This window comes from Meles meles, chromosome 5 (genome assembly GCF_922984935.1).
Source record: "Meles meles chromosome 5, mMelMel3.1 paternal haplotype, whole genome shotgun sequence".
NCBI classification, from domain to species: domain Eukaryota; kingdom Metazoa; phylum Chordata; class Mammalia; order Carnivora; family Mustelidae; genus Meles; species Meles meles.
In genome coordinates this window covers 23,718,423-23,862,601 of record NC_060070.1, presented here as the reverse complement: position 1 = coordinate 23,862,601, position 144,179 = coordinate 23,718,423, and the positions used below count along the sequence as shown (strand labels likewise).

The window sequence follows — 144,179 nt, the reverse complement described above, 5'->3', positions numbered from 1 at the left end:
GGTGTTTTATGCAGAAGCATAGTATTTTGAAATTTGAGGAAGTGTTGAGGAGGGGGAGGGGCAGAGGGAGAGGATCGCAGATTCCCTGCCGTGTGGGGAGCCCTACATGGTGCTGGTTCCCAGCAGCCCAAGATCATGACCGGAGCCAAAACCAAGAGTGGGACATTCTACTGAATGAGCCATCCAGGCGCCCTAACAGTAAGCCTTTTTTTTAAAAAAAAAAATTTCAGTTTATTGAGGAGTTTTTAAAAATTCACTTTATTGTATTGCCATACAAAAAGTAAGTTTTGGGGCTGTGTAAATTTGTCATCCTGGCCTTCCTTCTTCCTTAGTCTTAACTCGGGGGTTCAGAGAAGGTCCTTCGTGGGCTGGACAGGCCCCCCCAAAACCACAAATTCCCATGTCAGCCCTAGACAGTTTGCTCTTACTCTCTCTGGTTGAACTCACTCGCTTACAGGCCCATAAGGAAATCCTTTGTACTTCTGGTAACTAAACCTAAATCCTGTAGAACAAAACAAAGCCAAACAGGGAAATTTGGGGCTCAGCTTAAAATACAGCTGGCCAAGCCCACACTCAGTTGCTGGAATAACAACCAGCTGGGAGGGCTAAATTTAGCTTGGAGCCTTAAATATGGTCAGCTCTAGAGTGTCCGCGGCCCCTCCGCAGACGACTCGTCCCCCTCTCTAGAGCCGGTCGTCAGAAAGGAACAACATTTGTCCAAAGCGCTGACTTTGTGAAACCAGCCTAGTCGATCTGGTGTGATTTAATAGGCTATAAAATATTTGATTTACAGCCGATCAATAGGCAAACAGTATGATTTGTTGGGGGAATACAGAGCACAGGGACCAGGAAGATGCCAAACAGTAGGAAAGGTTAATTAACATTGTAGAGTTCATTTTAAAGTCTGATTTAAAAAAAAGAGGACCAGACTGGAACAGGAAGCAGGTCCCCTGGCCTGGAGGGAACCAGAAAGTGAGCAGAATTGGGCTCCTCCACGTGGTCCTCCTAGGAGGCCCCCCCACTCACGCTCTGTCCCAAAGGACGGGGAGCCCCCAAACAGGGGCTCAAGTCTTGACGTTACAACTTGGCTAGCCTCAGTTTCCCCCTTTTTCCAAGCGAGAGGGTTGAAGATGAGCCCTGAGCCTCCACACCTCGAGGGTTGGGATTCTTGGTGCTTTTGCCTCCTACGACTAACTGCCTCCCCACCTCCAGTTGCTCTATACCTTCTACCCTCGCCCTCTGGAATCCCAAGTGTAGGTAAGCACAGAGGCCTCAGTGCCTCGAGGTGAGACCTTGTTTTGCAAATCTAACTTGGTAAGGGGGGAACACAAGGACCCTGAGAGAGCCGGGCATCCACCCCGATCCTGCAGATGGCACGGAAGAAGGCCTGACAACCCACGGCGCACCCCAGATGTCGGCTGGGCCTCCTCTAGGAGAGGAATGTGACACAGTTTTTGGAAGATAAACAGGACGAGGTTGCCAAGTATGGCCTGAGTGGTACCCAGGGAACAATTGCAAAGACTTGTGATTTACTTTCTACACTCACACGTGCAGAGAAAACGTCTGTCTTGGTCCTCCCGAGGCCCCTACCCACAGGATGGTAGTAAAGAGAAGGCAGATGGAGCCTGACTGGCTGAAGACTGAGATGCAGTGATTTAAATACTGTCTTTAGGGTTACTTCACCTCCAAGGTTCAGCGGCTCAGTTTTCTAGGCTTCTCTGCTGCTGCCACGCCCTTCTGCTCCTCTCTTAGAGGGTGTCTAGTGGAGGGAGTGGCAGAAAAGGCTTTACAGGCTGTCATAGCCATTGGGGGGTGGAGAGGGTGCCCCGGTCTCATGCCGTTTTGCGTGTGCGAATATTCTCCATGGCCCCCCAGCAATGGTTGGGTTGGGTTGGCATCCTCTTGGTCTCAGTGGCCTATGAACTTCTGGTGCATTCTTTCTCAGCCTATTTGGGGGCCCACTTTCCCTCCCAATGGATCTGGACTCCCCTCGCCTCTTTTTGTCATCACAGACCACTTCTGAGACCCTGTCAGCCCCTCTCTCTGGACCCTGGCCTGGCTGCCCCCCAGGGCCTTGGCGGCAGAGTGGCTTTGCCTCCAGCCCTCTCAAGGCCCTGATGCAAATTACTCTTCTCCACCTGTGAGCTAAACATCTTGGGGGGGGGGGTGCAGGGGGTGGATGTCCTCCCAGAGGTGGCGATGCTGCCTCAGCAGGCCCTGGGGGAACAGCAGAAGTCCTGGGGGCGAGCGCTGTGGCCAGGAGCGTGAGTTCCACAGTCTCACGGGCCCCGCTTCCTCTCCATTGTACTTGGCACTGGTGTAGCTTCGGACCAGGGCCTTGACCACTGGCTAACCGGAACAATACACAAGGTCATGGTCAAGGAGACTTGTGTTCAAGCAAGCAGCTCCCTTTCTGGGTGAGGCAGGACAGCTGGGGTGGAGAGGAAAGAGGTATCCATTGCTAGTGAAGCCAGGGGAGGCCACAGGCTCCCTAAGAGTTCTCATCCCAGCACTGTCTGCCCCCACGCAGCTGAACTGCCATGTGCCCGACTTCTGCTTTTTCTGTTACCTGGTTATTAAGGACTCAGTGACTGAAATGCCACTCTCTGATTGGCCAATAAGCCGTTTTTTAAAATAGCAAATTTTATGCCACCTCAATTACCAAATCTCCTGGGGACAAAGTCAATTTATACAGCGACTGGTCGGCATTGCAATAAAAAGGGGTCACTTCCTCTCGAGGGCCTGGAGGCAGCTTGCAGAGACGCGGCTGACCGCACCAAGAAGCTTCGAGACGCCCACAGGCACGGGACTGGTTAGGGTGCCTCTCTCAGGAAAATCATCAAGAAAATTGAAGTCAGCTTGCACCCCAAGGACACTTGCTCCTTCTGATTTTGATTTTGGCAAAATCAAACATGAAGAGACGAGGTTCCTGCATGAAACAGCGACCAGGGGTGCCCCGACCTATGCCCCAATTCTGCCGACCCAGTGAAGCATGCCGTCAGGGGACTGATGAATGAATGGGAACCAGAGAACTCCCCCATTGGAGACATGGCTAGCTATCATAAATGGGTGCATTGATGGAACCAAGGAAATGGAGGAAAGGGGGGGTCATGTGACCCAGCACTGCCTTCCTTGGGCCAAACCCAGGCACAGCTGTTCTGTGTTGGGCCCACTGAAGGTCACTCCCCAGAGTCGGGATGCCTTCCAGGTCCCTCTTCGGAAGCAGACTCTTCCATTTCCAAATGCTCCCTCCTCTCTGTAGGTAGCCCACGCCCAGGTGAGTCTCCAGTCCCCTGCTGCCACCTTTGGCTAGAGGGGAGGATAAGGTACCCACTTACTCATCAAAAGTGTTAACCCTGGGCCGCTTGGGTGGCTCAGTTGGTTAAGCATCAGCCTTCTGCTCAGGTTATGATCCCGGGGTCCTGGGGTCGATCCCCGCATCGGGCTCCTAGCATAGTGGGAAGCCTGCCTCTCTCTCTGCCTCTGTCCCTTCCCCTGCTCATGCTCTCATTCTCTCTCTCTTTTTCTCTCTCTCTCTCAAGCAAAGAAATAAAATCTTAAAAACAAATAAAAAAGAAGTGTTAACCATGTAGGATTTGCATTTTCAGCCTTCTAGCAATTGGAATGAAAGACTTTTTCTCTCCTGAATGGGGTTTTAGGTCTTGGTAGGGGAGGAGATGTTCCATTTTATGCGCAATGGCCCTGGGTCAGTAAGTGCTCCTGGAATTGCCCCAGGTCTGGGTGGTGACTGGTTGACCCTTTGGAAACCCTGGTATAGGGAGCCAGAGCCTAACGGTCCTCGCTTCCGCCAACCAGGATGGCCCAGGCAGCATCAGGCTTGGTCCCAAAGGAGCCGATGAGAGGAGAATGCTCACATTCATTTCTCCACCTGAAGGCCGACCCACCTCTTTCCTGCGTCCTCACACGGGTCCCTGCCTTGCCCATCTTTGATTCTAAGGCTTCGAGATACATACATTGTCATACAAGTGACAGCATTTTAGATCACATTTAATGATTTCTTTGTACCAAACCTCCTACCCTTATTTCCTTTACCTTCCCTCTCCTCTATCTCTATGTTAATGTTCCCTCCATAAATGAAATGCCTGCGAGGGAAATGTCCCTGAAATCATCCTTTTTGTTAGTAGAGGTATTATTTTATAGAAAAGCCATGGAGGCATTCAGGGGGACCTACAATGCCACATCAATCATATAACTAGAGCAGAAGGGCTGACTAGAGAATGAGAACCCATAAGAGAAATTAGAAACATACTGTCCGCTCAACTTGAGGGGCTGGAGAAGGGAAGGTGGCAATTTAATTTAAGAGCTATTCCTGACAGGGAATTCAGTCATGTCAGGAAAGCTGCAAGTCAGAGGAAGAATTCTGTAAAATCAAAGGAGGCTTGTTGGATAACAATGCTGAAAATGTCAGCCCTCCTCTTGGAGGTGAACCGACACAGTCCGGATGAAGGCGGGCAGGTTAAAATGTCATGCTGCTTTGCTAAGGGGACCTGCCCTCCCAAACATGCTATTTGACTTCTGGCTCCTTCTGTCCATGATTCAGGTTATTTATATACCGTGTACAATGAAAACAAGGCCATGAAGGCTCAAGAATAAATTGGTTCATTATCGGTTTGTAGAAGTGTCCATTGGGACTTACGCTTTCCATTCCACTTCTTTTCTTTCCTTTTTTTTTTTTTTAATAGTTTTATGGTTTTGTCATAAGCTACCACAGAACCTAATCTGGAAGTATGTGGTGCAAATAAAATTAAATAAAAATTTCTTTGCTGTCAAACACGCAGTTCTCCCATTGCAAATTATTTTATTTTATTTTATTTTATTTTATTTTATTTATTCGACAGAGAGAAATCACAACTAGACAGAGAGGCAGGCAGAGAGAGAGGAGGAAGCAGGCTCTCCACGGAGCAGAGAGCCCAACGTGGGGCTCGATCCCAGGACCCTGGGATCATGACCTGAGCCGAAAGCAGAGGCTTTAAGCCACTGAGCCACCCAGGTGCCCCCCCATTGCAAATTCTTTTGTGTCCCTTCCCCCAGCACTTACTGCAAAATTGAGAGTAAATGCCTCCACCGTACATTCTGGAATCACTATGGCAGGCCTCAGTGGGCCTCATTGCTTTGTCCTCTCTGTTCCCCAAGTGGAAATATCAAATCTTCTTCCATGAAGCCAGTGCTCGTGCCAGCTCCCAAACCAGACCCTCTCTTCCAAGTTCACAAATGCTTGTCCTTCTTCTTCGTATGCTCATTCTGATTTTTATCTTGTAACATATGTATTTACTTATTTTTAGGTCTCTCTCTCCACCTCTACCATCTTGCAATCCCTACATTGTAGGCTCTTGGAGGGCAAGAACTGAAGTAAGTTATCTGCAATTCCTTGGAAGCAGAGAATAATATCTTGACCATAGCTCACTCTTGATAAGTGTATGTTGATTGATGGTGGGTCAAATTTTTTATAAGGACATTATCAAGAAAGTGACACCTCAACCATTCATGGAAATGGTCTATGCCCACTGTGTAAGGCATAGGGGATAGAAATTCCACAAACCTACCAGAGAAGCCCACTTTTTAATCACTTTTCAAAGAAAACTTTTATTATTTTGGCAACTGGAGTACAATGTTTCTGCAGTTTTTCTTATTTTCTCTAATTTTAACTTTCATAAAGTTAGAAGCTAGTTGACCCTTTTATAAACTTGGAGCATGATATTAAATCAGAATTTTCCAAAAGCTAGTAGAGCAATTTGGTCTAAATAGGAAGGAATAAAAAAAACCCAAAGGTGACTGGGCTTTGAGATGGGCGTGAGGCCACAGGGCACTTTGAAAAATTGTTTTCTTATTTAAAAGCAAGGCTTACTCCATAACTCACTTGACGAAGCATACCAAAATCTCCAGTTCTTTGTGCCAAATAGCAATGCATACACGGGCTATTAAAAGACAATCTAAAGAGACCTTATTTATTTCCCCTACCTTACTCCCCAAAGGATCAGAGTTGGCTTTATACAAATATACACAATATAGCAAACAAAAATGAAGAAACAGAGATAGGTCAAAAGAAAAATAAAGAAAGAATAGTAAAATAAAGACAAGGATAAAGTTAACATGCAGACACGTATGTTAAAAATTCTTAAACTTTTCAGGGTGCCTGGGTGGCTCAGTTGATTAAACATCTCACCCTTGATCTCCACTCAAGTCTTGATTTCAGGGTTGTGAGTTCAAGCCCTGTGTTGGGCTCCACACTTGATGTGAAGCCTGCTTACAAAGGGGGCTCCTGGGGTTCTCAGTTGGTTAAGCAACGCATTCTTGGTTTTGGTTCAGGTCATGATCTCAGCTGTCAAAGGGTTGAGCTCCATGTTGGGCTTGGTGTGAGTCTGCTTGTCCTTCTCCCTCTGCCCCTCCTCCTGATATCTGTTTCTCTTAAATAAATAAATAAAATCTTCAAAAAAAAAAAAAATCCTTGAACTTCTCAGTTTGGATCTGAGTTTCCTGGGGACCAAAGCAAGGAAGGGAACACAACTGGTGATGAATTTCACAGTGTGTTTAAAAATCAAACCTAGGGACGCCTGGGTGGCTCAGTGGGTTAAGCCGCTGCCTTCGGCTCACATCATGATCTCGGGGTCCTCAGATCGAGTCCCACATCGGGCTCTCTGCTCAGCAGGGAGCCTGCTTCCCCCTCTCTCTCTGCCTGCCTCTCTATCTACTTGTGATCTCTCTCTGTCAAATAAATAAATTAAATCTTTAAAAAAATAAAAAATAAATAAAAATCAAACCTAGTTCTTTCGTGTTCGCATGCTGTACACTGCACCCCACTTCCCAGTGGTTTTCTGCATTTAGAACTGGTTAATCTGGTGCCTGCCTAAATACGTCTGAAACTGTCGGATAGAGGGGAGCCCTCTGTGTCGCCTGTGGTGCCGCTCTGTCCAGCATAACGCCCATTGTTGTCATGAGTCGACCCAACGAGGCCTGTTTTGTGAGAAAGGTCAGAAAGAGAAGTACTCCTTCTCCGTGGCAGGGTCACAGGGAGGACGGTCAGCCGTGGTCCTCGCAGTGAGGGTTACGTCCCAGAGAGACCCTAGAATAGTCAAAAGGGGCAAAAGAGTCTTTAACATATTCTTGACAGTTGACAACTCTCCTCTTTCTGTCTTCCAGAAACTATGAGATTGTCTGGCGCTGAAAACCCCGGTCTGCTTCTCTCAAGTTCCTCCACCAGGTGCCCCCTTCTCCAGAGGAGGAAAAAGATGACACATTCTCCCTCAGAGAGCTGTGAGGAGGAAAGCCATGTACGTCAAATAATGAATACAATGATGTGCTGGACTGACAGCGAAGCCTCCCAGGAATAGATTTTATTTTTTAAGAGTGGCTTTTGAACCCACTTTAAACTCTCATTACCTCACTCGAGGGTTGGCTGATGAATAGATGGTGAGTTTGTAGGGCAGAGTTAGAGATTTTACGACACCTTCTCTGTATCTCTTGCAGAGTTTAGTGACCGCTTTGTCATCCATCAAAGACAAAGGATGCCACAACTTGACCTCCAACTTCTAAAACTTCACAACTGTGGCCCCAGTGGTACATGAGCCGTACTGGAGTCACTTACGTCGGTTACCTCACTCAGATCTGATGTTAGTTTATGAAGGGGAATAACCATTGAAGTCATTTTAGGAAATTTGGACATGAAAGTAATAGAAATACTTTCTCTTCCCTCTTTTCCTGTCACTCATCCTCCCTCCCTCATCCCTTTGTCAGAGGCAAACCTGATTAACGACTGGTTTCATGATTGAAATTGGGTGTCCTTAAAAGCACTTTTCTTTCCACCATTCCCAACGCTGCTTTGCTTCTGGACAGTCTACAGTGTCTGCTCATGTATCGCTCCACCGTCTTATTTCCACAGAAATTGTTCCATTTGCTACTGTCTCAGAATTAAGGTCAAGTCCCAAGGTCAGTTTACTTGAGCCAAAGGCTTAGATGTGGGGTACTCACTGCTCACCACTCAAGGGGGCCCATGCTCCTTTCCCCAGACTGCTTTGTCCTATGTCACCTGCAATGGAATTGTCAGCAGCAATTATCAAGGGACAGCATCTTGGGATACATATATCCCGTGTGATTTTTTTTTTTTTTTTTTTTTTGTATCAAGGCCCCAATTTTGTTTTAGTTTGTCCTATAGATAGCTGGGTTCCAGATATGAGCATCTGGCTAATTTCAAACTTCTCAATACACAATTCCCAGTATTTTTTTTTTAAGATTTTATGTATTTATTTGACAGAGAGAGATCACAAGTAGGCAGGGAGGCAGGCAGAGAGAGTGAGAGCGAAGCAGGCTCCCCGCTGAGCAGAGAGCCCGATGTGGGACTCGATCCCAGGACCCTGAGACCATGACCTGAGCCGAAGGCAGAGGCTTAAACCACTGAGCCACCCAGGCGCCCCCAATTCCCAGTATTTTGAACATACTTTATTTATGTATTATTTTTAAATTACAGTATAATCAATGTGCAATGTTATATTTCTTTTAGGTTTCACCACAGTGATTTGAATAATTCTATACATGACTCAGAGCTCATCACAGTAAGTTTACTCTTAATCCTCTTCATCTATTTGACCCATCCCCCCCCAACCCACTGCCCCCTACTAACCACCAGTTTGTTCTCTATGTTTAAGAGTCTGGTTTTTTGTTTGTCTCTTTTTTCTTTTGTTCATTTGTTTTATTTCTTAAATTCCACAAAGAAGTGAAATCACATGATATATTTGTCTTTCTCTGACTTATTCCACTTAGCACTAAACCCTCTATGTCCATCCATGTTGTTGCAAATAACAAGATTTCATTCTTTTTTATGGTGAGTAATATTCCATTGTATCTACATATGGTGTATGTACAAACCACATTTTCTTTATCCATTCATCTGTTGATGGACACTTGGGGGTTTCCATAATTTGGCTATTGTAAATAATGCTGCTAAAAACATAGGGGTGCATGTATCCTTTCAAATTAGGGTTTTCATATTCTTTGGTTAAATACCCAATAGTGGAATTACTAGATCATATGATAATTCTATTTTTAATTATTTGAAGAACCTCCATACTGCCTTCCACAGTAGCTGTACCATTTTGTATTCCCACCAACAGTGCACAAGTGTTCCTTTTTCTCCACATCCTTGCCAATACTGGTTGTTTCTTGTTTTTTGTTTGTTTGTTTGTTTTTGGTTTTGTTTTTGTTTTTAGCCATTCTGACAGGTATGAGGTAATATCTCATGGTGGTTTTGATTTACATTTCCCTGATGGTTAGTGATGTGGAGTATCTTTTCATGTGTGTATTGGCCATCTGGATGTCTTCTTTGTGGAATTGTCTGTTCATGTCTTCTGCTCATTTTTAATTCGATTATTTGTTTTTTTGTGTGTGCTGACTTATATAAGTTCTTTATATGTTTTGGATACTAGCCCCTTATTGGATAAATCATTTGCAAATATCTTCTCTCATTCACTAGGTTGTCTTTTAGTTTTGTTGATTGTTTCCTTTGCCATGCAGAAGCTTTTAATTTTGATGTAGTCTTTATGATTTATTTTTGTTTTTGTTTCCCTTGCCTTAGGAGATATATCTAGAAATGCTCTGGCTGGTGTCAGAAAAATAACACCCTGTGCTCTCTTCTAGGATTTTTATAGCTTCAGTTCTCACAAATGTGGTCTCTAATCCATTTTTTAGCTGATCTTTGTGTCTGGTATAAGAAAGTGGTCCAGTTCCATCCTTTTGCATGTAGCTGTCCAGTTTTCCCAGTGCAGTGTGCTGAAGAGAGTGTCTCTCTTCCATTGCATATTCTTGCCTTCTTTGTTGAAGATTGACTATGTAAGGGTGGACTTAGTTCTGGGCTCTCTATTCTGTTTCATTGATCTATGTGTCTATTGTTGTGCCCGTGCCATACTCTTTTAATTACTACATCTTTGTAGTATATCTTGAGTCTGGGATTGCGATACCTCCATTTTGTTCTTTTTATTTTGAACATATTTTTAAAAGACTTTATTTATTTATTTGAGATAGAGAGAGTGAGCACAGAGGAAGAGTGAGGCAGTAAAGCAGATTCCCTGCTGAGCAGAGAGCCTGTCTGGGGGGAGGGAGGACTCAATCCCGGGACCCTGAGATCATGACCTGAGCTGAAGGCATATAGTTAACTAACTAAGCCACCCAGGCACCCCTTATTTTGAACATATTTAAAAATAATAGCCAATAGTGACAGAGTACATTGGTTAGACAAGACTTCCCAAATACTAGTGATATCTGGGAGAAATTTTTTTTTAATAGAAATGACTATTAGAAAGCACTGAAGAACCAAAGCTGAGAGAAACTAGACAAGAATCTATCCTTGTGAGATTCTCTCTTTGTAGCAGCTTTTTTTTTTTTTTAAGATTTATTTATTTATTTGAGAGAATGAGAGAGAGAGAGCATGAGCAGGAGAGGAAGGGCAGAGGGAGAGGGAGAAGCAGGCTCCCCACTGAGAAGAGGGGCCCACTGCAGGGTTCAATCCCAGGACCCTGGGATCATGACCCAAGCCAAAGGTTGATGCTTAACCAACAGGCACCCAGGCAACCCATGCAGCAGTTTTTTCTTTTGAGAAAACTTCTCAATCTGTATGCAGCTTTCTTCCAGGGACAGCAGAAATCCAGTCTCACTGGGTTAAGGTCACATGGCAGGGATTAGGGGAGAAGAAAGATTTAGGAAGGGAAGGAGACCCAGAGACAGTGAATATAAAATCTGTAAAAAAAAAAAGAAAGAAAAAGAAAATCTTGGGCTGACCATTAGATGATCCACTTGTGAAGAGATCCCAGGGCTTTAATGGAAAACCAGTAGCTAGAAACAAAATTAACAACCTATGTTTCAGCTGCTTCCCATCACAGGGAAAGTAAAGCTTGAAGTTTGAGTTCAATAATGTTAACTATTTGCTAAGATAAAAATTACTCTTTAGAGTAGCATAACAGAATCCAGAGTCCTCACACTGAATCATTTACAATGATTCATACAAATATGCATTTTTAAAAAGTCACTAGATATGACAGAAACAGGGAAATGTGACCCATACTCAAGAAAAAAGTTAGTAAATTCTAATGCTGAGAAGTTGGAATAGTGGACAAGGACTTAAGGGTGCTATTATAACTTTGTTCAAGGAGTGAAAGAAAACAATACATGATAAATGAACAGATGGGGGAAATTCAGCAGAGAAATAAGCTGCACAAATAAAACACATGGCAATTCTAAAGTAGAAATGTGTTCAATTAAAATAATAAATTCATTCAAAATTTTTAATCCTAGATTGGAATTGGCAGAAAAATGAGTTGATGACTTGAGATAATTCAATAACAATCCCCTCTAAAGATGAGAGAGTAAAAGTTGAAGAAAAATAACAGTCCTAGCCTTGTAGGATAATATCAAATGGTCTAACATACCATTAGAGTCCCAGAAGGAAAGGAAAGAGGATGAAGAAGAAAAAGTACCTAAGAAGAAAAAGTACCTGAAGAAGTAAAAGTTAAACACTTCCCAATTTAGTTAAAGATATGCATTTACAGATCCAGGGAGTTGAATAAGCCCTTAGTAGAATAAATACATAACTGGTGGGATAGACAACCATATCTAGGGACATTATTCAAAAACTCATGCAATCCGGGGCGCCTGGGTGGCTCAGTGGGTTGGGCCTCTGCCTTTGGCTCAGGTCATGGTCCCGAGGTCCTGGGATTGAGTCCCACATCGGGCTCTCTGCTCAGCAGGGAGCCTGCTTCCTCCTCTCTCTCTCTGCCTGCCTCTCTGCCTACTTGTGATATCTCTCTCTGTCAAATAAATAAATAAAATCTTAAAAAAAGAAAAAAAACTAATGCAATCCAAAGATAAAAGAAAGTTTTAAAAGTTTCCAGAGTAAATCAACACATTTCATTCAGGGAAACAATAATATGAATTACATTTTCCTGTACTAAGAAATAAGAGAAGCTAAAAGACAGTGGAATACAAACTTTAAAGAACTGGTGGAAGAAATAAGCCCATTCACTGGTGAATTCTGTCAAACATTTAGTGAAGTAATAATACCAGCTTCATACAAAATCCTTTAGAAAATAAGGGCAAAAAATACTTTTTTATGAGGCCAGCGTAATGCTGATACCAAAAATATGACAAAGGCATCAACAGAAAAGAAAATTAAAGATCAATTTATCTCATAAATATTAAACACAAGAATTTTTTTTTTTTTAAGAGAGAGGGAGGGAAGGGAGGGTCGAGGGAGAGAGGGAGGATCTTGAGTAGGCTCCATACCTAGCATAGAGCCCAGTGCGGGGCTTGACCTTACACCCTTTAGATCATGTCCTGACTTGAAAACAAGCACTGGACTCTTAACTGACTGAGCCACCCAGGTGCCCCAAGACACAAAAAACATTTTCTTAAAGATTTTATTTGACACACACAGAGAGAGAGAGAGCGTGCACGTGAGTGGGGGAAGGGGTAGAAAGAAAAAGAGAGGGAGAAGCAGACGCCCCAGTGAACATGGAGCCAAATGAGGGGCTTGATCCCAGGACCCTGGGATCATGTCTTGAGCTGATGCTTAACTGACAGATCTACCCAGAAATGTGAGATTAAATTCGTGTTTTAAGCCACTAAATTTGTGGTAATCTGTTATAGCAACCTTAGAAACTAACATAGCTGCTATAAAAGACATACATTATAAAGCTACTGTAATAAAGACAGTATGAGACTAGTATAGAGATAATCATAACAAGTAATGAAACAAAATAGAATCTAGAAATAGAGCCCCACATATACAGTCTATTGATTTTTTTCAGAAAGGTGCCAAAGTCATTTAATGGGAACAGGATAGTATTTTCAAAATGGTGCTAGAACAACTGGATATGCACATTTGAAAAGTGAACCTTTATCTCACATAATACACAATAATTATCTTGAGATGGACTAGAGATATAAATATAAAAGCTAAAACCAAAAAGCATGTGCAGGAAAACCCAAGATAATATATTTACATCCTTGGATTTGGCAAAAATTGCTCAGATAGGACACAGAAAGTAATAACCATAACAGAAAAAAATTAACAAATCAGTCTTCATCAAAATTAAAATATTCTGCTTATCAAAAGACATCTTTAGTAAAGTGAATAGACAAAGCACAGACTAGAGAATATCCAAAAACATGTTCTGACAAAGGTCTTGCATCAGAATATATAAAAGAATCTCTACAACTCCATAATTTAAAAAATGAGCAACCCAATTTATTAAAAAAGGAAAAAACTACTTGAACAGACATTTCACACATGAAGACACACAACTAACCAGTAGCATATGAAAAAGTGCTTAACCTCATTAGTCATCAGGGAAATGGAAATTAAAACCACAATGAGGGACCATCCTATATCCATCAGAATGGCTAAAATTTAAAATTTTAAATGGTTAAATTTAAATGGTTAAATTTAAAATTTAACAGCTAAATGTTAGCAAGGCTGTGGAGTAACTGAAATTCTCACATGGCTGACCTAGAAGGTTGGATGTATGTGTTGGACTCTAAAATGGTACAACCACTTGCAAAATGGCTTGGCAGGGTTATACAATGAACACAGAACTGCACTTTTACTCGGCAGTTCCATTCCTAGGTATTTATTTATCTATGAGAAATGAAAACTTATATACACGTGTACACACACATACACAAACACACACAATATTTGTACAAGAATGTTCATGGCAGCCTTCTTCACAGTAGCCAAAATCTAGAAGCAAGTCAGTGCCATCCATCAGATAGTAGAAACCTTCCTACAAGTGTTCTTCAACCATAAAAACCAGTGTTCTCACAGTGACCTACTGCTCAACAATAATAAAAAAGGAGTGAGTCAAAAATATGGACAAACCTCACAAAAATTATGCTGAATGAAAGAAGGCAGAGTCACAGGAGTATGGTTTCATTTATGTGAAGTTCTAGACCAGACAAAAATAACCAAAAGTGAAAAATCAAACTGGTGGCTGTCTCTGAATAACTAGGAGGAGACATGAGGGAACTTTCTGGGGAGATGAAAGTGTTCTACATTGTGACAGGCGTGCAGGTTATGTGAGAGTATCCATTTGTCAAAATCACACTGTTGGCCTTTGTGTACATTAATATAGAGGTTACCTAAAAGAACCAACAGCAAAAATTATAATAATTTGGTGTCTTCGGTGGGGCGGCGGGGGGGGGGGGGTTGTTTGAAGAAACAGATGAAGCCATAATGGCAGAATATTAACAATTGTTGAAGCTGGGGCTTGGGTACATGGGGGTTCATGATACTGTTCTGTTTGCTTTGTATACATTGGACATTTTCCATAACAAAGTTTTAAAAATATAATAATTGATAGTTCCTTTCAAATATAGCAAGATCCACTGAACATGATCTAGTATGTTTGATTTGCTGGAGGTTAAAAATGAGAAATTAAGTGGCTTTCATCAGGAATGTGGTTTTCTTTATTTCTTGGATCATCTTCATTTTTTCAATGATCAGAAATAGAAAAGAGGCCATCACTTGAGGGCCAGAACCCTGAAAGTGTACTGAGCTTTATAACTAACATTTCCTCAGAGAACAGACTCAAGAATCTGATTTTATTAGAAAATTCACAGGTCTTCAGACTATATGAGAATATATTTGATAAACCCCAAACATTAAATTGTCTAATTAAAAAAAAATTCCACTAAACTGTACAGTAAAAAATGGCTAGGATGTTAAATTTTATGTTATGTGTATTTTACCACAATTTAAAAATGATTATGTAAATAAAAAGTTCCAAATGAAGAGACGAAATTTTTTTTTCCTTTTTCCTCCACATACTCAATATTTATTCTCTTGCCCTCATATGTCACGTGGTACTCATTATTAGAGTTCCTGGATTTAAATACTTTTAAAAATATTTCAAGTAATTGTCAAGTCCCCAACAAGCAAAAATCTGGGATGCCAAGAGTCTCTGAAATTTGTAAACCTAAGTGTTTTGTGAACAGTTGATTCATCTGCAAAAACTTCTAGATGGGGGCGCCTGGGTGGCTCAGTGGGTTAGGGCCTCTGCCTTCGGTGCCGGTCATGATCCCAGGGTCCTGGGATCGAGCCCCACATTGGGCTCTCTGCTTGGCAAGGAGCCTGCTTCCCCATCTCTCTCTCTGCCTACTTGTGATCTCTGTCTGTCAAATAAATAAATAAAATCTTTAAAAAAAAAACAACTTCTAGATGAATTTAAGTTTAGCAGCCTATTTTATACCAGCCTTTTAATGTCATAATTTAAAAATCCCCAATTTGGGGTGAGGGTAAGAAGAAGAAATGGATGGATTCCATGTATAAAGAATATTTCCATAAAAATTCACTGAAGCAATCCTTAGAGAAAGAGGTGCAATTGTAGGACTGACTTTTCACAAGGTTCTAATTTAGATTTTCTTCAAGTGTGGGAGCTTTCACACTGGAATGTCTCTGGCCAGGCTACCGGGAGTTTTGAAATCTCTCTTCCCTGGGAACATGGTGCTTTTAGAAACAGAACAGATCTTCCTCCAGGGCAACTTTGGGCAACCAGGCATCCAGAACAATTCCACTGACCTGGTCAGGTAGTAGGGCTAGAGTGGGAGTTTTCTGGAATACATGAACACTCACTGCTATCTTCTGTCCTCAAGTCACTTGGTTGGAGATGTAAAGTCTTGAGGGAAAGAGTGTAATGGACTGAGCTTAGGTCTTGAGCTTGCCGCTGGCTGTACGGGGGCAGTGACGGGAAGTTTCTGCCAGAAAGAACTTCCAAAAGCTCCTTCAGCCTTCTCAGTGGTAAGGTAGGTTGTTTCCAATTACTGAACACAGTGGAGGAAAAGAAATGCCGCAAAAGGAAATAGGGTGCTGTTGCAGAAGGAGAGTGGGGACTGTGTCCACTCCCGAGAGGGCAAGCTGTTTAGAAGGGACTCCGAATATGGCCCCACCTTACCCATCCACGTCATTTTCACTGATTTAACCTCAGGCTCCTTCGGCCCCCAAAGATGGTCATGCCTGTGTTCCTGTTTATCTCAGTCATCCTTGTAACACCAGACAGAGTGGGTAGATCAGGGCCCTGTGGGCTGCAAAGCAAACCTCAATTACATTGACTTAAATAATCCAGAAAAGTATTATTTTCACGTAACAAGATAAGATGGGTTGGTTGAGTCGGTCGCTAAGTAATGCTGTCAAGAATTCAGATTAATTCCATCTTTCTGCCTTGCCATTTTAATTGTGTCGGTTGCTAGATGCCTATGGCAGCTCCAGGCTTCAAATCCCCACACACCACTATCCAGAGGCAGAACAAGGGGATTATTGTGCCCTTGCGTCTCTTTTTAAGAGCTGAGAAATCTTTCTCAGAAGTCCCTCAGCAGATGTCTCTTCATGCCTTCTTGGTCAGAATTGGGTCACATGCCTCTTCTGCATCAAGGAAAATGGAATTTCCATTAACTGGCGTAATCAAATTTTGTTTGGGTCTACCTGGTCAAAGTTGGGCAACATTTTGTGGGCATTTGTCATATTTGAGGCTCCCTATCTTCGAGAAATTTCCCACATTATGAGTCCTGGAGAGCCAGGACGGAAGCAAAACTCACCAGTAGGCAGGTATGTTTGGGTGCAGGTGTGTTGCCTGGACGCCACTAATTAGACACACCCGTGCAAGACTTCAATTCAGAAGAGAGGGAAGTAAGGAGTTAGATGGCAGGCAGACTCCCTTTTCCAGGGAAGGTGGAGGAACACCGCAGAAAGACGGTGTGGTTTTCGGAGACTGTGTGGTGACATTCTGCGCACGACAGCCATGGTACAGGTGGCAGTGGCCACACGTCTCCACTGGAGCAGTTTCGTGGTGTAATTTGGGTACTGTCCCAGGTTATGTAGCTTTCAAGCCTGATTTTCTAGTCCTCCTTGGGATCCCGTGAGCTCTGTCTGTCTCTGATCAATTCCTTTCTGGCTTAAACTAGCTCGAGTTGGATCTGTTGTTACCGGGAACTCTGCAAGGAAGAAGTGGAGAATGCTGATGGCAGGCGAAAGCAGCTCTCCTCCAGGAGGACTCAGCAGGTACTGGGGCGTCATAAGGTACCACCAGGCTGTATTCTGTTGGGCACACCCCACTTACAGAGAAGACAACGTGAACAATGCCCCAGAAGTGGTACCCTGTTGCCCAGCCTGGCTTCCTTCAGGATGAATCTATTCCTCCTAGTGCTCTCCTTAAGCATTTTCCAATGAATGCCTTCATGCCCTGAGAATTTTTCCCCTTGGCCTCATGGGTAGGTGTCACTCAGTAGTGTGTGGAAGACATCACAGACCAGTCTAGCCAAGTCAAGCCAAGCATAGATAAAAAGGTTGACAAAAATGAGATACTGTATACCCTCCGTTTTGTATCATCTTACAAATAACTAAAAGGAAATGAACCTTGCCTGCAATTTTTTATAAACAATTATTTTATAATTTATTTTTAGAAATAAAAATAAAAATTCTTATTAAGCAAAAAAAAAAAAAAGCATGGCGACATTAATGCAACTTCCAATAACAAGGAACTGGATTTACAATTCTGTCCCTCCCCCCTCGACAGAACTGCTTGTGCCTCATAACATCGCATTATTTGCATATCTCAGCTGGGTCTGTGTATTCATTAAGTGGGTACGATCTATTTTCCCTAACCACCAACCACCCCTCCTAGATATTTCGGAGGCTGCCAGCTTATAAACATTCTTATATTAGTTTTGTATTAAACAAGTGTAAAACATTGTCCTCCTTTTGGATGATGCAAATCACTGAATCCTCTGAAAATTTGGAATGGATTTGCCTGGAATTGCTGTTTTGCATTGCCAACAGCAATGTATGTGTGGACCAGAATTACCACACCACCTCTAGCAACGAGTATGTTTTGAGTATTTTATTAATTTAACAGAAGCAAAATGGAACCTTATTACTCTTTTATTTTGTCTATTTCAACTATTAGTGAGGTTTTCCTATGATTCTGAAGGTAAAGACTTCCTCATTCAGTATTGTCATAGTGTGTTTCCAGAGTCAGCACCCGGCTCATGGATTGCAAATGTAATAAAGACGTGCACATTATCAAGAATGTTTCAGACAGTGCCATGTGGTTTTTTTTCAGGAGCTGGTTTTAGGCAGAATTAATCCTTTTAGAGGGTTATTATATTGGATTGTCCCAGTTATGTCAAGGGATGGCCTGGGGGAGGGGTTTTCTTCATTTGTCGGAACATTGCTGTACATTTAATTCCAAATTTTCTGCTTCATGCATAATGAAAAACGTTCACCAAATTTGCAGCAGCAAATGTAAACTGTATTTTTGACGTTTGAAAAATTTAAAATAGATTCATATTACAGAACTACATAGGTTCTCTCTGAAATCCCTTCCCCAAAATAAAACCGCTATTTTTCAGATAAATTACTCCTCCCTTTTTCTTTTTTTCTCTGCTAGAGACATAAGCAGTCACTTAAAAAAAAAAATAGCCATTGAAAGAAATTTACATTCTGGCAAATGTGGCTTAATTTTGAATGCTGGTATAGAATTTCTCACAGAAACCCGGGGTCCTGGAAACAGAATGTTCTTTTTTGAACCACATTTTGAAAAGGGAAATTAATTGTAACTCTTGCTTTTCCAAGCTGTGCCATCCTGGGGGAGGACAGGCAAAAAGTAACAAAAATAGTTTTTGGCTCCAAGGGCCCACCAATGGAAATGTTGAAACTCCTGTCCTCAAAATCCTTTCTTCTCACAGAGGGCCCTCTGGATAAAACCTGCACAGAGCGGAGGCTCTTTCATGGGCTCCCCTGTGCTACCCTCCTGGGCTCTGTGCCCCTCCTCCCCACCCCCCTGCTGTTGCAGCCCCAAAGCCACCTGTTCTCTGTGGCTACCCCAACCCTCCGCTGCAGGTGTCTGCCCAGCTGTTCTGGCTGAGTGAGGAGCAGGCTTTGTTTCCTCTGCATTAAGGCAGGCACCCTGGGGGCACTCTCTGATAAGCTCACGCCCTTCACGCCCTCAGGATCTTATCCTCAAACACTCTACTCTTGGTTCTCCCTGCACTGGATCAAAGGACATTGAAGTGACACAATGTATTGTTGCCTCAAGGTCTCTCCCCTTCTTCAACAGCTGGAACTACAGGAGAACTGTGGACAGAAGAAGGAAAGAAGGACATGTGCCCATTACCCCAGTCCGTAAGAATTAACTCCAAATGGCTCGAAGCCGTAAGAGCTAAAACTATAAAACTCCTAAAAGTAAACAGGAGAATATCTTCATGACCTTGGATTTGGCCATGGATTCTTAGATACGACAACCCAAAGCATAAGCAATGAAAGAAAAAAAAAATCTGGAGTGTGGCCAGCCGTCCTGTATGACTGCACAAAAGAACCACATCTGCTCTCCCACCTGCTGAAGCTCCTAGAACCTGAGGGGTGAACCTACCCTACAAGGCGTCTATTACTTCTGCACTTGCTGCCTGAGCGGCCCCTGTAGCTTCTGGGTGGGCTGTTTCCTCCCTATGCCCGCCCCGGAGGAACACTCCCTCCCATGCCTTTCCTGGCTAACGGCTCTTTCCCACCACTAGGTTTCCTTCCTGTGCTTCTTGTTCTTGTCTTCCCTTCTCTCTCATAAATCTCATGGCACCAGAGACCACTAGAACCTATTTTATTTTGCAGACCCAGAAATGGAGGGCATGGAACTCCTGTGATTTCGCTCACATTACAAAGCGGTTGAGAGAAAGGTGTGAGGCTTGACCTTGGACCCCAGGCCCTGAGCCCAGGGCTTTTTCCTGGATAGGACTCTGAGATCTGGGAGGCTGGTGACTCCCCCCAGGTACCCATTTACAGAAGTTGATTTGCAGGAGCACCTTTGGCTCTGGCTGATGGGAAAGTAAGGCATTTGTTGGCGTGGAGAGGGAAAAAAATAGAGTGACAGGGAAGCAAGAGAGATGGAGGAGACTGACCGTTAGCCAGGCCATGTGACAGGTTTTGAGCCTTAGGGCACTGAGACAGGTGTCACAGAATCAGGGGAGTCTGCCTCACCCCAGAGCGGCATCAGTGGGGAGGATGGCAAAACCATACTCTCCCCAAGGAAGAGTTCCCGCAGCTGGGGCAGCAAGGGTCTCTTGAGATGGTGGGAGGGGGGAGTATGAGTGGGCTCCGTCCTAAGCACAGGGGGAGAGCAGAGCCGGGGGCATGCCCAGAAATGACAGGCAGGAGGCTGGGGATGACTGTCTATGGAAAGGCCTCCTGGATCATCCGGGTTCCATATTGTGATCTCCGGACTTCAAGTATCACGTTCTCAAGCCCACATTCCTCTGTTTACTTATTCAACAAATATTTCTTGAACATCTCTATGTTCCAGCTACTGTGCTGGTATTGAAGATACCCAAAGGTGAACAAGAGGAACAAGAGCTCTGTTCCCAGGGGCTTAGCACTCCATTTAGCTGAGCATTCCCGTTCTCCTCTTCTCAGGGTTCTCCTCTCTGTGACCCAAATAAACAAAAAGTATAATACACGGTGAAAAAGAAACCAATCAGGACGCCTGGGTGGCTCAGTGGGTTAAGCCTCTGCCTTCGGCTCAGGTCACGATGTTGGGGTCCTGGGATTGAGCCCCACATCGGGCTCTCTGCTCAGCAGGGAGCCTGCTTCCTCCTCTCTCTGCCTGTCTCTCTGCCTACTTGTGATCTCTGTCTGTCAAATAAATAAATAAAATCTTTAGGAAAAAAGAAAAATCAAAAAAGATGCTTTGGAGCATCTTCTAGATCTTTCCACAGAGCAATAATCTTTCTCAGTAAAGTCATTGAAAGTAAGGACTGCGTGTTGGTGTAGGACTCCTGTACTGAGCGCTAGGAGACATGAAATGATGCTGTTCCCTTTGGGATGAGCTTTCCTTGAAACTCCTCAGCACCTTAGGGTGGGTCCTGGCTGGGGACCTGCAGTGCATTCTGTCGGGAGCTGGTCTGGGAGACCAGCTGGTACGGGATGCGGTCACGTGGCTTCTTAAGCCCTTAAGCCACTTAGTGCAAAGCCTGGCAGAGCTTTAATGTGGGAGCTAGGCAGAAATAGGAGGTGGTGCGTGGCGTGGTCAGTCACAGTTGGCTGGGGGCTTGGTCCCTGCAGCTTAAAGAGCGCAGGAGACAGGAACAGTGTGCAGCCTGGAGCAGCAGCAGGAGGGGGGCAGGGGGGGGTCAGGGAGTCAGGGGGTCTCCACGCCTGGTGGAAAATGAGCTGCTTTGAACACCGCTGTCTATGCCAAAAATTCCTCCTTTTTTTTTTTTCCCCTGGGGTTGCTTTTCACATTTTATTGGCTACAGGGGAGGGGCCTCTCCGTGTCACCGGGGGTGCTCACAAGTTCTTCAGCCACTCCAAGCTGGGGCCGTGGGGGTCCTGGGGGTGGCTGGGCACGTCAGGCATGTTCCCATCATCCCGGACGGGCACTGGATAGTTGTAGGGCGTGATCTGGTTGATCATGGCGGCGTATTTGGTGAAGGGGCTGAAAGCCGGTGGAATTATAGCGAGGCCCCCAATGGTGATGGACACGACCAGCACCCGCTCCTTGGCCCAGGCATCTTTGAGGAAGGTGGCGAGTCTCCCGGCCATCTTGGTCACAGCGTCGGTGGCAGCGCAAAATTCCTCCTCTTAATTTGAGTTTGAACTCTCATCATCAAACATAAAAAAGTGGAAAAGTTTCATTAAAAGTGGAAAAGTTTCAGGATGCCTGGGTGGCTCAGTTGTTTAAGCATCTGCCTTTGACTCAGGTCCTGATCTGGAGTCCCAGGATCAAGTCCTGCATCCGGCTCCCGGCTCAGTCTGCTTCTCCCTCTGCCCCTTCCCCTGCTTGTGCTCTCTCTCTCTCTCTCTCTCTAATAAACAAGGAAAATCCTTTAAAAAATTGAAAAGTTTCCATAAAAACTGTGGCACTGAAATGTTAAAAAAATTTTTAAGTCATTTATACCTCAAGGAAGCTGAAATTTTTAAGAATAAAATGTTAAGAAAACTGTGATTGACACATTGTTCATTTTAACAGTCTCTGGCTGTGAATTTAGAAAACGCCAGGAAAGAATGATTTCACCGAGACTTTCAGGGCTGAAATCCACTTTTTTTTGGTCAGTTAAGGCCGGTCCACTGGTTTCCAGGTCTAAACAGAACTTGTTTTCTCCAGAGTGCCACGTGAAATAATCATCCTGTTGATCTCCCGACTCATATTTCTTCTATGTTTGCATTGAGGAGCTGTGCAGAAATGAAATAGGAAATGAGAGAGTGAAGTGGTTTATTTTAAACTTTTTATTTTGAGATCACTGTAGATTCATATGCGGTTGTAAGAAATAATATAGAGAGTGGGGCCCCTGGGTGGCTCAGTTGGTTAAGCGGCTGCCTTTGGCTCAGGTCACAATCCCGGAGTCCTGGGATTGAGCCCCGAGTCGGACTCCCTGCTCAGTGGGGAGCCTGTTTCTCCCTCTGCCTACTCCTCCTACTTCTTTTTTTTTTAAAGATTTTATTTATTTATTTGACAGACAGAAATCACAAGTAGGCAGGGAGACAGAGAGAGAGGAGGAAGCAGGCTCTCCGCGGAGTAGAGAGCCCGATGTGGGGCTCGATCCCAGAACCCTGGGATCATGACCTGAGCTGAAAGCAGAGGCTTTAACCCACTGAGCCACCCAGGCGCCCCTACTCCTCCTACTTCTTGTGCTCTCAATCTCTTTCTCTCTCTCACTGTCAAATAAGTAAATAAATAAAATCTTAAAAATAAAAAAAAGAAATAATATAGAGAGGTTCTGAGAAGTCCCACACACCCTTTGCCCTGCTCCCCCAGTGGTGACATCATGCAGAACTAGAACACAATACCACAGCTGTGATAATGACATTGATAGTCCCTCGTTATGTTTGGATTTCCTGGGTTTCACATGTGCATGTGTGTGTTGGTGTGTGTTTAGTTCTGTGAAACATGTTTTGAGCTCTGATGAAGGAAAGTGCTTTGCGAGTGCACAAATGATTATCACGAGGCTTTAATTTTTTGTGTGGTTATTACTTTTGCATCGTTGGTAGATAATATGGTGTATACCCTATTTATGTTATACCTTTTGTCTGAATAGTGTAAAGAATTCTATGACCATTTTCATCCCAATGAGATGTGTTTAACATCTTTAGCTCTTAAAGATATTGCTATTAGAAACCCAAATACATTCAGTTAGATTTGGGACCTGCTAGGATTCCTTCTGTCTGAATATTTAAACCTGAAGCTAGACGCTCTTTCCCGGATCACCTGAATTCCCACAGTTAAATGACACTTTTCTCTATTTACATTTCCTTCTTGTTATATTGCCAAGATAATATATTCTTGTGCTGGCAATTCAATAGTACATAAGTAGATTGTTTAAAAAAAATAAGCTGAATTTGAGAACCCCAAGAAGTGGCCAAAAAGTCAGTATCCTGGGGGTGACCCTCTCTAAGCCCACAGGGTCTCCAGACTAGTCAGGGGGTTTCTTCTCTAACTGACAGTTGCCCTGACAGCAGGGCAACTCCCTGCTGTCACCACCCACGAGTAGCAGGAGGCCTAGCTCTCCTGGAGCCTCAGGCCCTGGGGACTGGTAGCTTTTTCTGGGGCTGCAGGTTCCGTGGGGGAGGGTTGAACTAGTCAACAGGTGTCATTAACACAGTACAGGGGTCTTGAGGAACAAACTGCTGACAGGTTGGGTTCTTCTCTCTGTCTGTTCCTGCTCTGTCGGTGCTCCCCATCACCCTGAATTTGTCCAGGACAGCAGCCTGCCAGGCAACACCTTGGACCACATTATCTGGCTGTCACAACTGAGTCATCCCTAAAATCTCTAACTCTCAGCCCTCTCTCTGATCAACCTGCCTCATCTGCTCTGGGAGGGTGTGACCTCCTTCCTCTCCCAGGCCTCCCACACCAGCACTCTCTCCTCTCCCTCTACTTCCCCATGCAGCCCAGGCCGGCAGCCTGCCCCTTCCGACTGTGCCCTCCCGGCTCTACCCTCCCAGCTCTCCCCAGTCCTAGGCACTGCTCTTCTTCCTGGGCTGTGGGGCACTGTATAGAAAGCCATAGAAGCATCCCAACTAGATTCACCATGAACTTGACCAGCAGAAAACAGGAGGCAAGAGGGAACAGGCAGATATATTCCATCTTCTTTGTCTCTCCTGTGGACGACACCAAGGCAAGTGCCTCCGTGCAATTCTTCCAGGGTTCCAGAAACATCATTGCGGAGTGCCCAGGCTTTCTGAGGGAGAGGCACCAACCAAAGGGAAGGCACAGAGGTGGGGAGATGCAAGGAGAGTCCTAGCAATAGCAGTAGTCGGTTTGGCTGAGCACATGGTGCGTGTGGGTCTATGGCCTCCACAGTCAGACTAGCTGGGCTTGCCTCCTAGATCCGCCATTTTTACCACCTGTGTGACCTGGGGACACGAAGCCTCAATTTCCTTGTAAAGGGAGGATATTAATTATGTTTTTAGTGTTGAAAGATTTACTGATTTAAAGTCATCAAAACACTTAACCTCGGGGTCTGTTAGAACCCTTGAATAAATCCCGGTTATTATAATGAGGGAGCAGTACAGGCAGTAGGACAGACAGCGGATGATCTAGGATTTAATTTGGTCAACAGGCAAACGTCGTGAGCAGAGACGGGCACATCTGGGAATGTGGTCTAGGACGGTTCCTTTGGTTGCTGAGAGTAGAGTGGCCTCGGAGCAGGGGAGAATGGAGTGGGATCTGAGGGGCCAGTTGGAGAGTAGATATAAAAAGTCCCCAAGATGGAACTAGAGGGTATCATGCTTAGTGAAATAAGTCAATCCGAGAAAGACAACTATCATATGTTCTCCCTGATATGAGGAAGTGGAGATGCAACATGGGGGGGGTGGTTAGGGAGGTAGGAGAAGAATAAATAAATAAAAGATGGGATTGGGAGGGAGACAAACCATAAGTGACTCTTAATCTCACAAAACAAACTGAGGGTTACTGGGGGGAGGGGCGTGGGGAGACGGGGAGTGGGGTTATGGACATTGGGGAGGGTATGTGCTATGGTGAGTGCTGTGAAGTGTGTAGACCTGGCGATTCACAGACCTGTACCCCTGGGGATAAAAATACATTATATGTTTATAAAAAAATAAATAATTAATAATTAAAAAATAAATAATGAAAAAAGAAAAAAGTCCCCAAGATGGCATGGGAACAGTAGGGATGCATATCAAGGACAGCACGAGAGTCCGTGAGACCCGTTTTTCCATCTCTGGGTCATGCAGAGTTCTATTCCTTCTGCTCTGAAAGCCAAGGATTCTTTTTACTGCTCTGCTTCCTGTTGGGTCCTCTCTGGCAGGAGAGCCCTGGCCTTCACTAGGGCTGTTCTACATACTGGCTGCTGCCCAGCACAGTGCCCTCCACAGCTCTAGAAACCACGAAACCCATTCCCCTGCTCACTCCTCCCCTGCAAGGGAATCAGAACACCTGGGCTCTGGGCAGAGATGGCTCCCGGGGTGAGATGAAATCCTCCGCCCAAGCCCCAGGGGATGAGCCCTGATTGATATAAGTCAATCATAGTAATAGTAATCCATTCATCTCTGGCTGGGGCTGGCATGTGGGCACGTGACACAGTTCTGAACAGTGATGTGTGGCTTCCGGGAAATTTCCCCCCTTTCCCACGAAAAGAGGTGTATGTGGAGAGGGTTCGGCTCCTCCTCTCTCTTCCCTGCTTTGAGACGCTGTCATGTGCCCCCACCAGCGTCTTGTGACCATCACTGACACTTCCTAACGCCAGCCCTGAGTTGCAGGACCAATCCTGAAGCAGCCCGCTTCGAGGTTGCTTGTTAAAATATTAAATGTCCTTGGGGTGCCTGGGTGGCTCAGTGGGTTAAAGCTTCTGCCTTCGGTTCAGGTCATGATCTCAGGGTCCTGGGATCGAGCCCCATATCGGGCTCTGCTCAGCAGGGAACCTGCTTCTCCCTCTCTCTCTCTGCCTGCCTCTCTGCCTACTGTGATCTCTGTCTGTCAAATAAATAAATAAAATCTTTAAAATAATAATAATAATAATAATAATAATAATAATAATAATAATAATAAATGTCCTTGGTATTGAAGCTACTGTTGATGGGGCATTCTGTCATTTGCAGCCCCAAGCTCCCAGACAAGCTCTCTTAGTAAGGTGTCACAGGTGAGGCTGGCAAAAAAAGAAAAAAAAAACCAACAAAACCAGTTTCTGACCGTCTTAGCAGGTCTCTTCCAACATAGAAGAGGGACTTCGTAGTTGTTGAAATGAAGCAATTCAGAGTTAAGACTGCTATTGACACAATCCCTGAAAACTAGAACCCTCTCCCCTCCAATGCAATGCCAAGTAGAGACTCTGTAATAAACTGGTAATTAAATGAACCCTCATTCATTAGCATCCCTAGCAACAGTTTGACTTGACTGCTCCTGACAGTGTGCCCTGAGGTCCTGGAACTTCTGTGGTGAGGATAATGTGCTTAAAGGCAAAGTAACACTTCAGATGCACAGGTAAAGCCTGAGCCCCATTAGAGAATCTTCATGTAATTTTTTTCAGCTGATAAGTTTTAGGACTATTCTACAGTCTTGTATCTATGCGGTTCCATGAAGTTAGTTAATTTTCATTGCATTGTAAATTTCCACCAAGTTGCATTTTAATGTATTTGTATCTTGAAATTTGTATGCAGAGACTGCATAGGCTATCAATTTGATGAACTCCTCACAGACATTATGTGATAAATATAATTAAAGCACCGAGATTCCATATTGACAAAAGCAGAAAGTGTCTTGAAGTGAATGTTAGAATTCTAAATTGGTGATTTTTATTCCATGCCAGAAGCAATTTTTTTTCCCTCTGTGAGTCCATCTCTGTTACAGTTGTAAAAATCATTGAGGGAATTGTGAGCATTATTTATTCAACATGCATCTTTTCAAAAATTTATCTAATATATAAACCCAGATAAGCTTATAGATATTATACATGAGATGTATGTGATGTGCACTGTAATATAAACTATTACATCCACTGGTAGCAGGTGAATAAAATTATCCAGGAGTTCAACATTTTATTGCATTTTTCCATCTTAGAGTATGTAATTCTCATCTTATTTCAAAATCCAAAAGTCCAGCAGGCACTTTCAAGTTGAATGTAAAGATTCCCAAGTTCCCCCTGATCCCTATAGCCGCACACAGGATGTACTCTGAGATAAGTGAAAAGAGAAAATGCAGGGCATATTGTAACAGTTTCAGCAGCCTAGGAAGTACCTCTCAATGCTGTGAATGAGAGGCTTCAGCCTAAAAAATTGTATTTACCCGTGTACAATGGCAAGTGGCACTTGGGACTTGGGCATTGAAAACACCAGGTCTCACATTGCTTTACCAGCTCTGTGACTGTGTGGCAGATCACTTACCCTCTGTGAACCTCAATTTTGTCCACTTTCAAATTGGGATAATAAGCCCTAAACTAGTCACCTCTCAGGCTAGTTGTAAACTCTAAATAAAACAGTGAAAATGAAATGCTCCATATGGAAGCAAATTGAAAATTATAAAGGGCTTTATAAATGTCAGATGCTTACAATTAATATTTTGTTTTCCTCTTTAGTCTTTCTAAGGTATAAAAAGATAGCAATTTTGTTTCTAAAATAATTTCACTTACAAATTTCATTATGTCAAATTCTGTTAAATAACCATCAGAGAAGCATGGAGGAATAGCCAGGTCAATATAACAGGCCATTGCTATGATAGCCTCAATATTTTCTTGTGTCGTGTCATTCATTGAGGTAAGGTGGGCAGCTTTATTTCTTTAAATAATTGCGTCCTATAATTCTGCCCTTGTCACTCTTTTCCAGTTGTTCTAATTTTCCTGGCAGGCATTTCCTGGCCAACTGAGTTGGCTAGCTTCTGGTTCCAGTAGTGAGCTTTCTTGTCAATTTTAGACCAAGACCCTAGGTGCAAGACGATAGTTGGTAATTGGCTACACAACAGCTTTTTAAACTGTGGTTTCAGCTGAGATGATAAGTGAATAATCACCAGTTCCAAAGTGAAGGCGAGGCAAAGTCTCCTTAGGGCAAGTTATAAAGAAATATATAGACTCCTTGGACCAAAGGGTCTGGGCTGAGGCTAGAAATGAGAAATCAGAGAATACAGGAGCAGGATGGGTGAGGAAGTTTGTTTGGAGAGGAGTGGAGGGGCGGGGGGGGGGACCCCCTTCATCTCAAACCCAGTGAGAAGCCTTCCCAGAGTAGCCTGCCAGGAACTGAAGTTAGGTAGATCAGAGGACTGGAGTCTACTCACCCTAGGAGAGGTAAAGCTCCATCCTGTGACAGCCTGGGGGAGGGGGAAGCAGGAAAGGGGATGGCAGGTGGGGAGTGCTGCACTGGGATGGGCCTGCATTCTCAGAGTTATGAAGGAAAGAGATTTATGTGGTTGGGTTTTTTTTTTTTTGTTTTGTTTTGTTTTGTTTTTTTGTTGTTGTTGTTTGGACTAGGTATGGTACCATCTTGGGACCCATCTAAAGGGGTTGGGGTAAACTCTGGATTTCTAGGGTCAGAGAAGGGGTTGTAAACAAGCAGTGGGATAGCTCAGCATCCACCTGAAGAGTTCCCTGGAAAGACGTCTTCATTAATACGAAATGCTGATGAACCCAGGAGGGCCCCACATGGGGTGCTTTAACTCTAGCCCAGGCACAGCAACCTCCAAGCTATTCAAATCCGTCTGGGGAAAAATTGCTCCATCTCCTGGCTTCTTTTTTCCCCACTTCCTGCCCACCTCTACCCAAGTTGGGTCCTAAAGTGGCTTCTAATGAATGGGGGAGTGTTGAGCCTAAGCCCACTGCATGTCTGCTGGGAAAGGCATCTGGAGACCTGAGACAGGAGAGGGTGATGAAGTCTTATTTTCGTTCTTTTTTTTTTTTTAATATTTTATTTATTTGACAGAGAGAAATCACAACTAGGCAGAGAGGCAGGCAGAGAGAGAGGAGGAAGCAGGCTCCCTTCGGAACAGAGAGCCCGATGTGGGGCTCGATCCCAGGACTCTAGGATCATGACCTGAGCCGAAGGCAGAGGCCTTAACCCACTGAGTCACCCAGGCGCCCCATGAAGTCTTATTTTCAAGTAAAGTTTGATGCATTTGTTTATATCTTGTATCCAACATTATAGTTTTGGAATGAAGCTGTGATTGAAATTTAGTTACAGTAGGACTATCAGTTATCTCAAAATGAGCAAAAAATACATGGGTGTTACCCACTTTCCGTCTAGGGGCAGGGGAAGACAACCAACACTGAATGTATCTTAAAACAGCTGTGAGAGATAAAAAGAAAGTTGCATTTTAATCATATCTCCCAAGTTGTGAATTCAAAATATTAGTTATGTTTTTTATGTTAAATGTGCAAAATTCCCTTGGCATAATGGAGTCCAGTGGCCAGTGGGACTTGATGATGTGATGACATGTTGACTCACTTGGGAAAATTAAAACCTGAAAGAACACAAATACTTTGTTTCAGGCCTTAAAATTACCCAACCCACTAATAAGTTTTCCTCTTGGATCCTTTGAAGAATACTTACATTCCTTTAGTTTAGGCTAGTATCATTTCCCACCTAGCATGATGGCTTACACATAATATGTGCTCAAAATATTTTCAATTTAATTATTCTTTACAAGATACTTAGCACCAAGGCATGTGGCATTTTTTTTATGTTGACAACAACACTTCAGCTGTAAAATCCCCATATTTATACAACGTGGTGTCAACTTGAATGGAGTGTGATTATGGTCTCACTTGTATTTCACACTGTAAAGTGTTGCTGAATGGTCTAATAGGAGAGAATGGAATTTAAACCGGAAACATATAAATGGGATTCTTTTTACCAATCATCTGTGATGGTGCAGTAAGTACAGAAAAAATGTTTGCCCACGGGGAGCCTAGACTTAATCTACCACTGTCATTCGCTACACTTCGGACTGTTTTGTCCCCTGTGAATGGGGATGCCAGGCTTGCTTGCTACCTCAGAGTGGTAGAGACACTTAAAAAGAAAATATACAATAAAATATCCTTCGCAAACTCTAAAGTGCTTCCCCCGTGCAATTGCTTAAAAACAGCCAAACGATTAACTTTCATTCATTGCCATGTGCATATCGCCTTATATCTATTTTCTCATTCAGTCTTCGCCACAACCACAAGACCTAGCTAGGTACTACTAATTCTCTCCATTTTACAAACTAGGAAACTGAGAGAGTAAGCCAACTAGTTCGAGGCTATACGGGGCTGTAACTTCAGTCAGTAAATCCTGACTTTTAACCCTAAGCACTAAGCTGTCGTCCTCCTTTTTGTTGTTTAATGTAAGTGCTGAGATTTCCTAGGGTCTCAACAAATTTGGTTCGGTAAGCTGTTAATTTATAAGGGAACTCCTCCCCACACCTCTCTTCTAAGCGGTTCCCTCGCACTCAGCGCCTCCAGCCCTCGCCCAAGATCCTCCCTTCGCTCCGCCAGCTCTCCCGCCCGCCCGTGGCCTCAGCGCTTCTACGCATGCGCTGGGAGACCCGCGCAGGCCCAGTGGATAGGCGGCGCCGGGAAACCTCCCAGTCACTCCTCTCCCGGCCCCGCCCCACTCCGCCCCGCCCCGCCCTGCTGCTCCTTCGCTGCTGCTGGCTGCCCCTGGAAACCTAAAGGATGAGCTGAAACTCCGCAGCTGTTACTGTTACCAGCGCTTATCACAGCGGCTTTGGGGGTTTGGCCGGAAGCCCCTTTCCCTGCGCCGGGTCCCAGCTCATTTCCTGTCCCGCTCCGCACGTCCAGCAGCGACCTGGCTCTGCAGGCAGGCGGCCCAGGCGCCGGGGGTAGGTAGCTTGTGTACGGTTACCATGGAGACGCTGGCCGGCCTGGCAGAGCCGGCAAGCTAGGGGGCTGGCAGGAGGGTGGGCTGGCAGGCAGAGTGACCGCGCTGCTGCGCTGTGTCCTGGCCTGAACCTGTAGAGGAGGGGACATTGCCGGGAGCGGGGAAGCTTCTGTCCGTAGGGGAGGTGAGGCGTCTCCCGCCTAGTCACCCGGGACCTTTCCTGCTGTCGCCTGCCTTTCTGCCCCCAGAAGGGTGTATGCTCTCGGCTTCGGTTCACGGCTGGCTGTCCTTATTTCTGTACACCGACTGTGTAGTCAGCTGTGTGGAGCTTAACAGAAACTTGGAGATATTTACTGAATGAAAGTGGTAAACCAAGGGGTTTTGTCTAAGTAGACAGCGACCTTGCCACGGTCGCACAGATCGTACCTGGGCTCTTTTAGGCAACAGATAGCGAAGGGCCCAATAAATAAATAATGTAACAGTATACATTAAAATATGTCATGTGTACATATAATGCCTTTCATCATCCTTTCCCATGACTGTCACAGCGGCTCTTCCATCTCACTCTAATTTAGAATTATTTTATATTGGTAGAATAGCAAGAAGCACTCGATTTGCAATCCTATTTTGTGAGTCTATAAAATTCTGATTAGTTATTGATTTGGGATACCTGATATTCAATAAAATACTTGATAAAAATTCTTTTTCACAATGAAACCCTGCATTTAAATTTTAACTTATAAAAATTTATGGAAACACTACACAAACCTCACTCCCTTTCATTTGCAATTTCTTTCGTTAAATGCAGTTTTTTATTCATGGGAGAATTTTTATTGTATCCTTTTATGACATAGTGCCTGGGTCGTAGTTAACTTTTTCTTAAGGGCTAAGCACCACGCTAAAGCACTTCACGAGAATTAGGTTATTTAATTATCAGAACAATCCTGTAAGGCAATTATGGCCATCCCTGTTTTACGGATGAGGAAACTGAAGCTTAGAGGCATTACGGTCTTTGCCAATATCACATAGCTGTGAATTGGCAAGAGAATAATTGAACCCCTGATCCAACAATGCACTTAACCACTGCCTCTTTGGGTGCTCATATTAATAGAAAGGTATTTCAGAATCATGGAAAGGGTCTTGAGTGCAGATGGCCTCGACTCACTGTGGTTCAGCTGAAAATTTTCAACTTTACTGTTGGTGTGGCAGCAATTTTTAATGCAGTAGAAACCATACTTTGAATTTTTATCTTTTCCCGCGCTAGGGATAGGCTCTGTCGTACTCTCTGTGGATGCTGGGTAGTCGCAGCCACTCACTCTTATACACTCACAACCATTCTGTATCTATATAGCCATCTGGTTTTTTAAAATTTCTTTTTAATTTAAAGATTTTATTCATTTATTTGAGACCCTGCAAGCAGGTGCTGAGTGGGGGAAGGCGACTCCCTGCTGAGCAGAGATTTCCCCAGGGTGAAGGGGCTCCATCCCAGGACCCCATCATCAGGACAACAGAAAGCAGCCACTTAACCCACTGAGCCACCCAGGACCACCACCACCCCCACCGACACCCCCACAAGCCATTCTGGTTTTTATTTTAGGCACAGTATTCCACAAATGACGTGAACTACTCAATACTCATTATAAAATAGGCTTTGTGTTAGCTGATTTTGTCCAGCTGTGGGCTAATGTAAGTATTCTGGGCATGTTTAAGTTAGGCTGTGTTATACTATGATGTTCAGTAGGTTGGGTGTATTGAATGCATTTTCGACTTAATATTTTCAGTTGAGGATGGGTTTTTCAGGGTGTCACCCTATCACAAATGGAAGATCTGTATTTGATTTGCAGGGAACAGAGGGTGGAGGGGGTCAGCCTTTCTCTTGTTGCAGAATATCTTGATAGAGCCGTGCTGCATTTAGCAAGGAGACTGGTTTAGGTAACTATTAGTGGCAAAGAGAAAGATGGGTCTTGATAATTAGGTACGAATTTTTACAAATGAGGACTCTGAAATTTTCCCCCGATGAGTAAGAAATATTTTGTTAAAAATGAAGATCCCAGTTTCAGATTTCCTACCACTGGCTGTGGTCATCTTCTAGAGGTCCTGTGGACATCATCAACTCAGAACAGTGATGCAAGGCAGCTCATAGCCTTTTTCTTCTTTCCCTTCAAAGTCTACTTCTCTTGTTTTCTTTTAAAAGGTCTCTTGGTCCTCTGACCTTGGCGCCCCTCCAGGTTTGCCTAAAGTGTCACGTCTGGCTTCTTCCTGTCCTCTCAGCTGCTAAATCCTGTTGGTTCTTCTGCTATTGTTGTCCCTCACTTGTTCTCATCTCTCTTCTTACCTCTGTTTCACCTTTTCTCCTTCATCTCAGGCTTTCAGTACCTCATTCATGGGTCACACTGTTTATCAGGTCTTACTCCCTGCCAGGCAACTTGCAGTAAAGGCAAGAAAGGGAAAGGGGGCTGAATTTGATCTCATATTACCACTTGGCATCAAGAATCAAACGCCATTTGACAGGGTGCCCTGCTGGCTCAGTCAGTAGAGCACAAGACGCTTGATCTCAGAGTCAAGAGTTCAAGCCCCACTCTGAGCATGGAGCCTACTTAAAAAAAAAAAAATCAGATATCAGATGCCATTGAAATAAGTCCCATATGCCTTCCTAATCCACTGTAACAGATGTCTCCAATGAAAGAAGCCATATTGCCTTCAGCTTGATATTGCTTGACTCAGATCTGTACTGGAAAATGGAGTTCAGGGGCGCCTGGGTGACTCTTGATTTCAGCTTAGGTCATGATCTCAGGGCTGTGAGATGGAGCCCCAAGTCAGTCTCTGAGCTCAGTGGGGAGTCTGCTCGAGATTCTCTCTCTCCCTCTGCCCCTTTCCCCTGCTCATGGGTGCTCTCTCTTGCTCTAAAATTAAATAAGTAAGTCTTAAAAAGAGAGAGAGAGAAGAGAAAATGGAGTTCAGCAATTCAACAAATGTTGACCTTTAACCGTGCCTCACAAAAGGAACTGTGGCTCAGAGTCTGGTGAGACAGCAGAGGGACACAGTGGGAAGGAGTACTGACAGAGGCCCGCTGCTGACCTTGTGGAGTATGGACGAGAAACACCTAACAGGCCGGAGGATGGGGAAAGCCATATCCAAGGATGCTTCCTTGAAGACCTCTAAGAATTAGTTGGCTCATTACATCAGAACTACCTCCTTCCCATCCTGCCCTCTCCTGCCAGATCACATCATGCCTTCAAATCTATTAATTTACTCACCACCTTTTTTTTTTTTTCTTGACCTGCTATTCAGTTCTCTCTCTGGTCCAACTCCAATCTGTATTTCCAGAGCTCATTCTTCTCCAGCACACATCCCATATGTTCTGGCACTCTGCCTTGGCTTACTCATTGACTTTGCTGGAAATTCCTTTTCTGCTCTAGACCTAATGTCAGCCATTGCCACATGCTTCAAATTCAGCCCATTTTTCAGAACCAAGCTCAAGCATCACCTCCTCCGGGAAGCCTCCCTGACACTTTCTCCTCATCAGAAATCCTTTTTTTTTTCACCCCCGCAATCACATGGGAGTTATTTCAGTTTTTTTCATTGCCCCTATAAGTTTCCACCTTGTATTAAAATCATTTGGGTATAAGCAGAGTTGGCATTGAGTTGGTACACTCTTACAAAGCCACTCCAGTTCTGGAAATATCAGCCTGTCTCTATTTTGGTACAGACATAGCCACAGCCCCAAGGCCTCCGGTGGCCCTGCCTCTTTCCATCCCATCTCATGAGTATAGTTTCAGTATCATCTCTGAAAATATGTCATAGCTTCTGTGCTTTGTCTAAAACCTCATCCCTCACAAAACTGTTGTAGGGATTCATTGAGATGATGTCCTCGAGACTGATTAGCCCAGTGCTTGGTATTAAGGCAAATGTTTAACTAGCATTAGTGGCCTTCTTGGCTGAGAGTTGAGACAGTATTCATTCCTGTGTTCCCAGGGATCCGAGCAGAGGGCTTTGTACATAGGAAACAGTTAATCCATACTAGCCGAATGGATTTGTTCCAGTTGTCAAGAGAATTTTTGTAGAGTTAAAATTTCTGTGATACTATTGTGTTTTGGTTCAGGTGTCCTTTACTATAAACAGAAGCTTTCAAACTCTGAGTGATTGTTTAAGTTGGCAAAATCCTCTATAATACGAATTTGTAATCTAACAAAGAAAAAAAATCCTTCCCTCTCCCCTAAAAACATGCTTCTAACTCAGTTCACTTGTGTCCCCGAAAATTTCCATATTTGATTTAGTTCATGATATATTAACATGAATAATAATAGTAGATTAACTGTGCAGATCTTACATTATTGAAACTGCTTCTCACAATGTAACCATTAAGGTTTGGGAGAAAGAGAAAGGAAGAGGGAGAGAAAGTCGTTTTAGAATTCATGGTAAAAAAATTTCTGAACAAAATGATTTTTAAGCCTACTGTTCTACATTATTTCCACCAATATTTGATCAATCTAAATTCCTGTGTGCCCAAATAAAGTACAGGACTGTTAGCACTCATCCTGAGTGAATGTCCCTGCTTCATGACTTCATGGAAAAGCGTAGTTTTCCACAAACTGAAACACAGGGTCTCGGTCAGGAGCGCTGCGCCGTAGTATTCATCCAGAGCACTTCCTCTCGTATTTATTAGGTTTGCCAGATCACCTTCGACATCGCTAGACTTATTAGAGCTATGCGGGGCCAAAGGAATCACAAACCTGATTTGGGCTCAGGGAGAAACCTGTTCATTGCCCAGGAACTTCCTCTCTCTAAGTGGAGTACTTTCCTACCGCACTGGGCCTTTTATTTTACTTTTTTAAAGATTTTATTTATTTATTTGACAGACAGAGATCACAAGTAGGCAGAGAGGCAGGCAGAGAGGGGGAATGCAGGCTCCCCGCTGAGCAGAGAGCCCAGTGGGGCTCAATCCTAGAACCCTGGGATCATGACCCGAGTGGAAGGCAGAGACTTAACCCACTGAGCCACCCAGGTGCCCCATGGGCCCTTTAAAAACAAACAAGCAAAGGAAACTGGTATGGCCGCTTGAGTTTAGATGTAATGGGGCTGAATTTACATTACCATGCATCCAAAAATAATACAGGTGTCCCCTGCTTTCTGACTGGTTCGTGCTATGTCATTTTGCTTTCATGCAAGACCTACAATAACGCAGTCTTATAAAAGTGAATGTCCTCTTCAGATTTCTTCTGGTGAGTGAAAACAGGTGTTAATGCAGGTATTTTGTAAAAGCAAAGTGGCAGAAAGCGGGGGCACTGTACTCTTCACACCATTTTGGCTTATCAGAGTTTTCATAGGAATACGCTCTTTTAGATGGCAGGGAAAACATGTATATATGGTTATACAAAAAATACTATACATATTTTTAATAATCAGCCTTGAATATTTTAAAAATAAACAGCCAATCACATCAGAAGAATTAGAAGTAAAATGTATTTGGTCTGTCATAGTTTTTTGTTAGTTGTTAATTGTTAGTTGTTTTTTTCAATTAATGTGCATGATTTTTGGAGACCTTGCTTAAATTCCAAATCCCATAACAGAAATTCCTAGAAAGAAAACACCTAGAATAGGACGGCTTATCTAGGATTTTTTTTTACTGTCTTACCTCACCTGGCCTTTCCATATGAAAGGAATAGCATAAAAATCTGCAACTCTTTTTGGTTCTAACACTGAAAAAATTTTGAATTAAAAAAAAATGTCCTCCAAAGGCTAGTTTTTAAAAGTATTAGTGTTTCTCTGTAAATATTTATCTGTGCTGACCAATCAGGTATTATGACTGACTAAAAATAATCATGTACGTGACCAGTTTTCAAAAGTAATAAAGTACATTTAATATTTAAAAAAGAAAAGAAAGGAATAGCATATTGTTTGTAGTTTTCATCATGCTCTTTACCTCAAAAACTCTTAGGGTAGGGTCTGGATAGAACTAAACAAATGTTCTTGTTGTCTGTTGTTACATAACAACTTAATGTATAGAATCACAATATAGTAAATCCTCTTTACTTGTCTAAGGAATCATCTGTTGATTCCACTTATGGAAATGAAGTCTTTTTAGTTTCCTTGGGCATATGTCACCAAAAATGTTTCTTTTTTGCAAAAGTTATTCTAAAATTGGGCACTGAAATATAGGAAAAATTTCCAGGCCTCTTTCTCCTTAGAGATTTTCAGGGATCTGGGTTATTGTTGTTTTAATGAACACCTAATACCAAACAGTAATTAGAATTATGTTTTTTAAATCTCGGCTGTTTCCAAGTTTAGAGTTACAGAGGTGTCCTGCCAAGTTAACCAGGCCTCCCTGGGGACACGCCAACATTTAAGAAGGATCTACATTCTCATGGCCCTTGTGCATGACTTTAACTGAGAAAACTAGCCTGGGAAAGAATATTTGATGTTGATAATTTGATACTTATTCCTCTAGGACACTATCTCACATGGAAGGTGATTTGAATCCATTCATTCAAATCATCATGGGTAAATGTGGGGCTGAACCTTTCCCTGAATTTACAAACTACATTTATAAAAGCAAATAGAGCTTGGAAATAGGCTCCATCTGTCTAAATCTAACCTTATACTTGCAGTTTGCGTGGAGGATAGCAGAGGGAAAAAAGGAAAATTTAGCTAAAATTTTAACAGAACCCCCCCTGTGTTGTTTTTTTTATAGATTGGAGAATATGAGATAATTTTCTCTTCCTCATCTGTCCTCTTTCACGATTTCTCCTCTTTGTCTCCAGGTTTAGCTTTCATCCTGGCTCTCTTCCCTGCACACCATTTCCCCGGAGTGCATCTATTCCCATAGGCATAACTATGCACATCAACCTACATTTTTGAAAGCTTTTCTTCCACCCTGATCTTCTAACTGTAACTGCCTGGTAGATTTTTAAATAAAAATTGTTTGTGACAGTGTACCGGGGTGGCTCAGTCAGTTAAGCGATAGGCTCTTGATTTTGGCTCAGGTCATGAGCTCAGTGTCATGAGGTCGAGCCCCACATTGGGTCCCACACTCAGTGCAGAGTTTGCTTGGGATTCTCTCTCTTTTCCTTTCCCTCTGCCCCTCCCCCCCCCCACAGGCTCTTTCTCTCTCAAATAATAAAAATCTTCTTAAAAAATTGTTTGTGACTTTTTCTAGTTTAATATAGAGGAATGGTTTAAACATAGGGGTTTAAGTGCTCTTTTCTAAACTCCTGGATGAAAACAGTTCTTATAGTGTATCATGTATTTGCAGCCTGTGGTGTCTACCTGAAGAATATTTTACTTTAAAAGGAAAGATGCTATCTCCAAATGATAAAAAGTTAGAAAAGCTGGATCCATTTTATCGACCTTCTATGTCCAAGCAGAAGACCAGCGCCGAAATCATAAGTGAAGCACGAAATGCATTAAGAACAGTTGGGACGCAAAGACCATTTACACCACGGGAAGACCAAAGAAAACTCTTTGGTCCTGCATCTTCCAGAACACCGGAAAGCAGACCTCCTTCTTCCTTCAGGTAATGACGTTTCTCTTGCTTATACACTCGGCTCTGTAAGCCACCAGAAACATTTTGCCTTAATTCTAGGTATGAATAGTTGCTTTTTAAGTTTGATGTCTGCTAATTACACCTCTTGTATCTATTCAGAGATTCCTAAAGGTAAGTCCAGACCTTGGGTCCAACAAGTTGCTTTGGTTTGAAATGGCGAATGGTGGTTGTCATACCAACTCTATAAAGTGATATGAACAAAGCTTTTAAAAAAAAAATCACTATATGCATTTCTTCTTTTCATTATTCAGTATTTTTTTAATTCCCCTACAAGCAATGAAAAACCTTATTAACAAAATGTTCTAAGTGCTATGATTTTTTAAAAATTGCTTCTTCCTCAAGCCTTATGCGTTAAATGCTTTTACTTGTTTTGGGACTAGAGTTAACTAACATACACTAGAAGTAAATGATTCTTCACAAACTAATATTTCTGTTCCATCTCCTGTGCTAGCCTCCATGCATCCAGTTTTGAGTCATCTGAGTCCAGGCCCATCTCTGGTGCTCGTCTCAGTCCACTAGATTTTGTGAGTACCTTATATTACCATCAGTGCTGTGAAATGGAATTGGCCCAAAATACTTGGAATCAGTAATTAAGAAAAGGACCACATAGACTTAAGTATACTGATAATTTAATATGAAAACAATATCATTTATATTTTTTCAAATGTTTCAAATCTTGATGATACACTTCTATTATTTTCCTATAATTAATTAATTTTTATTTTATTTTATTTTTTAATATATTTTATTTATTTATTTGACAGAGAGTGACAATAAGAGAGAGAACACAAGCAGGGGAGGGGCAGAGGGAGAAGCAGGCTTCCTGCTGAGCAGGAAGCCCAACATGGGGCTGGATCCCAGGACCTTGGGACCATGACCTGAGCCAAAGGCAGATGCTTAACATCTGAGCCACCCAGGAGCCCCTGTTTTCCTATAATTTAATAATAAGAACTTCAGAAATAGACAGTAACCTGGCAAACAGAATGTTTTACAACATTTTTGTTTTTCACAGTTTGTTTTGTTTTTTTCCTTAAAGTTATACATATGTTATTTTATTTTTAATAGAAACATATGCAAATAAATTATATATATGTGTACATAAAGGGTCAAAGGTTTGTTACCCAAAACACTCCAGGGGCCTCCTGTCCCCTTATTCTTCATTCTACTCTTAACCAGTGACTCTCACTTTAAACTCTTTTGGCATGTTCTTTTGGTATTTACATCCAAAATTTTTTTTTTCTTTTTTTTTTTTATTTTTATTTGTTTATTTACAGCATAACAGTGTTCATTGTTTTGGCATCACACCCAGTGCTCCATGCAGTACGTGCCCTCCTCATTACCCACCACCTGGTCCCTCAACCTCCCAACCCCCCCACTCCCCCACCGCCCCTTCATAACCCTCTAGTTGTTTTTCAGAGTCCATAGTCTCTCATGGTTCATCTCCCCTTCCAGTTTCCCTCAACTCCCTCTCCTCTCCATCTCCCCATGTCCTCCATGTTATTTGTTATGCTCCACAAATAAGTGAGACCATATGATACTTGACTCTCTCTGCTTGACTTATTTCGCTCAGCATAATTTCTTCCAGTCCCGTCCATGTTGCTACAAAAGTTGGGTATTCGTCCTTTCTGATGGAGGCATAATACTCCATTGTGTATATGGACCACATCTTCCTTATCCATTCATCCGTTGAAGGGCATCTTGGTTCTTTCCACAGTTTGGCGACCGTAGCCATTGCTGCAATAAACATTGGGGTACAAATGGCCCTTCTTTTCACTACATCTGTATCTTTGGGGTAAATACCCAGCAGTGCAATTGCAGGGTCATAGGGAAGCTCTATTTTTAATTTCTTCAGGAATCTCCACACTGTTCTCCAAAGTGGCTGCACTAACTTGCATTCCCACCAACAGTGTAAGAGGGTTCCTCTTTCTCCACATCCTCTCCAACACACGTTGTTTCCTGTCTTGCTAATTTTGGCCATTCTAACTGGTGTCAGGTGGTATCTCAATGTGGTTTTAATTTGAATCTCCCTGATGGCTAGTGATGATGAACATTTTTTCATGTGTCTGATAGCCATTTGTATGTCTTCGTTGGAGAAGTGTCTGTTCATATCTTCTGCCCATTTTTTGATATGATTATCTGTTTTGTGTGTGTTGAGTTTGAGAAGTTCTTTATAGATCCTGGATATCAACCTTTTGTCTGTACTGTCATTTGCAAATATCTTCTCCCATTCCGTGGGTTGCCTCTTTGTTTTGTTGACTGTTTCCTTTGCTGTGCAGAAGCTTTTGATCTTGAGGAAGTCCCAAAAGTTCATTTTTGCTTTTGTTTCCTTGGCCTTTGGAGACATATCTTGAAAAAAGTTGCTGTGGCTGATATCGAAGAGGTTACTGCCTACATTCTCCTCTAGGATTCTGATAGATTCCTGTCTCACGTTGAGGTCTTTTATCCATTTCGAGTTTATCTTTGTGTACGGTGTAAGAGAATGGTCGAATTTCATTCTTCTACATATCGCTGTCCAGTTTTCCCAGCACCATTTATTGAAGAGACTGTCTTTTTTCCATTGAATATTTTTTCCTGTTTTGTCGAAGATTATTTGACTATAGAGTTGAGGGTCCATATCTGGGCTCTCCACTCTGTTCCACTGGTCTATGTGTCTGTTTTTATGCCAGTACCACGCTGTCTTGGTGATCACAGCTTTGTAGTAAAGCTTGAAATCGGGTAACGTGATGCCGCCAGTTTTGTTTTTGTTTTTCAACATTTCCTTAGCAATTCGGGGTCTCTTCTGGCTCCATACAAATTTTAGGATTATTTGCTCCAGCTCTTTGAAAAATATCGGTGGAATTTTGATCGGAATGGCATTAAAAGTATAGATTGCTCTAGGCAGTATAGACATTTTAACAATGTTTATTCTTCCAATCCAAGAGCATGGAACAGTCTTCCATCTTTTTGTGTCTTCTTCAATTTCTTTCATGAGTGTTCTGTAGTTCCTCGAGTATAGGTCCTTTACTTCTTTAAATAACAGTGTCTTGTTCCTCTCTGACTTAAGAGTTTGAAGAATTATCTAATGACTTCCCACTAAGGAAGATGAAAATATCACTCTTGTCTGGCCCCACACACATCCTCACAACACAGTCATCCTTTTGGCCCCACTGCTATTCCCAATATAGACATATCATCATTTTGGTTAGATCCCTTTTCTCTGACTAGGAATATATAAATCCTGTTTACAACTGAGTCTTGAACTAATGATGATTACTTTTCCTTCCCCACACCACTTTTTGTTTTCCCTGGTGTTAATTGTTGCCTTGCTTTTTTGTTTTGTATTACTACCATTTCAACCCCAAACTCTTCTCCAGGGATCTAAATCTACTTCACATATTCAGGCACATGAAGTGTTCTATTGATTCATCTTTTTGGAGAACTTTCCCCACTTTCTCCCAGACCATTTACCCTTGGTACCTGGCACACAGCTTGCTTCTCCCTCTTGTGATGGCTTACCTGTCTCCTGTATCCCAGGATTTACTTTTGGAGTACTTCCTCTGGTAGTTTCTAGAGAAAGGGTTTATGGGAAGTACATTATTTGAGACCTTGATTGCTGTTTTTCTCTCTAAAAGTTTATAGGATTTTTCTCTTTGTTTCCAGTGTTCTAAAATTTCATGATAATGGGCCTTTGTGTTAGTTTATTTTCATCCATTGTGCTGGGCACTTTCAATGGAATCTCATGCCCTTCAATTCTGGGAAATTTCCTTGAATTATTTTGGTGTTATCTTCCCCTCTTTTTTGTTCTGTTTGCTCTTTCTGGAATTTATTATCCCAATATGTAGGAGTCCCTGGACTGGTACTTCAGTTTTCTTTTCTTTTCTAATTTTTATTTCCCATAATTTTTTGGAAGAGACTTTATCTTCTAATCCTTTTATTGAGTTCTTTTCATTTTTGCCATCATTTTTTTTAAGATTTTATTTATTTATTTGACACACAGAGAGAGAGATCACAAGTAGGCAGAGTGGCAGGCAGAGAGAGAGGGGGAAGGAAGCTCCCTGATGAGCAGAGAGCCCCATGCGGGGCTTAATCCCAGGACCCTGAGATTATGACCTGAGCCGAAGGCAGAGGCCTAACCCACTGAGCCACCCAGACACCCCCCTGCCATCGTATTTTTAAATTATTTATTTTTAATTTCCTAAAAGCTTTTTCCCTGCTCTGTTATCTTTTCTTTTTTTTTTTTTTAAGATTTTATTTATTTATTTGACAGAGATCACAAGTAGACAGAGAGGCAGGCAGAGAGAGAGAGAGAGGAGGAAGCAGGCTCCCCGCTGAGCAGAGAGCCTGATGTGGGGCTCGATCCCAGGACCCTGGGATCATGACCTGAGCTGAAGGCAGAGGCTTTAACCCACTGAGCCACCCAGGAGCCCCTCTAAGTTATCTTTTCTTATGTATAGTATTCTTGTGTTTCATGGTTGTAACATCTTGTCTGAGTATATTAATGATAATTTTGATTTTTGAATTATTTCCTTTCTCCTTTAAAATCTCTGTTGTGCTGTGTGTGTGTGTGTGTGTGTGTGTGTGTGGCTTAAGCAACAGAAATGTATTTTCTCACAGTTCTGAAGTAGAAGTCGAAGATCAAGAGGGCAATAGGGTTTGTTTCTATTGAGGCCTTTCTCCTTGGCTTGTAGATGGCCATCTTCTCCCTGTGTCTTTACACAGTCTTCCCTCTGTGTCTGTTGCATTTTAATGTTTGCTTTGGTTTCTCCTTTTCATATCAGAGGCTCTCCTCTGATAGCTCATGCTGCTTGTTTGGCTGCTCTTATTTGAAAGTAGAAGCATGTAGAATAGACAGGTCAACCCATAGGTGATACCTAAACTCATCAGGGAGAACTGGCTGGGTTGTGTTGTTTATGAAACCCTCAGCAGCAGTATCTTCAAGGATTAGCAGTATCTTTAGGGATTTCCTTGTGGCAAGTTAATTCTCTGTAGAAGTATCTTCTAAGCTCTTGCCTAGAGGATAAAAGCTGGTTGCTATCTTCCAAGAACCAGCTGGAGGAAGAAGGTAGGAATACCTAGCATTCAGTAGGTAAATATTCAGTTAGTTTCTGTATTTATAATAAGTACCCTGACACTTAACTCTGCATAGTTAGCCTGATTCAGACACCTCTGTTTTACCCTCTCTATGGAGCAAATCTCCTGACCATGTAGCGTAGCGACATGGAGCTGGGAGGGAAGGAGTTACACAGACTTACAGCCAATCCTCATTTAGGTCCCTTTCCCTTGTAGCTCTGCTGCCATAAGTACCTAGTGATACTAGTCCCTTAGACTGTCATGGAATCGGGGTGGTGTTCAAGCTGCTTCTTGATATTTTTTTAAAGATTTTATTTGTTTATTTGACATAGACAGAGATCACAACTAGGCAGAGAGGCAGGCAGAGAGAGGGGAGGGGGAGAAGCAGGCTCCACGCTGAGCAGAGAACCGGATGTGGGGCCTTGATCCCAGGACCCTGGAATCATGACCTGAGCCGAAGGCAGAGGCTTTAACCCACTGAGCCACCCAGGCACCCCTGCTTCTTGATTTTTATTACCGCATATATGTGTGCTTATTTGTGTGTGTATATGTGTTTGTTTTTGATGAACTATCTGAAAGTAAGTTGCAGATCATTTAAGACTTCATCCATAAAAATTTAAGTATGCATTTCATATGAACGAGGACAGTCTCCTACATCACTACAATATTATCATCAGAGCCCAGAAAATTAACATTATTCAGTAATATCATCTAATGTACAGTCCATGTTCAAATGACCCCAATTGTCTCCGAATGTATCTCATATTCTTGAACTACTCGTCGAAATGCTTCCACGAGGAAGATTATGCTTGTTCTTATGTTGTAGATGGCAAAAATAAGGTTCTAATATAGTAAGCACTAACCAATGTGCAATAAACACTTTGTTAGCCATTGTTGACACGTAGTTTCTTACACTTACAATCTTGGAAACCTCTTGGGTTTTGAGCCAGCTACAAGAGGGCCCTGGTTTGAAAGCCCAATGGGTTTACCTCGTTGTAGAGTGGTTCTCTGTGTTCTGATTCGGTCATTTGACTCCCATGAATTGTTTTTAGTATTCTGTAGTTTTTGGAGATTCACTCAGTTTGGGCCTATTCTATCCTAAGAATCTCTAGTTCTAGAGTTAACCTGGTTCTAGAACTCTAGTTCTAGAGTTAACCTAGTCAAAGCCAGCACTTGTCAAACTGGTATAGTCTTTGGACTGCAGGATTAGGTAGTAGGCAAAGATAGTATTGGCCTTTGCCTCTGTTTAGGGTCATTATAGTTATATTTCTTTACAGCAGAATGGTTAGGTGCTATGTGCAAAGGAAAAATAGACTCAAAAATCCCCATGTTGAGTAAAATAACTCCTTTAGTTTGAACTCTTTTTGTTATAGTAGATTACGTAAGGGTCTTAAGTATATATATATTAACAGTTTAAAATTAAATATATACTTAAGACCCTTACGTAATCTACTATAACAAAAGGAGTTCAAACTAAAGGAGTTATTTTACTCAACATGGGGAGAGTTTGGAGCCCCCAGTCAAAAAATTCTAAAAGTGAACTTAATCTAACCTACTGTTCCACCTTCTTTCCTTTTCCTTTCCCCTTTGAGAGAACTATGTGACTCCGAGAACCTCTGTCCTGCCAAAGGAGGGAGATGAGGGGAAGGAGGAGTGCAGGAGGAGCGAGTGGGAACAAGGAGACAGCTAGAGGCTGGACAGGGCTGTCTCCTAGTTACCGGGCCCATTAGCTGAAAGAATTTGCCAAGACCTAAGTGACTGAACTTCAGCACTTTCTGGCTCTAGGTGACTTTAGGCTAATTTGCCTTTTAATAATTCCTCATCTAGCAGTCAATCAAGGAAGAGGGACCAAGAAAGCACCCCATTCCAGCTGCTCCATTTAACATATCAGCTCACCTCTTTGAGCTTGTATGTTTTCCCCTCTCCCTGTCTTGACTCCCACCACCATCCCTCCCCTGGGTCTGGCCTGTGCTCCTCCCCAACCCCCACACCCTCTAGCAAGTGGTGGGCTGCCTCTACTCAGGGGTGCCCTGGCCCCTGACCATTCGGGCCTTGGCTGCCTGGCCTGACTGACTGGGCAAGGTTCCCATTAGGATCTGTAATCATATCAGACAGGAGGGAAACGTGTATACCTACTTGCTGTATCGTTATGGCCGGTACCTCTGTTTTCTTCTGTAGTCAGCTCCCCACCTTCCCACGACAGCTCTGAGGCGTGGAGCTGTTGGATGGTAGTAGTTATTTCTGTTTTCATTCTGCTGCCCTGGTTAATTGGTGTTCAGATTTATATACACAGGGGCCGCTGTAGGAAAAGAGATGTGATCCTGTGAATGAATAGGAGATTTTTGTCTTTCATCGTTTTTTTTTTTTTTTAAGAAACAGATTTATTGGCTCTGTGAGATTCTTTTTTTTTTTTTTTAATTTCTTATTTTTTTATTAACATATGATTACTATCCCCAGGGGTACAGGTTTGTAAATTGCCAGGTTTTTTCATCATTATTTCTGTCAAAACAATTCTTCCTGTGTTTCCTAAGCCTACAAAGTCTAGTTGGTTTAAGCCCCATATATTTTTATTAAACTTTTTACTGACATGCAGAAAAGACACAGATCATAAGAGTGCAGCTTCATAAATTAGCACAGACTCACCTCACTCTGTGATCAGCGTTCAAAAAGAAAAAAAATAGATCATTACCAGCACCCCAGAAACTGCCTCCCCAGGGCGACTACTGTCTTGATTTCTCACAGCATAGATTAGGAGTTTTTAAATTGTATTTATTTATTTAGAGATCGTGAGTGAGCAGGGGAGGAGCCTCCAGAGGGAGAGGGAGAAGCAGACTCCATGCTGAGTTCAGAGCCTGACAAGGCATTTGATCCCAGGACCCTGAGATCCTGACCTGAGGTGAAATTAAGAGTCAGAGGCTTAACCAACTGAGCCACCCAGGCGCCCCAAGCATAGATTAGTTTGAGCCTTTTTTTCCCCCACGCATTACAGGAACCAAGCTCCAAGTATTTGACAAGTTAAATAATACAATATGCTTTTAAAAGAAAGGGATTTGGAATTTCCTATATACCTTGGGGATAGGGGAAATCCAGGTTAAGAGAAAGCAGAATGAGAATGTCAAAGCAATGTTTTTCTCTGTCACTATTTCTGAATGGGAACGTTACAGTAGTGAGTCACATGCTGAGAGTGACAGAGGAGCCCAGTGCACACGTGGACAAAATCATCGTGATAGAGACGCACATACAATTGCCACATCCAAAAGTTATGTGCTGGTAGGAAAATTTTTTTTAACAGCTTTACTAAGGTGTAATTGATACACAATTGTATGACTCAGGGTTTCTAGAAAATAAGAACCGATAGATAGATAGACGCGTACATACATACAAACATACAGATACCTAGAGATTTATTTTGAAGGATTGCCTCACATGGTTGGGGGTGTTGAGAAGTCCCTCGGTCTGCTGGCTCCAAGCTGGAGGCCCAGGCTAGCCAGTGGTGTCATTCCAGTCCAGGCCTAAAGGCCTAAAAAGCTGTGGGGGACAAGGTAGCCAGTGGCCGGTGGCGTGAGCCCCCATCTGAATGTGAAGGCTCGAGAACCGGAAGCACCGGTGTCCAAGGGGAAAAGATGGATGTTCTGGCTGAAGCAGAGAAGGCAAAAATACCCTTTCTCACTTGCAAGAGTTTTTAATATTTGCTTTCTAACTTCCAAGAGGTCTTTGAGTGGGGGGGGGTGTGTGTGTTTTCTCTTGCTCTACAAATCAAATCCTAGCAAATTTCTGAGGTGGAATGTGCCAGACCCACCTTCCTGTAGAGTAGGGGGGACCCTGCCTTTCCGTCTGGTGATCCAGAGGGGCCGTGTCCAAAACTGTTCAAGGCCCGCCGTGCTTGGGTAAGAGTCAAGGCCAGGCAGATTCTTTACCTGTTCTAGGAATTTTGTCTCATTTGATTGGGTTGTTCTATGAGAACAGTCTCATTCTTCAACAGACGTTTTATCAGCAGGAACAATCCTACCATCTGACTTTCCCAGTGTCCGTGACTACACTCGAGTCACTGGAGTGTCATGGTATGCAAAACCAGGGAGGTGAGGTCCTCAGGGGAAAATTTCAACTTCCTTGCAATGTTCTCTGAGTTTGAAAATGAAGTGAATCTTCTAACAAGACAGTTTTTATGGTTTTGCTCCATAAAAGCCAGTTTGCTCCACAAAGGGAAAGAATGTGTTGTAGAAGCTGGCAGGATGGAAATTGATGGCCTGTTTAGTAGTTTTCCCTCAAAGAACTAAACATGCTTACATGTATTACTTTATATTTTTCGTTGTCGAGTGAGATACACGTTTAAATGGAATAAATAATTGTCGTTGAGGACAGGAGTCACATGGGACTAATTTTTCATTCTACAAACAATGACAGATTTTGCACTAGGAAAATAATGTCTTTTATCAAGGAGCAGCTAAGGGGTTTTAGCTTGCCATCCAGGGATAATGGAATTATTTTCTTTTGGGTAAAAATTAGCTTTGCACACGTTCCCTTTTTATAAGACCTTTTACTTTGTACCCAAAACATTTATAACAGGGCATCTGTAAAAGAAACCATTTACTTTATTCACTATTTGGCAGACTTTGCAATCTTTGTTTCAAGATTCAAGATACCTGCAGAGTACAGGTTTTCTGAGATAAGAAAATCTCACATCTACATTTAATACTGACATTATCCATTATATTTCATCTTTCATAACTACAACGAAAGCACTTATTTTCCTGTTTATACTCTTAACTTTTTTGTCACCATTAGCTTCGTGACCTAAGTCACATTCTTTTGAATGTTTTGCAACAAGTTAGGGAGACTCAAAAGTAAAGGGATTATCAAGTAAATATATGTAAATATATCAAGTAAATATAATTTATGCAGACAAGTGAGTGTTGTCTCCCTCAGAAGGGACCCCTCTGAATTCAAAATCTTTTCTACAGCAAGGTTGTGTCAGAGGCTAGGATCTTGGGGGTTTTTTACCCCCCCTCTTGGAGATTTTAGTTATTTATTTGAGAGAGGGGGAGCTTGAGCCGGGGGAAGGGGTGGAGGGAGAGTGGGAAGCAGACTCTCTGCTGAGCAAGGAGCCAGATGCTGGACTCCATCCCAGAATCCTGGAAACATAACCTGAACTGAAGGCAGAGGTTCAACTGACTGAGCCACCCAGGCGCCTCGAAGGGGCTTGGCTTTTGAGACTTAGAAGTAACTTGGAAGGAAATCTGGTAAATATAGTGTTGAGGGGAGCTAGCCTTTCTCGAGCCTCTGTAACTAACGCTGTACGTGTGTCAATGTCCCTGCTAGACGGGGCCGATCTCCATTTGAGAGCCGGGCAAGTTCAGAGAAGTAAATGGCTTGGCCACATTCACGTTCACATAACTAGGAAATGGATTACACTCCAGTTTGGTTTGATCTCAGGGTGATTTACTCTTCCCCTACATTAGACTGGTTATTTTATTTTCCCTTTTTCTGTGTTTAGAAAAAAATGTGTCTCTAAAGTCATGAAGCTAATTTTTTTCCTGCCTGGTTGATGGATTAATTCTGGATATACATGAACAAGAGGACACAAAAAATATTTTGAAAACTATTATCATTATTGAAGTAAACAACTTCTTGGAAGGAGAACTCTCATATGTTCTATGTTCTATTAATGTATATGAGAAAATGAGTGTTTGAAATTGAGTGTCATATACAATACATAACCTCACACATTTTTCCAGAGCATCTGGCTTCAGTTTCAATTAGAGTTCTAAAAAGTGTATTGATTCACCTATTAGAATGAGAGTAACTCCGTTCATATATTACATAAGTGACTTTAGGAACTTCAACTCAATTGTTTTGGACTAGAGAGCTAAAAGCACCTGCTCCCATAACCTTACTCTTTCATAAACAGATAATCATGTTAAAGTTGGAGGGAAGAAGGGTGGATCACTAAGCAACCCCAAAAGTGGGAGTTTAGGTCCCTGCAAGGTTCTGGCCCTGGGTTGGAGGCTACTGCCTTCTGGAAGTGAGACTACGGGGTGCTCTGGTGGCAAAGTGCCCAGTGTTTTGGTGCCGGTATTTTTAAAAGTCTTTGAGGAATTGGAATATTTGCCAGCAATGTTCCTTTTCTAAGGGTATCAGCATGGAATTCTTGAGATGTGGAAAATAAAACGTTTTTAAAAAGGTTTTACTTATTTGAGAGAGAGAAAGAGAGCACAAACAAGGTTGGGCGGCACAGGGAGAGGGAGAGGGAGAAGCAGATTCCCCGCTGAGCAGGGAGCCTGACGTGGGACTTGATCCCAGGACCCTGGGATCATGACCTGAGCTGAAGGCAGACACGCAACCAACTAAGCCACCCAGGTACCCCAAAACATTTTTAAAAGATTTTATTTATTCATTTGAGAGAATGAGAGAGAGCACGTGCACATGAGTGGATGAAGGGGCAGAGAGAGTGGGAGAGAGACAGGCAGCCTGAGCATGGAGTCCAACATAGGGCTTCACACAGGACTCCACGCGGGGCTCGATCCCAGGACTCTGGGATCAAGACCTGAGCTGAAGTCAGATGCTTAACCAACTGAGCCACCCAGGCGCCCCAAAAATAAAACATTTTTGTATTGTAAGTCCAAGACAGCTTCTTGTTCTTATGTTTTAGACTTTATAATCAAATTATTCAAGAATTTTTATATTCTTGAAAAAGTACTTTTGTAGAGTCCAAAATATGTAACGATAGTACTTGCATTCCACGTAGTTCTTGGTGTACATAGGTGCTCAGTAACTGCTTTCTGAGCCGGCAAGAACACAAAAATTTACAAAGCATTTTGATCATATTGTATCAAATGTTACAGTCTCATACAGATACCTGTTTCCTAGCATGGGTAAGTTGTTTTTTCAAACATGCTAAGCATGGTAATAGAGTATTTAAAATAATGTTTTTATATTTGACAAAAACTATATATGTATTATATGAAATATGTATATGACAAAAACTATATATAATATATAACATATATATAATGTGATATATGTATATATGTGTATGTATATATATACATATATGTATATATACATATCACATGTCACATTAAGTCAAATGGGCCAGGGAGGTGTAGAATTGGGTGGCCAAAACGAGGCCAAGCGAAGCAGTGAGCCCCGTGCTCAGCCAGAAGAGTGTCAACACCAGCGCCGGGGGGTGAGTCTGCTTTGAGACACGGAAATGCTCGCCAATCATTTGAAAAATCTCTTTCCAGAAACCGAAAGCTCCGGCATCTCCCACCACGGAGGAGGATCCTTACCTTGCCTTTCCCAAGCCCCCAGTGGACCCAGCGAAGATCAGAAGACTAAGCAGTGCCCGGGCTCGCTTATTCAGGGCGGCCTCCCAGGGGGCCCTGCTGCCCGACAGGACCCTGCCTCCTGCTGAGTGTAAGGCTGGGTCATCTCCTTTGAAATCTGGGGGGCGGGCATGTTTTTTTGAATGGACACATTCAAAAAAGCTATTTTTACATGACTTATTTTTCAAACCCTACAGGATTTTTACGTTAACAAACCCTTAGTGAATATTGTGCAAACCTGGTTAAGAAACAGGTTTCATATATTTTTCTGGGCATTTAAGAAGAATACCTAAATAGCCAGTTTTGTTTTGTTTTGTTTTAAAAAGTTACTTGGTAGGAAAAGAATATTAGGGTAAGTGTTTAATAACAAGGGGGTTCACCTGAGTGGGAAATAAATGATTTTTAAATCAGAGTTCAAACAGTTGTTAATTTCATTAGGCACATTTAAGATTCATACGATGTGCACTGAGCTGAGGTCTTTGAAAATAACTTTCCAATCCCATGTGACGATGAAAGCTGAAGTTGGATGGGGCTTTTCCAGTTCTTTTCCACAGAATGGCTAGTGGATTTCTAAACCTGGAAACAGAGAAGCTACAAACCTCAAGTTCTAAGGTGTGCCCCAACCTTTGAAATCACCCCTGCCAGAGTATACTAAGAGTTTTTCAAATTCTGCAGGAAATGACCCATTAGTGAGATGGCAACCAATTTAGTGGATCACCAGCATTTTAAAAAAATGAAGTAGAATAGAATGGAGAACATCAGGGCAAATCGCAGACAATAAGGTCAGTATTGCTTCAAGGAGACTTACTGTAATCGAGTACATGTGTACTCAGGGTCGCATTACGAATTTATTACATATTTACATTCAACTATATTGTGAATTTATTATTATCCATGTAGTCATAAAGTTGGAAAACCACTTTACCAGGGGCTGACCACACCGGCCCTCCTTCAGTCAGTAAGGCTTGAGGAAGAAGGCGAGGTTTACAGATGCAGAGAGGAGATTATGTGAAGAGGGATCCCAAAAGTTCCAAGTCACTGCGGGAGGATCCTACTTGCTTGACAGAAAAGTGTTTTCCTTTAATTAGTCACCAGTGTTTAAATGTAGAAGACCTCCTGGAAGAATCCAGATTTATGACCTCTTCTGGGAAACTAGAAGATCTCTCTGGCCACACTGGACCCCCGATCCAGGGAGCACCCACCCCTGAGAGCCCAGGGTTCAAGCTGCGGCTCCCCATGTCTCCCCAGCCTGCTTTCCTCATTTCCTTACCCCTCCGATCCCTCGTGATCCCTGACATCACCGACGAGTAGAATCAAGAAGGAAGGAAGAGACAAAGAGGCAAGACAGGGCATGCAGATCACGCCATAACGGTGCTGTCGCAGGATGTGTGATCAGGCAACTTGCTTTACCCCGGGTGTCCCAGTGTGTCTCTTTTCTGTCAGTCAATCAGATATTAACTGAGCCCCTTCTAAGGGCCAGGCAGCACCGTCGGCCCACAGGGTCCTGCCCTCAAACAGCTTGTGAGGTTTGATAGTAAGTAGGAAAACAAGGAAATAAGATAATTTGGGTTCGGATAAGGACTGTGAAGAAGATAAGTAAGATAATGGGCTGGAGAATGTCCATGGCAGGAGTACTTTGTGTGAGATCAGGTGGCACTAGAATGTGTCCTTGAGGAGGTGGCCCTGAGTTGAAATGTGGCCAATGAGAAGAAGGCGGCCATATTGAAAGCTGTGGACAACGAGCCCACGCTGAGGGGACCGCGAAGCTTGGAGACAGGAAGGAGGGTCACTTCGGTGGTGGAGGACCCATGGAGGCCAGTATGGTGAAGGCCAGTGTGGCTGGACGATGGTTTACCCTGGGGACATGGAGGGAGCTGAGGCCACCGCCCCAAAGGGCCAGGCAGGAGCAAATGGCCCGCACTCTATGCTGCTTGCCCTGAAAAGCCAGCGCAGGGTTTAAGGAAGGGACAGACCTCCTCTGACTTCGGTTTCTCAGCTCTAGCTGCGCTTAGAATCCCCTGAGGAGCTTTTCAAATGGGCCCTCCCTGGCAACCCAGTCAGACCCATGACAACAGAAGGGGTCCTTGCCATCATGAGGGGCCACAGGATCCAGATCCCAGGGTTGGGGGTGAGGTCAGACCTCGCTAGGAACTCCTTAGAAACAGGGGTGGCAGAGTTGGTGTGAGGGTAGTGTCGCTCACTAGATGTTTCGCTTCTGAGCCTGGTTGCTGCCTAGGCGTTTCGTGCATTTAACTCTTGGTAGCTCTCAGGTGAGTACCCTGCGGCTCACGGCGCTTTTCAGGCGTCTGTGTGGTGACTGAGGGATTGAGGCTTCCCCCACCATCCTCACTGTCTCTGCTTCCCTCGGGGCTTTGTGCCTTCCCTTCTGTGCCCCCGCTCCCTGGCTGTTGTCTGCACACCCACCGTGGCTGCCATGTCCCAGCACTGAGACGGTCCCCATGCCCCGCCCCCCACCCCCAAAGGGCCAGAAGCATGTCTTTGTTGCCATTCTTGTTGCCCTCTTCGCAGGTGCCCAGGGCTCCTCATCCCGGAGGTCGAGGTCAAAGTCGGGGGCAGCACTCAGGAAACAATGGCAGTAAAAAGTCATCGTCATTTTAAAAGCACAAATTGCCCCATTAAAACCACATACTCTAAGACTCCAGCCTCGCCACCACTGTCATTGGTGCAGGAGCCTCCTGGGCTTGGTATTGGAGTCTGTTGTCTAGCAAAGGTGCCTTTAGGTGGGGGACTGAGGCTCTCAAGGCAGCTGAGCGGGGAGACAGAGGGAGTGTGCCTGCCTTTGGCGTGAAGTCATTTGTAGCTGACTCTGGCACAGGCAGGGCGAGGGGTGTGGGGCAGGTTGGGAATTTCTGACTGAAGAAAATGAAGGGGGAAGGGACATGTGTGGCCGTCTCCGTAGGACCCGCGGTGTAATTGCTGTGCGTTCAGATGGGCCTCTTGGCTGGAGGCGGAAGTGTGACTAACACCACCCAGTTGCTCGAGCTGGACAGAGGCTACAGGGCAGTCTCCCCCTTCTCACCATCCCTGTCCTCTTGGCCTTCGCCAAGCCCTCGACAGGCTCCCTAAATGGGCTTCCGAAGCGTCTCCTGCCTCTGCACGTTCCTTTGCCACTGTTGCCGCATTGTGGTCAGTGCCCCTCGCCCTGTGCCTGGTCTCCTGGCGCCCCCATCTTGCTCCACCCCCCGCTCACTGAGGACCCTGCTCCCTTGGAGCAGCCAGAAGAGCCTGGAGAAACCAAGCTGCCAACTGCACATGGCTGTGAGCAACAACCTCATCCCTTCATCCCAGTGGACCGTGAAAAACGATTATTGTACACCATATGGGACAAGGAGGCAAGAGGCAAATAAAAATCAGATTGCATCATCCTCTCGCTGAAAACCCTTTGGAGGGCTCCCTGTGTCCGAAGGAGTGTTTGCCGAACTGAGTCCCAGCTTTCCCTTGGAAGAGGGGTCCACTGCTCAGATCGGTCTGCCTGCTTCCTCCCTCTTGTGGAGAGCCCCAGTGCACGTGGGCCTAGTTGAGGGTCAGTAAAGATCCCCATTTCATCTTAATTCAACCCAGCATTTTATTTATTCATTCATTCATTCATTTACTCATTTATTTATTTCCATGTAAATATTTACTATGCAGTGACCAAGGGTATGCAATGGTGGGCAATGTAGTCAGTATTTTTTTTTTATTTAATTTTATTTTTTCAGTGTTCCAAGATTCATTGTTTATGCACCACACCTAGTGCTCCATGCAATACGTGCCCTCCTTAACACCTACCACCAGGCTCACCCAACCCTCCATTCCCCTCCCCTTGAAAACCTTCATTTGTTTCTTAGAGTCCACAGTCTCATGGTTCGTCTCCCTCTCCTATTTCCTCCAATTCACTTTTCCTTTCCTTCTCCTAATGTCCTCTGTATTATTCCTTGTGCTCCACAAGTAAATGAAGCCATATAATAATTGACTCTCTCTGCTTGACTTATTTCACTCAGCATAATCTCCTCCAGTCTTGTCCATGTTGATACAAAAGTTGGGTATTCATCCTTTCTGATGGAGGCATACCATTCCATTGTATACATGGACCATATCTTCTTTATCCAGGAAAAATGACAGTCTTTTTAATAAATGGTGCTGGGAAAATTGGATAGCTATGTATAGAAGAATGAAACTCGACCATTCTCTTACACCATACACAAAGAGAAACTCGAAATGGATAAAAGAACTCAATGTGAAGCAGAAATCTATCAAAATCCTAGAGGAGAACATAAGCAGTAACCTCTTCGACATCAGCCACAGCAACTTCTTTCAAGACATGTCTCCAAAGGCAAAGGAAACAAAAGAGAAAATGAACTTTTGGGACTTCATCAAGATCAAAAGCTTCTGCACAGCAAAAGAAATAGTCAACAAAACAAAGAGGCAACCCACGGAATGGGAGAAGATATTCGCAAATGATAGTACAGACAAAAGGCTGATACCCAAGATCTATAAAGAACTCCTCAAACTCAACACGCAAAAAAAAGATAATCACGTCAAAAAATGGGCAGAAGACATGAAAAGACACTTCTCCAAAGAAGACCTACAAATGGCTAACAGACACATGAAAAAATGTTCACCATCATTAGCCATCAGGGAGATTGAAATCAAAACCACATTGAGATACCACCTTTCACCAGTTAGAATGGCCAAAATGAACAAGACAGTAAACAACAAGTGTTGGAGAGGATGTGGAGAAAGGGGAACCCTCTTACACTGCTGGTGGGAATGCAAGTTGGTGCAGCCACTTTGGAAAACAGGGTGAGGTTCCTCAAAAAGTTAAAAACAGAGCTTCCCTATGACCCTGCAATTGCACTACTGGGTATTTACCCCAAAGATACAGATGTAGTGAAAAGAAGGGCCATATGTACCCCAGTGTTCACAGCAGCAATGGCCACAGTCGCCAAACTGTGGAAAGAGCCAAGATACCCTTCAAACCTAGCATTTTACAAATGTACTTGACTGGGGAACCTGTGTTTTGAAGAATGCAGTTTGGGAAATACTAACCTAGCAGAAGAGCTGGCAAACTGTTTCTATAAAGGGCCAGAGAGTAAATATTTTAGACCAAATGGGCCACATAGTCTCTGTCCAACCTATTCAACTGTCCTACAACTCTGTTGTAGCAGGAAAGCAAGTTAGACCGATTGATGGGTCCCGAAACTTGAAGTTCTTCTCAGTTTCACATGTTTTAGAATAGTGTTCTCCTTTGAGTTCTTCCCAGCCATTGAAATATGTAAAAACCATTCTTAGCTTGCAGGCTACACAAAAACAAGGACAGGCTAGATTCAGTGGATGGTTTGCTGACTCCTGGCGGAGGGGATGAAGTCCCTACTCCTCAGCATGTACAGCTCTCTGGCGATCTGGCCCCAGACTAACATTCCAGGCCCTTCTCTTTACTCTCCTTTGCCTCCTGCCCACAGCCTGTGCACCAGCAGTATGGACCTCCTTGCAGTTCCCCGTACCTATCCTGCTACTTCAAGCCTCTTGCAAAATCTGCTCTATCATTTGCTAGACCCAGTGCAAAATGAGAATGCGGAGCTCTTTGTTCAAAAATTATTGAGAATTTCAAGATGGCGACAGCAAAGCATTCAACCAAGTGTAGGGCCCTTCTCAGTGTGGGACCCAGCTTGACTATACAGCTTGTATACACACAAAGCTAGCTCTGACTCCAGACTTTTGTTCCGTTTTCTCAAAACTCCTTTTGGCCTCCTGTTAATCTTTCAGAATACTTCTCAGGCTCTGCCTCCTCTATGAATCCTTCCCTGACCAGTTTCCAACCCTTCGGCACTCTCTTGTTCTCTCTACTGCCTGTACCTGGCCCCCGGCCACACTGTATGACATTTCTCTCCTTAACACATCTGCCTCTCTGTCTCCCCTATTAGACTCAGCAACTTCAGTAGGAAAAGAGGATTTCTTTTATTGGTAGCTTGAGAACCTAAAACGGGGACTGGTATATGGCCAGTGCCAAAGCAGTATCTGTGAAATGGAACTGTTTCTGCGTGGTAACACTGCTTGTTGTAGACTTTTGAAGTTTAACCCATGATCCATCACAAAATTAGTACAGTGTGCTACAGACGTTTACCAGGAACATAAAGGGCATTGTTACTCATGCTTAGTTTTATTGTGGACCTCCATCGGGGGAGTCAGAGGGAGCCCAGGGCAGCTCCTCACTGCGGCAATAACTGACAAGCTCCCTCAAGTAGACTTTGAAGTCAGAGGGGCTGCAGCAACTCCGCCCCTGGGTATGGGTATGCTTGCCCCCTACAGCAGCAACTCCGCATGGCTGGGCCTCCCTGCTTCTCCCCCCACCGTTAGACCTCTAGCCCCCAGAACAGCACCCAACACAGGGCAGCGAGTATCTAATAACTATTCATGGAGTAAATGAATGAAGGAAACCAATGCTAAAATGTAGGAATAGGCTAAAACTGCATTACTTAAGACAAAATCTGGGTTTTGTAATTCAGTAGTGACGGTATTTAAGGCAGCGTGGTGCCACGGAGAGAGCCCTGGACCAGAAGTTGGGATTCTTTGGTTTCCTTAGTAATACTGACAATAACTTTTTGTTTGTAATAAATCACTTTACTAGGCCATATCATTTAATTCTTAGCACATCCCTAAGAGGTGGGAACCACTGAGGAAGGTGAGAGAAAAGTTGAGTGACTGCCCGCTTCACTTAGCCAGAACTTGACCCTAAATCTGATGAAATGCAAAGCCCATGCTCTTTGAGCTGTACAGTCCCGGCCCCCCCTGAACTTGCTCTGTGAACTTAGACTGGTCACGTAACATTCAGGTTTTCAGTTTTCTCATTTGAAAAATTAAGTTTAGACTAGCCGATCTTGAGGTTTCCTTTTAGCTTTAAAACTCATTGTTTTGAAAGCAGGGAGCTTAGTTGGAGTAGACTAAGTGGTTTTGTTGGTTTTTATTGGTTTGTTCAAGCACAAAAAAGGAAACTTTGAGTTGCTCTGGAGAAGCTTGCAAAGCAGTATTTTCTATATGAACCTCATCCCTACATTCCCCTTTGAAAAAAAAAATTTTTAAAGATTTTATTTATGCATTTGAGAGAGAGAGAGAGAGAGAGAGAGAGAACAAGCGGAGGGAGGGGCAGAGGCAGAAAGAGAAGCAGGCTCTGCTGAGCGGGGAGCCCTATGTGGGTCTCGATCCCAGGACCCCAGGATCATGACCTGAACTGAAGGCAGATGCATAACTGACTGTGCCACCCAGGCACCCCTGAAAAAAAACATTTTATCAGAGACTCAAGTGTGCTAGCAGCATCACAAATGAGCTATTCCCAATGGCCACTGGCTGATAAAGAAAGAGTGTTGTATCATAGGTCTAAGAATCTGTAGTCATACACACAATAGATGTTTAGTTTAGAGACTGGACTTCTGTTTGCAACTCTTACCATCTTAGTCCTCTTTAGAAAGCCTTAGAAGCCAGGGCACCTGGGTGGCTCAGTGGGTTAAACTGCCTTCGGCTCAGGTCATGATCCCAGCGTCCTGGGATCGAGCCCCGCATCGGGCTCTCTGCTCAGTGGAGAGCCTGCTTCCCTTCCTCTCTCTCTCTGCCTGCTTGTGATCTCTGTCTGTCAGATAAATAAATGAAATCTTTAAAAAAAAAAAAAAGAAAGAAAGAAAGAAAGAAAGCCTTAGAAGCCAATGCCTTCCTCTTCCTACCACCTGGCAGTGGTGTCTAGGTCCTTCCTGATCTGGGTGCTGTTCCTCTGATCAGCTCTCTTCCTCTTCTCCCTCACATACTCCACTCCTGTTGTGTCTTGAGCATGCCAGGTGCACTCCTGCCTTAAGAGTGCCCTTCCCTCTGCAGGGAATTCTGTCCATTGTCAGCCAGTGGCTAGATGCCTCTCCTCCATTGCTTACCATGTCCATGCTCTTCAAAACTGCTGTCTACCCCCATCCCCAATCCTCTTTAATTTTCTTCATTTTTCTACTTTTGCTTTACTTCCATAGTACTTATTATCTTATATCTTGGACCTCATTTATTATGGTATATTAATATTATCTGTTTATGCCTATTAGGATGTAAGCCTACAAGTCAGGGATCTTTGTTTCATCACTGATACCTCCCCAGTGTCTAGACCAGTGTCTGCCATCCGGGAGTCACTCAGCACTTTTTCTTTTTTTAAGATTTTATTTATTTATTTTAGAGAGAGGGAGGGAGAGAGAGAGAGAGACGATCCCAAGCAGGCTCTACACCCAGCGTGGGACCCTCGATGTGGGGCTTGAGCTCATGACCCGTGACCTGAGCCGAAAGCAAGAGTCAGACACTTAACCGACTGAGTCACCAGATGCTGTAGCACTCAATATTTTTTGAATGAAAAGTTGTTAACATGATCAAATTCAGGAAAAGGAGTCATTGTTCTGGGATGCAGAAGTATTTCTGTGGGCTGGGTTAGTCATAAACTTCCATTCAAGTGCATGTCCTCTGGTAGACTCTGAGAGAGCAGAGAGAAGATCCCATTCATTTTAATGAATCGATGCTGCCAAGCCTGAAGGAGTGGGGAGGTCTTGCAGATTTTGGCAACACAATTCCAGACTAGGTTATAAGTAATATAAAAAATTTGAAATTGTATAAATTCTTAGATTGAAAAAAATATTGAAAGAGTGACTCAGAAAATCAGAAATACTCTGACCAAACATCTCCTTGACTTTACAGCAAAGAAGACGGTGGAACCCGAGAAAACAGTTATGATGGGGGACCCTGCGGTGAAAATACATGGGATTTATTTAACAGAATCAAGAGCTGTCGGCCGCTTAAAGAGTCACCCACTTCAGCTAACTTATGACGGAGGCTTCAGTGAAATCAAGAAGCAAGAAATGTTCAGAGGGACAACCACCTTGCCATCTCATCTCAGAAGTGGAGGGTCAGTATTCTTGTGATTCAGTTTTCTGCTTAGGATAAACTGTGTCATATACTAGTTTGTTTCCTAATCTTATGTAGATGATTGGTTTGCATTTTCCCTCTTATACAAACGCATTTTTAAGTTAACGACGCAGGAATAGGAAAGATTTTTTTCTCATGGCTAAATGGAGTTGGTTTTACATCATTCCCTATTTACTCCTCAGGAAAACATTTATTCATACCTGCCAAATGCTGCGTTGATAGGCCTGTCAGAGTAGTCTTTGCTTTAGTTGGGCTGTTGGACCAGCCCTCGAGTGATGAGTGATTGCTCTGTTTGTTGTTATTTGGGATTCCTGGCTGGCCTGGGATCTCTCGTTTCCCTCCCTTGGATTAGTTCATGTTGTTAATTCCACAAAAGAGTAGACACTTTTCTTATTCCCATGTAGAAACTTGGATTCAAATATTCATTTTGCAAACAGGTGAATAGTTAAAACAGGAGAATCCCATAGATTTCTCTTGTCCGTGATATCCCTCTCCTGATTCCTCGTAAAATGAATTATTGGGAATTACTTTATTTCATACCGTCTTCCTAGACAGGGCTTTCTAGGGCTTCCCCTAGAAAATGAAAGAACAATTTTCTTACCATAGTAAGATTTGTGGAGAAATGTTCACTGTATGGACCATGTGAATTCTCCCGTTCCCCCCACACCCGCCCGCCCCGTGTTTTCCTAAAGAAGTCTCTCGAATGAAGGGGAACTGGGGTGGAGGATGGGAGTGGAGAGAGAAGCCTCTGTTATCTAGCCCCAGGCCAATAATGATGCTAAGATATGCAGAAGGTCTTGGACTGGCCTGGGTCATTCAGTTAAAGTTATTTTTCTAGGACTTTCCATTGGGTCATTGTGGACAACTGCCCGGTTCAGCTTTGCTTAACAAGATTAAATTCCACCGGCCATTTTAAGACCGAGGACTTGTTGCCCTCACTTTAGATTTTGGGTCTGACTTTGGCTCGTACACACGCAGCGTGCTTAAAACTTTTCCCGGAACCGGCTGCTTGGCAGCTGGTTAGCTTAGCTGAACTGACCTTGTCTGCAGACACAGCCCGGAGAGTGTCACACACACGGAATTCATATCAGGCAACCTAGTTGTCCTGGTCATGTTGCTTTGCATTCAGAACATTTTTTAAATTAAGGGAAAAATGGAATAACTCCTTAAGTGGAGGAGAATGACTTCAAATTGGGACTTTGGGAGCTAAGCACAAAACATCAGACTGGCCATTGCAACCGATCTTTTCCAGTTGGTGACTAAGAATGGGCTGCAGGCCTCAGAGCTTAAACATAAAAGACCACAGGAGAGCTTGTGTTTCTTCAGCACTGAAGTGAAAAGGAAACATTTATCTTGCTGCACCCATCCTTACAGTAATTAAAGTTGACTAGGAAAAACCAGACAAGAGCCGTTTTATTTTGTTTTATTTTATTTTTTCCTTGCAAACCTTCAGATGTTGCAGAATAATCTGGCAAGCCAGAGTTCATTCTGTCTTCCTCCGTTGGGATCGGGGAGGGCATTTTCAGTTGCATATTTAATTCCACCAACAGCAAAGGAGAAATCAATTAGGGACTGGAAGCCCTTCTTCCTGACCGTCCAAAATGATGAGGCGTCAGCGGCCCTAATTGTTTTCCTTCTGTTCGGTGAGGATGGCTTTTGCGTCGTGTAATGACTGTGTCTGAGTCGAGTTTGCAATGCACCCTGGCGAGTTTAACTTCCAATTACATGTCTGCTTTATGAATCTTTACCTCCTTGAATCATGGGTGGGGTTTGGTTGATGGGGTGCCAAAAAAACAGTTTATACAGTAGGATTAGAACAAACCAGAAAATGGAAACTATTAGCAATTCGGTCATTAATTACATTTGTGAATCAATCTGGGACACTTGATAATTGTTTCTCGTAAACATTTAAGTGAAGAATTCCAAGAAATGATCTTTGCTATGCAGTGGAGTAGTCCCAGTTTTGATGCCAAAGCCTTACTCAATTAACATTTTTCCGTCCTTAAACCCTAATGTGGTAAATGACGACTCTTGTCAGTGAGTCCTGCTGGCACAGGGAAGTTGGGGATGGAATGCAAGAACTAGAAAAGGAGGAGGCTTGAGAGGACAGTGGCTGGAGGAGGAGCACAAGCGGGTCTTGGAAAGGGGAAAGAGGAAGTGAGGACCAGCGCCCTGCCCCCCTCGTGCAGGGTCCTTACCCACTTGCTTAATGTGGGGGAAGTGACCGCCTTCACGCTGCCTGCTTCTGGGCTGGGTAGAGAAGGGAGCGGTCTATTCCAGCGAAATAACTTTGATTTGTAACCCCTTAATTTAGTGTATGGATAGCTCAGACCCGGGATGGACTGGAGTTTCACTTTATGCCGTTTGTGATGGAAAAAGGATTTGCTAAGCAAGCTAGCATCATAAACGAGATCCTGGGGGACTATGTAACTTTCCCAAAGAGAATATACTCTGAAGCACTTACCCAGCTGTCATCTTCAAACAGTCTTGCAACCCCGACACTCTGAGTCCGGTTAAGGGCCCATCTAAGCTTTGACAGGCTTGGCCCTTAGGGACACTCCATTTTCTCTTACTTTGTGTTGCCATGTGGATTGAAAATAATAAAGCTTCCATTAGAATATGAATGTGTATATATGTCTATCCACCTAGCCATTCATCCATCCAGTGGTTCCATCTGATGAACCCCTTGGTATTCCTGCTTAAAAATCTTCTAAGGCTTTCAATGTAAAAACAGTTCAGACTATTGTGGTTTGGAAGTGTGATCTTCAGGAGAAAAGCCCAAGAACTCTTCGCTTGATCTTAGCCAAAAGGCCGAGAAGTGATAGTCCAAGAACTCTTTGCTAGAAACCACGATCCTTGGATTTAGGCTTGGTTCACTCTCAGCCACTTGACTTATCTGTATGCTCTTTGACAGGTCTCTCTAACACTTTCAGGGGCTCAGTTTTTTAATCTGTAAAATGGAAATAACTGGGCGCCTTCACTCCCATCTCCCCCCAGCCTTCGCCGAGGGTTGCAGGATGATTAATAAGGCCTGAAAGCTTTATCCGTAAACTGTCAAGGGCCAACAGTATTTTTGGAATCAAAAAGGAGGAAAGAGGGCTTCTGATTAAAGGTGATAAAGCAAAGGCATTCTGCAGAAACTGAACACAGGCAGCAAAGAATGAAAAACAAAAAATAAATGCCATCAATGAAGCAGAAAACCTCTTCCATCCCAAAATGACAAAACATGGAGCAAACTTTACACCACAGTGTGGGCTTGATTTTTTTTTTTTTTTTTTTTTTTTTTTTTTTGTCTACCTGGCATTCTTGCCTTTGGAGAGCAAGCTGTCTTGCATCATGCTCACTCCAGGTTTAGAGAAGGGCTGATCTTATCTTCCCTGCCCACTTTCCCTGGGGGCCCGGGGTAATTAAGTGGCCCCAGACTGGCCTTCCGAGTTCTCCAATCCACCAACCACAGCAGGTGGTTCAGAGGTGGGTACATGATCCAAAACAGGCCAGTTGAATTCCTCTCTGGGCCTTTTGCCAAAGCCTTTGAGGAAAGTGCTCTTTCAAGTTCATAAGCTGTAAAGATGATGTGGTCTTAGAGCCAATAGTGGCCATTTCATTGCCTTGTAGAGGGTGACTTTAATGGGGGACGTGATGTATAAACAGAGCTAAAAAAATGGAGATAGCGACCAAGTTCAAGGACAATCCATAGATACCCCTAGATCCAGCCGTACCTGAGGTCACCATATCCACATCACAGACTGCTCTGTTTTGTAAACCAATATGTTCCTTGTTCTTTTTTTCTTTCTTTCTCTCTCTTCTTTCCTTCCTTCCTTTATTTTGACAGGGTCAGCATGTAGTATTTCAGATTAGGTTTTTGTCACTTGGAATAGTGCAAGCAGGCGTCTAGTTAACCTACCGGACTCTACGAAGTATAGATGAAAACCAGGAGTAATTTGAGAGCAGACACTGACCTCCTCAGACCTCGAGCAAGAGACAGATTTCACTAAGAGTGAGTCTCTCAGTTCTGACAGGTGGACAGCCAGTAGTCTTTAACTCAAGAAAAGAGACTTGAGGGTGTGGGCCAGCCATGGGAAATGTGGAGATGCCCCTGTAAAGACCTCATTCAGGATCCAGATGGTGAAAGAGCAGAGGGATGGAGCGGAGAGTGATGATCTCCCCATTTCCTGGAGGCCAGCTGGTGCCTGTGTGCGTGCCTGCGTGCGTGTGTTGGCAGGGAAGGGAGTTTGCTAGGTTAGAACTCTAGGAGCCTATCACGGAACGGGGTTTTCCTGTGAGTCACAGTAATACGCCACACACAGACCCAGCGGCCACATGCTTCAGGTCAAGAAAAATGACAGACTTGGTGAATGGATGTTCAAGGAAGCTGACTCAAGTTGAAGCTATAGAACACCTGATTCTCCCCCTCTGTGGCTCCTATTTATTCTTCAGCAAATAAATGGCTCACCTTTAAAGATAAATAAATAGGATAAGAGTTAACATAGAACTCGAGCACAGATATATAAAACACATAATAAAAGACAGATGAAGAAAATGGATCACAAAAGGAATTGCCCTCTAAAACAAGAATTAAAACAATTTTCCATAGTGTCAAAAAATTTTTTAAGAAAAAAGAATAAGGAGCTCTTCTTTGGGTTATAAGAATTCAAATTCGAGATTCTAAGCCCACTAAAGAGATGAAAATATGTTTGCAGTTCTCAAGAAGTGAAAGAAAAATGTATAAACATGGAGAGGAAAGTCATATTAGAAATAAAGTGAGAATAAAAACAGTCGAAAATGCAGTGAGACGTGGTGTACAGGCTGGAAGCAATCCGACAAAAAGAAATGAATGTGGAGATGTGAACATGATTAAAGCAACTGGGATATATACAGGAGGCATGGCGCTTGTATTCCCGAAGGGGAGTCTTCCTCCTCTCCCCCAAGCCCTTCCTAGTTCTAGCTTACTTTCAACAACTACCTGCCACGCACTCTTGCAAGCGATTTACATGTGTTAACTCATTTGATATTCACAAGAACCAACTGACAATGGCAGAGACAAGTTTCTGAAATAGCAGTTTGAATCTGGAGCTCAGTGGACACATCAACCAAATTTTACATGGAGGACTCCACACTAAGTACTCACAACCATGTTCAGCACGAGAACACTACCCAGGACAGTATACCCTCAATTAGTAATTGTTGATTGAGTGGATACATGGAAGAAGGTATCCTATGGCCGACCAGGCTGAATAAGCAAGTCACATAAAAGGAGAAAAAGGCAGGCTGCCTCTGGCTTTATTAGAGCACTTCTCGGTGTCAGAAGACAATGGAGTAAGGTCTATGAAGTCCTAAGTTTAAGAAGAGTAACCCAAGATTGTATTGCCAGCTAAGGTGTTCCTTAGTAAAAAGGAACAGACAGACATTTCCAAATGTGAATGAACTTGGGAACTATATCATACATGCACTTTCTAGAAAAAAAATTTTTTTTTTAAAAAGAGTGTGTGTATGTATGTATTTGAGAGAAAGAGAAAGGAGGGGGAGGAACAGAGAGAGAGAGACAGAGACAGAGACTCTGAGCTGAGCGCAGAGCCCACAGGAAGCTCATCTCTTGACCCTGAGACCATGACCTGAGCCAAAACCAAGAGTCAGATGCTTAACTGACTGTGCCACCATCCAGGCGACCCTAGAAAACTCTTTGCCATCAAAATGATGTGTCAAAATTCAGAAATGAGGAGGCATTCATGGTGAGTATCGACCTTATTTTCACAGTGAACTAAAACTCTGAAAATGATGGTTATGGAACAGAAACCTTAATGATGTAATAGTAATATAAATAACCCAGACTGGGACTTGGGAGGCAGTGCAATTAGTTCACTTGATAAGAGGGAATAGATTTGTCGGTAGCTACAGTCTGAAATTGAAATATAAATTTTAAAAAGAATATTTCAGCATTCTAATGTTTTTCATTATTTTTTTTTCTTAACTTCAGAGAGATCTTTTAGAAACTAATATCTCTTGGGAAGACCCATTCATCTGAAGTTCTGCAATTCCTTCAGTTTCATCTCAATTTCTGTTTCTCTGTTAAATTCAAGTAAAATTTATACTTAATACTTTAAAATTACAGTGACATGTGTGGTATGATTCTGTTTATATGTATCCTTTACCTGCCCTCCCTCCAAATCACTCTTCTGTTCTTTCTTTTCTCTTTTCATCTGAATATGTGCAAAATATGTCTGGAATGATGTTTACCATATATTAGTATTTATTTCTGGGTGGTGGGATCCTGGATGATTTTTTAAACAAAATATCTTCTTTGTACTTTCTTATATTGTCTGGCCTTAAAAATTAATAAATACATCATTTTTTTCAAAAATAATGAAGTCATTATTATTTGAAGTAATTAAGGGTAATGTGCTGAGAAACCGTTTTCCGTTCAGAAAAGAGAAGCACCGGCCAGAATGGTTTTGCAGAATCCCACCTTGTTCGACCGTTTCCATTTAACAAGCATCTCTTGGGAAGCAAGCAGAACCCTACGAGGGCTCAGGGAGTGGGAGACAGAAATGGATCCCACCCATGAGGCACTTACACCGCGGCCGCAGCCCAGCCGGCTTGCTGCTTAGGCGTGGTGGCCTCTGGAACAGCCGTGACACCCATCACCTGGGAGCTTGCTACAAATGCAGAATCTCGGGCCCCATCCCGGACCTAGGGGATCCGAATCTGCATTTTTATAAGACAGCCAGGTGATCTGAATGCACAGGAAAATTTGGAAAGCATTGTTCCGTGATTAACTCTGAAGCTGGCGAATGAAAGCGCGTGCCCTGGCAGTTTCGGTGGGAGAGCGCCTCATTCTGACCTGAAGATCAGGGGAGGCTTCCTGGGGTCCGTGGGTTTGGGATGCCTCCCGAGGCGATTTTCAACAGGGGTGGGACACGGTGTTCTTTGCTGAAGGAGCTGCAGAGGCCAAGGGGTATCTGACTTGGTGGCGGCGGTTTGGCAGAAAGGCAGACGGGCTCTTGTGGCCGGAGCCTGGGTCCTGAGATCGGAGGCTGCAGGGAGCCACTGGGAAGTTTCCAGGGGGAGACTGAGTCTGGCAGCCGAGTGGAGGGCCGGGGGAGGGGAGAGCCGGGCCAGAGGAGCCGGTTGGGAAGCAGAGTTTACAGCTGTTATGGTGGAAGATGGTGTGTGTCAGCGCCCCATCGGGATGGTAGGGAGGAAAGCAGAGGTGCGGGGCCGCGTCCACACTAACGTGCTGGGGAAGAGCGCAGTCTCAGCCCCTCTCCCCGTGAGGCAGGCTGCCGCAGTGGCAAGTTCTGGGGCTTTTCACACCAAGTGCCTTGAGGCTGTGGGACTGTGAAGGTTAAGGGAAGCACGAACCCATGGGCTTGTACGCGAAGCCAAGGGAACTGGAGCTTAACTAAGTGAAGCTAACATGGTTAGCTACAAAGCCATGTCTAATCAGGTCTCTACAAGTAGAGTTTGAAGAATAACCACCACCTGACGACTGAAAAAGATACTAAGGTTATAGGTGTAATTTTTAACTATGTAGTTTTTAAATCTTGAGCCACAACCCAATGCTATAGATACCTTAGAGGACTTAAAATGTTGACCTTATGAACCTTATTTTGAACTCATATTCTTTCATTTCACTGGGCTTATATGTAACTAAGTAGAATTCTATTTTTTAACACTTGTTATTAAGACAGAATGCCGATGTTCTTAATGCTAATATGTCTAGAAACTGTGTGTCTGGTGCTTCAGGCCACAAAGACATGATGAAGGGACCTCCCCTTCCCCCCACCCCAGCACCACTCCTTGGTGTGACCTTCTCAAATCGCAGGCAAAGAATCTTAAGAGACGATGAAGGGGGGGAGGGTAAGCAGCCTAAAACCCATGGGCCAAATCTAGCCTAGTACCTGTTTTTGTAAATAAAGTTTTATTGGAACAAAGACACGTTCATTCAGCTGTTGTCTGTGGCTGTGTGCACACTACCAGCGGAGCTGAATTGCTCTAAAGACTGTACGGCTGCAAAGCCCTCAATATTTACTTCCTGACTTGAATCTATTCAACTTGAGTCTAATTCTAAAAATGAAGTGTTTTTTTCTCAGAGAAAGGGAAGGTTTGGCACAAATCCGCTAAATTTTTCATTTTATCATATGCTTACGATAATGAACCCATTTAAAATTTAAATGTGCTTTAAAATTTTAAATATACCTTTAAGATTTCCTTTCCTATTTTCATACATGTAATTTTTTTCCAAATGGAAATAAATTTATTGCTATTTTTCCTCCTTAATTCCAAATCCTTCTTAATGTCTTTATAGTTACTGCTTTAAAGCAGGAGTCAACAAACTCTGGCCGGCGAGCCACATCTGGCCAGCCACCTGCCTTGTTTCATTTTATACAGCCCTTGTGCCAAGAACGGTTTACACGTTTTTAAGTCACTACACTTATTTCTTTTTAAAGATTTTCTTTATTTATTTGACAGAGAGAGACACAGTTAGAGAGGGAACACAAGCAGGGGAAGTGGGAGAGGGTGAAGCAGGCTTCCTGCTGAGCAGGGAGCCCCATGCAGGGCTCGATCCCAGGACCCTGGGATCATGATCCTAGCGGAAGGCAGACACTTAACGACTGAGCCACCCAGGTGCCCCAAATCATTGCATTTAAATGGTTACAGAAGAACCTATGTGGTAGCCTCCATTTTGCCATTGGGCCTGTGAATATAAAACATATATTGTCTGGCTTTTTAAGAAAAAGTTTGCTGACCTCTGACTTAATCCAAAAAATTGGGAAAACTGTCTAAATAGCAAAATCTGAGTTTTTGAATGTTTTAAAAGAAATATACTTTACTTCTTCCGTGTATATGTGGTCCAGAATTAGATGTTGCCTATAGGACTGAGTGATGGATGAGCACTAGTGACTCAGTCAGTCTGTGTATGGCATTGCCTTGACTAGAGAGCTTGGTTCTGGTTATTCAGTGAAATGTAGGACTCCTATAAGTAATTGGGAAGAGAAGACGTTGCTTTGCTCTGAGACATGTTGGCAATAGATCAGGGACCTGAGAATGCCAGCCATCTTGCCGTCTTCAGTGATCCCACCTGAACTGGAGGAAGGGCAGAACTGAGAGAACTGCAGAAAGATGGAGCCAATGCCCTGATCACACTATACCTAAAATCCACCCTAGTGTTCCACTTTTAGGTTATATGAGCCAATACATTTCATTTACTGGTTAAATCTGTTAGAATTTTTTGTTGTTGCTGTTATTTGTAGATGAAGATAGCCTAACTAATTAAATGGTGTTATTCTGCCTCTAAGAAGAAGTCTACAAAAGAGCTTTAAAGAATAATTTCTTTATTGTTGGACATCAAAAATCATTGCACAAAAATTAATTATGGTCTCTGACAATTTGGAACAGGAAGCTGGGAAGAAGAATTATATTGGATAACTGAATCCAGATCTAGACACGTCTCTGATAGACAGGAACCCTTTGCCAAATATAACACTGTGAAATTTAATGAGTCCACTGTGGATGGGGGAAATCTGCCTTAGCTGCGTATGAAAGAAAAAACAAGAATTGACTAATGTTGTGATGTGACCACCAAAACCACTAACGTAGTCTCAGGCTGCATTATTCAGAATCTCTCTTCACTGTCCCTCAGCCATACCTTTAGCTCAGTGCTGGGTTCCAGACTTTAGAAGGGATCCAGATAGAGTGACACTCACTCAGAGTGACTGAACAGGCTGACAAAGAGATCTGAAACCACGTCCTAGGAGGAGTAGAAGGGACAGGAGAAGTTTGTCAGTGACATCAGTGATGACACCAGCAATGGTAATAAACCCTTACTGAGTACTTACTAGGCACCTGGAATTCTGCTAGCAATTCCACATTTTACCGTTTGATCCTCACAACAACCGTATAGAGTGAGTTACTAGAATTTACCACCCCCTCAGATGTAAGTGAGGAAACCAAAGCTTAGGTGAAAAACAGGCATGAAGTCACACAGCTAATAAATGCGATCATAATTAGCTGATAACGTAGCTAATAAAACTATGGGATTTAAACCCTAGGAGAGGACATTAAGTGGTGAACACCACATTTTTAAGTATGTGGACGATTATTGAAAAGAAGGAGGGTAAATCTTTGTTTCCTGTGGCTTCAATTAGTACAGAGAACTGAGAAGTTTCTTGGGGGTAGAAGATTTCCATTAACTGTAAGTGCATCTGTTCTCTTTTTTGGCAGAGAGGGGGTTTTCTTTTCTTAATGCCTCTCTCCCCACCTCACTCTGGTTGTGGGACTTCAGCTGTCCTGCTTTCCAAACACCCTTGTGAGGCTTACTCTGGTCAGGCGGGTAGTTCTTTCTCAGTGTTCTTAACAGTCTTTGACCTGTTAATCATGCTTGCCTTCCCAGCATGCTTGGGCTCCATGAGAATGTTCTTTTTTTCCCCTAAAGATTTTATCTATTTGACAGAGAGAGATCACAAGTAGACAGAGAGGCAGGCAGAGAGAGAGAGAGGAGGAAGCAGGCCCTCCGCTGAGCAGAGAGCCCGTTGTGGGGCTCGATCCCAGGACCCTGAGATCATGACCTAAGCCGAAGGCAGAGGCTTTAACCCACTGAGCCACCCACGTGCCCCCGTGAGAATGTATTTTATTTCTCCTCTTCCTTTGGACTTCTTTTCCCCTTTTCTATCCTTTACATGAACATCTGACAAGGCTTGGGCCTGAAATACTGGTCTTTCAGCCACAAACCTGATGACTCCAGTCCCTGTGTACCACTTGGATCTCTAACAGCGCTCTTGCCCTGATTTCCACATTTCCGTTGCCGATCCTCCACTTTTCATCTGAAACACTATGGCAGACATCGCATGTGCTTCACTCCTCAAACTGTTCTACTCCCTAGCCTTCCCACTTCTGTTGATGGAAACCCTGCTATCCTGTTCCTCCAGGCCTACCTTCTGCTCTTTCTTCCGCTTGAAATCAACCACCAGTCCCATCAACTGTTCATTTGCAAGATCTCTTCAATTTTTCCTTTATCTCCAGTCCTATTGGCACCCCCAAAGAATTAGTTCTTGTTACGTGCTTCCAAGTCTCCTAAATGCTCTTGTCACATATCCAGAGTCCATCACCTCCTGTGTTAGAACCTATGACCGCTCCTCATTGCCCATCTGATGGGGCCATCACCGGGCAGCAGTTCCCATGTGTCCCAGCAGAAATCTCCTATTCCTACCTTGCTGGCACCGTGCAGTTATCCCCTGCCCCGAGTCTCAGGCTGCTCACGTTCCTCTTTGCCTTCCTCATGATCCTCCCCTCCTGAGGGTAGTGCTGTCACTTGCTGGTCCCGCTTTCACTCTTTTAAGACCTATTCTATGGCCTGTTTCTCCCTCTCACTCATCACTTCCTTCTCAGCATCCCTCTAGTTCCTGTAACCTGCTGGCTTTCACAATCTAGCCCTTGATTAGAGAATTCCTTGGAACTTTCCATTTTAAAGAGTTGCTGAGCTCCTCAAAGTAGCTTTTAGACTCCTTCAGGGCCATGCTTTGTACAGTTTTTATCAAAAGAGCATCCAGCCCTGGACTATTCAGACAGGTTCTTGTTGATTCAGAACAAAAGAGAAAACCAATATTGACTATGAACTTCTTCAAAGGTACCAGTCACTGTACTAAGGAGAGGCATTGCCCTCAGGTCAACATAAGAAGACCAAGGCCAAAAGCTAAAGTAAGTTGCCCAGATCTACACAGCTGATAAATGTTGGTCCAGGACCTGGTAGTTTGGGTTCAGAGCTTACAAGTTCAATAACTGTACAAAGATGATCATAGCAAGTGTTCGTAGATCCCAATCCTGTGCTCTTCTTGAGAACCAGCAGGACCCAGCACTGCTGAGCTTTGGTATATACTAAGAAGGACCCTTCTTCTTTCTTCCTTTTTTTTTTTTTTAACCCCTTCCCATAATTGGGATCCACAAATGTGTTAAATAGGGAGGCAACCTCATCAACGTCCATGACTCCGAGAGAGTGGACCAGTGACTTTGGAAAGCCATGAGTTGAAAACTAGCTTGCTGGTTGTCAGTAGTATTTAGGACAATAATGAAAAGAAGGCCTTGCCTCTATTGTTCTGACTTCCTTATTATATCTAGGAGTGAGAAGAGCAAGAACTTCCTTGGCTTCACACCCTGTCAGACTTGGTATTTTACCTTCTCGTAGGGTAGATTAGATCTGTTCCATTTGAATCTCAACTCTGAGAGCACTGATGCAGTAGATCCCATCCCCATACTCTTTGTTTGATTGGCCAGGGACCCCTTGGTACCAGATCGATGTTTTTACATTGTGTAAAAATAAATAAAAACAAATAAAAAATAAATAAATAAAAATAAAACATAAAATAAAAAATAAATAGATAAAAATGTGTAAAGATTAGCTTGATCTTTTCTCTACTAAATGATAAGAAGTGTTAAATCAAGTGTTTAAAAAGGGGGCATGTTTATGGGTTTATGGGAAAAAAATGGTGTTTGGAGAAGCTAATCCTTGGGCAGCAGTACAAGCCAAGGGCCAAGACACAGCACTGAGCATTTCCCCAGGCTCTTACTGCACGGGCGCAAGTGTGGGGGCCACACGTGTGGGTGTTTGTGAGTGACCCTGGCTGCATGTATATGCATTCTTTGTGATTTTGTTGTAGCAAATCTTTTATTTGATGACAAAAAAGAAAATTTGTTGTAAAACTTGCACTCAGTGTTTTTTACTTTGGAATTGTCTATAGGTATTTAAATGTAAGTACTTTTAAGTATCAGCTGTAGTTAAAAGAAAGTTGTATCCTTCCTGACAGTCTCTACATTAAATAAAACCTTAAAAACAAAACAAAACAAAAATCCAAACCAACTTGGCAATATAATCCTACTATTGGCCAACCGCTACTCTTTTATTTGGAACACAAAATATTTGTCATCTGGAGGCTGCCTGAGAATTTACCTTCAATTTTTTCACATTTAAATTATTTGAAAAAATAAGACATTTTTCAAAGAATATTAACTGAATGCATTTCTTAAAGTGGAAACAGGGCACTCTGTGATGAAGTAGAAAGAGCTGTGAGTTGGAAATTGTGAGATCTGGGCTTCAGATCTGACCCTGGTGTGTGACCTGGGGCACATCCGACCAATTTGGGAACAACTTCCTTGTGCACAGGGAGACAGAGAAAGGGTCCCTTCCAGCTCTTAAATGCTAGTCTTTTGTGGGTCCGGCAGACCTGAGCTCTTTCTTATTGTAACAGTGACCTCTTGTGGTATATATCCTTCATCAGTTGTGGGTTTTTTTTTTTTTTGGATTTGCAAAGTAAATTTGGGATTTGTTTGTTGTTGTTGTTTCTAGTAACTGTATTTAATACTATGAAACCTCTCTGTCTTTTTTTTTTTAAGATTTTTTATTTATTTGACAGACAGAAATCACAAATAGGCAGAGAGTCAGGCAGAGAGAGAGGCGGGGAAGCAGTCTCCCCGCTGAGCAGAAAGCCCGATGCAGGGCTCGATCTCAGGACCCTGAGATCATGACCCAAGCCGAAGGCAGAGACTTAACCCACTGAGCCACCCAGGCGCCCCTCTGTCTTGTTTTTTGATAGATAAATCTAAGCTGGAAATCAGATGTTGATTAAAGGACTGTAGAGTGCGAAACTCCATCTTCTAAGCAATCCTCTGTGCTTTCTTCCCAATCGCAGAAAAAGAAACGCTCTAGTTTTTATGCTGACATTGTTGTATTCCTCTTCCTCCTAGGGACCAGGGGAAGAGGCGTTCAAGAGCCTCATCTTGTTTCAACAGCTCAGACCTGAGCCGACTGGAAACCAGAGCAGGTGAGGTGTGCGAACGCTGCGAGGCCCCAGAATTTCACCTTCAGCAGCTCCAACTGTAAGAAAAACATTTGCACCCAAGATGTCTCATGTTGGCTCACTGTTTGAAAACTCCAGTCACTTCCAACTTGGCCACACATCAACATTTATTTTTAGAAATTTTTATTGTTTTCACAACGGTCTTAAAATTCTTACCATTATCCAGCTCTGGAGCCTCAGACATTTATAGATCATGGTCTTAGTAAGTGTGAAAGAAACTATTTTGTAAAAGCATTCCTAACGTTGCAAAACTTGACATTAACGTAATTCTTGAGTTAACCGGAAGTTCAAAATCATTGCTCCCTTAAGTGAAACTGTATTAATTGTGTGAAGACAGCCTTTGGGGTCTTTAACCTGTTTGAGAAAAAAATATATAACAATATTAATCACAGGCTAGAAATGAGGCAAAGTGTATTCATGCAATGAAATATAGCAGTCATGCTTATAATATTGACTGAAATGAGTACAAACATAATATTATGTGAAAATGTTAAGTTGCAAAAACAGTGACATAGGTTGTTTATGGACAGATCTGTGTGGTGACATGTAAAGTTCAACATGATAAAAATAACCACCTGATTTAGAATGGTGGTAATCCTTGGAGGGAGAGGGAGGAGGGGAAATGGATAGGGGGAGGCAACTATATCTGTAATGTTTATTTCTTCAAAATAAAGGGAAGGATAAAAATACCATTAGTATTTGACCAAACTATTTGTGGATACACAGGTGTTTGTTACTTTTTCACATGATTTTTTTTTTACACACATGACATTCTATAAAACCAGACTGAAATCAGATTGAAAAAAAAATGTTTTATTACTTTCAAAAGTAATTTCTTATCACTAAAATGACTTCTGTGGCCAATAGGAGTTTCTGTAACACTCAGGAAAATCTTAGACTGATTTCCGCATCAGCATTGTTGCTAAGGATTTTACAGGCACTTGCTAAAAACATCAGCCAATAAACATTGTGTCAAGTTTTTGTGTCCAGAACTCAAAGCTGTGGTTAAAAACTATAACCACTGAGACAGCAAAATCGTCAAAAACATGCTGAAATTTCTGCTTGACTTACCCAATTTCCTGTTGAATCATAATTTTTATATTTAGCAAACTGTGAACCTAGATGAAAGTGCTTTCTAAAATATTAGGTTGTTGCCCAGGACTGAGGCAAACTTTATTTAGTTTTTGTAGATTTTCAGGAGTAATCACAGGATTCCATGCTCCAGTTGCTGGAGTGGAGAGTGGTTTAGTTATATAAAATGGGATTTCTGCAGAAAGCAGCGTTCTAGGGGGTACCTGAGTGGGTGGAGACGTGGAAAGGTCATGGCTGGACACAGCCACTTGCCAGGCAGTTCTTGGGGGAGGGTTGAAAGGGATCCCTTACACCACAGTGTCTGGCTGACTTCTGCTCTGAGAAGGAACAATCTTAGAACCATTCAGAAGGGCCTGTAAGGGCCTTTCCTTTGCCAAGGTTAAATAAGTGCTCTATGATTTCTGGCTCACCCCTGTAGTTCCACTTTTCCTGGGGTGAGCGCATTATTGATTTTGTTTGCCCTAAGAAACAGATTGAGAATCATTGTTCCTCATAGAGCTGTTCTATTAAAGAGCATATTGCTTAGAAGGTAAAAATGCTGATTTGAACTTATTGGATTTGGAGTCTGTATTTCTAGTAAATTTTAAGTGTGCTGTAAATATTTGGTGATTAAGTTATTTATCTGACTTACTATCTTCTGGCTTTTCACTTGCCTTGATAGATGTTGACTGTATTCACATGTTCTGGACTTGGTCAGGTACCTGGGACTATGACTTGCTATGGGTTAGGGTTGCTTGAATATTCAGGTTTACTTTTTGAGTCCATACCTATAATTTATCAAAGTTAGTGTAGACTCATAAAAGTAATGACCCAAAAGATTGAGATGATGGTCTCCCATCCATTATCTGCAGTTCTGAAATCCCAAAACTGAAGCTTGGGAAGGCTTGGGAAGCTGAAGTGTTTTTCAGACTCATGTAGGGGCAATGTCCGAGCCCAGCTGATGGGACACCAAGAGTAGTCTTTGTTTCGTTCACGTGAATTTGCATGTACCCTGCCACAGGGTGCTGCCCCTGAAGACCCTACTTGGGGTGCTGTGTGTTACACAGCACGTTCACCCTATTGCCTCATTAAAATCCAAAAGTTTTGGATTCCCTAACCACATCTGGTCCAAAGGCTTTGGCTAAGAGATTGTGAACCTGTTCTGATATGGACTGACGTTGTCCTAAAGACAATGCACCCGTGCATTTCATGCGTTCTTCCTTATGGGTTAGACAAATGATGGGAAACTTTGCTATTAAAACTACAGACAACACACCTACACTACTGAATTACAGCTTTATCGATACCCTCTCTGTCTACTTTTTCTGCTCAAGGGCTCCTCACGCCTAGTGTGCCTGGACCCCTTTTGGTGCCAGGGAGGTTTGAGAAAAGGCAAACCTGGACTCACTGCCCCTTGGGTGGAGGGAGGGTATTTCCAGTGTGGAGAGTTAGAGGGGGACCCATGCACTGGAGGGGATGGATAAATGGCATAGCTTTCCTGCTTCTCCTGGGTGACATCATCACCACATGCTCGGGAAGTTTAATATGTATTGTATTTTTTTTTCCTTCTCAAGAGTAGCACAAATGCATGAGAGGTTTTGGAAAATGGGGAGCGCATAAAAGAAATTAATAACCCATAATCCCGGTACTCAGAGATGACCATCGTTACCCTATTTTATAGAGGGAAAGTGATGCAACCTGCCCACAGTCAACCAGCAGAGCTAGGATTCAAACCCACACAGTGACTCTAGAACCTTAGAACTTAGGACTCTAGAACTCTTAACAGGCCTCCCTAGTCAGCTGGTTTCCAACCCCGCCCCCGCCCCGAGTTAAAATAACCTAAAAATATGTAGGCCATATGCCTCTTCACTGCTCTCACTCTCTTCCCCTCTTTCTATGAAACCCCGATTGTCCCTATCATTTCTAACTCTTTGGGGGACATTTTTGGGATCTAGGCACCCACGGTGGGCATTTGATTGATTGGTACCAGGTCCACTCTGAGCACGTACAGACTCTGAACCAGTATAGACTGGGCGCCACGAGAGGGCCTCATGGGGAGGGAGGGAGGGAGCAGAAAGGAGAAGGGAAACTGAGTAATGTGTCTCTAGCATTGCTCCTGAGAGTCTGCACTGGGGTGGGTGTGGGACTAGTGGGGTATTTCCTGTGTGAAATGTAATCATGATTTGCAGTTTCTAGTACGATTCACACTGCCTTCCAAAGTCACCTCTCAGTTTACTGATTTTGCTGTGGGGTAGAATAGCACAGAGGTCAAGAGCAAGGGCTGTGGCTCTGTATGACCTTGGGCAGGTAGCTTAACGCCCCTGAACCCCACTTTCTTCATCTGGAAAATGGAGACAATTTGAGGACCTCCTCATTATGCTATAAAAGTTAAGTAGAGGCATGTGGCCTCTTACGGTGCCCAGCCAGTGGCAACATTCCTCTTCTAGGACCTATGACGTTCCGGGGCAGCATCTAATCTCATTGATTCAGTGGTATCATGCAGCCGGATGAACGTCAGACAGCGGTGGCCTGTTGTTTTTTAATCAGGAAAATGAAATTCACATTTATTGAGTGTTTACAAGAAGCCAGACACTGGGCTCTGAGCCTTACCTATATCATGTCTTTTAATTCTCAGAGCCCTGCAGGCAAAGATTTTCATCTCTGTTTCACTGATGAGGCTCAGAAAGGGTAAGAAGCCAGACCCCGGGCAACCAAGTCATCTATACCGACACTGCGATTCGGACTGAAATTAACAAATTCACTTGGCGCTGATGACAATGGCCTTGAAATCATGTGTCCATTTCATTTCCTATAGGAAAGAAAGCCTCTCTGCAGGTCTTCCTTTTAGAAAAGTTTTCATTAAATGTTTTCAGAATCCTTATTCTTTACATATCTATAGTTTTCTATTTACTCCACGTTACCGAGTAGTAAGCTTAAATAAAAAATAACTCCAACTCTTTGCCTTATGGGGACACCTGGATGGCTCAGTCAGTGTAGCATGCGACCCTTGATCTTGGGGTCATGGGTTCATGGCCTGCATTGGGCGTAGAGCCTACTTAAAAAAACAAAAACAAAAACAAAACAAAAAAACAACAAAATGCCTTATGACAAAAATTCCAACATTTACAAAGCTTAAGACATCATGCAGTGTCCTAACAAGAGTTTAAAGTTCTGACTTCTTTACATGACCTTACCTGATTTTGATGTGGGGTGATTTGATTAAAAGACAGTGGTTCTAATTAGAATTAGTTGGGCTTAGGGGGCAAGGTATAATTTAATTCCAGAGCTGATTAATTTTGGTGATGAATAACAAAGACTTGAGGTGGTTCTCCCGGTGTACCTCCTTGTTCATTGCTTTCTCCTGATCTGGATTTCTTTTGCAGCCTCAAAAGCTGACATGCAAGAAAAGGAGACAGAAATAGAAGTCGATGAAGTCTTTTGGAATACCAGGATCGTACCGATTTTGCACCAATTAGAAAAGGGTAACACAAAATGTTTTTGTTTTAAATTGAGAATATCTGTAGTTATTTCTGTGTTCCCCATTGCCCTGATATTTTTAGTACACTTTGACTACCATTTCTGCAAACATTTTCAGAAACAAATGAAGTTATCTCTATATTCACCCACTAATGTACATAAGAAATACAGGTAAACCAAATTTTTAGTGAGTAAAAATTACTCACTAAATTAAATTCAGGAGGAGGGCCTACTTCTAAAACTCCCCATGGAATACATATTAACTATCACCTTCTGTCTGCCCAAGAAAATGTTGGTTTGAATTCTCTGGGCTGGCAGTTAATACATGAAAGTGCAAGATTAAAACAGATTTCAGGCCCCTGAAACTTTGACTAAGTCTCATGGACTGGCATGCTTGGGAGGCGTACCCATGGTTTTCTAGATCCAAATGCATGTGTCCTATTCTCCTAAGGTGACCACAGCTGAAGACCCCAGGGGATGACTTTTCTCCTTCTGGAGTTCCTAATTTCCACCCTCAGCTTCCCTTGGGGCCCTTTATTTTAGGAGACGTGTGCAAAAACTAGTGAGGAGAGCAGTCAGTCTGAGCAAAGTTTCAAAAGGAGAACATGCTAGCAGAGGAAGGTCTGCAGCATGAAGGCCTGGGCCCGAGGAAGTCTTCAGTCTGAAGGACTTTAAGAGAGCTCTGAGGACACCAACAGAGGAAAGGGAACCGGAGTTTGGGATCTGCAATGTGGACGAATCTCCCTTCTCAGAGGGTTGGGGGCCCTGAAGTATGGCTTCTCTCCCATCAACTTAAGAACAGTGAACGGTGGCAGGACTGGGTTTACTTGAGCTTTTAAGGGTCTTTCTTTCTTGTTTTCCTTTTTATTTTGACATAATTTCAGACTTAGAGGAAAGTGTCCATGGTAGTACAAAGAAACTGTGTACGCCCTTCTTTCAGAGTCCCCAAATATTAATCTTTTACCACATTTGCTTCACTACTCCCTCTCTCTCTTCTGCCTTCTTGCTCTCATTTTCTCTGTAGCCCCCAACACACACACACACACACACACACACAGACCATACATAGACATTGTTTTTTTTTCCTATTTTGAACCATTTAAGAACAAGTTGCCAAGTGATGTCCCATATCCCGAGTACTGTAACATATATTTCAAGACGCACGGACATTCTGTCCTGGATACTACCATACCATACTATACAAACTTTATTGAGTTTTGCCAGTTATCCTAATAATTCCTTTTATAGAAAAAGAAAATCCTGGATCACAAGTTCAAATTATTTGTCCTCTTTTTTGACACAGTTGAGGAATACAGGCCACTGCCCCCACAAAGGAGTTTGGCCTGGTGTTTTCTCACACTTAGATCAGGATGAGGCATTTGGGGCAGGTACACGGCATGCGTGATGCTGTGTTCTTCTCAGTGCGTCCTAGTGGTAGGTTCACAATGCTCATCTCGTCTCTTACTGGAGATGGGAACTTCGATCACTTGGGGAAGGTGGTGTCCAGGTTTTTCCACTTTAAAGTTACTGTTTTCCTCTTTGTAATTAATAAGTATCTTACGGGGAGCCACGACTTTGAGGCTACATTGGTTTCTATGACTTCTCCAACTTTTACCCACTAGCTTTAGTCCCCTGAGAATCTTGAAAGCTCTTAAGTTCAAGTTGTCTTTCAAGGCTCTACAGCCTTTATAAAAGCCAACTGGCATAAAGAGTTAATTTGATCAATAGTTTAAAATTTGACCCATGAAACTTCCTTTTTTAGTTTCTTTTAAACTAAGGCAGCTACTCCTCGTTGAACCCACCAGGCTGAAGAGTTTGCAGAGGGAAGTGTTAGAGAAATGCCTTGAGATCTCCCCACAGCCAGAGTGGCCCACGGCCTGAACTTGGGGTTTGTGAAGAAACTGCCAGGAACAGAAGAATAAAACAACAAAACAAAAGTGTTCTTACAATAGAGCTCAGGTTTTTCCTTTTATTTAAAGTGAGTCTAAGTCATTTCCCAAAAATTCATTTATTTAAGTGCATAACCGAAAGCCATTGAAGGTTACCAAGCTATTGAGGTTTAACATTTTTTCTTAGATGTTATTGTTGAAAAGAGCTAAAAATGGCCTGAGTCATTTCCTTCTTCAGGCGCACACTTCCTCTATGTGGGCTTTTAAGAGCACATTATGGTATTTATTTAAGATTGGTTTCCTAATTTTAAGTTTTGTGATGGGATCTATCAGATAATATTTTTCAACTGAATATCTCAGACTTGGATTCTTAGATTTCCCCTCAGGTTCCGCTTTGTGTGCTTGTTTTCTTCTTCCTATGCCTACTGGGATGGATACTACGTCCCAAGATGGCTGTCCTCAGAATTCTCACCATAAAAGAAAAATGTTCTAGGGTTCTCTCGTCTCCCAACTACAGTCTTCTTATCCTCCTCTCTTGTAGTAACCACCTGCAAGTAATAGTGGCTGAGGTGACATTTGTGAGATTTCTGTTCCCTTGGAGCCCTCTTTTCCCAGATGAGGAACACTGTTCTCACAGAAAAATATGGATCATTGTTTCCGTCACCAGATACACTAGAAAACAAGTATTTATTAAACTATGTTATAGGTTGTCAGTACAGTATTCTCATTGTACCCTGTTCTGGTGATACAAAGATACAAAGACACGATTCCTCCTCATGTAGCGTGACATCTGGGTAAAGGCACTGGGCATGGAACTCGGCATCCATAGATACGTAAGGAATAACACAGTACAAAGTCATGTTCTTGGAATGTGGAATGATACATCTTTTCTGGAGGAGCCAGAATGTAAACAAAGCCTTGATGGACCCAAATCAGTAGGAATGAAGGAGAGGAGAACATTCTGGGCCAGTGGAACTACGCTCCAGAGGGCTGGAGGTAGAGATACTGTGGTGTGCTTCCCCGAGACTGAAGGGAGCACCATGAGGTAGAGGGCATTTGGGGAGTAAAGCAGGCCACCTGGGATCGGTACGGTTCTATTCTTTAATACACTCTTTGAAAGACTGTGTGTTCTAGATAAGCCGACTGATGAGTAAATAAGTCAACATGGTAGGAGGTAGATTGAAAAAAAAAAAAAAAAAACCCAACAGGTAGATGGAAACTGCAAGAGAAGGGAAAAAACATAGTTCAGGAATTTGAAGATGTTTGGGGAAAGAATTAGGGGTTTTACTTAACACTGTGTTTGACACACTTGAAGACTTGACCTTAATTAGTAAGTGCCGCTTTTACTCTCTTTGCTCTGACAGAAGAAAACATTGAAACGATTTGTGCTGCTTGCACACAACTTCATCACGCTTTAGAGGAAGGAAACATGCTTGGAAATAAATTTAAGAGAAGAAGTGTTCTCCTGAAGACCCTGTATAAACTAGTTGATATTGGTTCAGACTTGCTCAGCCTTAAACTTGCAAAAATTATTCTAGCAGTAAGTTTTTCTTTCCGCTGGTCTAGTAGACTGTAGCACATAAAAGTTCTAAATAAATATGCTTTATTTGTAAGTCCTACAGAGATCAGAAATGCAGTGTGTTCATTTAGAATCTTGAAAAAAAATCAAGGTAATAAATTGCCATCTCCGAATTTGACTAGGAACGCTGTCTTAGGCTGAGGTCGTGGAAAATGTTCAAATAAACTCTTATATTTGGACTGTGGCTGGGTTAAAAAAAAAAAAAAAGGTGACAATAGGCAAACACATTCAAAACAGTTTCTTAAGTAACTTGACTGGAGATCAGTATCAGGGAACCCAAGCTTGTGGTTTCTGCCTTACGGTTTCTGCCGGGTCCTTGATTCTGCTCCACGATTTAATAAATAACCGAGGATACCCTGGGCCGTGGACACACTGGCCAGGTGCCTTATGAACCAGTGTGAAACAGAGAAGCAGCTGCTTGTGGTCATGGGAAGGTGGTAACAGAAGGCTCCCGGGACGTGTTAGAAGAAAAGTCCAGACACCAAATAAAAGTCTGGATAAGCTCTGTCTCGGGCAAAATGATACCATTGTTTGAGGGGAACACTTTGTTGTCACAGCCATAAGCGGTTGGAAACAAAAGATAAGACAGAGTTATTAGAGAACCTTCTAAAAGAGCCGCTAAAACAAATGAATGAAGCTTTGTTTACCTGGTTTCATAAAAGTAAAAGCTATTATGTTAACACCCATAATTCATATAATTTAAAATCCGAAAGTACACAGGGAAGGTAAGTGTTGGCATACTTACTAAGAGCTCGGTAAGAATGCCCAGCGTTCCTTATTTTGATGTCTTTCATGAAAGCAGAATATCCTGACTACATGCTCCATGTAATTTTTGGGAGAAGCTTCAACTTTACTTAGCTGTCATCACAAACTATTCACCCTCTTCTAAAACACTGTGATATGATAGATGACTCAGAAAGCAATACTTCTTTGAAATGGTGATTTGAGATGTATTTTGATCCCCTCATTGGGGGTAACTGATCGGTCAGCTTTAATGAAACAAAAAAGAGCAGAAGCCACAGAGATCATTGTAGTTAAAAGCTGTAGGTAGACTTACATTAACTCACTGGAATTTATTTATTTATTTATTTTTAAAAGATTTTATTTATCCATTTGACAGATAGAGATCCCAAGTAGGCAGAGAGGCAGGCAGAGAGAGGAGGAAGCAGTCTCCCTGCTGAGCAGAGAGCCCGACGTGGGGCTCGATTCCAGGTTCTGGGATCATGACCTGAGCCGAAGGCAGAGGCTTTAACCCACTGAGCCACCCAGGTGCCCCTACTAACTGGAATTTAAATAAAACTTGAAAAAGAATAAAAAAAAAAAAGTGACTGGTAAAGGTGAAAATGTATCAGCGTGCTTGCCCCATTTCCTCTCTGGCCCTGGATTTGGGGTGCCCCCTAGGCCCAGGAGAGCCCCTGTGAGAGGCTGGAAGTTTCTACCAGCATAGCTGCCCTAGGGAGACAGAAGCTGTTAGCTGCTGAGCAATCCATTGTTTTTGGTTTTTCATCTGGATCCCAGACATTTTGCTCCCTTCCAAGCCAAAAAATAGATAAATGAGACAGAGAAGGAAAATGTCATGAATTCATCAATGCTTTGCCGAGAAAATGTTATTTTGGCTATTAAAGGTGCCATTCAAATTAATTAGATACATGATATGATTTAACTATTTTAGGGTAAAAGGCTGGGTGATCTCCCAGGCAGTGATCCCATCCTGAACTCAGCTTGATTCGATAAAGCTCTCTGTGTGGCGTTGACTGCCTGGCAGAATCATGGGCAGTTCTGAGCGGGCTACACTCCAGAGTGCAGTGGGCAGGCTGTCCCTTTTGATTAGCTACAGAATCAGGTCAGGAGGGATCTTCAAGGCCATCAAGCCCAACTTCCCACCTGTTACCTGAATCTCCCCTTAATGTTCCAAACAAGACATTGTTTTGCATAGGCCTTGGGATTCTATGTAAGTTTTAGAAAGGCCATATCATAAAAAGTTAAAAAAAAAGAAAAGCTAACTAACAAAAAATATATATGGAACTAAGATGTTTTTAATATCTTCTCTAGTTTCTGCCAGTACTACCAGTTTAGTATTCAAGTTCAGACATTTAAAGTTATTTATAGTTAGGGGCACCTGGGTGGCCTAGTCAGTTGACCTTCAGCTCAGGTCACGATCCCGGAATCCTGGGATTGAGCCCCACATCGGGCTGTCTGCTCAGCGGGGCGTCTGCTTCTCCCTCTCCCTCTCCCTCTGCAGCTCCCCCTGCTTGTGCTCTCTTTCTCTCTGTCTCTGTCAAATAAATAGATTAAATCTTTAAAAAAATTATTTATAGTTAAAAACATTCAGGGAGGGGCACCTGGGTGGCTCAGTGGGTTAAGCCGCTGCCTTCGGCTCAGGTCATGGTCTCGGGGTCCTGGGATCAAGTCCCGCATCGGGCTCTCTGCTCAGCAGGGAGCCTGCTTCCCTCTCTCTCTCTCTGCCTGCCTCTCTATCCACTTGTGATCTCTCTCTGTCAAATAAATAAATAAAATCTTTAAAAAAAAAAACATTCAGGGAGTATAATATCAGTTCTTCTGCTTTCTTGCATTTTTTTTGGTTTAGTTGGAGGTTTTGCCAGACAGCCATATAATTTTAAACTTTGTGTCAAAGAATCTTACAAAAATGTATCAATCTGTATTAAGGATTTTTAAAGTACAAACATATATGCAATGAATGCAACTATATATTCAGGAGGGGGAAAAAAAATCTAGTACTCTAGGTAGGGGGTAAAAAAAAACCAGAAAAGAAACCCCACCAGTCTGTCAAGAGTGAGTATATATAGTAGTAGTAGTGTAAGTGTTCTTAAACTTCTCTTTAATTTTCCAAATTTTCTTGGAATAGAAAAGACTGCTATTTTTAATGTAAGAAGTAAACTACCCCAGTACAAGAACATACTCTGTGCCAGGGACTCTTGATGCTGGGAATACAAGTGAATAAAATTCCCTGTCTTCCCTCCTGGCGCTGTATGTAGCAGGAGAGGCTGTGAAAATGCAGAGAAATGGGGGGGGGGGGGATGCAGAGGGATGGGGGGGGAGCTGGGGCCAGCACGTTGCTGAGAGCAGAATGTGAAGCACAGGGTGAATGGTGAACATGAATGGTCTGGGTGCAAGGAAGGGCTCTTCTATGTAAGGTTGTCCATGTTCCTTGCATATGACTTAGTATCTTATTATATTTTCATGTCTCAGAGCCATAATTTTACAGTTACCAAAAGAAAAGGTGTGGGAATGTGCTTTGGATGTAAACTGACCTTATAACAGGCTTGGAAATCGTCGGGTTTTTGTTTGTTTGATCTTTAATGAAAACCCGGACATGAATTGTTGTCATTTTCCCTTTGTCACTTTTTACTAAAAATAGAAGACTTGGGCGGAGGTTGAGGTTAGTTGTCGTCATTCATTTCTTCAACACGTCTTATTAAGCACAGAACACGTGCTACATTTCACACACAAACACACACACACAGGCTCACAGTATAGCAGAAGATGGTTCACTGATTAAATATATTCTCAAGTATTAAGAACAACATCTATTTCCATTGATATAGAATTTATTTCCACTCTCTTTAGTCAGCTTATCTTCTGGGTTTTTATTTTATTTTGTTTTTAAGATTTTATTTATTTGACAGAGAGGCACAGCGAGAGAGGGAACACAAGCATGGGGAATGGGAGAGGGAGAAGGAGACTCCCCACTGAGCAGGGAAACGATGCTGTGCGGAGCTTGATCCCAGGACTCTGGAATCATGACCTGAGCGGAAGGCAGACGCTTAAGGAATGAGCCACCCAGTTGCCCCTATCTTCTGGGTTTTTAAATAATTTTTTGAAACCCTTAAGCATTCCATTTTTTTTTTTTTTCCTAATTCCCATTTCCTTTTCCCTCCTGAGAACAGAAGGAGTGGCCATCCTGCCACATGTAACAGTTTCCAGTGCTTCCCCAACAGAGATTCTCAGACTTGCACAAGCCCTGATCTCCAGGGAGTTTGCTAAAATGCAGACTCTGATCCAGCAGAGCTATCTGGGGCCCGAGAGTCTGCATTTCTAATACTTACAGAGACTCCCCGGGTGCAAAACGGAAAGAACTCCTAGTTTGCGAGGTTGCATAGAGATAACCTGTCCAGGGCCCAAAGCAGTGAGGCGGATGGACACTGCTGTGTGGGTAAAGCTTCCCTCCCTCTGCCCCTTGGCACCAGGCTGATGGCGCTCATCCTCGCATCTCCTACAGCGAACAGCCCTGTGCCTGGTCTGCAGCAGGAGTGCAGTAATATTTGTGGATCAAACACATAATGAATCTTTTTTTTTTTTAAGATTTTATTTATTTATTTGACAGACAGAGATCACAAGTAGGCAGAGAGGCAGGCAGAGAGAGAAGAGGAAGCAGGCTCCCTGCTGAGCAGAGAACCCCATGCGGGGCTCCATCCCAGGACGCTGGGCTCATGACCTGAGCCAAAGGCAGAAGCCTTAACCCACTGAGCCCCCAGGGGCGCCGCCACAATGAATCTTTAAAAACAAATTCCATTCTTTTTTTTTTAAACTAACTGGAAAGTCATTAATAAACAATATTGAAGGTAATTTTGAAGATGCTTTTTAATGATAAAATAATGACCCATAAGATATACTTATTTGTTTGGATGACTTCATTCCTATAAACATATTATACATTCTTGCGATGAGGGCATGTAATATTTCCATCTTACACTGTTATAAATGTCTTTTTTTAAAACATGGTATTCATAGTTATACTTTCTGGGACTGCTTGATACAAATGGTATTGTTCCACAATTTATTAAATTATTCCCTAATAATGAACACTGAGGAAATTTTTAATTTTTAATTTTTACTACTTTAGATAAATAATACAGCAAATTGAGACTCTTTGATGTAGTTAGTCCCCCTCTACTGTGTCTTTTTTTTAAAAGCATGCTTCCTCATTGTCCCTGTGTTTAATGTACTTGACTATTTTTGTCTGATTTAGAAGGTAATTTTAAATTTTGAACACTATTTGCCATTATCTCAAAGCATTCCAGATATAGTCTGAAAAATAAATATATATGTATTATCTAATAAAAAATTACTTTTTTGGGTTCTTTTTATACAAATAATAAAGAGAATCATACCTTCCCCCTTTCTTTTCTTTCCTTCAGCCCTACTAGGTTCTTTTCTAAGTTAGTCTAATCTAAAATTTTGGTATCTGTCTTCCCTTACTCTTATGTGTTAGAGCAATTACTCCGCTTAATTAAACTTGTCAACATCCTCCCCCCTTTTATCCTCATATACTCTTTAGAAAGTAACTAATAATCTCATGTATAAGGATAAGACTTTATGAAGTAAGAAATAAATGCTTATCAGTGAAGCGTGCATACCCCAAAGATCATTTATACTGTATTTACCATGATTTAATGAAATACTATAGATGGCAAATGCTGAGCCTAACCTTAGATTTGTTCTTTAGGGTTTTTTAAAAATATTTTATTTATTTATTTGACAGACAGAGATCACAAGTAGGCAGAGAGGCAGGCAGAGAGAGAGGAGGAAGCAGGCTCCCCGACGACAAGAGAGCCCAATGCAGGACTCAATCCCAAGATCCCGGGATCATGACCCAAGCCGAAGGCAGAGGCTTTAACCCACTGAGCCACCCAGGCGCCCCTTCTTTATGTTTTAAAAAATACCCTGGAGCACTTTTAAAATAGGTATTTGTGATAAAAATGATGGCACGTCTTTATTTCCCTCTGCAATAAAAACGTGTTTTCTTTCTCTGCAGCTTAAAGTGAGTAGAAAGAATCTTCTTAATGTCTGCAAACTTATATTTAAAATTAGCAGGAGTGAGAAGAATGACTCTCTGATTGAGAATGACAGCATTCTCGGTGAGTATCATTCAGCGCATGTGGCCCTTGAGTGTGAGTGAGAAGTTTAGGGAGTGAAGTTGTCATTAATGGTGGCTAGAATATTTAATTTTCTCCTAATATCCAGAAGTTATGTGATGCCTAGTTTTGCTCTGTCCTCTGTGTTTTCCACATTCTGTTTAATGTGTATCCTTTGGAGCCAAGAAGGATTGTTGGCTGTTTGTTTTACTTTTTTAATTTTTTTTGAAGATTTTATTTATTTATTTGACAGAGATCATAAGTAGGCAGAGAGTCAGGCAGAGAGAGGGGGGAAGCAGGCTCCCTGCTGAGCAGAGAGCCCGATTTGGGACTCTATCCCAGGACTCTGGGATCATGACCTGAGCTGAAGGGAGAGGCTTTAATCCACTGAGCCACCCAGGTGCCCCTGGCTGTTTGTTTTAAACGCCTGTAGTAACATAATGTGACTTTAGCAAGTGTTCCCTACTTAAAAATCCATTTCCTGGTCTCAGATTGATTATCAGGCAAAATACATATAATGGTATTTGACATAATTGAAATTTGGGGGCTTTTGATGGAGTAGGAATCAAACTTGGAAGACAAACTGGAAGACAGCTGTTGCAGACATTTGACATGAGAGTGTCTCAAAAGTATTTCAGATATATAGACAAATTTGATTACATGCTGCCTTCCTAATACCGTTTAAGTCTTGGTACACCCTTAAATAATTAAGATGCTTAAATAGTTACCTCAATAGAAATCTTTTATGAATTTGCATTGCTGATCTAAGTCAAGGCAGCAACAATGAAAATGCCCTGAGTTGTTTTTTTTCCTTTCTTTCTTTTTTTTTTTTTTTTTTGTGTGACCCAGGATGAATGATCTCTTATTTTGACCCCAGCAGACAGGGACAAAGAAAGATTCTGACAAATGATCACATTGACATAAATAAAATTAAATGGGAACGAGGCATGATTAACCTTATCAGAATTGCCTGGGTTACCCCTAAAATCTAGTAGTTGTAGCTATTCAGATGGATGTTCTTAAGTTGTCTCGGGAACCAGGTGGATGTTATCTTCGAAGTATCCCTTTCTGTGGTGATTGAGATTTCTTAAAAGACCCTGTCTTGATTAATTTCCCATTCATACAGCAACGAGTATGTCCTCAAAAGTTTGTTGGAATTTAACTCTTGGGCACCTGGGTGGCTCAGTTGGGTAAGCATCTGCCTTCGGCTCAGGTCATGATCCCAGGGTCCCGGGATTGAGTCCCATGTTGGGCTTCCTGCTCAGCAGGGAACCTGCTTCTCCCACTGCCTTTCACCCTGCTTGCTCTTGCTCTTGCTTGCTCCCTTTCTCAAATAAATAAATAAAATCTTTTAAAAAGAAAGAGGAAAAAAAAAGAAATTTCACTCCTAAATTGTCTCAACTATCAATTATTCTATAATAACTCAACTGTTTTATAACTAAAAATAAATGTTGGTAAGTACTAGTAAGAGGCAAGAAATGGCATTTTGATTAAAAGAACGTGTTCTTGGGGCGCCTGGGTGGCTCAGTGGGTTAGGCCGCTGCTTTCGGCTCAGGTCATGATCTCGGGGTCCTGGGATCGAGTCCCGCATCGGGCTCTCTGCTCAGCAGGGAGCCTGCTTCCCTCTCTCTCTCTGCCTGCCTCTCTGCCTACTTTTGATCTCTCTCTCTCAGATAAATAGATAAAAATCTTAAAAAAAAAAAGAACGTGTTCTTATTTATATATTAATATTCCCATCCTTTTGCTGTCATTATGATTACAGAGATTTGTCTCTGCTGCAGATAAGCTTACCTCTTCATCCCACAAGAATAACACTTAACAAGCGTTTGAATGTAATATTGACCAACATTTTATAAATTGTATTTGACGGTCACACACAAGTGCTTTAAAATAATCTCTCTCCAGTTGTTACACATTTGTAATAATTCATCTTTTTGGCAGAATCATTATTGGAGGTCCTGAGGAGTGAGGAGCTACAGACGAACACAGAAGCTTTCCTATACTGTATGGGGACTATCAAGTTCCTTTCTGGAAATCCACGATTTCTCAATGAAATGATCAGCAAAGGTGCTGTGGAAATATTAATGAATTTGATCAAGCAGATAAACGCCGACACCAAGAAATGTGGCACCTGCTTGCCTAACTCAGGCCACTTACTAGTCCAAGTAAGTATTTTAATTGAAAAGGTTGTATGTGTAAAATGGGTTTTCATATTCCCTCGTACCCATTACCTGCCAGGAGGCTGTAACAGGGAACAGGTGGGCTGTTACCTACAGCCAGGTGGGGGGTACCTGGCATTAGGGATCGAGAGAAGCAGCCACTGCCCCCCACACAGCCCATGTGTGTTTCCCCTGGAAAGGCTATTCCATGGCTGTTCACCAAGCATCTCTCTGCACAGCTTCGACATCCATTTCTGCTACTCTGCAGGGGAAGCAGGCCTATGAGAATAAAAGGAGAGCATCTCTCTGCAAAACAATTTCATGCTATCATCAGAATTTTAACAGGCAGAGTTTTAATCTTTTGAGTTTCAAAGACTGGATATCATTCATGAGGATGGGTAGCTAATGTCATGAATCTTGTATCTGCCATAAAAAGTAGAAGTTAATGATATTGAGTGGATGGTCATTGGGGGCTGTGTAGATGACCTTCAGGCCTGAGACTACAGGAATGAAGGTAGCAAAACTAGATATATTTAATATGACCAGGGGCAAGATGAACAAAATGTGTTCTGTGTTCCTTTTATTACTTCTTTTGTGGCAGATTAAATTTCATAGTTAAACTGTTTTCGCTGGAGCTGCCTCAGCTCTCATATTCATTTTTAGATGAGATTTTACTTTTTAATAGCATTTGTATGTCAGATAATATCATCTTTGATGTAATAATTCATGAGATTTGAAATGTGCTTGTCAATTAATGAGGATTGATTGGGCACTCAGAGTGCTTGGAGCCTTTGGGAGAGTGTGTTAAAAATTAGATTTAAGACCTGCCTTAAAGATGCTTAAAGTGTTTATGATGATCATTAATTTTGGACTTTGTGGTCTGTCTCTGTTTTGAAAAAAAGATTGGGAAAACCCCTTTTAGTCGCAAATGATTCAAAATTCTACTGGATATGCCATCTTGTGTCTATGAAGACTTAGAATCCTCATTTTCATGCTGCCAGTGGTAATGAGTTATTCAAAAATTTTCCTCAATGAAAATCGTTATTTTGGTTATATAATTATTATATTTACTTACTAAAATGCAAAAAAGTACAAGGAAGAATGTAAAATCCCCTGAAATATTTTTACCCTGAGATAGCACAACTCCAACATTTTTATAACCATTCTTCCATTGCATTTTCATGCAAATATACACTTACATATGCATAATTTTATATAATTCTTGATTTTTATCATGGACCGTCTTATTTTTAATAGTTGTTTTGCTTATTTTCCATTATTCTCTTCCTTCCTCATTTCTTCTGTTCTAACCAGTTAGCCCACATTGTTCACACTGATGTGCTTGGCACCTTTTAGTGCAATCATAGGTTTTCAAAAATGGGATATTCTATGCACTTCTGTGTTCTCATGTAACAATACACAGTAAGAAGCCCTTGTAGATTCATTTTACGTTTTTTAGTGATTGCATAGTATTCTACGATAAGATTATACCTCAGATTTTGAACTGTTCTCCCATTGGGGTGTTCACTCTTTTTAATTTTTATGCAGTAGCTTTTAAAATTCTTGTCTGATTAAAAGAACTCTTTCCAGGGATGCCTGTGTGGCTCAGTTGGTTAAGCAGCTGTCTTCGGCTCAGGTCATGGTCACAGGGTCCTGGGATTGAGTCCTGCATCAGGATCCTGGCTCAGCAGGAAGCCTGCTTCTCCCTCTGCCTGCTGCTCCCCCTGCTTGTGCGCGCTCTCTCTCTATGACAAATGAATAAACTCTTAAAAAAGCTCTTCCAACCCATTATATACATATATAAAAATATATATGGAAATATATAATATATTATAATTTAAATTATAATATATAATAAAATACATATAAAAATAAAATAAATATAACTTTATTTATATATGTATTTTATTTATTTTTATATTTATAATAAAACATATAATATATAGAAGTAAGGTCATTTGGTATAAAGGAACATTGAGTATTATTGTGACCTAAACTATATCCAGTCCAGAGCTAGGACCTCTGGTATAGCCGTAAGTACAGTCCTATTCCCCGTGTTCCTCTCTTTCCTCCATTTTCCCCCCATTCAACATCCTTAAGTGCAAACTGACTCACTGGGTTAAATGCCCCCTTTCCTTTCCTGACATCCATGTACCACTCTAGGGGGTGTGACAAGGGATACTGCAGTAACTTCTTCCTCCCTACCTGCCACCACTCACCAGGCACTGTCCTGGTCCCCAGGCTTGCTCTGAAGCTGCCAAGGATCTGGCTTGGGCAGCCCTTACATGCCTGAGATTTCTCCCTGGGGCACAGTCCAGCAGGAGGAAGGGCCACTGCCTGAGAACGGGCTCCCACCGTGGTCACCAAGCCCCATTTGCATCAGCTGTACAGTGTCACTCCCTGTGCAGGGTGTGTGTGTGCATGTGTGTGTGTGTGTGTGTGTGTGTGTGTGTGTGTGTGTGTTTATAGACCTGGGGGAGATATCGTTAGAGGGCCCCCTGACTTGGATGTTCCATTCTCTTTCATGAAATTGAAGAAAAGTTGTTTCGTGTCACGTGATGGATGAGACGTAAGCCATGTGGCTTCACGAGAAGAGCAGGTGAAAATCTGCTCCTGTAAACGTGTGAGGCTGACTGGGTCTTCACTAGCCCGCTCATGTGCATGTGCGACCAAACAGGTCTGGCCACGTGCGGAATTGTTTGTTCACACCAGTTTGTGGAAGTCAGTAACTCTAGCTCGTGAGACATTTTTTTAAAGCAACTTTGTTTGGTAGAAAAAAAATCAGTTAATTACTGTGGCTATACCAATAAAGCATCTATGAGCTGGAGAGCACGTGGCAGGGCCAAAAAGACAAAGGCAGGCAACACCGGCCAGTTGTGAGTGCCTCTTTCATGACTTTCAACCTGGAGAACCTCATTAACTTTAGCGTACTTTCTGGGGACCTCCTCTTACAAAACTGTACACTCCAGCATCTGGGGCAAATGCTAGAGTCACTGTGTTTCCCTAAAGCTGCCCTTTTGGACGTCTGGAAGCTGGAGCCTGAAAGTTGTATAGGGTTTGGGAAACTGGCACAAAGGGAAAGAGATAAGGTGTGTTTGGGGCATACTGAGGAGGTAGGTCGGTCCAGAACAGAGGGGTTCCGTGAGAATCCGTGAGATTCATAGGCCACAGCCCTGAGTCTCAAACACCAAGCCGTACAGTGTGGACTTGGAGGAGCCGTTGGAAGTGGGTGTTGGGGCGGGGAGGAGGTGAGATCAGAGCGGCAGAAGGATGACTGTGCATGAGACAGGAAACTGATCACGACCAAAATGCTGAAAAGTGATGGGAGGATAATGTATCAGGGGTAGGAACAGATTGGAAGGCTAAGATCTCACACACAGTAGCCCCAGTTAAGAAGTGTTGCTAAGTTATTAGATTTGAGGCAGATTATCATAGAGCTAAAGGAATGAGATCCAGGAATGGATTTCTACTTTCTTTATGTTGTTTCTATGTTAAAGGCTCTCTTTATCTCACACACACACACACACACACACACACACACATACACACACACATATGGATGACGGGAGAGGGGCTCCTCTGTGCCAGGTGTATTCTGGGTGGTGAGGAAGATAGTGGAGGACAAGACAGCTGCCAGTAGGGGCCTACACTTTGGAGATTCCTGTGCCCAGATTATAGTATTCTGATGCCTGGTTCTTCTACAAAAGCATGGCGTTTCCACAGGTGCATTGATGTCTTAAGTTCTGCCAATCAGATGCGTAATAGCATTTTAAGAGGATCAGTGTTGCTGCTCGGAGGGTCTGAGGGCCACCGCCTGCACACCAAGTGCAAGTATTAATACTCCCAATCTGGAGATATGACTTTGTCTGTAAAATTGCAAGACTAAAGAAAGTTAAACCATGCACATTTACTGAATTCTGGAATACTAGAATTTCAGGAGAGCTCCCCAAAACTGGGAAAAAAAGAAAGGCCAAGTAAAAGTCAAGGCCCCCTACAGGTCAGTAACGGATTGCATCACCCCAGGAGGTGACCGACAGAAGCAGGGATTTGTCAGTGTCCTTCTGGAATGGATTACCAGGAGGTGTCAGGGCTCATCTCTGACTTCTAAGGCTAACATTGGGGAGGCTTAACACAGGGAAACTGCCAGAGTCGCCTCCATCAGGAAGTCTGTTGTGGTCTCCTTCATGCCCGGTTCCTGGGGAATGGAGAAGAGCCTTCTGTATAAGTCATCATCACAACCAATCTCTGGTTCCCCTGGTGTCTTGTTTGTCCTCTGGTGTTTCGAGAACACCATGCAGGAAGCTGCTTTACTGTTATTGAAGCAAATCTCAAGGTATTACATTTGCAGTTAGGTCATTTATAGATATATAATGTAACTGGTAAGACCCAGATTGTCTTGAACTAACATTCCTATGTTTTTATTCCTTTGTATTTCCAACCTTTCTTCTTTTTTATTTTTTTTTTGGTTGATTTTTTCTTTTTTTACGATTGTATTTATTTATTTGACAGATGGAGATCACAGAGAAGAAGGCAGAGAGAGAGGAGGAAGCAGGCTCCCTGCTGAGCAGAGAGCCCGATATGGGGCTTGACCCCAGGACCCTGGGATCATGACCTGAGCAGAAGGCAGAGGTTTTAACCCACTGAGCCACCCAGGCGCCCCTCAACCTTTCTTCTTTACAGCCTGCCTCATTTATTTTTGAGTTCAATCCGTAGAGAAGTATATTCTTTCCCTGCTTTAGATACAATGTTTTTGAAGTTAGGCTATTTTCCAACACCCAGATACCATGGTTTTGTTTCCCTCCCCACCTCTCCTGCGGGGCTCACTTCTTGAGGTCTGCAACCATCACCCCAGAGGGTCCTTCCGATCCTAATCTTTCCCCCTCCTTTGCTCAGTACATCTCCCATGTCATCTTCTTTCTTTTTTTAGGAAGACATTTCTCGGTAATGTCGGTCACCCTGGCCCTTGTCTCTCCCTGCTCCATTCCTTCACCTTGGCTTGAGTTTGGGGAAAAGGAAAGTGAATTAAACAAAGAGAGATGAGTCAGACATTATGAGCCTAGATGGTTCAGAAAATGATATTATTACCACGAGAAATTAGAGAGTTATGCAAGGAACTGCTTTGGTGAGAGGAGGAAATTACATAACTAGTCTTCATTGAAAGCTTGAAGGCGCCGGCAGAAGAGCCAAGTGGGGCGGTCCGGTAAGCCTCTGGGATTAGAGACTAGTGCTTAGCAGAGACAGTAACACTAAGAAAACAGATTTAGGGTCATCTGCATGGAGGCAATTGTTGAAGTCAAGAAAGACTATGCGGGTACTCAGGGGAGAATATAGAAAGATTATTGAGGAGGGCTGAGAAAGGCTCTATGCAATGGCCAAATTTGTGGAATGTGAAAAAAACAAGTAGCCAGAAAATGAAGAAAGGACAATGTACAAGAGAGCAGAGCTCTTAAAAGCACGGATTGGATCGGTCAACTTTGGCTAATGCTGTGGATGGTACCCACAGGAAGAGGACTTCTGTCCTTTGTGTGGAGAAGTTTGAGCAGGCAGGCGGGATGGAGTCATGCTGCTAGTGGTCCATGCTCTCTTTGAAGCTTGCCTGAATTCTTATCTCTACATCTTTAAATTAAAAGGTGTTCTGGGGCGCCTGGGTGGCTCAGTGGTTAAGCTGCTGCCTTCGGCTCAGGTCATGATCTCGGGGTCCTGGGATCGAGTCCCACATCGGGCTCTCTGCTCGGCAGGGAGTCTGCTTTCCTCTCTCTCTCTGTCTGCCTCTCTGCCTACTTGTGATCTCTGTCTGTCAAATAAATAAATAAAAATCTTTAAAAAAAAAAAAGGTGTTCTGATATAGTTGATTTTTTTTAAAAACATTTCTAAGCCTAGAGTAAATCCTGCTTTGACTGATCTGAGTTTGCTGCTGTATTCTCTGTCCCACTCTTCCTCTACCGCATCTTCAAGAGCCTGATGGTCCATTTGGCTTCTTACCTGGTGTTGAGACAGGGCTTCCTAGTGAAGAGGGAAAAGGCCTGAGCTGGCCTTTCAGCTCTGACCCGGCGGTGCTTCTCAGTCTCTGAGCCTTCCTTTCTTCATCTTTCAACGACCAGCTGAGGGGTGCCTGGGTGGCTCAGTTGGTTGAGCATCTGGATGGTTTTGGCTCAGGTCATGATCTCAATGTCAGGAGATCAAGCCCCAAGTTGGGTTCTGGGCTCAGTTTGGAGTCTGCTTGAGATTCTCTCCCTCTCCCTGGGCCCCTCCCCCAGCTTGTGCACAGGCACTCTCTCTCTCTCTACCCCTCAAGTAAGTAAATGAATAAATGAAATCTCTTAAAAAAAAAAAAAAACAACAAAGGACCATCTTATTTTTTTTTAAGATTTTATTTATTTATTTAACAGAGAAAGAGAGAGCACATGCAGGGAGCAGGGGCAGAGGTAGACTTGATCCCAGGACGCTGGGATCATGACCTGAGCTGACTTTACTGAGTCACCCAGGTGCTCAATAAAGGACCATCTCCATGAGTAGTTGGGAAAATTAAATGAACTGACCTATGAAAGCACTACAGAATAGGACGTGGCCCACAACTGGTTCAAGTTGGCATTCAGCAGAAATGTATTAAACAAAGTAAGATCAGCGTTACCAAAACCTGAAACTTCGAAGAGCCTTTTCTTCTGAGGAAAAAAAAAATGAAGCACAAGGAATGAAGTGACAGAGGTAGAGGTGGATCTCAAATGTAGGAGCTTTTTCATTTTTCTGTCTTTGAGAAGGAATGGGGAGACCCATGCTGAATAGAAACTAAAATTAGAAGGGGGTCTTGTATCCGCAGTGTGGGATTCTGGGTACTTAATGGAGCCCGAGTCTCAGAACCAACTCTTCCTGCTTCAAGATTCTGGGAAATTTAAGGGATGCCTTTGACTGAAGTCTGGAGATTCAGTGAAGCCGTGATTTACATTATATTAGTAATTAACAACTGTACCTAGGTGGTAGGGGTCCTTTAAATCTTGCTTTAGTTACATTTCATAGTTTTAAAATGTAGAGATTAATACGTATTTAGGTAGTTAATTATTATGAGTATGCAGACTTAAGTAGGAAAGTACGTTAACTCCCTTTCTCTGGCTCACCCTTGCCTATGGGAAGCCTACCTCTCAGACCATAAAATCAGAACCAAGGCAGTAACTTCCGCCTGATGGAACCTTTCTCTGGCTGTTGGAGGAAATAAATTCCATAGCCATAAGAGCAAATATTCCCATGGTTACATTTCTTACATTCTTTTTAAAAAATATTTCTTAAATTCTTTAAATTTTATTGGAGATTTGATGATTAAGCAGAAAAAAAAAATAGGGGCTCCTGGGTGGCTCAGTTGGTTAAGCATCTGCTTTCAGCTCAGGTCATGATATCAGGGTCCCAGAATTGAGCCCCGGATCAGCAGAGAGCCTGCTTCTCCTTCCTCCCCTCCCCCTGCTTGTTCTCTCTCGCTCGCTCACTCAAATTAAAAAAAATAAAATCTTTTAAAAAAATAACCAAAGAGTATTTTTAAAGCATCTTTTTTGAAGGTTTTGTTTGAAGAGGAAATGAGGTCATTTATTTTCTTGTTGTTTTAATTTCATATACTTTCTAATACAGTGAAATGCCCAGATCTTATATGTTTGATGAGTTTTGACAAAAACATACAGCTATGTAATCCACACCCCTATCAAAATGCAGAAGAGTTCTATCACTCCAGAAATTTCCTTCCTCCTCTTTCCAATTAATTCCCACTCTCCTACCCCACAAAGGGAACCATTTTTTTTTTTTTTTAATTCCTTTCACATAGATAAGCGCTGCCTGTTCTGGAATTTAAAATAAATGGAACATGCAGTGTGTGCTTTTTTGTGTCTGGCTTTTTTTTTTTTTTTTTTGGTAACTTTTATTTTGAACTAAGTATAGGTTCACAAGATGTTGCAAAAATAGTACAGAAAGGTCCTGTGTCCCATCATCCAGTTTCTCCCAATGGTGACATCTTACATAACTATAGTACATTATTAAAACCAGCAAATTATACAACGTTGCTAACTAGAGTACTATTTCTGGCTCATTTTGCTTATAGTATATTGTTTTTGAGATGGGATACAACTTTCTTGGTCCCAATTTTTGGTATTGGTTCTTAGGCTTGCTAATTTTTCAATGATGCATTTGTTAGTGGGCAGGGGACAGCTATTTGCTACGTAGGAAGCTTCTTTTCCGGAAGGAATAGCGGGATAGTTCTATAGCTAAGAACTCCCTCACCCAGCTGGCATGAGAAAGTAGGCAGTCAGAGCTCTGGCCCTTCCTCTCCACTTCTCCTCCCCTTCCTGGGAAGGGCCTGTGAACAGGTAACTCATGTTCCCCTCGAACTTTCCAGGGATGGCGTATCTAAAGATCTGGGGAGACTCAGAGACCCCAGACATGTAATGTAATGCCTTGGGTTTTGAACTTGGAAATAGGAGAGAAACTAAGGCAGATCGGAGGGGGAGAAGATGATCACCATATTGAAAGCTGTAATTTATAGCGGAGGCAGGCTGGCATTCTCATCCTGAACCCCTGGATTAGACATGCCCCCCCACCCCCGATCACAAGGAGGAGCAAGGGAGAGAACCTCGTACTCTGCGGTCAGGAATTGAGGAACGATGGTGGCCAGGAGTGTCATGATGAAGAACATCTCTTCACAAGGGGCATCAAGCCTGGGAAGTAAATATTCCTATGCCTGTTGTTTCCGGGGAGAGACATTTGCTTCTTAATTGCTGTCATGACTGCTCAGCCTCGTCTCTTCCTTGTAGACGAATTAGTTGTGGCAATAAAGAAATGTCAGTGACTTTAAGGTGGAATCGGAGAAAAACGGTGTTAGTACTTGGTAGTTCTTGGTATTACATTATCTTTCTCAGACTCATTTCCCTCCAGCAGGAGCTGGAGAGTAATGAACAGAGGCAAGTGTGGAAAAGAGGCCCAGAATAGGGCTCTGGGGGTCTGAGGAGGACAGAATCATTTCCTGCGGAAGTAGGACCCCCACAGTGGGAAGGTGCCAAATGGGCTCCACAGCCAGGTGCCAAGCGTTATCAAGGATTATGAGTTAATATTACTTTCATATGCATAGATCTTAACTCCAATAAATTGCTTAGGAATTTGGGGTGCTGGCTTGGGAATTTCCTGGATACGGTGGCATCTTGTCGTTAATGCCTCTTGTCTCAGCCAGAACTGTATGAACCGTCCATGAGACAATACGAAACTCCTCCAGTTACCACAGAGGCTCTGGTTTGGGCATATATGTGGTCGCACTTGGGCACGGATCCAGAAAATGAATGCGCTTTTATTAATAGAGGGAGATGGTTTTGCTGAGGTTGGAAAATGGTGTGGCTTTGGTTCTTAAATCATTTGACACTATTTGCGGTCTCTGGTGGCTGTATTCATTCTTTCACATCATCAGTGGGAAGTGAACCATTTTGCAGTTGGCAGTGAAGTTGAGATAAAGCTCGAGGGATTTTGGTTATGGATGTTCCAGATGATTGAGAAATAAAGTGAATGTTTCTAGAGACAGCCAAGTGGAGCAGGGGAGACAACAGGCAAGGAGTCCGAGCTTAGGATGCCCACCTACCTGGTGGCCGGTGGACTTTCTGAGACTCAGTTTCCTCATCTGAAAAGTGGGGCTCATAATACCTTTCTTGTCTGCCTCATGGAGCTGGTTTAGGGAGCAAATGAGATCAAGTTGACAGGGTAGCTTTATAAACCATAAAGCTGCTCAAATTCTTTCCATAATCACATTCAATGTATAAAAGTAAATAAAACTGAATCCTCATGCTGATTTTGGGAAAGGAAACATAATAACTTGCAGACTATTGATGGTGCGGTTTTTAACTGCGCTATGTTCCAGAGGTTTCTTTGAAAGCTGGTTTTCTGAAATTGGGAAAATGTTTCTCCAAGAAACAATATCATGATTGATGGTGAAGTTCTTCGGCTAGCCGAAAAAGACTGCTTCACTTATGATGCACTGAACTAGGAATTCTAAGGTGAGCTGTGAGCTCCAAGCCCTTAGTGCTCTGGGGCAGCTCTGGTGGCTGACTGCCTTCTAGGGCAGAAGCTGGTGGACTCCCTGGGGACCAAGGATTCTGATAGAGGAAAAATGCAAAGGGAAGAGAGAGGGCCAGCCACTCCAGAAATGAGCAGTGTGCAGAGGCTCAAATCAAGCACCTTGCGCCCACCCTGCCCCGTGCCCACTTTGCCCCACGCCCACCCCAATGCAGTAGAACATGCAGGAATGGGGTCCCAGCTGCCGGGCCTGTCTTGTCATTCTTAAATCCCATGATATTAATCAGGAGGGCCTCATATTTTAAGACAACGATTTCTTGTGTCTGCTAAGGTTTTTCTTTTCTTTTCTTTCTTTCTTTCTTTTTTTTTTTTTTTAAGATTTATTTACTTATTTGATAGAGACAGCGAGAGAGGGAACACAAGCAGGGTGAGTAGGAAAGGAAGAAACTGTCTTCCCGCCAAGCAGGGAGCCAGACACAGGGCTCCATCCCAGGACCCTGGGATCATGACCTGAGCCGAAGGCAGACGCTTAATGACTGAGCCACCCAGACGCCCCAGGTTTTTTAATTAATAGTTGAAAACACAACCAGAGATCGATAACTAAGTGCCTATAGTCAATCGGAAAAAAAAAAAACCAAGATGCTTTTTAATTCTAATTTTGCTATACTAAAATGATGTTTATAAATTATAAAAGCCTTTATGAATTGTCTAATCACTTCTCAGCATAATTCTTCCCTTTATAATGCATCTTGAGGATGCAGTGAGAACTTTCCATGCTAGGGTTTTTGTCAAACTCTTCAGACATTTTTGCTTAGAAATTCTGATTGAAGGTGGGACCCAGTACCTCTTGTGACCAAGGAATTTGGGACCCAGAAAGAAGAAGCTGCCTCAGCAAAAAGATGAGAACCATAAAGTTGTAGAGTGTAGCTCAGCCTGTTTTCAGGAGCAGATTAATAACCAAAATCCCACCAGAATGCTTTCTTGGCTTATACTGAAAATGAAGGGTGGCGCCTCAGACATCATCTAACAGCTGCTAAGAAGCAAGGACACCTAAATTCCCATCAGCGTCTTTGTAGAGGATCATTTAGGTATTCTCCTTCCTCTTCTTCCTCCTGCTTGCCTCGCTGCCCCATGCAGTCATGCATTAGGAGATGGGAAGAAAAAGAACATGCTTTCTTTCCTTTTTTTTTTTAAGATTTTTATTTATTTGACAGACAGAGATCACAAGCAGGCAGAGAGGCAGGCAGAGAGAGAAGGAGGGGAAGCAGGCTCTCCTCTGAGCAGAGAGCCCGATGTGGGGCTCCACCCCAGGACCCCAGAGCCGGAAGGCAGAGGCTTTAACCCACTGAGCCACGCAGGCGTCCCCAGAAACATGCTTTTCTGTTTGTTCTTTCTTGGTGGGATGACACGTGGAAACTGCTCCAGTGAGCCCTTTGGAAGCTCAACAGACATCGATAAAATCATCTAACCTGCATTTCTTCTTCTGTCCTAAAGGATTTGAGATGATTTAAAAGTTTATAGACAGTAAAACAGAAAAGTACATAACTAAGCAGAGTTAGAAACCATATAAATTCGAATGGAAAGTTAAGAGCCCTGTCGCTTCTGCAAGCTTAAAGCTTGGACTTTGGTGAACTCCTGCTTTGGGGGCAAGCCCAGTGGGTGGCTTTCCTGGGGTGGGGGGAGGGCAGGAAAACTCATTAGTGATTTCCGCAAATATATCTCTGTTAAAAGTGGGAGCAAGGTTGAAAGTTAAGTGGGTTGACTAGAAATTCGTCTTTACTGTTACCACAGTATTTAAGGAGACTCTCCTCCCACGGATCTTTATACATTTTTCCCAGAAAGAGCCCCTTGTCTGTGCTTGGCAGTGAGAACCCCCACCCCACCCCCCCCCCCCCCCCCCCCCCCCCGCACTGAGATTCCTGGCTCTCAGCCAGCCTCTCAAAACGGGGGAGCCTGCTCGCTGCCTCAGCCTGGTGACCTCCTCCTGATCCCCAGCCCTCAGGGCTTTAAGCTCTGGCCTCTTCTAACCCACACCCCCTCCACCCCCCACCCCCGCACTTTCTTGCCAGAGGCTTCTTAAAGGGGAAAGTCCTCCTTTTCTGCTCCTTTGTCCCTTCCTCTCCTTGTCCTCCTCTTTTTCTTCTTCTTTGTTTTTATTTTTTTTTTTTTAAGATTTTATTTATTTATTTGACAGAGAGAACACAAGCGGGGGGAAGGGCAGTTGGAGGGGGAGAAGCAAACTCCTCACCAAGCAGAGAGCCAGAAGCGGGGCTCGATCCCAGGACCCTGGGATCATGACCTGAGCCAAAGGCAGGCGCTTAACCAACTGAGCCACCCAGGTGCCCTGTTTTAACTTTTTGTAATGGGATGAGAAAAATAGTAGAGAGAGAGAGAGGAAAAAACTGAGGTTGAAACAAGAAAATAAAACCTCCTGAGAACACTATCATCCCTTTTGCTGAGATGGTGCCTTGCCAGACGTTGGATATGGGGAGCTAGAGGACAGCTGTAGATCAAGGTCCCCAATCCGTGAAGCCATGGGAACCACCAGGGAAGAGGACGGGTTTCTGGGTGCGATGGTTTGAATGGGTATTTCATGGCCTCCGGCTGCCTGACTTCAGGTCAGGATTCACGCGGGCATCTATCTGGGTTCTTTGGACTCCAAGTGTGGACACTTGTGAGTCATTCCTGGGACTGATGTAATCCAGTTGCACTTGACCGCCCGGGATGTCTCTAGGGAAGGAGAACAGGTAGAGCCAGGGTCAGATGATGAGAATTTTCCGCGTTATGGTGGTGATGGCCTGGAAAGCCTAAAATGATGTATGGTCTTCCCAGAAGACCATTCCTTAGCTGGGAGACCGTGCTGTAGACCCATGGTTAAGCGAAATGCTCCAGGAGTTTGTTTTCCCCTCCGATATTTTGGATGATGACGCTTTCAGGGAATAATTTACTGAATTGTTGTATAATGCACTTGCTTCAAAAGACTTGAACACATTCGCTTGAAACATTATTTTTATTATCTCTGCTTTTAAGGGAGGCAGTTATATTTTTCTTGCTGTGGTGACAAAGGAAAAGTAATCAAACATATGTACTTAAAAATTGTTTTTAAAGTTGATTAAGGATGGCCATAATGAAGCTTTATATTTACCTAAGGCTTTACAGTACACAGAGACATTGTTATTTTCCATCATTTCCATTGGATACTCACAACCACCCCAGGAGGGGAGCAGAGATCATAGCTGCTTTTCACAGGTGAGAAAGTGGGAGAAGAGGAGTGATGAGTGGGGGCCTCAGTCACGTAACTAGAGAGAGATTTAAGCCTTGAATCTCCATCATCTGACTTGAAGGCCGGTGATCCCTCTTCTGCATTTTGGGTGTGAAGTCACGTAACATGGAGAGAGGAGCCTTAAAGTTTGACTCCTGTTAGATGATGGGGATTGGCAATGCCCTTCCCACGTCTTGTCTCAGCGAATCCTCACAACTCCAGGGAGCTGTCACCATGCCCACTTTTCTGAGGAGAAAATGGTTCCCTGGGAGGTTCACTTGCTTCGAGGCTAGTAGGTGGTACGGTTGGGGTTTGAGTGTCAAAAGTGTTACAGAACTGAAGCATTGGTTTTTCTGACCTTTACCTTTAGTAAATTGGGTTTATGGAATTGTTCTCTATTTTTTTTTACAAATTTGTTTACTTGTTTTATTTATTTATTTATTTTAAAAGATGTATTTATTTATTTGACAGAAAGAGAGAGAGAAAGAGATCACACAAGCAGGGGGAGAGACAGGCAGAGGGAGAGGGAGAAATAGGGAACCCAATGCAGGGCTTAATCCCAGAACCCTGGGGTCAGGACCTGAGCCGAAGACAGATGCTTAAGGACTGAGCCAGCCGGGCAACCTGTTTTCTTATTTCAGAGACAGAGGGAGAAAGCAGGGGGATGGGCAGAGAGAGAAAATCTCCAGCAGGTTCCCCACTGAGCTGAGTGTGGACCCCACATGGGGCTTGATCTCATGACTCTGAGATCATTACCTGAGCCAAAACCAAGAGGCAGAGGCTTAACCGACTGAAACTCCCAGGCGCCCCATTCTCTTCTCCACTTTCAGACAAAGATAGCTTTCCTGAGCATTTTTACAAAATAAGACAAATTTGGGGGCACCTCGGTAGTTCAGTTTGTTAAGCAACTGCCTTTGGCTCAGGTCATGATCCTGGGGTCCTGGAATCGAGCCCACGTCAGGCTCCCGGCCCAGTGGGGAGTCTGCTTCTGCTTCTCCTCCCTCTGCCCCCCTCCCTGTTCATTCTCTCTCTCTCAAATAAATAAATAAAATTTAAAAAAAAAAAAAGACAAACTTGCAAGAAATCAATACTTGTCTCTTGGAAGAGAATGAAACTAACAGTCTTAAATATCCTTTGGCCAGGGATGCCTGGGTGGCTCAGTCCGTTAAGCATCTGCCGCCAGCTCAGGTCATGATCCCAGGGTCCTAGGATAGAGTCCCACATTAGGCTCCCTGCTAGGCGGGGAGACTGCTTCTCCTTCTGCCAGCTGCTCCCCCTGTTTGTGCTCTCTCTCTCTCTCTGACAAATAAAATAAATAAAATCTTAAAAAAAATCCTTTGGCTAGAACATTATTTGATGCTACTCTTAAGCCTATGGAATGAGAGGTTTCTAATCTGTGGAACTGATGGGTCATGTCTCAGGGTAACGTGAAAGTCGTATGAGAGACAGCTAACAAACCCAGATGATGATTTATTTCACCCTAGGGTTTTGGTATACTAATCGCTTATTAATATGAACTTCTCATTCTTTGTCTTTGAACCAAAGTAGTCTTTCTTTACATTTATTTCTTTTTTTTTTTTTACTTCGTGCCATTTGTCCTCAAGCCCATGTTGTCTGGTAGGAGATACCCAACAGGGGCTTGCTTGGTTTTACTACTGATTTAATGAAGCTTGTAGGATGAATTTTGTGGTACGGATTCGTGTTACTGTATTTTCCAATTAAAAAACCAAAATGGCACAAACACGCTTTTGTCCTAGATGACGGCTACACTGAGAAACTTGGTGGATTCACCACTAGCAAGAAGTAAGTTGCTGAGCATCGGTGCCCTTCCCCCGCTCTGCACGGTGATAGGGCAGTACATGGCTGACAAGGATGTCTGCACCAATGTCGCCAGAATATTCAGGTAGGTGACCTAGGAAAACGAAGTAACCTTAAATAAGTACTAAGGCTTAAATGTGGGGTTATCTTTAATATTTGTGTGTGTGCGGCTTGCAAGGAATCCTATGTTTGCTCCTTACTTCCCCCAACAATAACAACAACAAAAAAAAATCTAGTGGCCCAAGTTCAAAATAAATGATGTAAAACCAATGACCCCATTTCCCGTGTATTCCTAATGTGATTCTAAACTCATCCTTTGTAAGTCACCTTAGTTCTTTGGTGAGTTGTGAGTTATCCTGGGGTTTTTACAGGATAAACAAAAATTCCTCTTATCTTATTGGAGATACAGAACTGTACCACAAAACACGATGAACTTTCTAGTATACCTGGAAACAGGACTTAAGGATCATAATTCAAAAAGGGCAGCAGTGCTTAGAAAGTCTGATCTGACCTGATTATTTTATTTCACTTGTGTGACTGAATTTTGGCTCATATACTCACTCGTCACGTTTATACTTCAAGCCAGAAGTGAGGACTGTCTGAATCCAGGTCGCTTCAAAGCAAGATGTTAAATTTCAGAACTGTCTTTAAATTATGCATTTATATATTTCCTCTTTCAAGGCTCCTTGCCCATGTTTTTACATAATTATCCTTCTCAAGAGACCTGGGCCTTTTTAAACTTCACTGTAGTTGTTTAGTAAAATAGAATATTCTCTGAAGACACATCGGTAACTGACCCCGGGATGGGATGGGGTCCAGATTTGATTTTTTTAGCCCTGTGCTTTCCCATCTGGGTACTTAGTTCTGGGCGCTTAGCACTCCCCTTTTGAAATGCTATAAAATCATACATTTCGGTTTTGTATCTGGTGGCGTGCAGGGATTCAATTTAATTTTTTTTTCCCATATGGCTAGTCAGTTGTCCCAGCCCCTTTTATCAAATATACCACTCTCCCCAACTCCTCCCCTGCCCCACCGGTGATTCTAAGAGCTTAATTAGTCAAACACAAGATTCCATATACTTGTAGGTCTGTTTCTGGGCATTCTGGCCCATCCTCAGATCAGTACCACACTGTCTTTACTGTTATAGATCAAAGTCTTGCTATAAGATAAGATGAATCCCAGGGCGCCTGGGTGGCTCAGTGGGTTAAAGGATCAAGCCCCACATCGGACTCTGCTCAGCAGGGAGCCTGCTTCCTCCTCTCTCTCTGCCTGCTTCTCTGTGATCTCCGTCTGTCAAATAAATAAATAAAATCTTTAAAAGAAAATGAATTCCTCACCCCTTTTTTCCTTTAAGATCCAAATTCTTCCCTCTTTCTCAAGAGTTGGAGAATCAGCTAAGGTTTGTGGTAGGAACTTTAGGGTTTTTCTTGGAATAACACTGGATATGTAGAGCAACTGGGATGCAAGTGAAGAGAACGGACACGTTTATGATACCGAGTCTTCCACCGATAAACATTTATGATATTTTCTTTAATATCTTCCCATAAAATTTTATAATTTTCTCCAAAAAGATTTTGCACATCTTTTATTAGATTTATTCCTTCGTGGCTTTTGCTGCAACTATGAATACAGTCTTTAAACATATTTTTAAAGGGGATTAGGAAGTACAAATTTCTATTTATAAAATAAATAAGTCACAGGGAAAAAAGTACAGCATAATAATATCATAAGAACTTTGTATGGTGACAGGTGATGACTGCACTTATCATAGTCAACATGTTATAATGTATAGAATTGTTGAATGACTATGTCATATACCTGAAATTAACATAGTAGCACATGCCAACTATATAATATGTGTATAAAATACTTCCTAATAGGTCGTTGCTGGTTTATAGAAATAGTATTGATGTTTGCTTATTAATTTTAACCCAGGAATCTTGATGAAATTTAGGGCCAAGTGTTAGTCTGTAGATTCTCTTGGATTTTCTAGGCAATTTGTCTGCAAATAAAAATAATTTGTTATTTTTTCCCCCAATTATTACAACTCTTCCATGCTGTCCCACCTCTTCCTTACCACCTCGCTCAGGATGTCCCATTGAAAGCTGTAAGAGTGTTGGACCTGCCGCCTTGCTCCTGACTTCAAAGAAAATATTTTTGTGCTTTTACCAATTAAAAGTAGTATTTATTGTAGGTTTTTGTATATACCCTTCAGAAGGCCAGGGAAGAATTTTCTCACACTAATGGATGTTAAATTTTCTTGAATGCTTGCCCTGAATCTATTTTGATTGTGTGGATTTTCTTTTTTTAATTCATTAATATAGGAGATCACAGATTAATAGATTTTCTCATGTTAAGCCACTATATACCTATATACCTATACACTATATACCTGCTAGGTTTAATTAGCTAATGTTTTATTCAAGATTTTTCATCTGTGAGTTAGATTAACCTGTATTTTTTCCTTTTTCATATTGTCCTTGTCTGGTTTTAGTATCAAGTTTATTCCAGCCTCATAAAATGAGTTGTGAAATATTCCCACTTTTTCTCTTTCCTAAAAGAATTTGTGAAAATGAAACTTCCCTGTTTCTTGAAAAATTTATAGAACTTGTTTGAAAAGCTATTTTGTCCTGGTGGGTGTGTCTGCACACATTCTTGTGTGATTGTCATTGACTACTGATTCACTTTTTTTAATGGTTATATATTTGTCGTATTCTCTATTTGTTCTGGGGTTAGTTTCAGAAAGTTATATTTTTATAGGAATCTGACCATTTTATCTAAGTTTTCAAGCAATAGTCATTCCAAATATTCTCTTATTATCCTTTTAATCTCTGTTGCATTTTGAATCATGTGCCCTTTTATTTTTTAACTAATAATATTTACTACTACTATTATTTTTTTTAAAGATTTTATTAATTTATTTGACAGAGGGAGATCACAAGTAAGCAGAGAGGCAGGCAGACGGTGGGGGGGGGAAGCAGGCTCCCTGCCGAGCAGTGAGCCCGATGCGGGGCTCGATCCCAGGACCCTCAGATGGTGACCCAAGCTGAAGGCAGATGCTTAACCCACTGAGCCACACAGGCACCCCTACCACTAATATTACTTAACAAATACTTAGATAACGACTACCAAGTGCCGGGCAGTGTTCTGAGCACTTTCCAAATATGAAATTATTTATTCCTTTTAACAACTTTAAAGGCGGGTACTATCCTTATTGTCTTCATTTTATATATAAGGAAACTGAGTCATGCAGAGGCTTAGTACTGTTCTCAGTATCACACAGTCGGAATTCAAACCAGGCCATCTGTCTGGCTCTGGAAGCCGTACATTTAAGCACGAGGTCACACTGACTCTGCATTGTTTATATTGATTTTCACTCCTTTTGATTGCTTATGATGTTTCTCCTTTTTTTCTGGGTCAGTCTTGCCAAAGGTTTGCTAATGTTAATAGTTTTTGTAAAGTATCAGCAGATTTCTTGATCCAATCCATTGTATGTTTGTTTTCTATTATATTCCTTCTGTCCTCATCTGTATCAACCCTTTTCTTCTACTATCTTTGGATATATTATATTTTTCTTCTGTTTTAGTTAGAAATTTCATTCCTTTTTTAAAATCCTTCTGAAGACTAGAAATTTTCTTTTAAATGGTGCCAAAAAGCATTTCCTTTAAATGCTTTAAATGGTGTATCTCACAAATTTTGATTCATGTGGTTTTTTTTTCAGTTATTTGGGTCTCCGTGTTTTATTTTTAAACCTTCATTTTTCTTTGTCCCATAAGTTATGTTTTTAAGTTTTCAAAATTAAGTTTTCTAAGATATGTATTCTCTTTTTTAAATTATTTTTATTAACATATAATGTTTTATTTGCCCCAGGGGTACAGGTCTGCGAGTCGTCAGGCTTACACACTTCACAGCACTCACCATAGCCCATACCGCCTCAATGTCCATAACCCAGCCACCCTCTCCATAACTCCCGCTCCTCCCAGCAACCCTCATTTTGTTTTGTGAGATTAAGACTCTCTTATGGTTTGTCTCCCTCCCAATGTCATCTTGTTTCATTTTTTTCCTTCCCTGCCCCCCAACTCCCCCACCCTGCCTCTCAAATTCCTCATATCAGAGAGATCATATGATAATTGTCTTTCTCTGATTGACTCATTTCGCTCAGCGTAATACCCTCTAGTTCCATCCACGTTGTCGCAAATGGCAAGATTTCATTTCTTTGATGGCTGCATAGTATTCCATTGTGTATATGTACCACATCTTCTTTATCCATTCATAAGATATGTATTCTTATGTTGATATCCTAATTTAATTGTTCTTTGACCAGAGAATATAAGCTGGAAGACACTTCTCTGAAAATTTACTGAGACTTGTTAATGGCCTCGTACAAGTTCACGTTTTTACAATATTGATGATGTTTTATCTATTAATCTATCATTTAATGAGGGATTTAGAACATCTCCCAAGTTGATATAGGTTTGTCAGTACTGCCTTGTGGGTTTTGGTTGGTTGCTTGTTTGTATGCCTTCAAAATTTTGAAGCTGTTTTCAAGGCTTTTAACTTTCAGGACATTTTGCCTCTTATCGCTGTATCACTATTGAACAGTTCAACATTTGTTTCTGATGGGGTCCCAGGGGATCCAGTGGTTGGTATCTAAACAGAATTTATGTAAATTTCTTAGTTTGTGTTTTCCCAACCGCATGTATGGTGTAAATTCACACTGAATACATGTATCAGAGACTTTGGGTTTCTCTTTTTCGAAGGATCCCCCTGGCCTCCACTTCCATGCCCCCAGAATCTAGAGCAGACAGCAAGCCTCCTTGTGTCTTCTCTGGACTGGCGTGTGGAGTATTTCTAGCCTCCTTTTCAGGCACGGGCGACCCTTTGAACATCTGCATTTGGAGTAACCGTATGTATATTTTAACTTTCTGAGAAAAAAAAAAAGTTTATTTTTATTTTCCCATTTGGCATTTCTGCAGCAAACTCACATCTTACCATGACTGCTGTGTAGCCTTGGCCAACTACTCCAGATGTTATGCCTTGTTTTTGAAACTGATAAACAAATACCAGAAGAAACAGGTCAGTTCTTTGCATATAATTCTTCAGAATGTCTTTGCATTGGTGTGTTCTTGTGAGTTCATGTCGGGTAGTCTTATGTTTTGAAGGTACCAGTCTTTGAGAAGCTTCCATCTGATGTGTTCATGGGCGGCCCAAGGAGACTATTACTTGTAGGAGATGAAGAGGGAGTAGTTTGAGGCAGAAAGGGCTACAACAGGATGGTTGATGTGGTAGGATTCCTGGTTTAGGGAAAAGGGTCGGTGCACAGTGTCGTTCCTCCCAGTGATTTATAGGCCCTCACTTGAGAATCCTCTTGGGGTGGGATGGGGGTCATTTCCAGGCCCCACCCCCAGCCTGCTGAGTCAGATGGGGGGGAGAGGCCTGGCCATCTGCACTTCAGTGAGGACCCCTAGGACCTCTGATGCAAAGTACAGTTTGGGAACCCTACAATGGGTAGACTCTAAAGATTCTTCTAGCCCCGAAATTCTTTAATTCTTTGACACTTTAGTATTTAGAAGATGAAATTCTTCCAAAGTAAGGTAAGTATCAGAAAGAAAATAATTTGGTGTTAATGGATCAGGTAAAAGTGTAAAAAGAAGGAAGAAGTCATAAATGACTCCTTCATAAAATCATAATAGTACAAACATCAAGGTTTATTATAAGTTCTTGAATATTCATTAAATGCGGTTTATTTTTATTCAGCTTTATAAATGCTTAAGGTGACATCAGCTCTTTAGTGAGATGTTTTATACATGAACACAGTATATATTCATTTCAAATATGGTAAAATTTCAGAATCACTAAGTTTAAAACCAAATAATTTATGTGTATACTAAAAACATTTTAATATAAAGCTTGTGTTTATTTATATTGGACATCTCAAAACCACCTCAGAATATAATCCCTGTTTGCCACAAATAGCATGTAACTTATTTTTTACCCAGCCCAGTACTTCTGCTGAGAATGACTAAATTTGTCAGATTTGAGCTATTATTAGCTGATTTATTAAAAGGTTACTAGTCTCTTTTTGGTTATACAGATGACAGAGAAGTTTCTATGCTCATATTATACCATGACTACATCTTGAAGATGATAAAACCTTGCTTAAAGTGTTAAGTTTTCATTTAGCTTTTGAGCAGTATTTACAAATATGCACTTGAGTTTCTGATTCTGAGTATTTGGGCTACAAATGCTTTCCCCTACATATTTTGTGTTTTCTCTAATTTATACACTTTGAATGATTTCAGGGTATAAGAATTTGCTATGTCAGTGGAAGAATCGATTAATCTACCCGAAAGTGTTCTCAATCTGCTGTTAATTGAAGTGTCCATTAAACATTTATTAATCTAGAATTTGGTACAATATATTATCTGAACTGTAATCTTTGGACAAGTGAATTACTCCAGCAGAAAACTTAGGCACTCCTATTCTTGGTTGTCTTTTTTAAGGAAAAAAATAAAATGGTAGAAAAGATACTTTACTATAGCATTAAAAGAATTCTTTTAGAACCTGTACTTAAAAAGTTAAGTTATAGATTTTATTTTGAAGTGTTATTTTATGGACTTTCTTCGTAATTTTATTTTGTCATCATTATTCTCTTTTGCTTTGGTGTTTTGATCATGGATGATTTAGATAACTAGAACTGGAGAAGACACCTTTGCTTGCACTAGAATTTTCAAAAGTGGATGAAAGAAAACATTTCTGTTTAACAGTTTGATTTCAAGTTATGTCAGAACCTGTAATTTTTTAAAAAGGGAGAAAACCTATCAGTTCAGTGCTAACAAATAGCCCTGTTGTTTTGTAGCGTTACTAGTAATAGCTGTTTGTTTTTCTGACTGTAGCTTGGATGATGGCCATGTTTAGTAAACAGACAGATCCCCTGGTATCTTGCCAATAGGAGACACTTGTGATGTCTACGTAGTTAGGAATATGCTTTTTCTGGTTCAAGGGATGAAACGTCTTAAAGTTTAATTGGTACAAAATTTTACCACGTCTCTTAGTGAAGTGTTTTTCACTTTGGACCAATAGTTATCTGTAAAGCAAAATTGGTGTTTCAGAGCCATATTTTTCCTCTATTGATCTATATGATAATTTTGTGTTCCTATTGAAATTATTTTGGTTCAGAAGAATGAAGAACTCCTTGCAAACTATGTGCAGTACATATTGTTTCCAGAACCATCAAAGAAATGTGTAACTTATTAAATTATTTTTATCACTATAGTAAAAATAATATTCAGGGGTGCCTGGGTGGCTTAGTCAGTTAAGTGTCTGCCTTTGGCTCAGGTCATGATCCTGGGGTGCTGGGACTGAGTCCCACATCGGGCTCCCTGCTCAGCGGGGAGTCTGCTTCTCCCTCTGCCTCTCTCCCTGCTAGTGTTCTCTCTCTCTCTCTCTCTCTCTCACTTTCTCTCACTCTTTCTGTCTCTCTCTCATATAATTAAAAAATTTTAAAAAATCATATTCAGATATATTGTATATTTCCTTGCCTTTTTTAATGATACTAAAAATAATTTAACCTCTTCTTTTTAAAAAATTATTTTCATTAACACATAATATTTTATTTGCCCCAGGGGTACAGGTCTGTGAATCATCAGGCTTACATATTTAACTGCACTCACCACAGCCCATACCCTCCCCAGTGTCCAAACCCAGCCACCCTATCCCTACCTAATTTAACCTCTTCTTGATGCCCAAGGTCAATCTTATAAGTATTACTCACTGCTCTAGAGGCTATCTCTCCCATCCTGGGAGCACGAGTCTGTTGATGAGATTCTTTAAATGTCCATGCCTTCTTTTTGTAGATGTCTCTCTCTTCCCTTTCTACTGATTGTTAACGCTGCCTTTGGTAATCTTCACTTACCTTTTGTGATTATTTCCTTGCAGTTAGGAGAGGAGACTCACAATAAAACTTGTTAAAAGTATCACTTAAAGAAGCCTTAAATACGATTGAATATGAATGGGCTCTTAATGAGGGGAACTGAGGGGACTCTTACATGAAATAGCCCTTGTCATTTCTCATCTTCAAGGGCCAATTAGTAGTATAAGATGTAGCTCTCTTGTGTCCTCTCCCTTATGAAGCTTTTGAAGACCCTCAGTTCGTCCCACATCTGTGCATCATTTTAAAGATTCAAACATAGCCAGTACACCCAGCTAGCACACCCAGAGCTAAGGATGTCCCAAGCAGAATGTCCCCAGTCTTAACCACTTCACTGTATTGAAGAAAAAGTCTTCAAAACTTAGAAATAAGATGCTGGGCTGGGAGGCTACATGTCCTGACAAAGTCATGCTGGGGAACTGTTTATTCTCCAGGAGAATGTATCTGTGTTTAAACTTGCTATTTACTATTTGATTAGAACCCAGGCACTATAAAGTTACACATTAATTTGTAGATTTTTCTCTGGTAGACAAGATAACCTCAAAAGTTATGATTTTATGACCCTGTGGGCTATTAGCCAGGCGCGTATCTAACCTAGTAATCTAACCTTCTTTTGAATGCTTGTAAGCACCCAATTCTTTAATTGTTCTTGGAGCCAACTTAACCATTGTATTGGCTCCCTCATTAATGAGATAAGTGATTTTTTTTAATGCGTTAATTTTATATCTGTATGAGAGTCATGTTGTTAACTCTTTAAAAATTCTACTTTGACTCTGTGCTGTGTTTTACTTATCCTAAAGAATGAATGTTTACAGTTTTGATCTCTGATTTTTTTTTTTTAGTAAGAAAAATGGACACATAATTCATATTTTCCTCAAGACCAAAATATTTAGAAGAGCAGGGTAATTGTTCAGGCCATAAGGAAGTAGTTATGTGTCCCAACTACTTCCTAAAATCATTAACCAAAAGCTCCATACTCCATAGGTCTTTATAAATATTTCTTTTGTGATTCCCCAAATGGTTGTTTTTTGTGTAGCTGCCTCGCCCACTAATGGGAAAATTCCTGAAGGACACAGGCCTTGTTTTGATAAACCTGAGATGATGCTTGGCGTACTAGATGCATGACAAAATGCTGAAAGAATGACTTTTGAGTATTTGAAATGCTTTGGAATCCCTAAAGCATGATAAAATATTTCTTCTAGTATTCTAGTACTTCTTCCTTAAATATTTACTTTCCTTTTCCTGCTTTGGAGGAGGAAATAATAATAATTTTTTCCCCACATTTTTCACATTGGTGAACTGTCATACAGAGGACTAAAACAGTAGTAAGGGATTTTAAATTACTTCAGACCAGGATAGCGTCTTAGGTTCATGTTCCCAAATGGCCAGGTGAATATGATTTGTATTTCCTCTCTTTTAGAAATAAAAGTAAATCCAGAAAACCCACCACCAGGCATGTTCTGCTGGGAATGTATTAATCAGCAGTGGTTAAAAACTGCTACACCTGAGATTTATTTGGATGTTGGGGCTTTGAACTAATCTTTGGAAAACCCACCAGGCCTCCAGCAACTTACAGAATTGTTAGTTCTTATAATTTTTATTTTATTTTATTTTATTTTATTTCTTTTCAGTGTTCCAGAATTCATTGTTTATGTTTACAAAAATCCTAGACAAAGTTGCGTTGTAGACGTATCTTTGGAAGACTGGTAGTCTCTTAATAGACATAGCTATCACCAAGTGATTAAAGAAGGAGGAGTCTATATACCTTATCTTTCTTTCTTTTGAGAGGTCAGTATTAACTTTATCTTAAAAGTCTGAGGGCTACACTGGGAATCAGCAGAGACTTCATTTTTCTGAGATTAATTTTTAAAGCAAAGAGCGTTCATTGCTAAGCATTTTTTTCCAAGAATACAGAACAAAAATTAAAAAAAAAAAAAAAGGAAGGAAAAAGAAAAAGCCCTCTGCATACCTCCTTAAGTGATTTTATCAAGCTGGTGAGGAGCTCTGCAGGAAACTCTTTTGGCCACTTCCATGGTCCAGCAAGGGGGAAATTCTGTTTTAACTCAGGTAGTGCCAGAGCTGATGGCTGCTGGGAGAAGTAGAATATTTCCTCCCCGTATCTGCTGATTTTCCCACTGAAGGAAAGAAAAAAAAGAAAGGAAGAAAGGAAGAAACAAATTTTGTGTGAGAAAATGCCAAAAGTTAAAAAAAAAAAAGAACCCCCCCCTTTTTTAACATTATTCATATTCATCTCTTGTCAAGGTGAAGTCTGACTTCTGCATATAAGACTGGGTCTTTTTAAGATGTACTTGATCTATGTCTATCAGGTCAGTGATAATGAAGGGTTGAGGGGCATTTTCACTTTGATATTCTACACCTCTGTGTTGTGACAATCTGTTACAAGGAACATGGATTTTTATTTTTTAAACTGATATTATAAAAACACAGTAGGTCTTAAGATGGAGAGATTTCTAATTCTTCCTTGATAATAGCTCCTAAATGATCGTCAGAATCACCCGGGGAGCTTTAAAAATACACATTCTCAGGGCCCCACCTGTGAAGATTCTGGTTCTGGGCTGGGATGGGGCCCAAAGACCTATTTTTAGAGGTCATCAAGTGATTGAAATGCATAGCAGCTTTGGGAACCCTGTGGTATAACTTATTAAGGTGGTTCCTTAAAACAATTACTCCAACATCGACAGCGGAGAGTTTCTATAAAATCTCAAGAGATTTTAATGTGATAAATCAGATCAGCCACACAGGGTCAGACTTTCTCTGAGGGTCCTGAGACGGACAGTGTATCTCCCTTGCAAAGTAGGAGCCCGACTATCAAGACAAAGCAGATGCCGCCTGGGAAAGGTTTCCCCAGCAAGCAGGCATAACCGGCCCTTTCGCTTTTTGCACCAAGAGCTGAAGGCTTTCTTAGCTTGAGAAAATGGGATGGTTTATTAGATGCTTCCATGAATTTTTTTTCCCCCTGCTGAACTTGTGTCAAAACATCTAGTCCTGGATAAAAGAAAACAAACAAAAAAGGAGTCGTGGGACCACTCCCAGGGGTAAGACTGACAGTGCTTGACATCATGGCATCGCGTTGGTGAGATTTCAGGCGTGGGTCGGGATGAACCATTCAGGAGAGGCAAGTTCAGGCTTTCTCCTGCAGGACCCTCGGAATGGCCTGAACTTCAGGTAACTAGACTGAGTTGTGGATTTGCATGGAACGAAGTCACCCCGAGATTTTATTGATAAAGGAATCACCAAATGTTCCTTCTGATGTCCTGCTCTGAGAAAGATCAGTGTAGACCCATATCTAAACTTCGTAAGTTTGCAGCAGATACATCTGAGGAAGACTCGTGTGTGTACAAAACATGGCCGAGTTGGCTCCAGCCCTCTTTGCATGCAGCCCTCCAGTGAGGTGGGCCTGTCTGTGGCGGACGGTTGTGGTACCAGCCAGGGTTTCTGGTTTTTCAACAGTCTCAGAGAAAAGGAATCCACTCCTCCCAGCTCTCACAAAGGACTTCCTCAGGGAGAACAAGGGAAACATCTTTGGCTCCTGTCTGAGGAGGTTAATTGGTCCAAGATCCATGGTACGACTCATAACTCCAGTTCCCACACACACACGGAGACCAAAGCACAACATTTCAGTCAGCTTGATGCCGCCCGAAAGCTAAACTATAGCACGAGGTAGAGCAGCTATTACAAATGCTAACCAAAACTCGATTAAATGACACGTCTCATTTCAGAAATGTGCACATATTGTATGCTTTATGGTGGAAACTACATTTGGTAGAAACCAAATGTACCAACAGATGGGTCTCATAACGCAGGAACGAGCAGGGTCGGCAGCATCCTTGCAAACCGGGGCCTGCCTCCGAAGGTGCCTCTGACGTCAGTGTCGCTGCAGTTAGCTTCTCCACAAAATATGCTTGGGTTTGTTTTCTGGAAGAACATGAAGGGATTTTCCCCACTTCTTCTGGAAATATCTATTGGGCAGGAGATCCGGTAAAATGCCTCCAAGAAGCGTTGTAAGATGGGCAATATTTCACAGAGGTCATGGTCGAGAAACAATAACCTTTATCTGCATTCCCATCACTTGCACCCATCCAGCAGCTGCCTGTCTAACCCTCTCCATTTTTAGATGGGGTCAGTTTCTTGTTGTTTTTTTTTTAACCGGAACTTCCAGAGGCAGGCCAGTCATCAGAGTACTCGCAAACACTGTCTGGGAATCGCCCGACGTGTCCTTGCTTGTGCCGCTTTCAAAGTCAGTCCTCCCTCATTCCATTTGGACTTCTTTCCGCGAAGCGGTCATGTTCAGCCTCGCACGCACGGTGAGCACCGTCTGATCTGGAATGTTTGGAAATGGCCGTGTTGACCGCAGACCTGGAATGTCTACAGAGTGTAGGCTGACCGCACCACCACCGTCTGCCGTCTTTCTAGCTGTTTCCTCCTTAACGCAACCACAGGGGTGCAGCCGTCCAGAGATAACGCGCCCTCTCTCTCCGCTCCATCTTGTGCGGGGCCAGTGAGGATCGGCCAGGAAGGCACCTCCACCCCTTCCCCTGGAGCCTTTATATGGCAACTTGGCTCCCAGCTCGCCCTCGGCCTCCCGCCTGGCAGGAGCGGGCCCGTGGCTCTCTTCCCAGCCCCTCTGCAGGCACATTCCCAGTGGGTACTGCTCGCATTTGGCTGCGCTCGCTCCTTTTCTCAGCCTTGGCCTTGGTCGGCACTCCTGACCGGGCACGCAGCACAATAACCCCTCGGCGTGTTCATTCTTTCCAGCTCCTGCTGCTTTGCCCTTGTGGAACTGGCTCTTCCCCCATGCAGCACGGAACCCGAACGCCTGATTTATGTCTGCGGGCTTAAAAAAAGAGCAGAGCCCAGTGAAATTCTAGCCCTGCCTGGCGCTTTGGAGCAATCCAGAAGCACATAGCTGGGGCTTGATAAATGACTGCCGACGGGGTGGATAGATGAGGCATCAAGTGTGGTGTCTTCTGGTTTGATCGTCCACTTAGACCCTGGGTTTCAAGTCTCCAGCATCTCAGATTCTTCCGTCTTGTACGGGGCGGCACTTCTGCAAACCGCTGACCCACCTTCAGGACCCCAGGGTTAATTAGCATTTTTGCGGGAACGCAGTCTGCCTGCCACGTGGGTAAAACTGGTCTGTTCTTCAAGCCACCTCTAAGTTCGATTCACGTGGCCGATTCATGTTGACCTTTCATTTGAGGCTGGGAATTTGGGTAAAGGTGGCAAATTGCAAATCCTGATTAGCTCTCAGATCCACATTGCAAGAGAAACTCCTAACCCAATTTTAAACGGGGCACCAAGAAGATCTTTGTAAAATGTTTTCCTTTACTCACTAGACGTGGTTCTGTCCCAAGTAAGTGGCATCTGCTGACCGTGATTTATTTGTTCTGGGATAGTTTGATATGGTTCCTTCCCTGGGGTCGGCATGATGTACGCCAGTTATTTTAAGGCTGCGTAGGAAGGGTGTGGGCCTCGAGGAGGAATATGTTCGCTTTGGCTGCCCATGGCCAGGGCTAATAACGTGAGATCATGTGGAATGGGTCGCACGGGGCCAGATGGTGCATCAGACGCTAGCTTCGACGTTTACTAGGCAGTGCATGTTTTTGAGCAAGGGGATGATGTAAGAGCCTTAGGAAGCTATGTTAATGTTGATCCCAAAGGAGGGACCCCATCAAGGGTCTGTGGTAGGTGTCTAAAGGCAGGAACAACCCCCCCCCCCTGGGGGGGGGCAGGCATAGGAAGGAGGGGCCGGGAGATTCTGAGATGGCAGAGCAAAGGGACCTCGGCGACTGGTTGATGAGGGGAGTGAGGAGTCACAGATGTCCGTGGGGCCAAGTCTGGGGGACTGGACAGGTGAGGGTTATGGGGAAGGATGAGAAGGGCTGAAGGAGTTTGGGAATCCATCTGTAAGCACAGATGCTCCGAGTCCTGTCCCTTCTCACCGGGCTTGGACTTGGGGGTCGGTGAGTGCCAGGAAGCCTGAGTCTCCACGTCTTTGAGAAGGAAAGCCTCCTTCGCTGACTTGAGGCCAGTCTCTCCCATGTGGAAAGCAACATCAACACGCCCGCCCCTTGCTTTGTTCCAGTTAAAGCAATTTCATTTCTAGCAGCCCAGGGCCCCCTGAGACTGAGTACCGTGCTTGCTCCTGAGGGCACGACATTTCCAAAACTAAGGAGAATATCCCACATGCTATGACTGGAAGGCACGTTGGAGGTCAGGGCTCTCAAGAGAGGCGGACCTGTTTGTCCGAGCTCTGGTTGGCCACCGGTGTTGCTGCCGGGCCGAGTCCATTTTTATGCACAACGAGAAAGTCCATACGAACTGGTGATGATACTAGACTGCTTTTCTTTGAGCAAAATATCACCTCTCCTGGTTCATCTTCACTTCGCTGTTTCAAAATCCATGGCTGGGGGTATGGATCCGCAACCTGGTATGAAATGTATTAAAAATGTTCCAAAAGTTCAGGGTTGATTTGTAGGGGGCTCTCCGCGACCGTCTGAGAATAAAGGAGCAAATCTGTACCTCGAAGGAGACCTGTATACTGCTGAAATGATGTTCCTCCTGCTGTGGATTCAAGCCGTGGTCTCCACACATGGATACTTGGGGCCTTTGTCTAATCCTTCAGATCTTTATAGAATATTTAATCAAGGGGCACTTTGTGGACTTGAGAAGGACTGGGCTGTGGGACAATAAACAACCTCTCTGTGCTGTAGTCCGAGGCAGTCCTCCGCGCAGGGCCGACCACCCAGGGCCGGCCTCGGCCCGCCGGGTCCTCTCAGGGATTCCAGATGAGTGAAGACAAGCCCCACCTCGCCAGCCTCCTGGGAGACGGCTTCTATTTCGGCCTCGTCCATGTTCCCCTAGATCTGTAGAGAATAGAGTCGAGAAAGGTGGAGGGGGGATGAAGAGCTGCCTGAGCCAACCCCGAGGAAGAGGACAGACCCAGCGAGCATAGCAGTTGCTGGAAGCTTGGTGCTGCAAGCCGCGCAATCTGCCATCCCCGTTTGTTGATCTCGCATGCCATCCTTCAGTTGGCACCATGGCTGCCAGGAACCACCCCCTCCTTTTTCCATCCGAAGGCAGGGAAAGAGGCATTGTGGCAGAGTTAACTCTTCCTGCCCCGAAGTCTAGACTTCCTCCTTCCCCAGCCTCCCTGCCCCAGGTGGGGGGTTGGGAGGTTGCTAATCTGTGCCATGTTAGGATCCACACAGATATTAGAATCGAAGAATTTTAGAAGTCAAAGGGGCCGAGGGAATTTTTCCGAAGAAGAAAAGCAGCACTTCGTTGCCCCCAGATTGGACTGCACGTGGCAGGGGCTGGAGGTCACCTGAATTTGGAAGGACAGTGATCTCTAAGGAAAGCTGTCTTTTTCTCCGGCCTGGGATGATCTGGGCCAAACACTCCTGGCAAGTCAGCAAGGACGGGGAGAGGCGGCACAAGCCAGAGACACCTGCTGCGGTCTGCGAAGGAGGAAAACACACACAGGGAGGCCGACGTGAAGCAGCAAGTCCTGGGAAGGAGATGTGGGGCAGAGGGGTGGGGGGAGAGAAAAAATAATCCGGCGTCCTTCCAAAGGCAGTTGTGACATTTTACAGGGTAAACTGAGTAGCCTGATGTGACTTAGCGGAAAGAATACCACGCCTTTTTACATTTTTTTAAAGAAGTCATTGAAAATCACCTAGAAGGCCTTTCCTGTTTTGCTTACCGTGCTTCTGAGGAGATGGGAGAGGGGTGCAACCTGGGACCCAGCGTGAGGTCCGGAAACGTCGACAGGGCTGCCCTGGGTGTGTGCGGGAGGGACTGCCTGGACTGCGGAGCGTGGGAACAGCACTGCTCAGAGGAAAGGACTACAAGCTATCACTGTTAATGAACTAATTTGTATATCTAAATGCTTAGAACAGTGCCCGGCCCATCATACACGCCCTGGGTTCACTACTGCGGCTGTTACTACCATGACGGCTGACTACTGTTAAGTTTTCGGAGGCAGAACTCACGTGGTGGGTCTTTACTCAGAAACCGTACCTCAAAATTGATGCGAAAAGCTCCTCTTCCTCTTCCAGCTTAGGAAGCATAAAACGGAATAACCTGGGGGAACCTAATTCTCCAGAAATACCCTCTGTCCTGTTGGGAAAACGTCCTGCTTTTCCGGTGGGTGTGGCCAGGGCGCAGGGACGCTTTCCTTCCAGAACCCTGGGAGGAGCCTCTGCTCTCAGGAACGATGTGAAGTAGCCACAGGTTGTATGTGCGGAGACGGGTGTTGTAAGGGAACTGTGTGTGCTTGTGTGAGATGGAGGACCCACAGGCTTCAGGTTTTTCAGGGAAGCATCTGGTGATCAGAGACCGACAAAGGCACCCCAGTTCCCAGGGAGGGGACTGTCCCAGGTCCTCTTTCTCAAGACCCGCTCCTTTCCACTGGCCAGCCCGCCCCGGCCTCCCCTCCAGAGAGCCGTATTTTGAAATTACTTCCAATGGATCTGAATTCAACCTTACCCCATAGATGTTAGCCTCATCCTCGCAAATGGCTTAGAAGCTCTTCAGAGCCCCTTGTCCCATTTTGTTCCTGGGAGTGTATCCTCCCAGGCCCTCAGCGTGGAAAGTTATCTAGGGACTGGCGTTCGGGTCCTGGTGGCCCAGGAGCGGGTTCTCCTGACCGGATGACTGGCTGCTGTGGGTTGCCCGCCGAGCAGAGGTTTTTCCCAGTGTGAACTCTCCTGGACCAGCTCCAGTTCTTGCTGGCGTGTTAGCCTTCGACTTTCTTCATGTTGACAAATGGTTCCCAGCTGCACAAGCCATGGCCTCGCGTCTCCTCGGCCAGTGCCAGGGAAAACTCTTCTTTCAAGAACAAGCAGGAACAAGTTGGTGTTGGCCAAGCCACCCCAGGCAATTCCAGAAGTCTTGTCCTTTGTCTATGACCCTCCGCTCTCTGCCACACGTGGTCCCTGCGCTGCCCACCCCCCAACCCCCAGATCCCACCTAGACCTGGCTCCCCGATTAAAACAGGTCTAGGCATCCGCCCTTTGTCCCTCGTGGTTGAGGCTGCTAATTACTACAGATCTGATAAACAAAGCTGGTTTTACTGGGAATCCCTCCTGGTGACATATTTGCATTTTATTTTTATTTTACTTTTTTAAAAAATTGTATTTATTTATTTGAGAGATAGAGAGCACACACAAGTGGGGAAGGAGCAGAGGGAGAGGGACAAGCTGACTCCAAGCTGAATGCAGAGCCCAGCTTGGGGCTAGAACTCACAACCCTGAAGTCATGACCTAAGCCAAAATCAAGAGGAGTCTTAAGGGGCTGAGCTACCTAGGCACCCCACATATTTGCTTTTTTTTTTTAAGATTTTTTTGTGTATTTGAGACACAGTGAGAGAGGGAACACAAGCAGGGGAAGTGGGAGAGGGAGAAGCAGGCTTCCCACTGAGTGGGGAGCCAGATGTGGGGCTCGATGTGGGGCTCAATCCCAGGACCCTGGGACCATGACCTGAGCAGAAGGCAGAGGCTTAACGACTGAGCCACCCAGGCGCCCCACATTTGCATTTTATAAGGAGATAATTTCTTAACTGCTCTGCAAAAGGTTAGGCAAAGGAGGTCCTTACAGGATAGGCCCTGTGGGAGGCAGGGCTTGGCTGTAGAAAGGACTCTAGGTCAGGGGAATCCTGGGTTCAAATCCTAACTCACTCCTCACTAGCTGTGTGACCAGGCAGCTTGTACAAACCCCAGTTTCTGTCAGATTGCACAGCGCCTGGCACACTGATAGCACCCAGGGCCCCTCCATGAGTGTCTCTTCAAAGTCCCTTCCTGGTGTCCCTGCATGGCTCTGTTGGTTAAGCATCTGCCTTCAGTTCAGGTTATGATCCCAGGGTCCTGGGATTGAGCCCTGAGCCCCACATCAGGCTCCCTGCTCAGTAGGACTTCTGCTTCTCCCTCATCCTCTCCCTCCCCCTTGCTCGTGCACTCTCTCTCTCTCTCAAGTAAATAAATATAATCTTAAAAAAAAATAAAGTCTCTTCCTCCCAGAGGAATTCCCTCACCATCCATGGGTAGCAGGGAGGCCAACTCTACTCCGTCATCTGTCTGTTGTTGTAGAATTAAGAACATAATTGTTTTTGTATCCTGTTCAGTTGTAAATTGCTCTCAGCTTGGGATTTTTAGAAACATTTATTGTGCAATATAGCTGACTTGCAGAAAAGTGCATGAAACACACATGTACAATTTAGCAAATCGTGATAAAGGGGTCGCCCACGTCACCACTACCCTGGTCAAAGACGAGAAGTACTGCTTTAAAGTGGAACATTTATGACACAGTGATTCTCAGCTGGGGGTCACTTTGCCCCCCGGTGGACGTTTTAACCTTTTTTGGTTGTGGGGGCGCCTGGCTGGCACAGTTGGTAGAGCGTGCAATTCTTGATCTTGGTGTCGTGAGTTCAAGCCCCACGTTGGGTGTGAAGCCTACTTAAAACAATGGTTAACCTTCTTGGTTGTGACGTCAACGAAGCCACTACTGGCATCTCTAGTCGGGACCGGGGATGCCAGCTGCTAAACACAGCCCCCACAGCAAAGATTCTCCTGCCCCCGAAGTCTGCGGAGCCTGGATTGGGGAAGCCTGATGCAACACAATCTGATGAACCGTTGTGCAGAACACCTGGTTTCTGGAAACACAACGCTTCTGTAGGAGGTGAAAGACGTAGTGAAAGACGTAGTGAAAGACGTAGGTGCTCCAGAAAGCTGTTAGTGTCGATACTTATACCTAACGTGTCATCAGTGATCCCATCCCACTCAACTAACTGTTCTCTGGGGGATTTAAAAACAAAACAAAAAACAAACAAACAAAAAAAAATGCCAGCCAGAATTTCGATGAAGTATCTGAAGTTAATAGCCCCTGCTAAGAGCATCCCTCAGTTTGTAGTTTCTCACTGTGGCCAAATGCTTTTCATCTCCCCTGTCGATTGGCAGCGATCTTGGGAATCAAATATTAGACACGTTAGGAGAAGCCAGATGTGTTCCATCCTACTACTAATTAACTAGGGAATAAATTAAATACTCGTCCTGCCCTTGGCTTTTGTTTTGTTTTTGCTTTTTTAATTTATTTATTTGACAGAGAGAGAGACAACACAGGCAGGCAGAGAGGCAGGCAGAGGGGGAGGGGAAGCGGCTCCCCGCCGAGCAGAGAGCCCGATGCGGGGCTCGATTCCAGGACCCTGAGATCATGACTTGAGCCGAAGGCAACCGCCCAACCAGCTGAGCCACCCAGGTGCCCCAGTCCTGCCCTTTGTAACCGGCTTCTCTCTACTGCAGGATTTGGTCGTTCGCATTGTCTTTATTCTCGGCAATCTGACGGCGAAAAACAACCAGGCTCGCGAACAGTTTTCCAAAGAGAAGGGGAGCATCCCGACCCTGCTGGCATTGTTCCATGCGTTCTACAAACTGGACCTGTGTGCGGAGAAGCGGACGGCCGGAGCCGAGCAGCCCCAGTCGCCCAGGCCGCGGGCCCAGGCGGAGGACGTGCTCATCAAGCTCACCCGGGTGCTCGCCAACTTAGCCATCCACCCTGGCATCGGCCCTGCCCTGGCCGCCAACCCGCACGCCGTGGGCCTGCTGCTCACCACGCTGGGTAAGGCCCGCGCCGCCGGCCGCTGCCTGCAGGGTACGCAGTCAGGTGCCCCCCCCCCCCGGGGGGCGTGGCGACGGTTTCAGCGGTGAGATGGGCTCGGTTGAAAGAGCCTTCTCAGCGGCAAGTGGAAAAATACCTCTTCCGCTCCGAACTGCTTCCAAAGTAACCCAGGTTTAATATATATATATGTGTGTGTGTATATATGTATATGTATACATATATACACATATGTATATATGTATGTGTATGTATATATGTATTAAGTATGTTTTAAATATATATATCTAAAATTTAAATTCCACATTAAAAATACATAAAAAGTATATTTTTCCCATACATATGTATATCTGAAAAGAAAAGAAAAAAAGTTACTAAAATCCACTTAAGTGTACACCTTGAAAAGGGTTTATTTTATGGTATGTGAATTTTGTCACTATTAAAAAAGGAAGTTACCAATCAGATTGCCAAAAATTGGCCAAACTAAGCGCAGTTTAAAATCCTTCATTTTCCCTGGGTTACTCCACGGGATGAGAGTGTATCTTTTTCTTAGATTTTTACAGTACCTGTAATTATGGCCCCCAGTCACTCTGGTCCCATTTCCCCCTATTATTCGCCACCGCACTCGTCCATAACAAACTACCACAGACTGGGTGGTAGTTTCTTGTGATTCTGGAGCCTGGAAGCCCAAGGTGGAGGGACCCGCCTGCGGGCTCTGGGATGAGAGCTGGGTAGACAGCTGACTTCTCACCAGGTCATCACGTGTGGTTCCTCAGAGCGTGGCCCCCGGGAGAGAGTGGATGATCTCTCTCTCTTTCTCTTCTTCTAAGACCTCAAATCTGGTCCATCAGATAAGGACTCCACCATTACGACCTCATCTCACTTTACCTCCTGAAACCCCTGTCCCCAGTTGCAATGGCATTGGAGGTTAGGGCTTCCACGTATGAATTCAGGGGAGGGGACACAATGCAGTCAATAATATTCTGCTCCTGCCCCTCCCCCGAATTCATGTCCTTTTCACACGCAAGACACATTTATTCCATTTCAATAACTTCGAAAGTTTTAATTCATTCCGGCATCAACTCTCAAATCTAAGGATCAACATCTCATTTAAATATCATCTAAATCAGATATTGTGAGGCTCAAGATACGGTAGATCCTGAGGAAGAATTCCTCTCCTGTGAACCTGTGAAACCGGACATGTTACATGCTTCCGAAATACAGGATTGGGCAGGCCTAGGATAGACATTCCCATTCCAAAGGGAGAAACAGGGGAAAAGGAAAAGATTGTAGTCCCCAGGCAAGTCTGCAAGCTAGCCAGGTGAATGCCACCGTAGTTTAAGACTTGAAAGCCATCCTCTTTGTTTCAGTGCTCTGCCTTCCAGACCCGCTGGGGTGGGGGTCCAACTTTCACATCTGTCAGTTGGGGTGCCGGGGCTCTGCAAGCTGGTCTCGTTCTCAAGGCTTCAGGGTGAGGTTGTCTGGCCTGTTGAACCCGAGGCAGGGGCCCTGGTTGTGATCTCTCACCTTTGGGGTCATTCCCACTCTTCTAGGAGAATAATGCCCACTCACAGCCCAATAGCTCCCTCGTCCTGTCCTGTCCCGTGCAAGGATAGCCTTCCTGTCTCAGAGCCATTCCGTTCCAACTGGCAGTGTTGCTGCCCACAGAACCCCAGAAGCTCTGTATTGATTGATATTCCAAACGCACACTTGGTTCCCTCTAGCGCATGCTTTTACACTTTTTGCCGTAGGGATAGACTGAAAATCTTCCAGATCTTCAGGTTCTACTTCTTTTTGCTTAACAATTCTTTCTTCATCTCTCTCTCCTCACATTTTACTGTAATGTCAGGAGAAGCCAAGCCGCTCCTCAAACACTTTTGCTTTGAGATCTCAGCTCAATATCCAGTATTGTTGCTTGCAAGTTCTACCTTTCACAGAACACTAGAATGAAAACATAGTTCAGCCAGTTTTTCGCCACCTTACAGCAACCATCACCTTTCCCGAAGTTTCCAGGAACCTGTTCCTCTTTTCCTCAGAATGACCTTTTATGTCCATATGTCTACCAACATTCTGTTCATGATTACTGATGTGTTCTCTAAGATGGAAGCTCTCTCTCTCCCGCTCTCCTCTTTTCCTTCTGAGCCCTCACCCGAATTGCCTCTAACATCTCTCATTTCTAGCATGCACCTCAGTCTCCTCCAGCCTCCCGTTATCCCCCAGCTCCAAAGCCGCTGCCACGCTTTTAGGTACTTGGTACAGCAGCAGCCCACTTCGTGGTACCAACCCTCATCCCAGTCTGCTACGGCGGCCGTAACAAAAGAGCATAGACTGGGTGACTTCAACAACAGATTTATTTCCTCACACTCTGGAGGCCGGAAGTCTGACATCGGGTGGGCATCATGGCTGGGTTCTGGTGCAGTCTGTCTTCCTGGCTTGAGGATGGCTGCCTTCTGTCTGTGGCCTCACACAGCCTCTGCTGGCATGTGCCCTCGGAGAGCATGTGCTCTCTCTCTCTCTCTCTTCCTCTTCCTTTTTTATTTTATTTTTTAAAAGATTTTATTTATTTATTTGACAGAGATCACAAGTAGGCAGAGAGTCAGGCAGAGAGAGAGGAAGGGAAGCAGGCTCCCTGCTGAGCAGAGAGCCCGATGTGGGGCTCCATCCCAGGACCCTGAGATCATGATGTGAGCCAAAGGCAGAGGCTTTAACCCACTGAGCCACCCAGGGACCCCTTTATTTTTATTTTTATTTTATTTATTTATTTGTCAGAGAGCACATGCGGTGGTTGGGGGGAGCGGCAGGCAGAGGGAGAAGCAAGCTCCCTGCTGAGCAGGGAGCCCAATGCTGGGCTTGATCCCAGGACCCTGAGATCATGATCTGAGCTGAAGGCAGATGCTTAAGCGACTGAGCCATACAGATATCCCCCTTCCTCCTCTTATAAAAGCCACTAGGCTTATTGGATAAGGATTCCACCCTTATGACCTCATTTAATCTTCATTAATCTTCATTTAATCTTGTATTTCCAAATACAGTTTCATCAGGGCTTCACCGTATGAACTGGGAGGACATAATTCAGTCCATAGCCTCCTTCTACTTTTTGGGCCTTGTCGTTTCCCGCAGTCACACCTGCCCGCCCGTGTGCAGAGAAATTAACTACCACACAGAGGGATCAACTTAGCTACTACTTACCAGGCTCTGACGGATTTTTTCACTGCAGAAGAAACATTAATACCTGATGAAAATGATGTTTTGGGGTAACCTTTGGACTTGGCCCCCTGCTCTTCATTAAGATCCATTATTGAGTGCTTAGTGCCTAATGAGTCCTATGCTAAAGGAGGTTTATCTTAGTCTGCTCAGGCTCCCATGTAACAGACCACCACAGACAGGGTGGCTTAAACCACAGACATCTGTTTTCTCACATCACAGTTCTGGACGCTGGAAGCCCAAGGTCAAGGTGCCAGCAGGGTTGGCATCTGGCAAGAATGCTCTTTCTGGCTTGTGGATGCTCATTTCTTCCTCTTCTAATGGCAGCAGCCCTATTGGACAAAGGCCCCATTCTGATGACTCATTTAACCCTTCATCACCTCCTTGCGGGCCCTCGCCCCAGAGTCAACCACCTTGGGGGTGACTTCACACTGGGGTTCCTCCATACGAACTTGGAGAGGAATACCAACCTTCAGTGCATAGCAAGGCTTAAAAACACATAGTGTCTGCTCTCCAGGAGCTCTGGGTCTACAGTGGAGATATGGCAGGCGTGCAGACAGGAAGCCGATGACAAGCACCGGCCTCCAGGCCGACACGGGCTATGTCAAGGACTTGAAGCCCCAGCACTTGTCTCTAGATGCCAGTCTCTTCGCAGAAGTCTTTGAAAATTAAAACAAAACAAAACAAAACAGTTTCTAATAAGGACTAGCTCTTTCAGCAAGCTCCCAGTTTTAGAGATTTGCTGCCTTAGTGGCTAGCTCCAAATTCTAGACTTTTTTACATCCATGAGCCAGCTACACAGAGCTGTCTCAAGCCCTCTGGCGCAAATGCTGGCCCCAGGCAGCCCTGCTGGGCACTCAGGAAGAGAGGCAATGGAAAGAACACACATGGTTGAGTCAGGCATACCCGGATTCGGATGTGGGTTCTGTGAAGTCAGGCAAGGTATGTAACACCTCTCAGCCTCAGTGGTCTCATATGTAAAAAATGGGTATATTAGGAGGTTGATATGGACTGAATTGCACCCACCACTCCCCAACTCCAATATTGAAGCCCTAATCCTCAGTGTGATGGTATTTGGAGATGGAACCTTTGGGAGATAATCAGGTGTAGACAAGGTCATGAATCCAGGGTGCTTGTGGTGGGATTAGCATCCTTCTAAGAAGAGACGCCAGAGAGCTTGCTCTGGCTTTCTCTCTACCACGTGAGGATATGGCAAGAAGGTGGCCATCTGCAAGCCAGGAAGGGCTCTCACCGGAACCCAACCACTTTGGCAACCACACTGGCGTCCTTCCAAACTCCAGGACTCTGAGAAAAGAAATTTCGGTTAATTAAGCCTCACATCTGTGGTATTTTGTTATGGTGGCTGAGCTGAGACAGATGCACCTTTGGAGTATGACTTATTATGGGCTCAAATGCTTATAAGTGCATTATTAATCATTTACTTTTGCGGCGCTAAGTGGGCATAGAGCCCTTGGTGCTGTTGTGACGGGCTACCTTGTAGCAAGTCCCTACCCTCTTGTCCTAGATGCCAGACCCTATACAGAAGGCGGTAACACAGAAGAAGTGCCTTTTCTTTTCCTGGACGAGCTAATGAATTCTCCCAAGGCAAGAGAAAAAAACCAGATTCTGGAACACTGCCCAAGGTCTAGTGCCACCAGTCTGGGGGTGGAGGGAAAAAGGACTCCTCAATGGCATTTCTACCTCTGCTGGGAGATGAGTGTGGAGGCTGAGCGGAAGGCAGGGATGGAATGACCAAGGGTCTCCTGTGCGGAGTAAGGGTTCAGTCCTTCACTTGTTGCTGCATTCAGCGACTATTTATTGAGCACTCCTGTGTGCCAGAGTCTGCTCTCGCTGCCGGGCATACAACAATGAAGAAAACAGACAAATCCCTGGTCTCACATAGCTTCCATCTTAGGATTAGAAGACAAACATTAAACACATAACAGGTCAGATGATTATGCGTGCAATGGAACAGATAAAAGGAGGGTAAGGGAAAAAGTGGAATGGATGCCATTTTATAGAGGGAGGTTAAGGACACTGTGTTCAATAAGACGGCATCTAAACAACAACCTGAAGGATATGGGGAGTGAACCAAGTAGGCACTGGAAACAGAGTATATTCTAGACAGAAGGAATAGCAGTGCATAGGTTCAGGCAGAATCTTGCTGATAGGCTTAAAAAAAAGCTAGGGGGACACCTGGGTGGCTCAGTGGGTTAAAGCCTCTGCCTTCAGCTCACGTCTTGATCCCAGGGTCCTGGGATCAAGCCCTGCATCCGGCTCTCAGCAGGGAGTCTGCTTCCTCCTCTCTCTCTGCCTGCCTCTCTGCCTACTAGTGATCTATATCAAATAAATAAATAAAATCTTTTTTTTTTAAAAAAAGGGGGGGTGGGCAAGAAGACCAGTGTGGTGAGGGTTGGAATAGCAAATGAGGTGTCCGATGTCAGAACTGGGGCTGCCTGGGGCGCCTGGGTGGCTCAGTCTTTTAAGCATCCAACTCTTGATTTCAGCTCAGGTCATGATCTTGGGATCATGAGATCAAGCCCCACATTGGGCTCCGCGCTGGGCGTAGAGCCTGCTCCAGATCCTTTCTCTTCCTCTCCCTCTGTGCTGTGCCTCCCACAAAAAAAGGAAATGGGGCTGCCCACGTAGGGCCTGAGGCTCAGGTAGGGCAAGCGATGTTAGCTGACTGTTAAAGGATCGTGATAAGGATAGACTCAGGCAGGAAGGTGGGAGAGGAGAAGCCAGGTAAGAGGTGAGGGATGGGCTAGGTGGTAGCAGAGGAGGCGAGAAGCGATCAGATTCTGTGTGTTTGGAGGGCAGCACGGTTAGGAGTTACGAACAGATTATGCCCTAAGGGTCATTCTGCTGAGAGGTGGAGGTGTGAGGAACAGACTCGCAGGGTAGAGCCCCCAGGAAAGCTCAGAACAGCGCAGGTCAGTGGGTGCAAGATGCAGATCGGTGGGGTGAGACACAGCTCAGCTTGTCCATGTGATGGCACATTCACTTGACTATAACCACAGAGCCTAGGTCAGCCTAATTTTTCCAGACCCCCTGACTGGAGGGATTGAGCTTAGAGTGTTCTAGAACCTGGTCAGGAGGGGTCCCCTGTGTTTGGTGCATTTCCCTGCAAGAAGAGTCCTGGGAAGTAAAGCCCCTGCACAGATCCCGTCTGGGACAACAACTTGACCCTGGCATGCTGCTGGGGCAGCTAGGAGGTCATGTTTCTGCCCCTACAGTGAATCTTCCAGACCCTTTTCCTAACTTTCTTCCAGAATACAAGTCAATTGAGGATTGTGAGGAGCTGGTGATCAATACTACGGCCACAATCAACAACTTATCTTACTACCAAGTGAAGAATTCCGTAATTCAGGACAAAAAGCTATATATTGCTGAATGTAAGGTTCAGAATTGGGTTTGGGCAGATGCATGGTTATTTAAGATTTTGACTTTTTTAATGAAACACAGAACTGGTGTCCTTCCTATTTCTGATTTCGTGTACAAATATCAAAGAACGCGATTTGTTTCTAAGAATTCAAAATATGGGGAAATGTTAGGGTCTTGGTTCTTGCTAAAGTCCCTTACAGTTTGTATTTTATTGTCACTTGAAAACTTTGAGTTATCGGTATTTAGTATGATGCTGATGGCTAATAGCCTTTAAATGAAAAGTTAAATTCGGTGATTTATGTCTCTGGTTCCCAACCCCAGTGCTTATAAAGCTTCTTGTGAGTAATAACATGGATGGAGTCCTAGAGGCTGTGCGTGTGTTTGGAAACCTCTCCCAGGACCATGACATCTGCGATTTCATTGTGCAGAAAAATGGTGAGTTAATGACACTTCAGGTTCATAAACATGTTCTTCTTGCCAATGAACAGCTAAGCAGTGTTCGAGCTTGGGTCATGATGATGTGATACTTATTTCTGCTCTGGAACAAGTAGTGCTTTACATTCTGTTCCATCCGTGCTTAAGGCCTTTTAGCTCAGTGTGCCAAGATAGATCTGGGCGGTGTTCTCCCTGTTCCTCTCTCCCTTGTGAGTGCTCTGAGATGGTGTGTGGACGTGTGTGTGTTTAAGGGAAACAGGTCATCCATAGACATCATTATTGTCCCTGAGAATGGACTCAAGAGACATTCTCCTTCATGTACTAGAACTTCCCTAACAGTACGGCTTGTAATTGCAAAAAAAAAATGGAAAGAACTTAAATGTAAATACATTATGGTATTCACACAACAAAAAGTTCTATATCGGGGTACCTAAGTAGCTCAGTCAGTTAAGCATCCAAATCTTGATCTCAGCTCAGGTCTTGATCTCAGGGATGTGAGTTCAAGCCCTGTGTTGAGCTCCACACTGGGCAGGGGAGTCTACTTAAAAAAAAAGAAAAAAGAAAAAGAAAGTACTACATCAATTAAAATAAATGAACTAATGGTTCACTCAACCTGAATTAGCCTCAAACATGTAATATGGGAAGGAAAAAGCTGGTGATAAGAGGATATATAAAGAATAATACCATTAGGGGCACCTGGGTGACTCCGTGTGTTAAAGCCTCTGCCTTTGGCTTGGGTCATGATCCCGGGGTCCTGGGATAGAGCCCAGAGTCGGGCTCTCTGCTCAGCGGGGAGCCTGCTTCCTCCTCTCCCTCTGCCTGCTTCTCTGCCTAGTTGTGATCTCTGTCTGTCAAATAAATAAATAAAATCTTTAAAAAAAAGTTATAAAAAAAAGAATACCACTAAATATGTTTTAGAACATACATAACAATCATGAGTATTATTTATGTAACGTATTTAGTAATGGTATAAGGTACAAACGGCACCTGAAAATAATAAGACAGAAGTCACCTTTGAAGGGGAAGGGATACCCAAAGATATCAATGGGATCTATAACGTTTTGTTTCTTAAACTGAGTGGCAGGTATCCAAGATAACCATCCTCTGTATGTCTCAAATATTTCATGTATGAATAATCACTAAAAATTCCCAATTATCCATGATAGCAAATTTAGATACCACAGATATTAGGGGGGAGAAAAAGCAGCAGCAGTAAATTGTCACCCATCATCTCACTCCCCCAGAGAGTGTAAACTGTTAATGTTTTGATGTACATTATTTAGACTTTTTTTTTTTTAAAGATCATTTATTTATTTGAGATAGAGCAAGAAAGAGAGAGAGAGGTAAGAGCTCGCATGTGCACGAGTTCGGGGAGGGGCAGAGGGATAGAGAGAAGCAGAACTCCCCACTGAGCAGGGAGGCCTAAGAGGGGCTTGATTCCTGGACACCCCCTGCCCCCCAATCATGACCTGAGCTGAAGGCAGACGCTTTACCAGCTGAGCCACCCAGGCGCCCCCATTCTTTAGACTCTTAAACACACGCATAGCTGTGTGTTGATCACATCCCTGACAATCCCTGGGACCAAAGTCAGAGCAGGATGGCCACCTGTCAGGTGTGGGGGCAAACAGGAGGCAGCAGAACACACACTTTATCCAACCTTGCCCAACCCTTTGCCCAACCCCGTCGGGGGCTGTTAAGACAACAGGACGAGGAGTTCCATTTCCTGGAAGTAAAGGAAAGTGGTTCCCGAAGTTAGGGGGCCTGTCTTGATCTGAGCAGCCCCGCCCTGGCAGTCCTGCTTTGTTACAGGCCGGTTTCCAGGCGCTGAGCAAATTTTCTCTTACAAACCCTGGAAGACTTTAGAGAGGATCTCAGTGGGAGCCTCCGCTCCAACCCCTGAGGTTGTGTATTTCAAGAAAATTGCTGATGAAGGTTCAAAAGGGCCCTTGAGAAGAATCAGATGTTAGAGATGAATGTCACCGGTGTGGTTGGACCCAAGATTTTTTTTTTTTTTTTTCCTTTTCTACCAGAAGGGACAGTATCACTGCCCTGGAGAGGAAGCTGCTGTCTAGGTCAGAGACAGAACTACTTGGGCACCGAGGACTTGGGGGTTGGGGAGCAAGTTCTAGATGCAGTGAATGTTGGTGAACCTGCAGCAGGGCATGGCCAGAAAGCTTTAGGAAGAATGGATTAAATCACCTAGCAGAGTTTCCAGTTTTGTGAGCCACTCCCCATCTTCCCCTTTTCCCCTTTCCAAAATAAGGCACAGCTGGGAACCCTAAGCTTTATTGTTCTGCATTTGTTCTCTGCCCTCCCAGTACACAAGTTCATGATTGCCCTGCTGGATGCCAAGCATCAGGATATTTGCTTTTCTGCCTGTGGTGTTCTCCTAAATCTCACTGTGGATAAAGAAAAGCGTGTCATCCTAAAGGAAGGAGGTGGCATTAAAAAGTAAGTTTCGGAGTGCCTGGGTGGCTCAGTGGTTTAAGCCTCTGCCTTCGGCTCGGGTCATGATCTCAGGGTCCTGGGATCGAGCCCCGCATCAGGCTCTCTGCTCAGTGGGGAGCCTGTTTCTCCCTCTCTCTCTGCCTGCCTCTCTGCCTACTTGTGACCTCTCTGTCAAATACATAAATAAAATATTAAAAAAAAAAAAAGTAAGTTTCAAGGCATGGAGTCCTGACTCTCTCACAGTTTCCCCAGGGAGCTTGGGCCCCTCTTGTCCTTCTCCTGGCGTGAACATACTTCAACATTTGGAACCACCAAGCTACTGTTAAAGAGGGAATTTAGGTTCCCCTGGACCCTTAAAATAATTCAGAAGTCAGTTGTTGCTACTTTGTAGCTACTTACTTAAAGTTGTAGATGTGGAATTTTTAAAACTAATCACTGAATTACATATAATACATATTAAATAATACAGAAGGAGAATCGTCATTATGCTAAAAATATAAAAGAGATTCTGACCTAATGACTTCTCAGTTTGACTTTTCTTAAACTCAGGTTGGTGAATTGTTTAAGACAGTTTGGTCCTACCGATTGGCAGCTGGCCTGCTTGGTTTGCAAAACTTTATGGAACTTCAGTGAAAATATCACCAATGCTTCATCGTGTTTTGGAGATGAGGACACCAACACGCTCTTAGTCCTGCTGCCATCATTTTTAGGTAAGACTGTGAGTCTGTGAGTTTTATCAGAGTAAGAATTTTTTTTTCTGTGACCTGCATGAATAAAGATTGGTATGTGTTTGAGTAGCTGTGTAAATTTGGAGATACCTGGAAGAGGCTGAGTGTTATTTACAGTGGGGACACAAGGACTTTTAACTCCTTGGACACTGTCATGATTTCTGCAGCATGTTCCCTTTTTTCTTTTTTTTTTTGTTTTTTTGCATTTTTCGTAGACTGCCTAAATCCAAGATTTCAGCCTAAAGTATTGCTGTTGCTTAAAAATATATAGATGTTGTAATTGAGAAAATAAGGCTAAAAGCTACTCTGAATTGTCATGATTTTAATGTACCTATACATTTTATTTATTTTTAAACATTTATTTATTTTGAGAGAGAGTGTGTGAGAGAGTGAGCACTGGGGGTCAGAGGGACAGAGGGAGAGAGAATCTTAAGCAGCCTCCCTATGGAACAGGGAGCCCTCACACAGGGCTTGATCTCAAGACCCTGAGATCATGACCTGAGCTGAAACCAAGAGTCTGAAGCTTAACCGACTGAACCACCCAGGCGCCTCGGGGATCCATACATTTTAATTAGCAACTATATTAATTATAATGTGGAGGAGCGTCTGTGAAAGTATTTTGACATTGCAGTGGGGTTCAGACCACTGAAAGGCAGGAAATCCCTGATATAAACTAAACGAAAGAGGATAGTTTCTTAAATTAAATTTTAAAAAAAAAAGGGTTCTTTAGGAGAACCTAAAGAACCTTTTTTTTTCCATCCTGGGTTAAGTCTAAAAACAATGATTTGAGTAAGTAAATGAGCATTTTCAATAATCCTTTCCCCCAAATGGAGGCAATGTGCCTACCACTGCCCAGCCACTGTGTGGGATCAGCAAGGCCACGTGGAAAGGCTCAGTGTGACTTATCAGTCATGGATTCAAATTCTCGTGCTCTCTTACAGTGTGATTTGACAAGAGAATTTCAGGACCTGTCTTTTCAACTCCAGGATGGGGACATGGTCATCCCTGTCACACTCCAGCCAGTAGCAAGCGTCAATTAGGTCTCCGTGCACATCATGAAAAGACCAGACAACCACAGCTGGACAATTCTGAGTTTAAAACCTTGCTTTGGGCCCTTCTAAGTTGTTGGTGTTGGGCTTAACCTCCCTACCTGTATCTTTTCTCATCTCTAAGCTAGAGACAATTGATGGACACTTTGCAGAGTTATTAGAATGGTAAAAGGAGACGTGTGCAGAGAAGCCTGGTATAGTCCGGACTCGGTTTATAAATTCCAAGTGTTGTAACAAAGTTATTAAACAGGAACTCAGAACCAGAAGTTACCTGAAAGACTGGGGACGGCTGAGCTGATGTGAAATTTGCTTTTTTGCGGTAAAAATAATCTTGCATGTGTAGGAGTAAGAAAAAAAATGAGCATGGTTTTAAATGATTGAGGTTCACAGGATGCTCTGTGAACGTGGGGCTTTCCCAGGTTGCCAGGAGCAGAGGGCTGTGCTCAATTTGCCTTAATTCAGTTCTCAGGTGTGGTAGAACATGGGAATCAAGTGTGGAATTTAAAAAACACACACTTGTCCTGACCCCATCCCCAGAAATTCTGATTTAGGAACTCTGGGGTGAGGCTCATTATCTGCATTTTTTGCAAAGTTCTGCAGGTGAATTTGCTCCGAGGCCAAGCTTGAGAACCCTTACCCTGGTTAATGAAGGACTTTAAGGGAAGGGTGCACCTTGCCCAAAGCCTGCTGGAGAGGCACTGGAAAGTTGTTCTGGATGAAGCCAGAGTCCCTGACTGACCCCTTCAGTAGCAGGCCATCATTTCTCCACCAAGCTGGAGACATCACTCTGCTCTGTCTTTGCTGTTATGCAAAAAGTTCCCATAGGCTCCCACTTGGTCCAGGCTTCAACTAGCTCAAGGCTGCTGCTTGCTGCCCTCAGCATGAGTCTCCTCTGCTCTTGGCTCACTCTTTGTCTCCCACTTGGGGGAAGAGGTGTGATCGGTTCCGTGCATCATTCCCTTGGGCTGTAGGCCCTTCCGGGTTTAGCGGCCTCTATCAGAGACTATCTCTCGCTTGGTTTGGCACTTGGGTCTGGGGCTGTTGACTATAAATAGCAAAATGGCAGGGCCATGCGACACAAAGCCCCCTTTGAAGAGGGTGTGGGCACCACCAGCGCCTCAGCAGGTAAAGAACCTGGCAGGTGCTTCTTTCTGGTAAGCCTAGTGTCTGCTCCCCCCTCCCTCAACCTTCCCTTAGAACCGGGTTGGGCCCCTCCTTGTCCTTCCCCAGCCTCTGAGCCTTTGCACGTGCCATACCCCTTACCTGCCTAGCCATGTGCTGTCTGTCCAGGCAGGCCCTTCCCAAATCCCTTTTCAAGCCCATGGCCTGGTCCTAGGAAATCCATACTTTTTCGATAGCAATATGAACCATATAACTTCTCCTGTATTATTATTATTATTTTTTAAAGATTTTATTTATTTATTTGACAAACAGAGATCACAGTAGGCAGAGAAGCAGGCAGAGAGAGAGGAGGAAGCAGGCTCCCTGCTGAGCAGAGAGCCCGATGCGGGGGACGATCCCAGGAATCTGAGATCATGACCTGAGCCGTAGGCAGAGGCTTAACCCACTGAGCCACCCAGGTGCCCCCCTGTATTATTATTTTGTAACTTTTATCTTGTTTCCCCAATCCATTTGAGCAACATTGGGGAAAGGATATTGCCTCCTAAGAAAGAGGTCCTTGATAGATGTCTGTGGACTGGCTAACTTTCTAAATCCCCTCCAGTCACCACCCCCCTCCTGGCCCACCCCCAACCCCTGGGAGGGGACTGTGGCATTGATAACAGAAATAAAGCCCATCAGGGAGCGGAGTAACCGGCACCACGTGTCAGCGAATCCTCACCTGATCGCCAGGCTCTCCTTATAAAGTGGAAGGACTGGGCTCCTTCCTGGTTTCTCCCCACACAGACCCTCACTTCCAACAGGGTTGTAGCTGTGTCTGACCAGCTGGGCAGCAGCAAGTCCTGCGGATGGGGGGTGAGAGTGGGTTTGAGTTTCAGTTCCTTCCCAAAGATGGCTGAAAAGCCGGCCATTTTGAGAATAGGATGAGCCGCTACATCACTGAGCCCCATGCCAAAGTGTGAGCGCTGTTTTTAGAAATGACGACAAGGTAATCAATATAGAAATGTAAGTCATCAGCTTTTTCTTTTCTTTTTTTTTTCCCAAGATTTATCTATTTATTTGACAGACAGAGAGAGAGAGATCACAAGTAGGCAGAGAGGCAGGGGGAAGCAGGCTCCCCGCTGAGCAGAGAGCCCGATGCGGGGCTCGATCCCAGGACCCTGAGATCATGACCCAAGCCGAAGGCAGTGGCTTAACCCACTGAGCCACCCTGGCGTCCCCATCAGCTTTTTCTTGATGGGTGACTGAGGGGGAAAAAAGGAGAAACTGATGGTCCTCAACACGGCTGGGGCATGGGGATGTTGACGTTGTTTTTGGAAAGTGGCTTAAAAAGTATGTTGTCTAAAACTTTCTGACGGATTGCAGCAACTTCTTACAAACTCATCAGCAGTGTCTTTATCTTGAAGTTCTTAAGTGGCGTATCCTGGCGTGCTGGTCTACCCCGAGCTGCTTTCCCAGGAGCTGGTAATCGGGGTGTGTGGTTTATTGTGAATGTAAAGGACACAGGTTGCGTTTTGTTCATTGTGAGGTATATGCCACTTAGCACCTAGATTACGGGACAAAAGGTAGAGTGGGGCCTGGTGTTCAAGTTGAAGGATCACCTTAAAGGGGCTCCTGGCTGGCTCAATTGGGTGGAGCATCCAACTCTTGATCTTGGGGTTGTGAGTTCAAGCCCCACACTGGGTATAGAGCTTACTTAAAAAAATAAATTTCTAAAAATAAAAGAAAAAAGGAAAAAAGGATCACATTAACAAGCCCATGTCAAACATCATGCACCGTGAGGGCTGTGCCTTATAATAGGGCAATAATTAACCCTCAATACTACCTGGTGCTGAATCCCAGCTGGAAGATCGTGCAAGTGAGTAGGAGAAGCTTTTGTTGGTGGCACAGGATATTTAAGCTATAATCAGGACTGTGCTATAATGATCACTGAGAAACTTATTGTTTTGTCTTCCTTACCCTTTTGTAAACCTTTCTAACACCTTGACTCAAATCCTAGTATTAGAAGTATGCGGTACACGAAGAAAGCTTAAGAATGGTTATCTAAACCCGTGCTCTTCACACTGGGTCCAGCATATTTAAAAAATGAGGTTGCAAAGAAAGAAAATACCAGACACTATCCCATGTAGCAAAGCAAAGTATTCTATGTTGAAACCGTTGTTATTTGCACATAAGTTGGTAAGTCACCACGTACAGTCATGACCTGTGTACTTTTTAGGCTGCAGGCCAGAGTTTGAGAATCACAGATCTCAACTGTTCTTGACTTCACCTCTGCTGTTCTCGGCGGTAAAGTTCCAAAATTTAATACCAAGCGTCATAGGGCACTGTTTTTTTGTTTGTTTGGTTGGTTTTTGTTCTTTAAAGATTTATTTATTTATTTGAGAGAGAGAGCACGAGAGGGAAAAGATCAGAGGGAGAAGCAGGCTCCCTGCTGAGCAGGGAGCCCCATGTGGGACTCGATCTTGGGACTCCAGGACCATGGCCTGAGCCAAAGGTAGCTGCCTAACCCGCTGAGCCACCCAGGTGTCTCGTTATAGGGCACTTTTTAAGGTATTTGCTGTATTTACTTTCAAACTGAAGACTACCTTCCTCTTACCCGTAGCTCTTTGGCCCCTTTTGTTATCTTGTTTTAACTCATTTTACAAATTAATAGGGTCTGTGTGTGGATTAACTAATACGAGGCCAAACCTCAAGAAAAATAAATTTTGACCTTAGATTGAAAAAAGCCCCAAAACACCCAAATCGAGGTTTACTAAACCTACTAACCCTAACCAAAGCCCCAGCAGAGAAAGGAACTTCCCAGTGCTCAGGCAGCCATTGGCCCTGAGCCTCTTGAATAAGAGATTTCATGGTCTAATAGCAGTCTGCTCAGAAAGCCTGGAAAAGAGTGAGCCGGGAGATGTTCTAGAAGTCCGAAATTGCCATGTCTCCCCGTCTCCCCTTGACTGGAAGGAGCCCGGTGGAAAGGGCTTCAAAGGCATCAAACGCCAGTTGCTTTCTCCTCTCCGGGCCCTGGTTGGCGTGTGGCTGGGGAGATCTGGGCCTCCGTGGAGCACCTTGCAGGACTGTTTATGTCTGTGCAGAACTTATCTCAGTGCTGCAGAGCTGGCCTCTCAGTCACAGGACAGGAGGGGAGGGGACAAACGGGGATTCAGGTGCCCTTATCTTACTCTGAGGGCCAATGCTAACCAACCACGCCACAGTACGCGGGGTCAAGGAAAACATCCAGTGCAGAAAATTTGATGTCAACAGTAATGAGGCATTTTATAATGGGATTTTCATTGGCCGCGTGGAAAAAAAAGTTGCTAGTTATGTAAGAAGCACTATTTGTGGTCACTTTTGGGCTTAGTGGTTCCCACTCGCTAAGTTGGCTGCGGCCACAGACCTCGGAAGTGGAAGCACCAATCTTCTGACCTGCAGGCCCGGGCATTTTCCTAAAATCCTTCCCATGGGGTGTGAAGCCGAATAAAAACAAGTAAACATGCTGTGGCAGGTTGGCACAGAAACCTTTGTGGCCACTTATCTTCCTATTTGGGTTGGGTATACTTACAGCGTTGGCAGAACTCAGGGTGTCCTTGGACTAAGAAGCAAATTAAGGTTGTAATTTTGCCTTTTTTTTTTTTTTTAAACTAATGCTTTTTGCATTGTACATAGAGTGACTTGGGATTCTAATACTCCCCGGGATTCTCAAAGTCTCCTACTCTTCGCCGTTACTGGCAAGGGCATGGGGGATTCCCTTTCAGTACAACACACTGGGGCTACTTCGAAGCCGCAGCCTTGATTTTCAAGTCAAGTTTACAGCATCAAATTCAACTGTGCTACTTTCCCAAAAGATTTCCTGACTCCTTTTATATCTGTGGATCACCAAAGTAATTAACTTTTCTAATGCCCAGATAAGGAAGGAACAATTAATATTTTGTCTCTTCTGAGAAATTGTGATCTGACTTTTGGATGTGCCCTTACATCGAAACACTTAGGGATTAGTTAAAATAAGAGCTCAATTCAATCTAGGCTTTTTTTCTTTGAGAAGATTATTGTCCTTTTTATTAAGAGATTATGAATTTTTTAAAATAAGTATAGTTCAAAGCACCAGAGAGTAAAAAACTCCTTCTTTAAAAAAATTTTTTTTGGGGCAGGGGGGACACTTGGGTGGCTCAGTTTGTTAAGCGGCTGCCTTCTGCTCAAGAGATGATCCCAGTGTTCTGGGATCGAGTCCCGCATCCAGCTCCTGGCTCACCGAAGAGCCCGCCTCTCCTGCTGCTCTCCCTGCTTGTACTCTCTCTCTATCTCTCTCTTTCTCTCTCTGTCAAATGAATAAATAAAATCTTTAAAAAAACAAAACCATTTTAACCCCCAAATCATATCTGTGTCATCTTGGCATCAGAGATGACCCAGGATGAGTTTAACTTAGGCCAACAAAAATTAAACTTTCCCCAGTAGGGTGACGCTTTCAAATAATCGCTGTAATTTTAATTTTTCCGATACAGATGAAGAACTAGCACTGGATGGCAGTTTTGACCAAGACCTAAAAAACTATCACAAACTCCAGTGGGAAACAGAATTCAAACCTGTGGCACAGCAGCTTCTAAACCGAATTCAGAGTCATCACACCTTCCTGGAACCCCTGTCTATTCCTTCTTTCTAACACGACGCAGCTTCGCAGAAACAGGAAGTCAGGTCTCCTTCATTCTTAAGCAGTGGTAACAAGCACAAACATTTGTTTCTTGGTATTGACAAATACTGAAAGTTTTTCAGATACTGATTTTTAGAGAGTAGTCTAAGGTTTTTAGAAGAAAGAAGCAATTTTTTTTCCTCATTAGGTATTATGGAAAAATGAATATAAATGTACTTTCTGCTATGAGAAATGTATGATGAAAATATATCCATGGGTTTTCTAAGTAAATGACTTTTTCTTCTGTTCTCTAGTCAGTACTTCAGTTCTAATCTTAAAATCCCGACTGAACAATTCTTGAATTGAAGTGTTTGTCTGTTCTGTAGTTAAGTGAGCTGTGCGATGAAATTAGATTTTTGTATATAGGAGGAATGGTGGTCTCTATGCTATGAGGAACACATTCCTACGTAAACATCCGTACTAATTCTTGTATCCTCTAAGAATAGCTTTCTGGTTATGACTAGTATTTTTCAGGTTCTCCTATTAAGAGCAAGAGTAAGCCAGAACATTTAGAAAAGACTTCTTTGGGCAATAAGTAAATAAGTAAATAAATAAGTAAAATAGATGGAAAAGGGAGTATTTTATCTCTTTCTTCTCACTTGAAATAAAATGACTAGACCAGACAGTCCTTCTAATTGTAAATTTCTGTGACGAGGGAGGTGACATAATGTCTTATAAAAGGGTCTAGGCTCAGGCAAATGGCAGAGCTCAGTTTGAATCCTAGCTATCTCCTGCTTCGGCCTTGGGCAAGCAACTTAATTTCTTTAGCTTCAACTGTAAAATAAGAATACTTGATTATAGTTCAGTTTGGAAAAACAACATTAAATGGACAAATTGCCTAGTACAGTGTCTGATGGGGTTAGTAGGTGCTCAATTAATGATGACATTAGGATGGTAATTAGTTTATTAGTCTGCCATGCTTTGCAGGGTAAGTTTGGCCTTTGAATGAATGACAAACGCCAAAGAAACTGAGATGGCCATTATCCTATATTAGCCAGGTAAGGATTTGGAAATAAAAGGAGATGTACCACTCTGCTGGGAGAAAAGCTGTTATTAATGGCTCCTTACCTTACAAAATGCCAAAACTAATGGGAAGAAAGCAGATACCCCAGACTGAAGCCCAGAATGGCTTTCAAAGGCCATTAGAAAATACCTAAATTTCCAGGAAGAAATAAACTTTCCTAGGGCCTTTCTAATCTGGGGCTTGTCTCTGGCAAGGACTCACCACAATCTCCTGAGGCCATGCCTTATTGTAGAGTGTGATGGGCTCATCTCTCAAAACCATTTAAGGATCTGTTTTTTTAAAAAAATTTTTTAAATTTTTTATCTATATCAGATTATATATTCTACTTTCAATGAAAAAGATTAAACTATTTCCCTTGCTAACACGGCCCCCTCAGTATTTATAACTAATCTAATAACTCATGGTGGAATACCACTATATCTGTTCTCCTTCACATAAACTCCTCACCTTCGGACTGATACGCAAGCTGGACCTCTTGGAGTCAGCTATCTGCCCCCCCCCCCACCTTTAAAGATTTTATTTTTTAAGTGATCTCTATATTGAACATGCGGCTCGAACTCACAACCCCAGGATCAGGAGTTGCATGTCCTACTGACTGAGCCAGCCAGGCACCCCTGCCTTTTTAAAAAAGGGATAAAGAACACATAACATAAAATTAACCATACTATTTTCAAGTGTACAGTTCAGCTGTATTAGGTATAGTCACCTTGCTCTTCAATAGAACTCTAGAATTTTTTCATCTTGCAAAACTAAAACTCTGTATCTGTTTTTTTTTTTAAATCCCCATATCCTCTTCCCCACCAGCTCCTAGCAACCACCATTCTACTTTATTTCTATGAATTTGATTAGTTTAGATACCTCCCGTAAGTGGAATTATACAGTATTTGTCTCTCTGTACTGGCTTATTTCCCTTAGCATAGTGTCCTCCAAGTCTGTCCGTGTTGAAGCATGTGACAGGATGTTCTTCCTTTTTAAAGCTGAATAATATTTCCTTGTATGTACATCTCATATTTTGTTTATCCAGTTATCGATCAATGGGCGATTGGGTTGCTTCTGCCTCATGGTTATTGTGAATCATGCTGCTTTGAACATGGTACGTAAAACTCTTTGAGATCCTGCTTTGAATTCTTTTGCGTATACATCTGGAAGTGGAATTCATGGATCATATAGTGGTTCTATTTTTAATTTGGGGGAGAATATCTCTACTGTTTCCCATGGAGACTGCACTGTCTTACATTACCACCAGCAGTGCACAAAGGTTTGAATGTCTTCACAGCTTTGCCAACATCTGTTATTTATGTTTTTATAGTAGTCCTCATAAGAGGGTGCAGTGATATCTCATTATGGTTTTGATTTGCATTTCTCTAATAATTAGTGATGTTGAATATCTTTTCATATGTTTGTTGACTGTTTGTATGTCATCCCTGAATTAATGTCCATTCAAGTCCTTTGCCTGTTTTTCAGTTGGTCTGAGTTTTTTGTTGTTGTTGAGTTGAAGGAGTTCTTTATATATTCAGGGAATTAACCCTTTATCAGGTAGGTATATAATTTGCAAATATTTTCTCCCATTCCATAGGTTGCCTTTTCATTCTGTTGATTGTGCCCTTCCATGCACAGAAGGTTTTTTGTTTTTTGTTTTTTTTTAAAGTAATCTCTGCCCAACATGGGGCTTGAACTCATGACCCAGAAATCAAGAGTTGCTTGTTCTACCAACTGAGCTAGCCAGGCCCACCATGGATGCACAGAAGTTTTGGAGTTTGATGTAGTTCTGTTTGTCTATTTTTTTTTTTTTTACCTTTGCTTTTGGTGCTATATCCAATAAATCATTGACAAATCCAATGTCTTGAGCCTTTTCCTGTGTTTTCTCCTAGGAATTTTATAGTTTC

The 144,179-nt window shown here is 43.3% G+C and overlaps 2 protein-coding genes across 2 annotated transcripts; one reads left to right on the top strand and one right to left on the bottom strand.

The window, feature by feature from the left end:
* Window positions 1-21,286: 21,286 nt before the first annotated feature.
* LOC123942585 (NADH dehydrogenase [ubiquinone] 1 alpha subcomplex subunit 3-like) lies at window positions 21,287-21,603 on the bottom strand. Its single transcript, XM_046006605.1, has one exon. The coding sequence runs from the start codon at window positions 21,581-21,583 to the stop codon at window positions 21,329-21,331; it is 255 nt and encodes an 84-aa protein (XP_045862561.1). The 5' UTR covers window positions 21,584-21,603; the 3' UTR covers window positions 21,287-21,328.
* Window positions 21,604-30,595: 8,992 nt separating this feature from the next.
* Window positions 30,596-141,457, top strand: ARMC2 (armadillo repeat containing 2). Its single transcript, XM_046004179.1, has 18 exons — window positions 30,596-30,806; window positions 38,170-38,318; window positions 38,800-38,872; window positions 50,642-50,813; window positions 59,435-59,642; window positions 73,397-73,473; window positions 77,964-78,062; window positions 81,311-81,486; window positions 87,302-87,404; window positions 89,343-89,566; window positions 104,609-104,754; window positions 109,646-109,745; window positions 123,918-124,233; window positions 130,707-130,829; window positions 131,140-131,253; window positions 133,572-133,704; window positions 134,251-134,411; window positions 141,085-141,457. The coding sequence occupies exons 5-18, from the start codon at window positions 59,467-59,469 to the stop codon at window positions 141,240-141,242; spliced, it is 2,106 nt and encodes a 701-aa protein (XP_045860135.1). The 5' UTR covers window positions 30,596-30,806; window positions 38,170-38,318; window positions 38,800-38,872; window positions 50,642-50,813; window positions 59,435-59,466; the 3' UTR covers window positions 141,243-141,457.
* The last annotated feature ends 2,722 nt before the right edge of the window (window positions 141,458-144,179 follow it).

Bases quoted from the DNA above. Each gene is read 5' to 3' on its own strand.
- LOC123942585 (XM_046006605.1), bottom strand. From the start codon at position 21,583: ATGGCCGGGAGACTCGCCACCTTCCTCAAAGATGCCTGGGCCAAGGAG.
- ARMC2 (XM_046004179.1), top strand. From the start codon at position 59,467: ATGATGGGGGACCCTGCGGTGAAAATACATGGGATTTATTTAACAGAA. The intron at 109,746-123,917 runs GTCAGTTCTTTG...TCTCTACTGCAG, and splicing joins ACAAATACCAGAAGAAACAG to GATTTGGTCGTTCGCATTGT. The intron at 130,830-131,139 runs GTAAGGTTCAGA...TCCCAACCCCAG, and splicing joins AAAGCTATATATTGCTGAAT to TGCTTATAAAGCTTCTTGTG.